Source organism: Bemisia tabaci, chromosome 1 (genome assembly GCF_918797505.1).
Source record: "Bemisia tabaci chromosome 1, PGI_BMITA_v3".
Lineage (NCBI taxonomy): Eukaryota > Metazoa > Arthropoda > Insecta > Hemiptera > Aleyrodidae > Bemisia > Bemisia tabaci.
In genome coordinates, this window is record NC_092793.1 from 54,342,134 (window position 1) to 54,464,389 (window position 122,256).

Sequence of the window (122,256 nt, forward strand, 5' to 3'; positions counted from 1 at the left end):
TACTCTCAGGAAATGAGAGATTTTGCCGCCTTCTCTCGTTCATAATTTTTTTTTCTAACTCCGATTTTTTTATACCTACATGTAAAAAAATTGCAAAATTTGCCGCCCCCTATAAATTTGCCGCCATGGGCCGCGGCCCATGTGGCCACCCCCTTAATCCGGCCCTGTTTATTGCAACAAAGTTTATATTACGCATAAGCATCTTGAAGGACAAGGCGCTTAAATGCAGTTTTTGAAAAAAATGAGATATTAATGATTTCAAGTAAAACCAGTCTTAGGGCATAGTCCGTGAAAAACGTGTTCCCAAATTCCAATTTTTAAGCATCGAAAAGTCGGTTTGAACTTTCTTTCCGCCATGAGGATCCATGTAATTTCGAAACTTCAAGCACGTGTTTCTCAAAATAGAAATGAACTGCACCCATGCGTCTTCTCCTCCAAGCCCCTCATATGGACGTATCTCTGGAAAACGGAACTACGTGTATTAAGACATGAGCCCTGAGACTCATAAGAATATATGCATAACAGGGCTCACGTCACAATGCACATAAGAAATACGTCCATATGATGATGTGAGTTCCTGAGAGTGCAAGAGATCGGATGAGCGATTCTCCAGAAAGACTACACTCATGCATGGCAATGAGTAAGTTACTCACAAGACTTACTCAATCTCTGGTCTCAAGCTTTTGTTCCCGTGCGATCCAGCAACGTTGCTGAGATGAAGCGGATGAGGAGCATCCTGCTTGCGAGCTTATGAGCAAGTGATGGATTGCGACTATCGTTGTCACTGGCTAAGTGAGCATGCGCAGTGCTCATTAGAGCAACCGGGATTGATTTCTAGAGTAATGATCCATCAGCAGCGTCGGCGACTGGGTGGCTCAGTGGCGAGGCGTGCTATGCGATACATCGATTGATCTGTCATTCAAACTTATGGAAAAGTATCGATAAACAGGGTGTTCGCAATGACCATCTTAATAATCGATTTTTACCACGGCTTCAAATGGGAAAATATCGACAATCGATCATTCACGCCTCGCCTTTGCTGGGTGGCTGCCCTCACCGGATCTGGAGACGCTTCACGTCACAACAGTCTCTGCCTCGTCAACAGACTCAAGATTCTCCAGCTCATCATTGAAATTAATAGACAAAGCTATATCTTTTCTCTGATATACAATATCAACTGTTGAAGACATATTCAAAATTCTAGGAAGGAAAAGTTTAAAATTGAACAAGCTGAGGTAAATTAAAAAAATTACTGATGAAATTAGTTTCTCTTCAATTGGACGTATTTCTATCTAACGGACCTAAACGCCGTAGGGTGAGGAAGGTAGAGGGGGGGGGGCTTGGATTGGTGGCGGAATCGGGCGTGCGCCTTATTCCGTCCTATACTCGCAATGCTTTTCCATGGCGCTTAGGTCCGTTTGACAGAACGCGCTATCAGGGATTCTAAATTCCTCAAAAGGAACTCAAATTGGCGCTTAGTTCCGTTTGATAGAAATACGTCCGATTGTTCCTTTTTTTGCGAGTTTTTCTCTTCTTTTTTTTACCAAGGTGCAGTTCGGCGTCAAGTCTTCTGATTGATGTTGATACACAGTGCATACTTAATATCACTTCATACCCAATGAATGGAGTAGGCACTTTCCCCATTATCATTCTCTTTTTCTGCATATTCCTCTGTTTTCCTCTCTCCCCCTCTCCCTCCTCCTTCTATCCCCAAGTGCAGCTATATCCTTATTTTTTATTTACTTAATTGTTGAATGCTTCCCCTCTTGCCGTCTCTCTAATGAACGAGTCACTATTTCAAGTTGTGCTACGCAAACAATCAAAGGAGGAAGAACACCAAAAAACATGTTCTAATAGTGTACAGCGAACAAATAAGGGTGATTGAAATGATTAGAGAACTGCAGCCATCAAAGTGCAGTTACTCCAGTGCTTGATAGGTAGAAACGACGGATTGTTCTTGTCTAATACACTGCACATCGGTTGTTCTTACACGCGATGATACGCGGCTGTGAAAAAAAAGAAATGGCGAGGAGGGTAGGAGCAGCGACCGAGTTGGAAAGGGGAACGAGCGAATTTTTGTCATTTATAATATTTAACTACTGGCGGGTCCCCCCTCATCGGTTATGAAAATCAGGCGCGGACAAAGGGCGCGGATCTGAACCCGGGACGCCAGATCAAGAGATTCGTCGCGGTGCCAAAACGCGCGACCACTGATTCAAACCCACCATCTGCCCGGACCCAGTCGACGTCTCCCTGATCCGCCGCGCACCGTCGCCGCGCCGTTCGGATCAAAAACCTCGTAACTGCAATTCGATTCCCGAGGGAATTCGCGTTTTATCTCTTAGCACATCCCTCTCCGTTCCCTTTTTCCGCTGTACCAAGGCGCCCGATCTGCTTGCCCCGAAAACACCGATCACCACTCCAATAGTAATCAACAGTCAACGGTGAGAACGAGGAGGCTCCTTCAAAGGGAAAGTTGGTGAGAGAGCGCTGGCAGGAAATGCGTGGGTTTGGAGCGAGTACCGCAGATGAGAAAAGGGTTGAGTGTGAAATGACAACCGTTTTGGGACGATTATTTTGGATGAAATTTAGAGGGAAAGATGCGGCCTCTGAGTCAAGTAAAGATTTTGAGCTCTTGCTGCTGCAAGAACTGATACTAAGAAAACCATTCTCCTATTTCCAGCAGTAACAAATCTCAATGATCTCGATTGCAGTATTCCAAATTTTCCATACTTAATATATTGCAGCCGCGCACCGAGACTCCTTTTTTCCTCTTTTTTCCAACACTGAATATTTGTGGGTTTCCTCAGACAAAGAAATGTATCTCTAGTCCGTAGTTGCAAAATCTATTGGCATAATTCATTTTTCACACCAAAATGACGGCGCGGCGCAGCTTTAGCTTTTTTGCCGATTTTTGACGATAATCAATGGGAAAATCGGTGAGCTTCCCAATAATAGATTCCGGGTTAAAATAAAATAAATTGTAGAATCGAAATTGGCAACGATGAAATATAGTTACATTCCTTCGTCCGAAATAAATATTATGTCAATGAAAGAATATTTCCAGCGATTTCCTCTGGATATGTTCTTTAGATTTTTTAGTTTCATGCAATTTTAAACAAATCCGATATAATTACACTAAAAAAACACCGGTTGTAGAGCCGTACTTACAAGCTATATAGGCATACCGTCCGTGTTCCGGGCTCAGAGGTCGAAAGTCTGGGCGTAGCACCCGGATCAGTCGAAGCTACATACGTGTCCAGCACCCGGAACTTTAGGCCTCTGAACCCGGAATGGCCGGTATGTCTGTATAGCCCGTAGCTTTTTTTTCAGTGTACAAAATAAGATTTTTAAAATGTTGTCAAAATATTCGTATTGAGCGGGTCAGTTTTGCCGCGAGTGTCCGGCAAATCCTGATTGAGACGCTGAATCACAATGGGAAACGCGTGCAAAAGGCGATAAATTAGCAGCTCGTTATGAGCTGGCGGTGCTGAAGCGGGATTCGCCACGGGCGTATTAACGCCGCGCCGCTCGGATACAGCCGCGAAGCGCATGTGGCGAATTTCCCGAGCTCGATGAATTAATCAACGCTAAAATAGCCATCGAATCTATGTGGAACGGGTGCTCCCTGCATTGGCGATCGCGACTTGGTAAGGGGCCTTATTCGCCGTGCCCAAGGAGGAGATGCCCTAATTAGGCGCGGAGAAAACGATTTTTGTCGCTTCTTGAGCGGGTACGTGCGGTCGGGCCCTGGATTAATAGCTATTCCGCTACACTTCACGCCGTTTTCGCGCGCCGATTCCGCCTTGTTTGAGCTCGCTTCGTTCCCGTCATCTGCTTTTCTCTCCGCTTTTCATTGTCCTCCTTCGCCCTCAGGTGCATCCCCGATAACCCTTTGCTTTCCCTTCCGCCTCGTGGGAGTCCAGATAAATTGAATCCTTGAGGTATCGCATTTTGCGTGTTAATTAAATTAATGGAATTAAAACAAGCGGGAAAGTTCTAATACTGCTGTCGTATTAGAAAAGCGCTCAGGTGTTAGTAAATGTATTTAGTGAAGAAAGGAAGTATAAACTCCGTCGACTTGGCTGGGAAATGGAAATAAAACATCAGCTGATAGCAAACAAAGGTTACCAAGGAAACCGTAAACGCGTATTTTTGTTTCCCGAAAATGAGCTCACCGTTGAGCTCATCAGGCGCGTTTTCTTTAGGCTTCATTTGAGTTCAACGATCAATTTCGATAAGAATTACTCTACCGCTAAGAAATTTTCTTATAGACAAACGATCGAAACTACCTGCGTATTACGTTAAAAGCATAAAATACAGTTTTCACAGCTTTATTTATTTTAAAAATGGACCCCCCCCCCCCAAAAAAGCCTACACATCGATGAGCTGGTGCGCCATTTAAACGCATTAGCACTAGTATACTAGTACTCAGAGGCAAGTCGAAATCAAAAAGCGCTGCCTATCGGCTGAGCGCTTAAAAGAGAGTCATGCCTTTACACGCTATGTTGTTTATTACAAGTTTTTGTGGTGGATGTACATTTCGGACATCAAGTCCATCCCCAGCACCTAATCACAAATTTACACAGTAAAACACCGGTAGTAGATGAAATATCATAATACATTACAATTAAAACAGGAACAAATTGAAAAAACGCCTTCATTGAGAACAGATGCTTCCTAGCGTGGCCGCGGGTGCCGAATAGTTGCATCATTTAAAAACCCCATGTATAGTGTAGCAGATTATGGGATAATGCGGTTGCTTGAGGTAATTGATCTATGAAGAGTGCCGACTCATAAGAAACGCCTTCATTGAGAACAGATGCTTCCTAGCGTGGCCGCGGGTGCCGAATAGTTGCATCATTTAAAAACCCCATGTATAGTGTAGCAGATTATGGGATAATGCGGTTGCTTGAGGTAATTGATCTATGAAGAGTGCCGACTCATAAGAAACGCCTTCATTGAGAAAAGATGCTTCCTAGCGTGGCTGCGGAGGCCGAATAGTTGCATGTTTTAAAAACCCGATGTACAGTGTAACAGATCAGGGGATAATGCGGTTACTTGAGGTAATGGATCTATGAAGAGTGCCGACTCATAAGATACGCCTTCATTTGTTATCGGCAGTTTGGCCACAGAGCAACAATCAGGCTTTATCACAAAAAATAACCGTTGAAAAGTGTTCCGATGGGATTCGCTGCTTGTTTCAAATACCCGAGGGAAATATCGGAATGGTTCCATTGCGCGCTTCTCTCAAAGAAAATTCACGCAACTTGTTAACGCGTTATTTTTAAACGATCTACCTCTTCAAGTAGTACTCGAGCGAATTTACTTTTTGTGTGCAAGGCATGCATCTGCTCATATTAGGTCTCCATAGTACCTCGTAGATGAAGATGTTGATCGCAGTCCATAAGAAACCATAAGAAAACAAGTAATTTCAAAAAATTATTTCTAAAGTCAAATGAAATACGATACTTAAAACCAATTATATAGTTTTCTAGAGGACTAGAACTACAATTACTTATTCTTCCCTGGGAGTTTTATACGCTTTAGAAATAAATAATTATCTAGGCGCAGAATCACTACTCATAAAAGATATGGAGCACAACGCATAACCTTCCAAATTTTAAAATGACTGTCATCCTAATTTCCAATTTTTCCCACCTGAACAAGAACAATGTAAATTGAGGAGCAGACAGCGGCAAATAACAAAACAGCTTTTTTACAATATTTTTTGCTTCATCCGCCAAACTGTTTTTCAAATTTTTATCGATAGTATAAATCAAATGTTTTAAACTCCTCTTATCAATTTTCCAATTTTTTTTCTCTTCAAATGACACTATCTGCTTACGGTCACTCTACAAAGTTTCTTTGCTGAGTAATAATAGCAAATTTGGAATGAACGTATAGTTGACGTTAGAAATGCATGGTGTTTCCCCTGAAATTTTATATCTCCTTCTTTTCATGTGAAGGGATATATAGAACATATACAAAGTAACGATATAGAAAAAAGGGGAGAGAAATGAATGGGGGAGGAAAACGGACAAATGCTGAGAGAAGGAGAGAATCATTTACTAAATGTTTATGACTCTGTGCTAACCATAGTCAACCGATTAAGACTGAATCGAGGACGCCAAATCTCACCAAATCACAATGTAAACTTCCGCAGAAGACCTCACCCCTTACTCTAGTGTGTTAACTCTAGATGTGAACTTGTGAACTCTATGTGAACTCTAGATGTGTTTTTAAAATGAACCAAAAATAGTGGTTGTTTATTCCAAAATGTAGTCAAACTCACTCACTGATGAGCTGTCCAGTCTGACCCTCTTTAAGACTAAATTGATTCTCCCTTATTGTTGGATATTTTCGATCATTCAAGTTGATTAACCAAAGAGAATTCAAATCGCTCCTTTTTTAAAATGACTTTGATCCATAAAACTCTATCTTGCAATGCTATATTTTCCGATGGAAGTCTTTTGAAAGATCAGAAACAATCGCTCGCTGCACGAAAATCAGCTCCCGACAAGAGTGAAAATAAAAGATAAAAGAAAAGAGTAAACTAGCGGGAAATCTCTGATTCGTTTGTAATAGAGAGGCGCTCAGCTGTTTTCAATGTATGCGCGTTTTCAAGCTCCCCGAAAAAGTTAAGCACCGCTGAGATGAAAGAACTCACTCGCCAAAATTTCGACGATCAATTTTGAGAAAATTACACTACCGCTAAAAAAATAAATCATAGGAAAACGATTATTGTCGTCCGTGCTTTAACATCAGAGGCATTAAATAAAGGTATCACAGATTAATCTACTCTAAATATTTTAGGCTCTTCTCCGCCATCTTCTTGTTGAGTTGGTGCGCCATTTGAACGCATTGCCACTAGTATACCTATACTAGAATTCAAGAGGCAGGTTGAAATCATAAAGCGCTTCCCATCGGCTGAGCGCTTAAAAGAGAAATACAAGATAAAATAAAGAATAATAAGTCTCTCTAAAAAGAAAATTTGAAATTCGGATACAACGTGGCAGCGTGGCAATTTGGAGCAGATGGAAAATCGGTGAAGCCGAGTAAGCTTTGCATCTAGATATAAAAACGGGCGCAAGTATAAATAGAGGGTTGCACTGCTGAGCTGGGTGACAAAAAATGATTTGACACAGTTCCGCGACTTTAATGGCGGCTTCCGTATCCCTTTCTGCTTCTCATTTATCACCCCGTAACGACACTCACAGTTTCCATTGCAATTTCTTCCGTCCGAACGCTTGCCCCTCACCTTTGAAATTGTTCATCACTGCTCACTATTTACCCTCGTAGCTCATTTCTGCCCAACAGTCAGAAAACGCATAATTGCCAATTACAACAGATCGATGGCATTTACAATCAATTAACCTGATTCAATCATAAGTTTAGAATACTGAATTTACAAGCTTAAATGTAACAGAAGTTAACACAAGGGAAGAGGGGGTGTGGACTGAACGCTGGGACTTCTATAATCGTAAGGGAAGTGAATAGGATTCTAGGAATAAAATGGAGGGTTTTCTACTACAATGACTCAGGTTCCTGCAACCATCATTGATGCACTTGTAATTTTCTAAAAATGTAAACGCTCTCAGCTAAAACAACCGCAATTCAAAATTACTGATTCTAAAAAAATGAAAAAAAAGAGGATTTGTCATTGTTTCCATTCTTGGCGTACTTTGCAATCTATCGATTGATTTGCCATTTAAACTAATGGAAAAAAGATCAATAAACGATATTATTAATCAATCGATTCCAACCGCTACCACGATTATATAAATACGAGCCTAAAATCTCCTAAGTAAATTACGAATATATACACAGAAATGTACTTTTCAAAATCGTAAAAATTGTAGGCAGGAAGGTAGGTAGTAGGTAGATGGTTTAATGCTGATTGCCGGTTTTAAGGCATGTACGGAAAATTACGAGCACCTTAATCTGGTTGACTTAAAGACGTCAGATCAATAATCGACCCACTATTGAAAAAGAAGACATGAAAAAAATATTCAATGCCACGCGTCAAGGTTCGATCCCTCTACCAGCAGGTGGAGGACCCAAAGCGTGGAGCAAACGGATTTCAAGGATTATACCGAGGATCTACAAATCGAATGATCAATGGGCGAGCTTTGGAGCAATTTTGAGGAGATGAGTTTCCATTTGTGGCACATGTCCGCAGCACCAGCTGCACTGCTGCACTCTGTCACGCGAATTAGGAACCGAGCCGGGCTCTAAAAAAGAGAGACCTCCTTGAAGAAATGATTCGCCATGGATGACCCTCGAATCTCTGAAAAGACAGCATTTTTTCCTCACCTTTTACGAGCGAATCCCATCTGGCTGGACGCTGACCTTCTCCCTGTCAGTGATTTACATGCGTTTGCAATGGAACGCATAATATGAGGGCGAGTATAAGTGTGGCCAGACGCCTGCATGAATGGAAAAGGAAATTGTCAGCGAAGAAAATTGGAGAACGTGTACATTGTCTAAGACATAGTTTTGGCGCTTAAAGTCTTTCGAAGTGAATGATTTACCGATAATTTTTCTTATTTTTTTCCTAGACGTTTTTTTTCTGCCCCTTTCCCTTCAACTATGGTCCATCTTGATTTGTAGAATTATTTGAAAAATAAAGCATTTGTGTATACTTATTTTCCTGGTGAAAATAATGAAATGCATTAATATTTATAATTCCTCCCTTTACTTTTTTTCAGGGAAAATACCAAATATGTGCATTACAAGAATACCATCACATATAGACCGCCGCCTTACATACAGTCTGTTAATTGATGCCTACAATTTTGGAATAACTGAATTCTGGAACTGATTGCGCAATGATCTATAAATGGAAATGCAACACATAGAAAAAGAAGTAAGTACTTAAAGTATATGGATGACAATCGCCGACATCAGGTAAAGTTCTCCTCATGAGACTGATACGCCCTACTAGGGAGGGATTTATTTCTTTAGTCAACACAACATGTTCCCGTGTCAAGTGTCCCGCTCTCCCTCCTCTAATTTGGAAGTTGACTCCTTCACTTCAAAATATTGTTCTGTTTTTGTTTTTCTGCAGTGAATGCAATGCCTCTGTTTTTGCTTGTGTTTCAAACATGCTGCCTTTTAATTCCAGAGGCTGAATCGCTCCGCGATGAATTTCCCGCTTAGAGGAAGTAGCGTGAGAAATTTTTCGCACCCTTGAGTTTTGAAAATTAAAGATCCATTGTAATGCACAACATAATTAATACTCTCTCATAATCATTCGGATCTTACAGAGGTGGAGTTCCTGAAGCCCTCTTTTTATGACCAGTCTTCAAAGATTCATTTCAAAATTGAAAAATCCTGTCATTTAAGTCATCGAATAATTCATTTAAACTTGAACCCTCCCCCTCCCCGTCACACGTTGTTATAAGGGTTCGTTGGCTGGTATACTGTCGTGATACGGAAGAAAGTGTATGACCCTTCAGACGTTCCCAAATTGCCTTTGTTCGGATCCGAATTTACCAGAGAAGTCGTAAATATTTTTCTTCCAAATTTTCAGAGAATTTTGTTTGAAATTTAATCTAAAGTGTCTGAAAATTTAAATGAAAAATGGTCATAACTTTTCTCAAAAATAATTATTTTGGAGCGAGAATTTGGGAACATCCGATTGTTCATGCGGCGTTGTTCCGTAGCACGGCAGTATGGTCGGTATGGTCCACCACAATTGACGTTCCATATTTCGGGTTCATTTGGTCTGATTTTAGTCTGCGAGGGCTTATAAATGTTCACAAAATCGTTCTAATGAGAACCGGCGCTCGGAAAAAAATGTTGGAGCCCCTGAGAAATTCGACAGTGAGCGGAATTATCATTGCTCTTAAAGGAGCATGCCTGAATTTCATTTGTCTTGTCCAGAGGATATCTGTCGTGCTAAGGAAAAAACGCCGTATGAACATTCAAGAGTTGCCAAATTTCCTCCATTAAAATTTCTATTTTTAATGAGAATTATGAATATTTCCTCTTGAAATTTTCAGACCATTTAGATCTGATCGCGAATAAACTTCTCTAAAAAATTGGTGGAAAAATATTCTCAGATTACCCTGAAATTTTGTATTTCATCAAAAGCAATATGGCAACGTCCAAAGGTTCATACGGCGTTCTTCCTCAGCACGGCAGTGTGGCAAGCACACTTAGCATATACGATACATGGGGCGGTGCGCGCTCTGAAGCGGAGCTGCGCGCTTGGAGGCTGCGGGGGTGCGCTTGGCCGCGATGGCCGCGCGCGGACAGTGTGAACAGTTACTCGGTAGAGGATGAAGTCCCAATGGCCGATTATCACGTATAGCGACCGCGACATCGTGCTCCGCAATTGCCCCTCGCCCTCCGTTCCCGTTGGTCCCAGCTCACGACCGAGCTGCAGGCTGCGGGGGCGTCGCACACGTACACGTCGTGGAGACTTGAACGCAGCGACAAGAAAGTATACGTCTCCGGCACCGGGAAGTGTGTCCCCGTGAAATCCAACTCGCTGTCCAGAAACCGCATACTTCAAAAGAGATCCTCGGGTGGATTTGCTTAGCTGGTGCTTTCTTCCGACACATAGACGAGTCCGCTCACCGTCAGAGTGTTGGTGACAAGTACTCGTCCTGGAAACTTCAGGTGACACTATAGAGCCCAACTCACACTATCAAACTTTTCACCCAACTTTTGGATACAACTTGTCGAATAAAACGTTGGATAGTGTACACTGGCGAGAGGAAACGTCAATTTGATGAAAGACTGAATGGAAACTTGAATCTGACCTCACACTAAACTTTTCGTTTAACTTTCCATCCAATTGGCGGCGCCAACGGAAAGTTGAACGAAAAGTTGGAACGAAATCTTCCAACCGACATGAGCCGAAGCTGTATCTTCGCGAACCGCAGGCTGATGACGATATCACACTGTAACGGTGATTGAATCAAATTTTTTTGCGTCCAACTGTCCATCCAACTTTTCGTTCAATCGTGTCGGATGAAATGTTTGATAGTGTGAATTGGGCTTCATACTTCCAAATTTGATAGCGCGCGAAACACTCTGTTCCACCTTAGGGACCAAACGTCGATTGTTGAATTCGATAGTTCCAACTAAAACAAAAACATGAACAACCTCAAAAATTGAAGATTCATTCTTAACAAACGTGTTTTCATTTTCCCTCTGTGGCTAATTTCTAATACACCAGTCAGATTCTGATAGTATTTTATATCATCAAGTCAAGTAACATTAAAAACGTCATCTACGTCATCGTTAATTGCGTTTCTTAGATATGGTCGATTGGCCTAAACTAATATGATATCTCGATACTAAAACTACCCGACCACGTGTTTCGGTTTGCACCGTTGCAGACTTATGCCTTTCAATATTTTAGTTTTTATATGGAAAACTACTCAAACACAATTCTTGAAAACTTCCGTGTTAAATCTTCACTGTGCGAAGGAAACTCTGTGAAAATTTCCAGAAATGGTGTTGATTATTTTTCCCTTCAAAGGAATAAAAAGGCTAAATAAAATCGGAACTGTGGACAATTTGGAAAAAAGTTATCTGAGAGTACCTAACTTGGGTCCAAACTTGGAGAGCATAACTTGGCGATCGAGATTACGAATTCTGTCTTCTTAAAAGTTATCTCAACAGATTCGAAAGGAATTGCTTCGAAAAAAGGGAGAGCTTCCTACAACAAAGAAACCGAGAGCGTCTTATTACCAATTGCGACACCGCCAGCCAGTACCCCTCTCGCTTGCAGTAATTTGTTTACCGAAGAATCAAAACGCGATGCCCCTCTCCAACGTGACATCAGAATGATCGTGTGACGTAAGTTCAAAGAGCAAGTAAAGAAACTGGGGAGAGAGGGGGACGGTGAGGAGCAGGAGGGGGTGATAATGTAAATGAGAGAGTGGCAAGAGACATAGGAAAAGAAAGTATGCACAAGCACAACGACGGGTCCGCGATGGATTCTTATTACTCTTGCGGGTCAGGAGAAAAAAAATACAAGTAATTACGGCTTAATGTATGCTTTACATAACAATCGATGAGCATTGTAGGTCGCCCCGCTGGAGAGACGAGAGCGCGGGCTGGAGGGGGGAGGGTGCTGCGAGCTGGGAGGGTGACAGTGCAAGGGGTTTAATATTGCCACCCATTTTGGAACGGATGGCGACCAATCGGCGTGAAGCTAACTGGTTCCGAAGAATAGACATGTTTGATTAAACGACGCTGACAATGCAACTAGCGGCCGGCTTACCCCACATGAAACTACCGTCTAACCCTCGGCCATAGTTAAATCGAGCCACCCTATTTTCCAGCGCGGCTGGTAACTGGGGCTAGTTAGTTTCAAGCATCAATCCGGGCCATTCCAACCCGCGTCGCTCAATGCCAATCTCGAGGTTTCACTGGAATAAGTTTTGATCTAGTTTTTAGTGTAAATGTTCAGTTTTCCGGAAAGTTCGGTGACCAAACAAACCTATATCTAATGTTGGATATACTTCAAGCATGTGTCGCGGAATGTATTGTCGATTTTTTTCTGGATAAAATTTCAATCGTGGATCAGTTTCAGCGTTCAGCGGCTTCACTCGAGTTCCAAAATAATATTGTGGTGATTGCCCAAAAGTGAAACTTTTTACTCAACGTGGGTGTGTAGAATGGTACGGCCTTAACATTTCTGAAAATAAAAGTGCTTTCAATCATAAGTTTATTATATTTGTGATTCACTGTTGAATATCATCCACTTTCTTCAATCAGTCCAGTTTTTATAGGAATAATTCAGAGAAATTCGTCAACGAACTATTGACAACATTTTCCTCTTCGTTTTGACGAGAAAAGCTCCTGACCAGACTATTCACAGTAGAGCACAGGTGGTATTTTCAGTTAGTGCCGAATTTCAAAATTTTATCGTTTTTCCGAATAGAAAAGTTACCAAACTTATGCCGTAAATGAAAGAAAATTAGCGTGTTGTAAAATAAGATTAATCTTCAAGAAAAATCGTCCACGTTACTATTTTTTACCTATAATTTTTGTCTTAATTCGAGCCGATAGATACACATGAGTTAAGCTGAGAGATGTTTTTCAGAATTATGGTGTTTCTTCTAACAACTTTTTATACACAACTTTGAAAATGGTTTATAACGATTAAAATCTATGGAATTTGATTGCTTCATCGGTAAAATATGACATTTTACCCCAGCCCAGCAAGTTACCAACAAGTGACGCAGTTCAACAACTTCCAGTTTCAAGGTAAGTAAATGCCTCTCCAAGATATATTTATATTATCACTATACTTTGCGAAGCAAACAAAACGCTTACCTAAAAGGATACATTATTTTCCTAATTTAAAGCAAATAAAAAAGTTCTAGAAATCTTTTTCTGGATGATTCGAAGCTGAATTTTGTATACTTTTTTTAATAAGTTCAACCATACAGTCCAACAAAAACTGTAGAAAGATTTTGAGCGAAGTCAACCAAGAATGCACTATCTTGATTTAAATTTGAATACCCCTAAGAGGAAGTTTATCTTCGCATGGCGATGATAGAAACCATCCAACTCACTAATATATACCTACAACTTTTGATTTCATTTTACTAGAGCTCATTGGAGAAATAACTAATTATAATAATTCGTATCCAAGAAATTTGATGGTTTTTAAAAAATAAAAAAGACCAATATGATAAAAAAAGAATCACAAAAAAGCTGCTAAAATACTATTCCCTCCTACCGTTCGTTACAATCGTCCTGATTGAAACGTTCCTAACGTGTACAATTTATGTTTGCACGAGCTGAACATCCTAGTGTATTGCATCCGTTTTTTCACTCCTCGATATTTTATACACTCACACGACCATCAAGGCAGCACATTATCAATTCTGGTATTTGCACATCGACGGTGAAATTACCAGACAACGTATCTCGATTTGCAACATTGCAGACTTCCTGTCATATCTTACGATCCGAATAGAAAACTACTCAACGTCAATTCTTGTAACTTCCTTGTTATTTCTTCACTGTGCGAAGAAAACTTTGTGAAAATTTCAAGAAATGATGTTGATTCTTTTATTCTTAAAAATAAATAAAGAGTGAGCTGAGATTTTTAAGCACCGCAAACGAGATAAATAGTCTTGTAATTTCACCATCGATATTCTCTGCCACATGACATTACCTTCGTTTTTGGTAGGCACCAATAGCCCCACTCGGCTTTGTGACTATTCTGCCTTGCTAAGGAGGAACGCCGTGCAAACATTTGAAAGTTGCTGAATTTCCTTCGATAAAATGCTTATTTTTTAGGAAAGCTATGAATTTCTTCCCTTGAAATTTTTAGGAACTTTAGGTGAAACTGCGAACAAAATTACCTGAAAAATGAAAAGGAAAGTATTTGTAAGTTTACCAGGAAATTCGTGTTTTATCAAAGGCAAGTTTGCAACGCCTGGGAGCTCATGCGGCGTTTTTCCTCAGCATGGCAGTATTCTTGAGAGGTGAGGCCATCACCTACCCAAAATCTAGGTTTATACCATTTCACTTCATCTTTTTAGGCTTGCAGATTACATTGGTTTTCCCCCAAGTTTTCATTCCACTCTGAGTCCTTTTAAACCTTACCACCGTGGCAACTTCTAAAAGACCTGGTGGCAGGAGGAGAGAAGGTGCGTTACGTTGTCGATACGAATACGCGTGTTTATGCATATGAGGGGCACAAGCACGCTGCCGTGCTAAGGAAGAACGCCGTATGAACATCCGAGAGTTGCCAAATTACCCTTCATAAAACATGTATTTTTGACGCAATTTACTCGTATTTTTCCTTGAGATTTTCAGGTATTTCAGATTGAATTGCGTACAAAACTGTCTAAAAAGTATGGAGGGAAATATTTAAAATTTTCCCAATAAATTCTGTCGTTCACTGGGGGGAAAAAAACACATTGGATCTAGAGTCCAGACTCTTAAAAACATCGACAAGAAAAAAATACTCTGGATTCAATCAGATTTAAGCTTAAATCAAGAACCAAGCCTCTTAATTTGAGCGGATTTCCTATTGGTTTAAGCTTAAATCTGCTTGAATCAGGAGTCCTTTTTCTTGTGAATGTTTTCAAGAGTCTGGACTCTAGATCCAATGTGTTTTTTTTCTAGTGCTATCGAAGGAAATTCGACAACGTCTAAAGGCTCGTACGGCGCGTTCTTCCTGAGCACGGCAGCACGGGGCACGAGGCACGGGCTGAGAAAAAGCACAGGAACAATTAGTTGACTGAAATGAATCGGTGCGATGGACTGTGGATGTTGGACGGGAGATGGGCTGATTGATTTGCCTGATCATCGCTTTCCAAGGCGAATGCAAATCGAACATCCGAACCGTGATACTTAGCCACGCTTGGTTACCATCCGCCCCCGGCGGCGCGGCGCCCCGCCAACCTTATTGCCTTGTCCCCCTCCCCGCACCCCCCTTAAACCACAACATATGCCTTAGGGTTCAGGCAATTGACCGCCACTCAGGGATGGAACATACCCACCACGTTCTATATTTTAATCATTAAAATTTTCCGGTAAAGAGGGTGGTTTCATCAAAACTTGTTCAAATCCAACTGAGAAATTTCACTTTCTCATATCGAGCTATTTCGTACATTAATTCGGCTTAATTTATTTTCATCAGCTTTAATGTGACGGTGATTTCTATTTTTCTGGCATGTTATAGTTTAGCAAACTATACTCCGCGGCACGGTTCTATTAAATTTTCACTTAGATGATAAAGACTGTTATACCTATTGTACAGTGTGGCTGCGAAATATCAACGAAATCTGCAGCATTAATACAACTAAAATTGCAAACAAAATTTTCGCATTAATCTTTCAGCTAAGTTTAACTATCTTTTTCGAGAGAGTATGGATGTGTGATAGTCCAAAAATCGACCAAGCCTTCTCCGTTGTCTCCGCAGATAAAATTTTCAGGAGGGCAACAAACCGATATTTTCAAAAGATCTATTCTCACTATCGCAGTCATTTCATGTTACTGTTGGAATCAAGATTCATTAATAGCCCTTGGCTATTATTTGAAACACATGTATGAGTTCATAATTCCCATTACTTCCCAAGTTTTAATGGAACAACTTTGAGAAAGTTGGCTTCCCCTTTGAGCCCGAAGGCATCGACCAGGTAATGGCATGCCGCACTTTCCCAATAAAATGCTCTAGTCCAGGTCTGACATCTAAGGAGAACACATTGGTATATTTCTCTCAGAAAAAAAACACCAAAAATACAGATATACCTGACGTAAAATGACTAAAAAACACAAGAAAACGCGAAATCAAGGCTGAATAATAACAAAACAAAAAACCTGGGGCGTTTTGAGGTGGTCTTAACTCCCTCCTCGACCGAGAAACAAAATATATGTAAACACTTATAAAAATCAAAATACCTAGATCTACATTTCGTGATAACAAAATGAGGTTATCACCCAAGTTTTTGTCATCGTGAAATGGGAGTATCAGTTCTTTTTTTATTTTCATCATTTTTCATATATTTTTGTTTCCCGGCCATGGAGGGGGTTGATTCAACCCTGAAGTGCCCAAGCCTTTTTGCTTCGTTATTTTGTAGCCTTGGTTCCCCGTTTTCTTACGTTTATAAGTTGAATCATTCGGCTATTCTCGTCTATGTTTGTTATTCCCTATGTGAAACATGAGGGAGACAATTTTTTGAGACGTTCCCAAAGCTCTGAGATATTACACACTGAAAATTAAAATTACGGGCTACATAGACATACCGTCCGTTCCGGGCGCTAGAGCCGTAGCTTCTATAAATCGTATTCGATAGAGATTCGATGTGTAGTTTGGTTCAAAAAAATAGAGCATAACCTCAAACAAAAGTTTTGGGATATAATATGGAAAAGCTGAAAGTGAGAAAACTCTTAACAATATCACTTTTCATTGCTATTTGATACTAGAAAGAATAAAAATTCGATCACAAACGACCCGTTATATTAGGTTTCTATTGTGAGGCTATGTTTACATATTGAGCACGGAAAAAAAGTGTTAGGGGTTATCCCCCACAATTGTTCTACTACCCATTTGTTGGATGATATGGACATTTCCAATTAATTTTGGTAGCACCGCAACTCAAGTTGGGGTAGTACCGCAACATTTGGGTTAGAAATCTAAGTTTATCGGGATACTACCGCAATTATTTGCAGGGCCGGATTCACCTACTTGCCACCCATGGGCCGCCTGTATTTTGCCGCCCCCTTCTCATTCGTTTTGAAACTCGATAAAGACCATCAAGTGAACGTGCCAGCGGCGGAGGGGTGCATAAGACGCATTTACTCGTGTTGAGCACATTTTTTAGGAAAGCCCTGTCAACACTACTAGCAAAAGTTCCCGGAGCTTTGCGCGACAGTTAAGTTTCGTAAACCTATCTCTGTGTGGACAAGGCCTTCCATGTTTGGCGCAGAGCGTGAAGTATTTAGACAATCTTGTAGGCGCTATGCGTTTCACGCCGACCGCTGCTGAACGCACTGTGTTGGACGCAATGCGTGAAGTATTCACGCAGTCTTGTAGGCGCTATGCGTTTCACGCTGACCGCACTGTGTTTGGCGCAATGCGTGAAGTATTCATGCATTCTAGGAGGCGCTATCCGTTTCACACTGATCGCAATGACCGCACTGTATTTGATGCAATGCGAGAAGTTTTCGTGCAGTCTTGTAGGCGCTTATATGTGTTACATGCCGATCACCGCGCCGAGGGCTTCTCCTTTTCATCTCAAGTCCTCGCTATCATTTCTCTTTAAGTCGCGCCGTTCCAGGCCAAATTGCGTGTTTGGTTTCTCTCTTAACTCGACTAATTTTGAAAGGTACGTTGTCTCTTGTATAACTAAGAGGCGACAAAATTAGAAATTACTATACTCTGTAAATGAGAGATTTTGTTACCTTTTTTCGTTTGTAATTTTTTTTGTCTAAATCCATTTTTTTTTATACCTACAATTTAAAAAAATTGCAAATTTTTGCCGCCCCTTAGATTTGTCGCCATGGGCCGCGGCCCATGTGGCCACCCCCTTAATCCGGCCCTGATTATTTTGGATACTACCACAATTAATCAGGGTATTACCACAATTAATTGGGAATGTCCATATCATCCAACAATTGGGACTTAACCCCTACCTCTTTTTTTCCGTGAACCAATCGATATCGATAAAATCTCACCTGTTTGATGTATCGAATACAATCTATTGCTCAGAGTGCTACGCCCGGAACTTTCGGCCTATGAGCCCGGAACGCGGACAGTATGTCCATATAGCCCGTAAGTACGGCCTCCACGGCTGGAGCTTTTTTTCGGTGCAGGAGCTTTTTTCCGGAAAATTTTAAAAGCTCCGGAATTTAGAAGTAAGTCCGAGACATTGGAGCACTAAAGTGACTGATCTATCGCGAGCGGAGGACCGAACCGAGTGACTGTGATCCTCGGAGGGACCTGGTGGTGCAGAGTGGTCAAATGACTGAGGTGGTGGTCCTAGGTCCGGAGCGAGGTGCTCCGGCGCGAGACCCTTTCAGGAGCCGGCGGCGGGTGAGCGCCGAGCGGTCTCAAGTGTCCAGCTCCCATTTGATGGATCGCCTTCATTTTTCATCCGGCTTATTTATGCATTCGTCAGTCCGACCAGTCCTCAAGAGCACAACCCTTGTCTTATACTTCACTTTGACTAATCTTCCTCTTCTCCTTCTACAGTGTGCTCCGCCGCCTCCGCCCTCCCGTTTTTTTCCGCCGAATACTTTTACTTGGGATTTTTTTGTGATCATTCAAATCTCACCACTTCTTTTGAAAAATTTGAGGATACGTAAACAAATCCCCGCATTAGATTCCCCCATAGTGCAGATTGTACTGCGAAAAGGAATATTAAGAAATACCTTTTAGATCAAAGAGGAAATGTTATTCTATTTGAAAAAAATTTTCTCTACTTGATGGAAGGTTTCTTCACTTGAAAATATGCTCTCTAAATTAGAGATTAAATTTTAAGCAAAAAAAAAAGTTAATCTGACCTGGACATCTACATTTTCTTTCTCTCAAAAAATGTATCTTAAGCAATTTTTTTCAATGAATTGTAGTTGATTAAATTTTCATACCTCTTTCGCGAAAGAGACTTGGAAACTGAAGAGAACTACGTGGGAAAAAGTAAATGCTAAGCATGTCTTCGTTTTATCCTGCTTAAAATTTCAAATCAATGGTGTCTAGCTGATCATTCACATCTATATCAAGAGTTCTGAGGAACAGACCCGTATGTACAGTATATTGTGAGACTGGCACCATAAGTTAGGCGGGGACACATCCGAAAATGTAGGGCGCAGACGTTCCGGCGATGATGTAGCCAAAAAACAGAAGAATCACTATTTTAAAGAAAATCAAACTTAGTAATTGTAGGTACTCACTGGGAAACAAATGCGCTTGGATCTACAGCCCAGACTCTCAAACAATTTGACAAGAAAAAACCTCTTGATTCAATTGTATTTTTTCTTGAATCGAGAGCCAAGCCTCTTAATTAAGGCGGATTTCCTTTTGATTCAAGCAAAAATCCAATTGAATCAAGAAGTTTTTTCTAAACAGAGAAAAAATACTCTTGATTCAATTGGATTTTTTCTTAAATCGAGATCCGAGCCTCTTAATTTAGGCGAATTTCCTTTTGATTCAATCAAAAATCTAATTGAATCAAGAGTATGTTTTCTTATCAAATTTTGTAAGAGTCCGGACTCTGGATCCGAGCTCCTTTTTTCCAGTGGCTGGGTCAAATATTTTCTAAACTTCCGAGTTTGTGTAAAACTGGAGTCAGAATCAGACAGTTGAATTTAATTTTTTTTTTTTGCAGGGCAAGGTCGTGTGAATCAATTAGGCGGAGTTTTCATAAATGGCCGTCCACTCCCGAACCACATACGGCTGAAGATCGTGGAGATGGCCGCGGCAGGAGTCCGACCGTGCGTGATTTCGCGTCAGCTGCGCGTGTCCCACGGCTGCGTCTCCAAGATCCTCAACAGGTACCAAGAAACGGGGAGCATCCGCCCTGGAGTGATCGGGGGCAGCAAACCCAAAATTGCCACCCCGAGCATCGAGCGGTGCATCGAGGTCTACAAGAAGGAGAATCCCAATATCTTCAGCTGGCAGATTCGGGATAAACTCATTAAGGTAAATCAAATCTCCTCTCACTAAGGTAGTGTAAACATATCAGTCGCACTGGGCACAGAACCGTCTGTAAGGGTTGCAACTGTAGCAGTATTGCGAGGGTTAAGGCACGACACCACCTGACTGACAATGGAGATGTTGCATGTGTGAGGAATTTGCGATTTGACTATTGATTCTTATGTAAAAGTTCGCGAGAAACACGATGATGCTACTGGTTTTCTCTGAAATTAACTCCCAAGTTCAAAAAAAGCTCTCAAGTTGAGGCCAAAATGGAGGGGATATCCCACGCTATCCTGAGAGTCCAACTCTACATCAAAATAAACTCTCCATGCAAAGATAGGGATCAAATACACTAGCTGTGATGCCGTGTTTTCACTTTTATAGTCCTTAAATAAAGTGGCAGCCCTGTCAATGTATTTGCTCCCTATCTTTGCATGGAGATTTCGTCTTGATGTAGAGGTGGACTCCCAGAATAGCGTGGGATATCCCCTCCATTTTGGCCTCAACTTGAGAGCTTTTTTTGAGCTTGAAAGTTGATTTCAGAGAAAACCAGTGGCACCATCGTGTTTCTCGCGAATTTTTACTTGTCAAATTGCAAATTCCTCACACGTGCAACATCTCCATTGTTACGAAAATGAGTTGGCGACTTTGCCGTATCCTACAGTATGAAATATAAGTGACCCCCAGAACTGCTGTGATAGCGCAGAGAGCAGTAAGGGTCAAATTTTCGAAATCGAGTTTCCTTCAAAACTCGTCTAATCTCTTTTAGATGAAATCACTGAAATAGCTGAAACAGCAAAATTCATCTTATTTTCATAAAAACGAGACACATATGAGAAATCGGTAAGTGCGAAAAAAATGACGTAGTTTCAGGCAAGACAGCAGTAAGTGACAATATTACTCCCGAGAGCCAATGAAAACAGTGCTTTCAGGTAAAGCGCCGCCCTCTTCTGCCAATTTCTAACCTGAAAATGTGTTTGTTGTGTGTCCAAAACGCAACCACGAATGCATGCAGTAAAGCACTCACGGCTGTCTTGCCTAACAATAACCTAGCATGGAAATGAAAACTACTCTTTTTATGTAATTGAAATAAAATTAGTAGATTTTTTATCACCCAAAAGATTTCCAGGAGTCTCTCCGACGATTAGTGATGATTTGAGTAAGAACGGATGCTTCTCTCAATAAAATTTTCCGGTCGGATGCTTCTGAGCCCGTTTTCTCAAAACTTCATTTTTGCACTTACTGCTCTCCTCGCTATCACGGCAGAAAACTCCTCTCGCACCCTTTGCGAGAGCCGGTCATCAGGTATTCTGCCGTGCTAAGGAAGAACGCCGTATGAACATTCTAAAGTTGCCAAATTTCCTTCGATGAAATGTTTGTTTTTGAGGAAAGTTATGAATATGTTTCCTTTGCATTTTCAGAATCTTCAGGTAAAATTGCGAACAAAATTATCCGAAAAATTGAGAGGAAAATATCCATAAGTTTACAAGGAAATTCTCGTGTTATCAAAGGAAATTTGGCAACGCCTGAAGGTTCATACGGCGTTTTTCATTAGCACGACAGTATTGTCCCGGGCCGATGGTCATAGATGCCCGGTTGATTGAATGAATGAAGCGATCTCCCGATCGAGCCGTATGGGAGCGGGCTCAAATCGCGTCGTGGAAACTCGTGGAGCGCCCGCGGGATCCCAGTAGATGTAGAACGGGGGGCGGGGGGCGGGGGGGATAGGTTGATTCTAATCTTTTGGGGGCGGAGGAGGAGGCGCGCCACGGCGGCAACCTTACATGTATAATTATGTCACCGCCTTTTAACACTCAAGATTCGCCGCCTCGCAATCACCTATGACCAGTGCTGCCAACTCGTGAGCCAATGACTTCATTTTTCGTCAGGTCTCATAGGAAAGGGGTGATATAGGGATCTAGATTTGGCCGCCTTGTGCAGTGGTGGAATTTTTCCAGCTCACGTGCTCACAAGCTCAAAAATCCCTTACAATTGGACTAAATCTTGCAAAAAACTAATATTCGTTGCTCAGCTACGTAAAAACACGTATCTGCGTAGGAAGCTGATGGCATTTATAATTTGTTTCCAGAATGAGAAATTTGGGATTTTAAGCTCACATGGACTCAATGGACAACTTCTATGTTCATTACATGAGTGAAAAATATAAAAGCTGTAGATAATATCGCGCAACTGAGTGGGGATGTATTTATCCTGTTTGAGGTAAACAACTGCGGGAGCTGTGAAGGAAATTTTCTACGGATTCGTTTTTTGAAAATATTTCAAGTAAAGCTCAACAAACGTCATAAACGAATACAAGCTCTATACGAGCTGAGGAACTTCTAAATTCTCGACCTAAATAGAATGTCCTTGCTCCTGGTCAGAGAGTACACAGTTTTTGGAAGGAATTGAAAGTAATAACGCAATACTTAGTTTTAAAAATCAGAAAAATTAAGGGATCTTTCCTTAAGTTCCGATTTGTTTTTCTTTTCTTTTTTTTGTTAGAATGAACGGGAAAAGAGGTTGATGGTGCGACAAATTTTGATGTGATCCCGATCATTAGGCTTAATTAGAAGCGTTCTCACTTGTTTTGGTTTGAATCACTACTGGATTGATTGTTTGTGTTTTTTTTTTTTTTTTTTTTTTTTTTTTTTTTTTTTTTTTTTTTTTTTTTTTTTTTTTTTGACGAGTAGAACGTAACGGTACTCATCCTGAATGGTTTAAAGCTATGCATCACATTCTGCATAATGTTTCATGGCGTGCCAATATACGACTGCAGCAGTGATTACTTTCTTATGATGCGGTAAAGTCTCTTCTTTTCACGCGCCTCGACACTATTTCAATCTATCTCTTACGAAGTTTTAAGAAGCCGTGTGCGTCCATTTCATTCGACTGTCCATGTTACCTTCCTATGATGCGTTAAAGTCTCTTGAGTTTACGCGTCTTAGTACTACTTCTATCTATTTCCTAGGTAGTTTTGAGAACTATCTAAGCCCATTTGACTGTTCATGCCGGACCATTCTACCTACATCCTCTCCCAAATAAATTTGTTTTACCTGCAAAGTATTAACTTCATCATTATTCTCATTACGCCAGATGCTCAACAAGTCAATGTACACGTGCTTCAGGTTTCTTCCTTTTTTTTCTCTTTCTTTTTGGTGGAAAACTCTGTTTTTCAATGACATCTTAAGAGAAAGAGATGAGTTATGGCAAAAGCATGTCTATTTTCTTTTCCTCAGCCTTTTAAATATAGAGGAAAATGAAAATTTGATAATTCATAACTAAATTATGAATTATAATTACAAATTTAATCTATTTTAAGTTTTTTTATTCTTTTATTTCTTGTTTATTTGAAATTCGTCAGGAAGTCTTGATGGCAAATATTATACTTTCGCTCGCTCAGTTTATATTACGTGTTAGCAATGATTAATCGAATACCGTACTGATGGTTCCAGGATGGTGTCTGTACAGCTGAGACTGTTCCAAGCGAGTCAACAATCAGCCGTTTCATTCGAGGCGATGTGAAAAATTCAAACGCTGACTATTCAATTGATGGGATTTTAGGAGGTAAGAGTAAAAATCTCGTTTTCTTGGACGTTTGCGTTAAATACTGGTCCTTAGGACCAACGGACCGACTAGGAACTTCAAAAATTATCAGAACTTTTGGAGCCTTGAAGCGGCACAAACATGGATTGATGATTGATCTAGAAATTAAAATTTTGATCTTCCGAAAATGATGCATCTTTCCAGTAGCACAGTGCAATGAAAACATTGAAATGAAATTGCGATTTATCGCAATGAGATCGCATTAAGCTTTTTTAATAAAGTGAGAAATTGCAATATTTTTACATAATTTGATCAATTAATGCCGATTTTAAACAATCAAAAAAATGAGCTCCATATGTCAGAATGATAGATAATTGATAATATAATGAAAAAATTGCAACTCATATCAATTTTATTGCAATTTTCAATAGGAAGTGTTCCTCCGATCAGCAAATAGGCAGCATACACAACACTCCGATAAAATGGCAATCATTTTACCATGTAATTGCAATCTAAGCTACTTAGGAGTGCGGTTACACTGGAAAAAAAGTCGCTTGGATCTAGAATCCAGACTCTTAAAAACATTGACAAGAAAAAATACTCTTGATTCAATCTGATTTTAGCTTGAATCAAGAACCAAGCCTCTTAATTTAAGCGGATTTCGTTTTGATTCAAGCAAAAATCCGATTGGATCAAGAGTATTTTTTCTTGTCATTGTTTTCAAGAGTCTAGACTCTAGATTCAAGCGAATTTTTTTTCCAGTGTATAATTTGAAATATATCGATCGTACCCAAAATGCATTGTGCAACAACTGAAGATCCACCTTGAAAGTGAGCTCCTGTTTTTTTATTGGCGGCAAAATGAATCAGTTTCATACAGTGAGGTGCATTGGAGGTGGAGATGGAAATATCATGAAAACACTAGAAGGACACTAGGTTTCTCCAGGACCAGTAGCAAGAGCAAGTCGGGAGCTATCTCAAGTGTCTGACCGTCACAGAGATGGGTGACTGCGGTTCACGTCAGTGGCGGCAAGCAGTCTGGCTCTGAGCGAGCGCCCGGCGCGGCAACCAACGACCTCCTGCCGACTTGAGCTCCCTGCGGCTCGATTGTTGAATCGATATCGAATGGCCTGATCGCTATAAAACATCGCTAAGATAGGGATTTATCGATCAGGTTTATTCGATAACGATTCAACATAATCGACCCGCAGCACTAGATTTCCATTTCCCTCTCGCGCAACCCACAGTGGAAGCGAGTTGGCCTTAGTTCAGCGCTCTGATTTTTAAATTTTCAGTAAGTTGGGTAATCTGTGTGTCGATATGGCTAGCTTTTACCCGCAAATTAAAACAAGCATGCTGATAATTGAAATTGATGGGCAAAAGGATAGACGAAGAAGACAAAATTTATATGGAGGGCAGGGCCGGATTAAGGGGGTGGCCACATGGGCCGCGGCCCATGGCGGCAAAATGTAGGGAGCGGCAAATTTTGCAATCTTTTTGAATGTAAGTATCAAAAAAAGAGAGAGAGAGATCGGATTCAGAAAATAAATTACAAACCAGAAAAAGGGACAAAATATCTCATTTCCTGAGAGTGAAAGTGTAGTAATTTCTAATTTTGTCGTCTTTCGGTGATACAAGTGACAACACCTTTAATTAGTCGAGTTAAGAGAGAAACCAAACACGCAATTTGACCTGGAAGTCCTGGAACGGAGCGGTGCGGCGGCGGTCGCGTCGGCATGAAACCCATAGCGCCTACAAAACTGCATGAATACTTCACGTATCGCGTCGAGCACACTGCGGTCAGCAGCAGTCGGCCTGAAACGCATAGCGCCTACCAGACTGCATGAATACTTCACGCATTGCGTCAAACACACTGCGGTCAGTAGCAGTCGGCCTGAAACGCATAGCGCCTACAAGACTGCATGAATACTTCACGCATTGCGCCAACACAGTGCGGTCGGGCAGCGGCGGAAGTTAAAATTATTAACCGCATTTATGTTTGTTCTTTCATAATTTTTTCATTCGTTTTTTATAAATGAAAGGTCTTGTCCAAACAGGGATGGATTTAAGGAACTGAACTTTTGTTAGTGATGACGGGGCTTTCAAAAATAATTGCTCAACACGAGTAAACGCGTCTCGTACACCCCTCCTCCACCTTGGTGGCTCACTTGATGGTTTTTATGGATCGTATTCGACAGATCACACAGGTGAGATTACATTGATATCGATTGGTTCAATATGTAACCACAGCCTCAAAAGTCAATTTAGAAATCTGAGGTAACGGGTCTTAGGTGATCGAATTTTTATTTTCTCTAGCACCAAATGAAAATGAAAAGTGAAATTGTTAGGAATTTTATATCATTTTCAGCTTTTCCGAATTAAATCCTAAAATTTTTGTTTGAGGTTATGCTCAATTGTTTTGAACCAAACGATACATCGAACTACTGTCGAATACGATCTATTGATGTTTCAAAACGAATGAGAAGGGGGCGGAAAAATACAGGTGGCCCATGGGCGGCAAGTAGGTAAATCCGGCCCTGATGGAGGGATCATATTGTTGAAAGCGGGTGGTTGCAATGGACAAAAGAGGTAAGTAATAGACTAACCAACGGCAACCCACGAGAGGCCCTTTAATTGAATTACATTTTGCAATAAGGAACCACAATCTCTGGCTCTCCCATAAAAGCACGTGTCTGCCTAGGGAAACCTATGGCATGTATGTTGTTTCTAAAATGGGCCAGAAATAGTGGTTCCCAATTGCGAAATGTAATCTAATTAGTCTATCATTTTCCCCTCAGTCCATGGTACTCTACTAGACACGACCCCATTAATATAAACCAGGAAAAAAAAAAAAAAAAAAAAAAACATGGATAAATATGTACCTCGATGCGATAGCTCCAACCGGTTTTAAGACAAAATTTCTTTTTTTATCGGTTACTTTACTGTTCACCGCAATGAAATCGGTTCACAAGAGCTTAGGCTGCCACTGTTTGACGCTGTGATGGGTAGCCGAAGCGGTGGGCTTTGGTCGGGCGGCCGCGGCCTGCGAAGTGAAAACGCTCAATAGAGGTTTCAGACAGTTGGGTTCTGTTCTTTTGAGCCAGTCGGACAAGTACAAGGCACAACTATCACTGCTTGACAGGGTGACGGCAAAGCGGTGCGGTGGCGTGACACCCATGTTCTCCACCAGCTTTACGCCACTCCGACCTCTCCGCTGGCTACTGGCTTTCCTCCTTCCAGCCCCGTCCCTCCCATCCTTCCCTTAAGTCGGCGTAGTATGAGGTTTCACGTTGCTGTTTAATCGTTTAACTGGGCAGTCAGTCAATTAATGGAGTTCATCTGCGTACGTAGTAGATTCACAAAGGTTGGGCGCTCAGGAAAACTTCAGGAAGGGGAGAAGTGATCCTTTCCGGTCAGGAATATTACTCTCAAAATAACAATCGTTTGGTATCAGTAGAGTCGCTTTATACCGAGAGTAAAGACAATGCGAATCCATTTCTGATTGGTTCCCGTATTTGAGGCCTTCATAGTGTCACAAACGGTAGTAGAGAGTATATTTTCGCCAATTGCAAAGATTATAAACTGGAATAGATCGGGGAATTGGGGTAAGACAAGGAACAAATGGAATGAGACGGGTTACAGAGACGGAAATTCGGGAATAGGTTGATCAAAGATTACAAAAAACGTCTGATTTGTATAATCTTCATTCTCGTTTGTGACATCCATGAGCCGCATCGTCTCAACTCTCTCTGTAAAGGGACTCTAGGTATCAGCGGCAGTGGCGTGGCGTGCTTTGCGATGAATCGATTGATCTGCCATTTAAACCTATGGAAAAGAATCGAGAGACAGGGTGTTCGTAATGAACACCTCAATAATCGATTCTTTACTATAGCTTCAAATGGGGAAAAATCGATGATAGTTTGTTCACGTCACGCCACTGATCAGCGGGAAGGCGTGAATGATCGATTATCGAAATTTAATGGTAAAGAATCGATTTTTAAAGTGTTCGTGGCGATCACCCTGTCTATCGATCCTCAGGATTAAATGGCAGATCAATCGGTATATCGCAAAGCACGCCACGCAACTGTTCATCATGATCCCCAATGAAAACATCCCCTAATGAATGTCCTTACCTATGTTACGGCATTTCATTGGTGTTCAAGGCTCCTGATTTTCTGCTCTGCGTTTACGAATAATAATCGTCCATTGGACAGCTCTTTTTCTGGGAGAGGAGGGGAGATGCGTTAATAAACGAGTATTTGGACCAAGAGCATTTTCAGAATACTCTGAAAATAAGGTCATAAGAAGGACAAATTTCAACCACATTAGCGCCGAATAAAGCAAAACAATACAAAAAAGTTAATAAAATAGAAAATTCTGCGACCAGTAACAAATTTGAAGAAACAGCAAAGCATCTCCTACAGTCATTCCTTTGAGTTTTGATATTGCAAATTTCAAGCACGGTATGTGATATACGAAACTTGCTTTTATCGCGAACTGATTTTGAGCACGGTCTTAAACCTTGCATTTGATCACTTGCTGGTTGAAACGATGAATTTTTAAGGGACCTTAACCAGAAGTGGCAACCTGCCTGCTCCGGATTAAATGCCGAGCGTTTCGATTCGAATCGCCCTCTTTAATTCAATTATGATCGGCTCCCTAGAACAAACGCAATTGCTTTGCATACATGCCACTTGGTGCTGTGAAAGACTAATTCAACTGGATCTTCTTTTAGAAAAATCTTCATCGCAAGACCGAACGCTGAGAGGGATGCACGAAAACTTACTTGATTAATAGTTATTTTATACCTGAAATTCTTTCAGTTTCAAAGCGCAGAACTTTACTTCTAAAAAAAGTTTATTCTAAGCTGAGAGCAAAATACTCATATTCAGTAAGTACAGGTTTTCTTCCTGTTCTATTCCACCGATTTTTTTTTCTTTCTATATTTTTTTGGAAGGTCAGCAATCATCATCATGGGCGAATCTGAAAATTGACATATGTAAGTAACTTTTAAACCTTAGAAAAAATTGAAGTGTGCGGCCTTTAAAACTACTTCATCCTCTGTTCTCAAGATTGCCACTTCAGCTGAGTCTAGTGGCGAGAAGATAGAGAGAAAAAGTTGACCGGAAAGAGCAAAGTCTTAGACTTAAAAAATTAGAAACATAAAAACAATTTGACCAGAATCTCTTTCATGAAAATTTCGAATTTCCAATGCAGGGCAAATGCCCATCTTTCAACCTTTTCCTTCCACAATGGTGTCCTTGGAGACTATTTCGATGGGTGAATAAATTAACGGGGCTTCAAACTAGCCGAGTACCTACCTACTTACACGCTCTCGTCGTTTAAAGTTGGGACTAAATCTTGTGACATGTCTCAGCCATTGGCTCGTTTTAACTCATCTTCCTGGATCCCAGATGGGTCTCGATGGGTCGATTTCGAAATAGTTCTGTTTTGCGGCTAGAAGAGTTGTAAAAATAAATTATGCCTATTCCTTACGATCTGGCAAACGCGTCGGCAACTTCTCCAACCGTATGTGGTGCTTTTATTGCTCGTGTAATAAGCCGACCCAATCGGCGCAAAATCGAATGTTTCCTCCGTTTTGTTTATTTTGATTTTATGCATGCATGGCCCGTGGCCCGACATCGCGGAGTGCAGGTGGCAAATCAATAAAATTGAATTAATTTGGTCTTAACGTTGCCAATTTTTCGGCAAGTTTCATGACACGGATTGGGAATCATTTTGTCTCAAGAGATTCGGCATTTGTGATGTGCATTCACTAATTTTCTGCTTTCTTTTGAAAAAGGATAATTGAATTTAGATTTGAGAAAAAAAAGTTTTAGAAAAGCACAATCGCTTTATACGCTTCGATTGAACCATTCCATGATATTTTTCACCTAATAGTATGCATCGTCCTCAGACGCCGTCATAAAGGTAGCCTCGCCAGCGCTTCAATGGATTGTGACCAGTTGAAACTTTTAGTTGTTCAGTCGTAGTCATTGCCTCTTCAAGTTTACATTCATGCTTTCCAATATGCGGAAAAAGTATCCCCCCCCCCCCCCAAAAAAAAAATATTAATACCTATTTTCAAGGAGAGATGTGCAAGTCCAGCATTCTCCAAAGCCGATCATAACCACCGTAATGTTTGATCAGGGTGTCCTTTGTTTCCCCAAATACACGTATCACATCCTAGGCATCCGGCAGAGGTTGGGCCGTCTCAGCTTCAGCCACGAGTCACAGCTGCAAAAAAGCTGCCACCAAGAAGCAACTCCTCGTTGAAAGATTAATTTTAAGATGAATAATCTCGCTGCACAATGAATGAAGGCAGACAAATTGCAGAAGATCAGAATGAGCCATCACAATTTATCGATGTAATCCGGTTTGCCCGGAATTAATCGGTTTATTCACCGGAAAACCAACGTGAAGAATCGCTGGATGCCCTCGAAAACAAACAGCAATTGCTAGGCAAAGTAAAGAGTCATTTCGGCTAATCCGGAGGCAACCAGGAAGGCTTACCGCCAAGGATGCTCGGTTAAAAAAGGCAACAAAAGATGAAAAACCCGGCGAAAAAAAGGTATCTGGTCCAAACACGGTGACGAACAAAAAAACAGTGACATTTCGACTCGGGCGGTGGCCCTTTGTCAGCGGCCGATCCTGAGAGTTTCTTCCTGTCCTCTAGTTACCTGTGCGCATAAGCCACATTGGAGAGAGAGAGATAGAGGACGCTTCTCATTGTCAACGGCGAACTGTAGCGCAGGAGCGGGGGCGGGGACGAGCGGATGAAAGGGAGAAAGGGCCAAAAAAAAAGGTGGAAACTAATAAAAAGACATAATATCGTGTGAATATGATTGCGGTCGGCCGCCGGGCGTAGGATTCATAATTTCCCCGGGCCCGCGTGTGTGTCAGAAGTTGTAGCTGGTGATTTATTTGCAGAGATGTGTTTGTGAATCGTTGACACCCATGTTTTCGAGCGGCGGGTGGTCCCCCCAGCCCCCGCCTCGCCCTCCCCCTTAGCGCGCCTTGAGGGGCTCGCCCCGGGAGTCTTGAAAAGTCCTCCTGCCGACAGAGACACCCCAGCGTTGGGGCTTTGAATTCCGAACATCTTTACGTCTCATAATAGAGGCTATTAGATAATTGACTTTACAAAATGGTAAGAAGATTATCACAGGAAGCAAACCACACACCTCACACACCGACGCGCTGTTGCCGCGCTTATTACGCACTACTTTTTCATTGGTTAATCCCTCTCGGAGTACCTACACAGGGAGAGTACGGACATGACGGTAATTTTGAGGTTGTGCCGGATTATGTGGGGGGTGAGAGAGCGGCTTGAATGTGGAAGTTATCAGTCCGATGCCTGAATTTTGCGCGACTCCCGCAAAATTCAGCAACGAGGCTCAGCGACCATCAGATAATGTCGGATTTGTCTAACTATTCGAATATTCAGATTTGATACAAATCCAGATGAAAATAACTTGAATTCAGCCGTTGAGCGATGACTGTTGCCTCCCATATTTAGCTGCCAAGTTCAGCGTAAGGATTCTGGCATTAGGTGATGAAGCTCTTAGGGCCCACAATGGTAGCCAATCTATGAAATCAAATTATCCTGAGTAATTTATTATTAGATTCAATTAATTGTTACGATCCGTTGTTGGTAAAGCACGTATTTGACTTAGTTTTTGCATAAATGTACTCCTTTTTGCGAAAGAACGCTCATTTATGAACATTCTTGGTCATTTTGGTTTGATATTGAAATCTGAAGACTTGGAGAGACATTCCTCGTTTTCAAAGATTGACCGTCCTTTTGGGTCCTAAGAGCTCCACATTTCGACATGTCCCTTACTCTCCCTAAATAGGTTCTCTGCAATCCCTCCGTAAAACATGGATTGAGCTTGACCAGGGATGCAAACGAATGAAACTTCTTGGAATCCCATGAAATTGCATTTTTAAAAGTGAACATTATTTTTCCCCATTTTTCAAGGACTGCGTATGCAACCCGCTACAATTATCCGAGAAATCGGTGAGAAACTTGGATATTTGACTCATCATATTTTTTTTTCAACATTTCAAAATCAAGATTATACTGATTCTAAACGTTTCATGGCATTCTCACTCCATTGCAAAAGTTTTTAAACATTTCATGAAATTTCATCATGAAATTTCACGAAAGTTCGCATCTCTGAACCTAACAGAGACAATTTTGCCAACAGTACTAAAATTACGATGATTCCTCTCGAAATGCCATTTTTATTACGCGTGAACAAACATTGATTCCGAATTTCATGAAAATGCAGGAAGCAGGAATGGGAAATAGTGCAAGGGTGTGAGGGGTATTTTCTTACCATACCACGCGATTGTGACTCTGGAATAGGAAAAAAAAATTCCAGTGGGGTGAAAATGCACTGAGGAAGCCAATGGCTGCGCCCAGGGAAGTACAAACTGGAATAGAGGCAATAAAATTACCAACCACCGGATGTGCTGAAGCACAGATTCTGCGGCTCAGAAAATGTTCTTTTTCTTCTCCGTGCACAGGGATTTTTATGCAACAGAAATAATGGACCTCTCACTCGAAATACTAGTGAGCTAACCGAACCCGGCAGTTCCATTCAGACGGCAGGCACCTTCAATTTGTTCACGTTTTTACGGTCGGCATGGAAAATTGTTGATCGATAATTTTTTGCAACTTCCATGTTATTTTATAGCACCTCAATTTTTACCAAAAAAAAGAAAGACATAATCTAATCGTCTCGTTGAACTTGTCTCCCGAGTGACTGGAGTCCAAAAGTTACGAATACTATATTGTATAAACTGGCAACGGTGGTTCAACCACCGGCTAACCCGGCCTCTCGGCGGTTGAATGAAATTTTTCGTGTTCGTGTGACTGATTAGTTGCTGTTCTCCCTCCCCAGTTAAACATTCTTTCCCTTCTGCAGGTACTCAAGCCTTCCTTTGCCGAAAAAGCGCCACGCAGTCTGCAGCTTTTAATTTCATTCCTGCCTCATTCGGGGTTTCTCAAAAAGAATGGCACCACCGGGGAGCTCTCAGTCGAAGTAATAAAAAGGATTGGTAAAATTGTGGTACCGAACCATTCTTAAAACTTAATGCTGAATACTTGAATTTTAGAGAAAATGTTCATTACTTTCTTTAATTTCCTCATTTTCGAGGACAGTAAACGGAGCTTGCTTTCGCATAAACAGAGAAGAATAAAGCTTGCTGGGTAGATCAATCCAAAGTGGCTTTGATCTAAAGAATTTATTTAACTATACATCCTCAATTTAAGCTACTTCGGGGAAAAACGTATTGTGGCCTCTCTGCCTGGAGTTTGGTATGCATGCTGCTTAAAATTCGCCGATTTTTCTTCAATCCCTCCAAAGTTCCTCGTTGGGATAATTCTGCCAAAACGTACACTGAGAAAAAACTATGGCTTATAAACCTATTAGAGGTAAATATGGAACACCACTAATAGTACCTCTACATATAATAATAGCACATCATTAATATAAACTTCGAAGGATTCTGCCTTTTTCTATTTCACTCGAGGGGAAGTGTCCCCTCCCGGACTCTCTTCCCCACCCGGTGACTGACGCTGCGCTGTGCTGAACGGTTCAGCCTGAACCTTTCCCCTACGTCTGACCGTTCCCCACTCCTCTGTCAATCGAACTATATGCCACCGCTTACGTATTGTCGCTCGCCCACCCCAGGTACCTAGCGGCCAGCGGTCAGTTGATGATAAATCTCGCTCATGCTCCTACGCAGCTATACGCATTGATTAAGCCAGCTAATTACTTTCGAATAATTAGAATTTCTTCGATAATAGTTTTCTTTATTTATTCGACTATATTTTTTTCTCTGTTCTACTGTGATTTCCTTGGTTCTCTACTGTGTTTTTCCTAAATCTCTTCGGTGTTTTTATTTTATCGTGCTCATGCTCACACGCAGTTGAGCTTAGATTACCGCAAAGGAGTCGTTTTCTTTGTTGTTTTTCTGAATTTTTTCTCTGTTATACTGAGTTTTTCTTGAATCTCTTCTGCGTTTGTCTGTCTTTTCTTTTTCTTTCTGCTCTGATATTTCTTTTTCTATCCTTTGTTCTCTGAGGATATTTGAGGATATTTTTGATAAAATAATGAATCCAGCTTCAGTTGATGAGGTATTGCAGGACGTGTTGTCTGGCGACACAATTAATTTGTTTTTTGACATTGTGCGTCGTAAGACCAACTTCCGACCTGTGAATGTAAGTTGACGAACCCCGACAGGATCCACAACGACGCCGTGGCAACTCGCAACATTGTTTATTCAGAATAATTATTGTGAAAAAAGGGAAATTTATATTAATACTTACACGGAGAAAAAAACTTCGTGCATGGGACCCGACGTTGAGATCATATGAGTCTCTTAAAACTTGAGGTCCAGCTGCCGAAATTCAGGTCAGAAATCTGAAACACTTCGGTATGCACCGAGTACTTCAGATGTGTGACCTGAAACCTTCGATATATACCGAACTACTTCAATTGTCTGACCCGAACTTCGGCAGATGGACCTTAACTTTTCGGATGCGTGATCCGAAAACTTCAGAGATCCATATGATCTCAGCTTCGGGTTCTATGCACAAAATTTTTTTCTCCGTGTTTCCTTTTAGGGCACGCAACTAAAATTTCAGTAAATTTTTTCAGAACAGTAAAAAAAAAAAGTGGCTAACAATGGTTCCTCACCTTTTCGTGGTGTTGGCTGTTTTTACTAAGTGGGAACCGTCCATTTTAAGATATAGTCTATTTCTTGCCCTGCCATTATTATTCTACAAGTTAATTGTGGAGTGAGAATTTCATAATGTTTTCTATGAAATCTTCAAAATATAGTGATAAAAAATTTGCAACTACTACAAAATCGGCTCGCGAAGCGAGCCGAATGTCACTCGCGTAGCGAGTGACCGGGGGTCCAGGGGGCGTAGCCCCCGGCTAGGCGTGACGGGCGCGCGAAGCGCGCCCAGAACGGCTAGTATACCTTAGTTATGGTACGGGGTACCTTAATTAGGTACAGAGACCTTAGTATGGTTCACAGACCGAGAATCATTAGTTTATTTACGACTATTATAGGTGTTCCATATTTACCTCTAATAGGTTTATAAACCATAGTTTTTTCTCAGTGTAGGTTTACATTCTTATTCTAGCGTTTAAGTCTCTCTGTCTCTGTGTTTGGACAGATGTTGCAAGTAGTCTTAAAGTAACAACTTTTCCGTGGTATATTATTCTGAGTGTTGAATATTCTGAGGTTTTTAAAATTTCCTGAAACCTCCGTTGCATCAAAAAGAGGCATCCTGTGTCACACCTCCTAGTCGCCCCGCTTTCTCCATCCCTCTCTGTCCCCTCATTTGCTGAACCTGAGCCACGCCTCTGGCGGATACAGAGAGTGGCTGAGGAGGAGGCCATTTGACACAGACCCTCCCAGGCCAATAGAAGGGTATGCAGCCTCCCCCTTTCCCTCGAATAACTTTGGATAAACTTCTAAAAAATTATAATTAATGACTATCAGCTTTTAAATTAAAAAATTTGTCGGTGGAAATGGACAGATTTTACCCTCATTATCAGAAAGTTTTAATGGCCGTTCATTTTGAGAAAAGAGTAAGGAAAAAGTGGAAATGTATGAAAAGACCATCAGGAGCATTAGAGCATTTTCTTTATTTGAAAATAAAATATCTATATATCTACTCGTGGCCAGAAAATAACCTACGATAAGAATTCGACCCTTTATTTTTGCTCCTACCTCTAATCATCGCCTGATTTTACAACAACTGTGACTGCGCTAAGTAATAGGAGTATGTACTAGGTATTCAAAGTAGGCTACACTTATTTGACTTTTCTCTCTTGCTTTTTCGTCTTTTCCGTCTTTTTTTATCATGAAATCACGGTCCTTTCTCTCCTGGAATCGCCACTGTGAGCCTCCGTGCATTTACTAATCAAAGCGACTCATTTTGCCGCGCGACCTTTCTTAAAACTTAAAACTTAGCGCTAAGAATAACCTATTCATATAATAATGCTCCTCACAAGACTGTTCCGACAGACTGTAAAATAAAGGCTAAGCCTCAGCGGCACAAAAACTGTATTGACAAAATTACCACAGGAGTGATCGTAAAAAGAACAAATTTGTGTCCTATCCCGACTGTTCATTATACGAAGCTTAAGCCGCCTGCATTGCCGCATTGCCTGCTTATTGTATTCCTCTTCTTCCTCCCCGTCTTCAAGTCATAAATACGAGGATCGCGGGCGGCAAAGCCACCGAATGTGCCCATACCCCGCTGCCGAACTGTAGGGATTATCATTTTCATCTTCTGCGAGTTAGGTACTTGGGATGAAAATCTGGCGACAGAAGCGGCGCGACCCTGCGTAGTCGGCTACGAAAGTATGCTCGGTATTGTTGCCGTTGAGCGGAGAATAGTGTTGAAGTGTGTGAGAGCATAATGATGAATGTTGACCACCGGTGTTGAGAGCCGCTGGGCAACCAAAACACCATTCACCGATCCTGTGTCGGCCCTTTCTGCACAATTGCACCTATTTTGATCGACTGATGCGCATTCACGCGGCCCCGCAAACACTCAATAAAGATCCGTGTTGCGCTTTGTGCCTGTGCCGGCCCGGACCTTGCCGAGTAGCTGGGAGTGTCAAAAGGTCAGCATCGCCAATCCGCACCTCCCCTTCCCCGCTAGCCCGCTTTTCGGGCTCCCCGTGCGGGCCCAAAATTGCCTGGGCGTAATCTGAAATTGGGCCGATTCCACCCACAAATCGGGCCCCGTAAAGACACCTAACTTGACCTAACCCTTAAGCCAGACTTTGATGTGCACCTGTTGACAAACTGGAATGTGGAGGGATTGATAAAGATAGGATCATAATCTGGAGGATCTACCAGCGCCATAAACTTTGATTCAACCGATTAAATGTTGTTAATCTAATGGTAGGGATTGTGCGCTTGAAGTTTGCCCTCAATTTTGCAGTATAGGCAATTAACATACCTAAGAGTGCGAATAGTTATCTATTTCAAAATTAGCATTTTTATAGCTTCATGAGTTTCAATTAAACCGATACACAATGTTGTTAATCTAATGGTAGGAATCGTGCATCTGAAGTTTGCCTTCAATTTCGCCGCATAGGCAACAAACAATCAAACATACCTAAGAGTGCGAATAGTTATACTAAACTCGCATTTATGTAGCTTCATAAGTTTCGAGTGAATCGACCAATGATGTTGCTGGCCCGTGGGTATATGTCGTCTTTGATATCAAGCCTAACTTACCACCACCTATTCAAGATAATGCGTCTTTCTTCAAGTTCTATCCCAAATTTATGGCTAATCAATTTGATCACTCAAAATACAGAATCCCCGTCTCACAATTATTTGCTTGCGTTAATTACGCAACCATTAAGTTAATTTGACAGCTTCTTCAGTTTTTTTTTTTTTTTTTTTTTTTTTTTTTTTTTTTTTTTTTTTTCCTGTTGTGAATAGATTTATTCTAATGAAGAAGTTGACAACAAGCGAAATGAATATTATATCATAAACGCAGAAGTGATAATTGGACTATATTTTGCAATTAAGAGCTGCAATTTCTGGCTGAGTTTGGAAAGAAAGTTTCCATCAGTTTCCCTATGCACATGGGTGTTTTTACGGACGAGCTAGAAATTGTAGCTCCTAATTGTCCAATTATTCTAAGGTTGATCAAATGCGGCCCTTAAAAGTGTGAGAACGTATCACTGTTGATCGATGACAACGATTGAACTTGTAAATTTTGTCTTGAATTTGTTTCAATTTTTGGTGTACCAGGGAACGAGAAGTAATAAATATACTTAAACTGACATATGAGATGCACACTAAATTTTTAATATTTTTCATGATTCCTGTCCTGGGCTCTTTTTCGGCTTTTGAGGGACATACATACCATCGCAAGCCGCTTTATCTCGCACCAAATAAAAAATTCATAAATTGGGTACTGACCTCATACCTCAGCATTGTCTTTGAATCATACTATTTGAAGATGACTTCATCAATATTATTGAAGTAGAATTTCTCCAGTAGTTAGAAACCATAAGCCACGAGGTTTATATATATATATATATATATATATATATATATATATATATATATATATATATATATATATATATATATATATAAAATAAAGCGAACTTCATGAGTTGTATAACCGTTTTATTTATTTGTAAGCTCAATTTGCTCTGATAAATCAAATAAAACTGTAGTAATGGATAAGATTGTTTATAATAACAAAATGTTACAACTATTATCTGATACCAAAATTTATAGGAAAATAGGAAAATGTCTAACTTTTGCACTGCAAAACAAAAACAATGCGTTGGTAAAAAAGTGGTTTGAGGAAAAATTGATAGGCAAAGCCACGTTGCAAAATTTAACAATTGTGAACGCAATTCCATGCCGAATTTATGGGTTGGTCAAAACTCATAAAGAGGGGATGCCACTTCGTCCAATTGTAAGTGCCTTGAAAAGTCCGTTTTATAATATGTCTAAGTATTTTGGAAATATTCTAGAGAAAGTTGTAGGGAAAAGTGGGAACACTGTCAAGAATACTTATGAATTCGTAGATTTTCTCAAAACCCAATCAGTACCTGATGACTTTGTTTTAGCTTCATTAGACGTTGTGTCTATGTACACAAATATTTCGATAAAACTAGCCCTTGATGTTATTAAAGAAAAATGGATGACAATTGCTCCCCATACAACGTTGCCAGAGGATCAATTTTTAGCCGGCATTAAAGCATGTTTAGAGTCAACAGTATTCACTTTCGGCGAAGAATGCTTCAAGCAGATAAACGGCTTGGCAATGGGGTCACCAGTAAGCGCCAATGTTGCCAACCTGGTAATGGAATACTTTGAAGAAAAATTATTTCAAGTGTTCCCTTATAAATTGCTATTCTATAAACGTTTTGCAGACGATATTATCTTATGCTGCCACAAAGATGATCTTGACAATGTTTTCCATTTTTTCAATAATTTTTCGAGCAATATCAAATTTACACTCGAACGTGAAGTCAACAACTCTTTAAATTTCTTGGATGTCACTGTCATAAAAAACAGAGGGAAATTGATCACGTCATGGTTTAAAAAACCAATATTTTCTGGTAGATATCTCAATTTTTTGTCTGTGCAACCACTTCCACAAAAAATCAATGTGGTAAAAAATCTTGCAACGCGTGTATGTTTGTTGACACATCCTTTGCTCAGAAAAAACAAAATAAAAGAGGCAAAGCAATTGTTGGTTGAGAATTGTTACCCGTGGTCACTTATCGAGTCAGTTTTTGCAGAGGTAATAAATTCTTGCTACAACGGTTTCCCCCCTCGCAAAAATAGGGAAAAAGAAGAGACGGTGGTTGGACCATATTTGTCCTCATGTTCTGAAAAATTAAGTGCCGCAATAAAACCATTTGGACTATCGCTAGTAACAACAAATAAGTGTAATTTGAAAGGGTTTAAATCAGCTCTAAAAACCAAAATCCCAAACGAGAAAATGTCCGACGTGGTTTATGAAATCCCATGCAAAGGGTGCCCAGGGGTCTACATTGGGCAGACTTCACAGTATGTACATAAGCGCCTTGACGGACACAAGTTTAATAAGCATGAAAAAACGGCACTAAAGCAGCACGTAAAAGAAACAAACCATCAATTTGATTATGATAACACCAGAGTGCTAAAACAAGAGAAAAATGAGCAGGTCCGTTTAAATTTAGAAGGGTTAAGCATCCTTAAAAATAACAACGCTCTGAATTCACGGACAGAATTTTCCCATTTTGAGGATTATTTGGTAGGCACCGATACCTTTTAATTGTTACCCATTGTTTTGTCGACCATTTATTAATAGCTGTAACTCAGGCAACAATGTTTGTAATGTTCGTTAGATTGTACTATCTTTTCCTCTCTTCCCTGACCGTGTTGGTTCGGAGGACTAGGTGTTTATTTCTCGTTTTTCCTTGTTTTGTCGCCTCAGTCTCTGCCTGAAGATGGTGCAAATAATAAGCCCCGAAACGTCGTATTAAAAAAATTTTTTGTTTAAAATAAATAAAACGGTTATACAACTCATGAAGTTCGCTTTATTAAACATAAAATAACCATGAAATTAGAATTTATATATATATATATAATGTTAACGAGGCTACAATGGAACTTGAGAATTTCCTTGTTTATGCTTTCTGTCCATCGATATTGCAACGTTTGAAGAGTGGGTAGGCGCGAGTGAGGGATAAAAAAGCACATCCTTTGCCTTTAAGTATTTGCTTCTGCTCGGTTTGTGGATTTTTGGAAAATTGGGGGCCGGGAAGGTTTCTTCTAGAGTCGTCGCTTGTGCACAGGCTCGCCACATCCCATCTCGGGCCCTGGTACCAGTTTTAAGGTCCGGGCCCCAAGCACGGAGGGGGGGGGGTCCGAGGGGCATCCCCCGAGAAATTTTAGAATTTATACGGCTAGTCGGACGCATTTTGAAGCTTCCGTAAAGAATTTTTCCATCAATTTCTGCAAGTGAATGCATAGCTGAAGTGCGCTCCAGCTAGAATTGTATTTACAAATGGGTGGTTTCTCTACGAGGATTAAAAAATGAACGAGTGGTACGGAATATAACAAAAGAATATGAACTATGCAAAACGATAATCCGGGTATCGGAACTAAGCTAATTTGAAAACGCCTTCAAATGCGGCGTGATACCTCACGCATTCCGGAGAGTTCAAATAGTTGTATCATTGCGCCGTAAGAATGTGACGGAAGATTTAAACGGAGATAGCCTCCATGCGCGCTGGGCGTGTCGATTTCCTCTGACATTTTTGCAGTGGTGAATGCATAGCTGAAGTGCGCTCCAGCTAGAATTGTATCTACAAATGGGTGGTTTTTCTACGAGGATTAAAAATAAACAAGTGGCACGGAATATAACAAAAGAATATGAACTATGCAAAACGATTATTCCGATGACGGAACTTGGCTGTTTTGAAAACGCCTTCAAATGCGGCGTGATACCTCACACATTCCGGTGAGTACAAATAGTTGTATCATTGCGCCTTAGAAATGCGACAAAAGATTAAAATTGAAATAGCCTTCATGCACGCCGGCCTTTTCGACTTTCGTTAACATGTTTGCAGTCATGAATGCGCTTGAGTGCGCTTCGGCTAGAATTGTATTTAGCAAATGGGTGGTTTTTAAAGGAGGATTATAATTAAACAAGTGGATAGAAATGGAAACAAAATAATATGAACTATGCAAAACGATTATTCCGATAACGGAACTTGGCTGTTTTGAAAACGCCTTTAAATGCGGCGTGATGCCTCCCGCATTCCGGAGAGTTCAAATAGTTGTATCATTGCGCCGTGAGAATGTGACGGAAGATTTAAATGGAAATAGCCTCCATGCAAGCTGGGCGTGTCGATTTCCTCTGACATTTTTGCAGTGGTGAATGCATAGCTGAAGTGCGCTCCAGCTAGAATTGTATTTACAAATGGGTGGTCTCTCTACGAGGATTAAAAATGAACGAGTGGTACGGAATATAACAAAAGAATATGAACTATGCAAAACGATAATCCGGGTATCGGAACTAAGCTAATTTGAAAACGCCTTCAAATGCGGCGTGATACCTCACGCATTCCGGAGAGTTCAAATAGTTGTATCATTGCGCCGTGAGAATGTATGACGGAAGATTTAAATGAAAATAGCCTTCATTGTGCATTCAAAGCTCAAGCTTTTTAATGACAATGCGCAATGCCATTTAAAATCTTGTTTAAAAGAATGTACCCTACCTATTCTTTTTCGCCCTTAAAATTAAGTAATTGTTCTATTTTTGGTACGGTGATTGGCACTATTTCCCTTATCACCTGGGTTCGTGCCCGGATCTAACTAGATCTAACGAGGATACGCCTGAAATGACGTAATTTTAAGGCGGGAGGGGTCTGGAGGTAAGTCACATGTTGGTATCGAAGGGGAAGGGAAAGGTCAGAATGTCAGGGAAAATTGGTGACGTAATTCATGGACGCTCCGAAAATAAAAAAAAAAGCTTATTTAGGATTAAATAATGGAGAATTTGCACGCACATTTTTTATTGCTTCATCTAAGTGCCTGAAGAGCTAATTTTGCAGTATTTTTTATATTTTCTTTCGGCTATGGGAAATAGTATATAAATAGATTTAAAATCGAGAAAATGCGCCGCCTAGAGACGTCATCTGGCGGAATTTTCCCATTTAAACGTATGTACTTTAGCAGATTTGATCATTTTGTCATATCTCCTCCAATAATTGTCAATTTACGAACCAATAAGGGTATCTTCGTGTTCAGCTCACTTGGTAGCGTCCATTCAAACACGGAATTCGTCAACTTTCAGACACCTGCAAATTCTCCATTGGACGAGTGAATGGTAAATGTTGCTTTCTTCCGAGCAAATATCGTAACTGGAAAAATTGTAAATACGACCTTTTTGCATATCCCCTCTGCAGCGCCTCGCGGTTTGGATCCTCGACGGGTGAAAGTATGAAAAGAGACGATCCGAAAAAATCGCCAGCTCATTGAGCAGAAGAGCTGTCACTGGGAGAGCGGATTATGATTGATCGGGCATTGATGAACGATTAATCCCCGACTTTTGACAATGAATCGAGCTCGGCCAGGGGTCCTCTCTCGATAAAATTGAGGAGCATCTCCTCCCCCACTCAAAAAGTCCGGGGTCCTTTCAAGGGTCCGGTATGTGCGAGGCCTAGCAAGTGTTTCCTGGCTAGAAAAAGGACCCTGGGGACTTTTTGCCTTGAATGATTTCGAAAGTCCTTTCTCCATTATACAGAGACAGTCGACTTGATCACTCGTATCGCTTTGTCTGCGCGGTGGACGTCCGCGGTATTTTGCTTTTCTACCGTGCTAAGGAAGAACGCCGTATGAACATTCGAGAGTTGCCAAATATCCCCTGATAAAAAATGTATTTTTGGGGGAAGTTTTGCATGTTTTTCCTTGAAATTTTCAGACACTCTAGATTTATTTTACGAACAAATTTGTCTAAAATATAGGAGGAAAAATATTTGAAACTTTCCTGAGAGATTCAAAATTTCTCAAAGGAAATTTGGCAACGCCTGGAGACTTATACCTATGGCGTTCTTCCTTAGCACGGCAGTTCTCTCTTTGTCATCCTCGTTTCGAGTTGATCAAAATGTACCGACATTTTCACGTGGGCTTTAGTTTATGATGCAAAACTTGCTGTTGCCGCTCTGATATTTTGGCCGACTAGTCCGTTGACTCCTCCCTATTTTTTTTTAGATTTGGCCCTCACGAATTACAGGCCAACCGTCACCTCTGTATGTAATTTTGTGGATGAATGTTATGTTAATTGTTCGCGGATTTTATCTAAGTACATGGGTGTGCAGAATATGATTTTGACTGTTTCAGGAGGCGACCCTGATTGTGAGCCGGGTCTTGTGTTGCGACGAAAGAAACGAAGAGGCAGAACAACTTTCAGCGCAGACCAACTTGCGGCTCTGGAGAGGGCCTTTCAATTTTCTCAGTATCCCGATGTGTACACACGAGAGCGATTAGCCACCCAATACGGTCTTACAGAAACACGAGTACAGGTTGGTTTTTAGGATCAAGCTATGCAAGGGAAGGAATCATTCAGCACAGGCTTGTTTATTTCGAGAAAACAGTTAGCATGTTTACTCTCCATGCGTAAAAATCAATAGCGAATTCAATCTCGACTTAATGTTTTCGGGGCTGCATGATTTTTCAGTTTTCACCGGTCGCCTGTCATTTTCTGATAAGAGAAAATCTGGATACAGAATGCAGTGACATTTAAAATAACTCTTCTTTCCACATGTTAAAAATTCAAATCGGTTCATCGGGCTCGTCCTAGTCCAATTTTTTCTTTCTCATAATTTATTGCCTGAATCTAACGGTATTTCAAGTTTGAAACCAACCTCAAGTTTGCTGCCCAGTTTTGTTTTTTCCCCGATTTGTTTCAAGATGTCGATTTCTATATTTCTCCAAATGACACTTTTCAAACATCGCCGAAAAATTTGGAGATTTAAGATTGTAAACTAAAATCCAGCGACAAGAACTGACGAATCTCGCCGCTTGATCAAGGAAAATGTGTAACGGATTATTGTAGCGTTGTTAGAAAATTAAACTATTGTAGGTGTAATCTTTCTCCCCTTTCCGTTTTCTTGAAGGTCTTAATAATCTTTTTCCCCTCTCCATTTTTTTAAGGGTCTTAATCATCTTTTCCCCCTTTCCATTTTTTTGAAGGTCTTAATAATCTTTTTCCCCTTTCCATTTTCTTGAAGATCTTAATAACCTTTTTCCCTGTCCATTTTCTTGAAGGTATGGTTCAGCAATCGACGAGCGCGGTGGCGAAAACACGGAACGCGACCTGAGTCCTCATACTACCCTCAAACTACGGACACAGGTCCCGCTATGCTCTCAATCACAGGTACAAAACAAAATAATCTAGATTTTATTCAAATTAAACAGCACGTAAAACAATACTCAGATAGACCTGCGTTAAACACGACAAATTATCATAAAATGACCTAATTGGAAATTTTGAAATTAACCTTTATTGCTAATTCCTCAAGATTCTTGAAAGTATCATTTGACAAGATATGTTTTAGGTGGAGAGTTAGCTTGAAAAAATAAGCAAGTGAGAAAATTCTTCATACATCCTAACAATAGGAAAAAACATCTTATGGGTTGATTCACTCTATTGGACAGTGGTGGCGCATAAGCTGATGCTTTGGGGAAGGGAGGCGAAATTGAGGGAACTACATAATCCGCTGACGTGAATTTTGAGGGGGTGAGGGGGGCAGAAAATGTCCCCCATTTTCTGTCGTTCCACACATGCGCCGTCACTATTATATATAGGGGGGTAGGCCATAATTTATTTTTGGTACTCACAATCTCCGACTCGATGAAGAGAGATGAAAAACGTTCTTTTTATCTCTATCTAATGCCATCCAGTCATCGGGCCGGGAATCGTGAGTATGCATACGTGCCGAGAAAAAATTAAAATGTTAAAAAGCTCAAAAAAACATGCCTTTACCGATGTCACCTCTTTAACACAAGTTTTTGACGACAGACCTTTCGGGTCAGCTCGTTACTTTAGGCAAACCACCCCTCCCATTACGGGATGGATTGTTCTGACTTTTCCGTTTTTTAGCACAGTACATTTCTCTCAACTTGTCCTCTCTAGGCACTCCAGATTGGTCTGATATCATAAGTGGAACAGCGCTCAAACAGCCTCCTTGCACTGGATTTGAACCTCCCTCTGTGTACAACCCAAACAAGGATCCAAGGCTCCCAACCAGCCATTATAACAGGTATTTCTATTTATTTTTCTTAAGATCACGGGGAATCTGGGCCAAATTTGTAAAATGTATGGTCAAATTTTTTAATAAGTTGAGTGGGATTCATTCAGAAAAAAAAAACTGCATAGCTTGTTCGTTTGAATTAGGCTTCTGATCTACTAAACATCAACGTGCGAATTTCTTTAGATTTTCGAGCTTTAGAAATACTCTCAATGTTTTCCTTACTAATTTAATGTTGACAGTACAAGCCCCCTGATGGTTGAATAGTGGTATCATTGTGAAATAGAACGCTCATTGGAGCCCTGGTAAAAATTGGCGATAGGAGCTGCGTTTCAAAATACCATAGGAGTTTCTTATAGCCGACTGAAGAGGGCGATAGAAAATCATATAGCTGGCTGTAGAAAGTGGAAAAAATCATACGGCCGGGCTACACGAAGCGATAAAAAATTATACAGCCGGGCTATAGTTCCTATCGCCGGGCTTTACACTTTATCGCCTGGCTGTTGCTTTTTCGCCATCGGCTATAAAAGGCTATAAGAAATTGTGTAGAAATTCTTGTGCTTTGTAAATCCTTAAGTTTGTACGGAATCACTTTAATATTTACAAAACGCACATTATATTTTCCTTTACTACATATTTTTTTCATGAATTAAAATTAGAATAATCCATACAGAGTGTGCAAACATTCAAAGACATGAGTTGAAAAACGCTGACTCCGCGAGATTAAATATTAGAGCCTAACACAAAGCGGAGCGGCGGCGCACTGACGCCTACAAACCTAACAGGGATACTTCACGCATTGCGCAATGCGTGAAGTATCCCTGTTAGGTTTGAAGGCGCCAATGCGCGTTCAGCGCTGGCTGCCCGCCCGCCGCGCCGCGCCGCAGGGTACCGCGGCGCTTGAAGCAACTTTTCACACCAGAGGTATTGCACAGTATCATATACGAAATTGATGGCGCTCCAACATATTAGGAATGACGGGCATCCTTCAAAAGTACGGAACTTTCCTCGCAAATTAAATCAAGATACTGCGGCCCAAAAAGAGAGCGGTAGTCCAAAAACTCACTAAGTCCTAGCATCCGTAAAAGGTTTGGCATTATACTTTATCGCCAGGCTGTTGATTAATCGCCATCGGCTATAAAAGGCCATAAGAAATTGTGTTGCCGGCTATAGAAGCTATTGGAAATCTTACAGCCGGCTGTAGGTCTATGGTATTTTGGAACACAGATTCTACTGCCAATTTTTACCAGGGAGGCACACGAAAAAGAACTTACTACCAAACGAGAAGAGTTCAAATGAACGTCATTCAGTTTGCCTTCAATTGTTTGTATAGGCAACATAATCTCTCGCGTCGTCGAATAGTGGTATCGTCCCCCTTTAGATAGTCCAACAATCTTCGTCAGCGAATTTGATCTACCTTTCAGTTGTTCAGCTGTTTGGACTTGACAAGCAGAAAGTAGAAAGAGGAAGATGGTGAGGGGAAGAGAATAAAGAATGAGGGCAAAGAAGAAGGAATGAGAGGAATAAGGAGAAAAAAGAGAAAAAAAAGATATGAGAAAGAGGAAAAAGAAAAGATTTAATTTTAAATCCAAGCAGATTTATTTTAGCTGGAAACGACAAGACAAACTGGTCATGTCTTCCTTGTTGCCAGCGCAACACATACAATATTTAAAAAAATGTGAGAATATTAAAATGGTTAAACCTATAAAGGAATGAGACATTTAGGTAAAATAACACACAGAGAGACACTGCGTGCTGTAAGAGCAAGAAAAGGCATAGGTAACGCCTTCAGTTTTTTCGTGGGCAACATAGACTACTCTCGAACACGAATAGTTGCACTAAGGCGCTGCAGTCTAAGTGGTGTTTGAGATTGTAACCTCAGTTTGCGTTATGCAGCTTTTATTCGTGAGTGGAACACTGAAGGCAAATGCCTACATCTTTTGCGAAAGAAATACGGGGTTGCTCTGGAATATGATTGGTTGGATTAAGGCGCTGCAGTCAACATGGTGATTGATATTGTAGCCTCTCATTGGATAGTCGGTGGACCGAAAAAAAATTTCCCTCGGAATTGCTTGTGGCTAGTAAAGCTATTTTTTTTAGGGTAAAAATGATGAACATTTCGTTCAAATTGCATCAAAAGTATTTACAATTCTGAAGTTTCGAATAGAGCACTCACGATTTTTCCGCCGATTTTTTCTTGTAATTTTTCATGAATGGAATATTTTCGTAACGGCTAGTGAATAAAAGACTTTAATTCGAAACAAAAGGAGGCTTTCCAGCAAAATTTCGCTCAACTGGAGATAGATGATTTGAGGTTCCAAATAATTGATTCAATAAAGATAATATTTAAGAATTGGAGTTGCTGAAAAGTGCAAGCTCTCGGAAAATGTTGATTTTCTCAACCGCTTCCTCTTAATATAAAAAAGTCCCACACATTATTTGGGTTCTTTGGCTCAGCTATTGCACATTGTTAAGACTTTGAACAACACGAGGCGGGGAGGGAAAATTTCTCCATTAAGAGGCCTGCCAAAATCTTTTAAAAGCGCGTCTTGACTCAAGTAGACAGTGTTTTGTACCCAAAATTCTAGTAAGTAGGTAAACGAATAACGTTAATATCTTTCAAATTAATTTCCGTAAATTTCGATGCGCGAATCGTGTTCTACGTGAGATTTTGGTTGAAAACTATTATTACCTAGAGTTCTTAAATTCGTACTTTGGCGGCAAATTTGGCAATTTTTTTGTAATGTAGGTAAAAAAATCGGTTTCAGAAAAAGAATTACAAACGAGAGAAGGCGACAAAATCTCTCATTTCCTGAGAGTAGGACGGTGTAATTTCTAATTTTGTCGTCTTTCAATGATGAGACAGCACCTTTAATTAGTCGAGTTAAGAGAGCAGCCAAACACGCAATTTGGCTTGGAACGGCGCGGCGCTGGCGCAGAAAGCGATGATGACAAAGACTTGAGATGAAATGAGAAGCCCTCGGCGCGGTGGTCGGTATGTAACACATATTAGCGCCTACAAGAGTGCATGAATACTTCACGCATTGCATCAAATACAGAGCGGTCAGCGTGAGACGCATGGCGCCTACAAGATTGCATGAATGCTTCTCGCATTGCGTCCACCACAGTGCGGACAGCAGCGGTCGGCGAGAAATGCATAGCGCCTACAAGACTGTATGAATACTTCACGCATTGCGCCAAACACAGTGCGGTCTGCGCAGCGCGGTGCAGCGCGCGGCGGTGGAGGTTAAAATCATTAAGTCACATTCATGTTTGTTCTTTCTTAATTTGTTCGTTCATTTCTTATAAATGGAAGCTTGTCCACACAGATATAGGTTTACGGAACTTAACGTTTGCGAGTAGTGTTGTCAGGGCTTTCGCAACAAATGTGTCCAACACGAGTGAACGCGTCTTGTGCACCCCTTCCCCTCCGGCACGTTCACTTGATGGTTTTTATTGATGTTTCAAATCGAATGAGAAGAAGGCGGCCAAATACAGGCCTGAAATGAGAAAAATAATCAGTAGGCATCAAAAAAAGCTACGGCTAACGAGGCTATGCTGCCGTGCTAAGGAAAAACGCCGTATGGACCTTTAGGCGTTGCCAAATTTCCTTTGATAAAACACGACTTTTCTGGAAAACTTATGAATATTTTCGCTCTAGTTTTTCAGATAGGTAATTTTGTTCGCAATTGGATCTTAAATTCCTGAAAATTCCAAGGAAAAGTGTTCATAACTTTTCTCACAAAGATACATTTTATCGAAGGAAATTTGGCAACTCTCGAATGTTCATACGGCGTTTTTCCTTAGCACAGCAGTATGGAGAAGCTACACGGGAGTACCCATACAGTAATCGCTGTACTAGTAATTTGATTATGTTTCACCCAAACGTTTACCCGAGTCCGATGTCAGCCCGTTGATCATACTTTTTACAATGCTGTTGTGAATTATGTACTAAAATATGTCCTAGGATTGTGTTCCTGACCTCGATCGACACTGTTTAGAGAACAGCACTCAATACTGAATCATTTCAAATTTTCTGTTTCAGTGGCCTCCTTTACGATGCTAGTCAGCAGCCATCGACATGCCTTCTGCAAAATCCCTACCACGGTCTGATATGAGTTCCCATGGGAATTACGACACGAGACAACGTTTAGACGAGATGTTCTGAAGAGCTTACTGATGAAAAATTGGAGTTTGAAAATTCAGATCGTTGGTGAAAAAGCAAAAACGCAAATCTTGGTTTCGCGCAAATTTGCCTGGCAAAATTAAGTGAATTGATAAAAATTTAGCGATATTTTCTTAAACCTTCCCGAGTTTTTCTCTCGTGTGAGAGATATTCTGCAAAAATGTCCAGGGATAATTCTGGTTCGTCCTCTTTTTATTAAATACGGTAGGTAAGTACAAGAAAGAGACTCTGAGACACCACAAACCAGATTCGCGTTTTTGCAATTCCACCCTTGATCCCTATACTTATGCAACTGATTTTCGGCCTACCTAATTCTAAATACTTTATCATTTTTTGTACCTGAATTGTTAGCTTTACCTAAAAATATATTGTATATACTTGTATGGTACCTAATCTACCGGTGACTGGCGTTTAATGTGGTGTACTGATAGAGAATAGGCACTCCCTACATTTCTTTAAGATTGATGTACCAATCTGTGAGAATTCTTACGTACGTCAACATTCAGAATTTTCCGAATCGGTAGAAATCCGCTTTTAATAAGGGTCAAAGATTTTTATTTGAAATTTAGACCCATGTTCCGGATAGCACTAGGTATGAGAGAGTTTTCAAAATTGAAAATTAAAAATCGATATATTTGAGCCCAAAAAGGTGCTGTAACTGTACTGAAAAGGAGTTGATGCGAAAACGACCCCCTCCATCCAGTATTCCCTTTATTTTTGGTATAAACGAAGTGAACCTATACATACTGAGAGGTATTTTACCCCAAAATTTCAGCTCGAAAAAAAAATTGGCGGGCAGCGCGCGGGGGGGGGGGGGGGGGGAGGTCCGAAGTTGAAAGCCCCGATCATATGAGACTGCAATATACCTATACCATATTTGTACTTCCACAAAAAACGGAGGTGTTTTTCTTTTGTACTATGCTGATCACAAATATTTTACAGCAACCTCGGGAAATTATTTGTTCGCAAGTTATTACCGCAAAACCAACGAAAAACACAAATTTTTCAAGCTACATAAAGAAGGTACCAAATATTAAAAAAAATACAGACGGAGGGGGGGGGGGGGAGGTTCGTTTTTGCACCAACCTCTTTGAATTTCCATCATTGGTCCTATTGCGCTTGACTCTATCACATATGAAATATGTAGGTTGAGTAGCTACTCACGTGCCCATAAGTATTGCAACTCTATGTTCTGTTAAAATTGTGCGTCGAGATAAAAGTATGGCGAAATGAAGCAAGAACAATTTTCAAGTATTGCACTCAGGAAAATCCTTATCAAAATGTATTAAATACACAAGATGTCTACCTATTCTCATTGGTTGCTTTTTAAATAAGTACAAGATCATTGCGATGCAATGCTTACTGGACCCAAAAATGAGAAGGAAAAATTGTTGTGAGGGGCTGTTCATAAATTATGTAACACTCTGGGAAAGGAGGGGGGGGGGGTGTCGAGAAGAGCGTTGTGCAATTTTGTTCATGCATGTTAAATGTCTTACCTGCATCACAAGAGCATTACAAGGAGAAGGGGGGAAAAATCAGAAATTCAGAGTTACATATTTTATAAACAGCCCCTAAGCAAAAATGAAAACACTTAATTGATGAAAGTATTAAAGGTATGTGACTTCGTCAAGTAAGCTACTAGGTTAATAACTTTTTAGATTTACCAATTAGCAGTCAGTATCCATCTACACGAGAGTCAAGGATATACAAAAGAATAAACTTTGCTCAAAATCGATTTACTTTTTATTCAATTTATCATGGGTACTTTAACTTACAGCTATTTAAGTAATGCTGATCATAGATACAACTAGTAAAAAAATTATAAACAAACAGCAATTTTGAGTGTATACAAACTTGAAGAAGGAGAAAAAGGTAGAAAAGAAAAAAGATAAAGAAGGAAAAGAAGAGATACTGAGAGCACAGTGAAAATATAGATGTAATGAACAAAGTAACAAGACTTGTCCATGTGTGTTCTTCTGAGAAACATTCATTATTCGTGATAGCAAAACATATTTTTAAAAAAAGAAGAAAAATGAGAAAAAAATTAAAATGCTTCAAAAACAACCAACATGCTTATAATTTCTTTCATCATATTTACAAAAACATAGCTACATACTTTAAAATAACTTAATTGGGCGCTGCATGATACCGGTGAATGATATGACCCTAAAATTAAGATGGGTTCCTACATAAAAGAAGGGGACGAAAGTCACATCCTTTTCAAATTGCTCGCCTAAAATTTTCAACAGCAAAGAGCAAAATAAAAACCTAGGTAATTGGAAAAATATATTTTTCAATTACATTGTTTAATCCTTAGCTACATGCTGTTGCTTAAAATAAACGAATAAAAAATAAAACATAAATCACAAACAGGCTCGCTTCATCTGCAAGTGAAGTGTAATCATAACAGAGAGATGGCGCAAAATTAAAAGTAGTTAAAGCAAAGATTTTAAAGAAATGTATAAAAATGCAAAACATCTTTCAAAAGTTAATTAATGAGCCTTTAATACAGCAATCACCTAAAAACGGTTTTAAATGCTATCTTACATCATGCACAGCAAAAAAGATTTAATTCACTTAGAATAAATTCCTCGAACAGATGAGGATTTAACAGGGGAGTCTTGTAAACATTACTTTTCAACAATAGAAACTTTCGTTTCAGAAGTAGTTTGTCACAAAATAAAAATGACGCATTGCCCATATCAATCACCTCAGATGAAATTGAGAAGAAAACCGATGAGGATTTTACATTATTCAGGTCTAAGTGATCAATTTTCATTTTAGCTAGGATTGAATGATATCTGTGATAGTTTGCACATCTGGAAAATCAGAGCTTCCAGTCAAAAATATAGTACTAATCAACCACTGCATGTAAATGAAAATATTAAGCAACCAGGCTGGCTGGAGCTGTACAGAATAAAAAGGGAGAACAGCTCCACAAAATAGTTTCCTTTTCCATGCAAGCCAGAGAGCTTCAAGAAAAAATATGTACTGAAAAATAAGGAATTGCCACTTTTCATTTTGAAAGGGGATGACAGGGGCAGACAGGCAAGCGAGAACACCGGTGAAAGATCTGAGTGGGCTACTTGATACGTAGGGTTCAAAAGAGGTTTTTTATTTTTTGTTTGAACTGATATGTAAGGTAATTTTTGACCGATTTGTCTCTCTCACATGGTCACAGGGCACATGTAGGTGAAGAGAACTTTTTATAGATGTGCCGAATCCAGAAAAACCAGGGTACATAGGGGCTCTGAACCCCTCCCTTTCATCCTTCCTTCCAAGTGAACACTGTTCGAAAGACCTTTCCCACAAATTAAGATTGTTTTTGAATTTCTTGAAGAACAAATAAAAGGCTCTTCATTAGGAGCATCTGTGCTAAAAAAAAAATCGCTGCACGCTTATCCTTTTTTTTTTTCTTTTCATAAAAAAAGAACTTTAGAAATTTACTTTTAAAAATAATCTTTCAAAACTTTTCTAACACAACTGAAAGTGCACAAGCCGACTCTGAGGTATTTTTAATGTTGGCCACTGAGAATTTTGCTAAAAAAGAGGTGAGTAAGAATGGAAAAAATTCTGGAATGAATTTAGGTCTATAACAAGCCAAATTAACACTTTGCCCAAAATAAGTGAGTAAGTGTGGGCACACCCTGGCCTAATACTACGCATGCCTTTACACATGGCAACTAAACATCTAAAATGGACTGATCTTATTACTGATTGGTCACTATTTCTATTCACTTTTTCGGTAACAATTCACCTTTTGGGAAACAATACTTTATTGTGCTCAATTCAGTGGAATTTTCTTACATAAATATACTTAAGGTTTATTTTTTAAAATAGTGTGGACATGATTCTGATCTGTATATGCTCTGGCATATACAGTTTGTTTAGGGAGGAAATAATAGCTGACTTGAAATAGATAAAATTTTACAAGTCAAACAATTCCTAAAAAAAGGATTACAAGCTTTCCTTGGGCTTTGATCACAACCTTTTAAAAATAAAAAACTACAATGACTTAAAGAGAACCTTGAATATATTGGATTTTATCAGTTGGTGTCCCTTCACCAGACAGTTATCTTGTCAAGCACGTGATGTGTCTTAAAAGTTTTGCTATTAACTCTAATAATTTTAGGAGCAAGCGGGTGAGGCTAGCAAAATGCGGGTTGTTATTATTTCAGATTATATTACCAGCTGTATATTGCGATCTTGCTTAGCTCATGGAGCAAAAACTCACTGATTCACAGCAACTTTTAGGTGACAGGTTTAAGTACCCATTGGGCAATTTTTGAGCCCCTTCAAGACAGGAAAAAAAAATCCCTCGGCCCTCTGAGCTCAAAGAGAGTAAGACTAATGCTTTCACTATCAAAGGAAGGGTAGTACTAGAGGTAAGGACTTACAGTATACTTAGTAACAACCAAAACCAACAGTGACAGTCTGGTGTTGCTTTAAAGACTTTGTTGATTCATTCATCAACAGTAGTGAAGTTTCCAAACTCTAAATATTTTGGGCAGCTCAATAAGTATTAAGTTACAAAAAGAACAACATCGAGCACTTGGATACCATACTGAAGAGAGTAAGATTTAGACATACTTCAAAATATAAAATACACCTCAATATTTTTTAGACCATCAGGCAGGAGGATTTTATGTTTATGTTTTTTTAGGAAATGGCCACCGAGCCTCATGATATGTATAAAGATAGAGGCATATGTATAGAAAAAGTTGGACAAGTTAAATCAGCTGTTGAAAAAATAACATTCATAACAACCTTTTGGGAATTACTTTGTAAAATTCAGTAAATAAAAGCTATTTATATGCGATTTGAATTCCAGATCCTTTCCTCTTTTGATTAAAACGGCCAAAAGATTTCCCTGGAAGTGCTTAACTGTTCAACTGAAAATTGCTGTAAGTAAAAGAAAATAATGGCCAGAATAGCTTATTAAAGTCGTATTTGATAGTAGATAATATGGTCTTTATACTTGTACAAGCCACATTTTGCTATCTTCATTTCTTTGCTCAAGCAAGAGTTTGTGACAAAACTGTTGGACCACTTTACAAGGAATAAAGAAAAAAATTCACTAACTTAATTGGGACTCGCTGCAGATAGCACTTTGCATAAGCACATATCCAGTTACAGATCACAAATCAATAATAAAAATACACTAATTGTTCATTCGCGCTTCTGTCAGAATATTGCACATGTTTGTACACTTGTTTATACACTCTATGAGGAATTCTGAATTCTCAGAGAATCACAAAATCTGACTTTTTCTTCTCTTTTATCAAAAACATTTATACAGTTAACTCCTGTGCTTTTATAAAGTTGGATACATCAACAAGTTATAAAATACAAAATTAAATTTAGGTTGTTTATATTGAAAAAAAAGGCCTACTTTGTTTGTTTCGAGCTTTTTTAGTGAATAACCACTCATGTAACAAAATATGCTTGATACAACAAGACAATAAGTTTGGAGTTCAGGAGCCAACATAATATTCTGACAGGGTTTGAATCTAATTTCTTATACCTCTGGCCCAAAAATTGTTCACATTCCTTCCTGCCTTATATGTTATACATAAAAAACATTACAAAGATACCCAATAAGTTTGCCGGTCAGAACTGCTCAAAGTTCTAATTTTTCTTTTGAATAGTAGGGTAGCTCAGATTGTCCTGTCTAAAGATAATGACTTTTATACAAGTCTCCACTTTTAAGGTAAGCAAAAATATTGCCCCCATTATTCCCTTTCTTTTTTATCAAAGAAGATATTTTCAGTAAGTTTCTTTTTGTAGAAAATAGTAAAGAAACACAGAGAAATAAACATTAAAACAATGAGGCAGCATTGATTTTACTACATATAATTACAAGTCAATCCAGACCTGCTTTGCATATCTTTCGCATTTATTATTCTGTCTTTTTCTGGAGAAAATGAACTAGTTGTTGTTGTGATCAGAGGAGCCCAAGTCAAAAATCATACTTGATACACATTGAAAATATTCCATGCAAGCAGTAATAAGGATCTGTTCCTCTAAAGAACTCCTGCCAAATCTGTCTGGGGACATAAATTCACTTTGCTCTGTTAAGAATTTTAGCCTTGGCCCTCCTTTAAATAAATTGTGCAGCTCGCTCATTGAAGGAAATGAAGGGGAAAAAAAAGGGGGGGGGGGATCATTATACCTGTGTAGAACTTGAGATCCAAACATTTGGACTAGGAAATAGGAAATGGAAAAAATTAAAGAAAAAACAAATAAAAAACAGGCAATTTGATCAGACATTAACAATGAGCCAGTTGCAAACTTCGGCTATAGCAAAAAGAAGAGTTATTTCTTATAGCAAATAGCTCAAACTTCACAATAAGGGCATCGGGAAAGTCTATAATACACTTCTAACATTACAATCTGCAAGAGAAATGTGTTTTTTAAGCTTCCTGCTCCAAAAAAGGTGCCTGGCACACCATGGCACAGGTGAACATTTTCTAAGAGGAGTTGTTCTGTCCAGCCCCTGAGCCCCTGGGCATTAGGATGCTATGCCATATTTAACATGGCCAATGCCAACTTGCCAAAACACATGTGACGGGACAATATATAACCGGTCAAGCCTCGCCCTGCGCATGCGCAGAAGGGATACTACCCCTCTGCCCTCTCGCTGGGGGGTGCTCCACCGCTGCCCAGTCCCGTGACGTATGGGTTTTTGTCAGCGCCCTCGACTTGGGTGCCAGGTCCCTGGGCCACTCTCACATCCACTCTCACATCCACTCTCACATTCCTCCCGCTTGGCTGAAAATTTTTGCGCAGCAAAAATTTTGAGTCCTCGCCTTCTCTCTCTCGTTCTCTCTCTGATTCATCCCTTACATGCAATCATCCCACACAACCCAAAAAGTAGACTAAAATTAAAGTAAGCTAAAACTAAACTAATCTATGTCACTACTAATACATGTAAGAACTTGGGGGGGGGGGGGGGGGGGGGGTGGGGGGGTCTGCACACAAAAGTATATGTGAGATGGCGTAGCTCAGGGGGGGTAGAGCGTCGCAAATGCTAGTGCAGACGCAAGGCGTCGCAAGAGCAGATGCAGACACGCGTCGCGACTACTATATTATCAACTGGCGTGTTTATATTTACATTTTCCTAGCATTGATAAGAACCATGGTGCTTCCTCACGATTTGGAAGCATCGGAAGCATCAACCATGTTCAATATTGTGTAGCATCCTAGTGCGCACGGGTTAGATGGAACGACTCCTCTTTCACGAAATGTTCACCTGTGCAGTGCTATCGTTTATGAAGCGGGAGGCTGAAAAAAAAATGCATTTTTATTACGTAGATTGTGAAGTTAAGAGTGTATTTCAGACTTTCCGGAAGAGCTCTTTGTAATTTTTGAGCCATTTTCTTCAAAGGCCAACTCATTTTCTTGCTCTGGCTGACGTTTAAAACAGGCCCATTGGCAAAACCAGTAAATTAGGTTCCTTGAATTTCTCAAATAAATTTTGTCAAAAAGAACTAGATTCATACAACTGTTTGCTATGAATAGAACTTGTTTTTGGAGCAGAATTAGAGAGCATAATTTAGGGAAAAAGAAAAAAACAAAGGCACCCAATTCTCAGCAATTCTTCCTGAAAGGTTAGTTACTCTTCATTGGACTAAAATGCAGGATAAACATGTTCTTTTGTGGCACCACTCATTCAATCCCCAATATTAACACATACATTCTTTTAACAAACTCAAAAAGTTATTTACTGTTACGTTACTAGAAAATCCAAGGCTTTATCTTGATCATTGTTGAATTTGTTTAAGGCATCGCAAACCTGGTCTTCTCGAAATCCTAGATCCATAAGTTGCTTCACATTATCTAAAAACTTTATCGCACCAGCTTCATTGAAATTGTTTGCTATGAAAGCTCTTTCTGCTCTGTCACTTGGATAACCTTTGTCCTCTAAAACTTGCAGCTGAACCAGGAATTCAATGACCTTGAAAAAAATTTAAAAAAGAATAGCAGCTTAATTCAAAGTGAGTGCGTATTTAACGAAGTTCAAAATGGATGAGATCAAACTTCTCAATGAGTGCAGTTCAATGTATTGATGAGATTTTAACCTAACACATCTTTGAGGTTACTTGATACTAATGCATTGGGATACCCTTCATATCCAAACATATCCAAAAATCAAGGAAAACTCAGCGACCCACAGCGCTGTATTTTATGTGTATGTGCATTATTGCTACGTTTTCATTTAATGATTAAATTACCATTCTTTTCCAACACCAACTCCCCGTGGAGAAGTGGGTGCCAAGCCACCTCCAGAAAAAAATTCTAGCTAAAAGCTTATGGTTATGAGCGAGTAAGAAAGACTTTTTGGCTTAAAGTTTTGGGAAAAATTAAGTACACAAAATATTCAAAGTAAATTGTTATGACTCCTTGAGATAGAATATGAAAGACGAGTGAAATGGGATTTGAATATAAAAAAATTGTCTTTTGGTTTTCTGGAGTTATAAGACATTAGCTAAAGTAATTTCCTGACTGAAATTTTTTTTCAACGTTTTCCAATTTTTCCATCCTGTTGAAATTTTTGTCAAGATTCCCTGCTAGAAAGATGAAACCTTCTTTCTCCTTGAAGAACTTAAAAGCTCCATTAGATTTTTATCAAATTTGAAATGTTATGCAAAATGGTAAAATGATATAAACTAACTTTTAGCATTAGAATTGTTAAAAAAGGTTTTCTCGCTGATCTCTAGTATGAAGAGGATTAGAAAAAAAAAAAAAATTATTTTTCAAAATTTAATAAAAAAATCTAATCTATTTATTATTTCTTTAGGAAAGAAAAACAAATCTTACTTTGGTTTCATCACCTCCGAAAAGTTGACAGGCTCGAGCTGCTCGTGATTGCTGGAATCCCATTTCTACGATGTGATCACACAGCTTTTTTGCAGAGTCACTGAGAGATACGTACGGGTTGGGTAGGGATGACTTTGCCGTACAATTTAATGACTGAAATCAAAATTCAAAACAGGAGATAAACAAGTATCAAAAAACATTTGAGATTGGAATCTTGAAGAGAAAATACAAGGTTTTTGACCATTGATAGGAGTTTTTCACAGCGGTCAATATGCTTATGCAAAAATTGTTTGGGATTTTACTTATTACTAAGTTCTAATTTAGACTGAATTGCAGAGTAGAAGAAAATTTTGTGTCATGATCAATGGGACATCAAGGATTGGTTCCAAATATTAGAAAAATGTGTTTTCTTTCTCCCCATGGAAACTGGAAAAGCAATGTCAAGGATACTATGAATCTTAGCACTTTCAGAGTTGCACTGGAGGTGAGTGAGTAAAACAGAGCTTCTCATATTGTGCATTTAAAAAAAATAATACATCTAAAGGGCATTGTTAAGTACCTAGAATGGTCCTTCCTGCAAAGGTAATTTTGAAAAATGCATTTGTACCAGAGCACTGTAATGAACTATATGCTAGTTTTAGAAAATTCCCTTCGAATGTAGGTTTCGCTAAATACAATTTTATTAAAATACCTTATTAATGATTTTTTCAACGCGGAGGAGCCTGCTAGCACTCTGTCTTACCTCCTTAGAGCCACAGAGTTTCTACAAGTGGAGTTTGAGTAAATAACTAGTCACAATAAACTCCTCTGAGTTTTCATGTTTTGGACTTTTTGTCCCCCGGGAGTCCAATTATCCTATTATCTTATTTATCCTTATCTATCTATCTGTGGTCAAATATCACTGTTTCAAAAGAAAAAAATCCTCAAAGTCTTTGATCGCCCATACTTGCGCCATGTCGCCATGTCCCTATCCTTTGCAGAGCAAGCTATTATGGAACAGATCATTGTCACCATAATTCTTTGACCCATGCCCCTTTTACTTAGTTTCAGATAAAACTGCAACATCCACTTCATGTTTCTGGATCCTTAGAAACAATTCCAACAACTTTTTCACAATGCCTTGGACATTCTGCATTCCATAAACATAACCCTTTTCTTATTTTTACATCAATGTGTCCATTTGTTTGCATTGACACTAAGATGATGATTAGGTCATTCAACTATTAATCTTTTAATGACGTAAGCCCCAACCTGGAGAATCAACGTTTGATTTTGTAATGCACTCTCCTGGGTTGGTTCCCTTCATTACGCGGTTAAGAGCCAAATCCATCGTTCCCATGAGTGGTTAATACGGCTAAAAGCTGATGACCATCTCCTAACCCCCTTTAATGGGCCTGTTGCAAACTTTTGCTAGAGCAAAAATAAGAGTTGTTTCTTCTAGATAATGCCTCAAAAATCACGATGAGCGTATCGGCAAAGTCTGAAATGCACTCATAACTTCACAGTCTGCGTAAGAAATTTGCGGTTTTTGGAGCTTCCCGCTTCAAAAGCGATACTACGGCACAGGTGAACATTTTGTAAAAGGAGTCGTTCCATCGTCGGCAATACTCATCATGGCCAACGCCAATCCGCCAAAACACGTGTGATGGGACGAGATAATACCTGAACTGGATTAGACCAGATAACAATTGGCGTGTTTTAACGTTCATGTTTTCCACGCCCGAATTGATTGACCTTGAACTCTCCTCGAATTACGCGCGGAACTGCGCGCAAGCGTCGGCCATGATGAATATCGCCGACGATGGAGCGACTCCTCTAACAAAATGTTCACCTGTGCCGTAGTATCGTTTTTGAAGCGGGAAGCTTAAAAAAACGCAAATTTCTTACGCAGATGGTGAAGTTATGAGTGCATTTCAGACTTTGCCGATGCGCTCATCGTGATTTTTGAGGCATTATCTATAAGAAAAAACTCTTATTTTTGCTCTAGCAAAAGTTTGCAACAGGCCCATTATCAGCGTTATCAGCAAGATTATCAGCAGGGGTCCACAGGCTGTGCCGCTGTAAAGCTGTGTAGCCCCCCATACAGTAAAAATAAATACTCACCTTAATTGATTTAGGTGACGATGTGGTTTTAACATCTTTCTTCCTACTTTCAGCCTCACGCTTGTCTTTCAGGATACTTTTGAGCTGCTGTACAATATCAGGCACCGAGTTCAGAGGCTTAGTCTGATCCTGAGCAACATAGGAATTGGGATATGAAATCGGAGGGACAGGAGTAGGATAAGGATTGAGGTGATTCATGGGTGAAATATTGTTGTAGCAATCGAACTGATTTACTATTAGTGACTGGGAGGTCGGATGAGAGGAATGCATCATAGCGAGATTGTTAGTCTGTCCGAAGGCTTGAATATCACAGTTTATTGGTAGATGCTGAGCATTGTTATAACCTATATAACTATTAAAATCTTTACAACGGTTAGATGTCGACTGGGAGTGATTATAACCTACATAGTTATTTAACTCTTCACTACAATCCAGATCATTATGCGGTTTGGATTCTAAAACTGTTGCCTGAGTTTGCAAGCACTGCGCCAGCTCCTCTAGATCATTTATTGTTTTCAATTCCATGTTGTCAAAAGGACTAGATGTATCGGACTCAAAATCAGATAAGTTTATCTTACGGACTACATTATTAGGCTCTTTGATCGGGGAGGATATTGGTACAGGGGTAAGGATTTGGGAGTTGATATCACAGTCATGTTGCACGGACGAATCATCATAACTCACGACCGGATAGGCAGCTCCCAGAGAGGTTGATGCTTCTGTGATGCTTGTTGGGTTTAAAGACATAAATTTGGTCATCCTTTCACGATATTCAGCCAATCTTTTCTTTCTGTCTTCGAAATTTGACTGTCGAATTTGACGCCAAGCACCGATTTTGCTCACAATACTGTTTTCTAGGGTGAAATCATACTGAAAAGAAAAAAAGAATTGATGAGTTGATAAAAATCGACTGACACTGTCTTCATACTATAAAATTGATTTGATTATTTTTCCCGCTGATCATTTGCCTCTTCATTTAATTTTCAGAGCCAGCAGTACTTAAACTTATGTGCATAACTTGATGTATAACTCTATTTGGTAGTTCTGAGGTAAACAGATAACATGACATTGTGCTTATCCCACGGTGGTCAAACACACCTGAATGATTCTTGCAATCAAAATTCTGTATGTTTCAGGGGCTCTAGAGTGAATTATGATTTATTACAGACAAGTCCTTAGTAAAACACTTACAATAGATGAACAAAAGGAATTGAGTCTATGCAGTTGGCTTTGTTTGTTTATTATTCAATACCACTTCTTCTACATTTTTTTCCCACAAAAACTTGAAAGTATTACCCCCTTTGAGCTTGCTCATGTTGGCAGCAGGTAAGATGAAAAAAATATGTCTTAGTAAGCCAGAGACTGATGAAGCCATCATTTCACTTTCTTTTGTTAGTGCCTTATTTTTCAAACCATTCTTCATATTAAAGTCAAATGGATGAAAATATTGATGATTGTCACGTTTTTATAAAACATTTTAAGACTTCCTTTCTTGAAAGAACAGTAACTTTCTTGATTTGGTATTATTTATTTAGCTACCTGCAATTGTGTATGCCCACAGTTTTGACTGTTTATATTTTCAGAAAAGATTCCGATTTAGACTGTCGTATGTTGCGATAGATATTTTTAACGCACATATTTTACTAGCTTGGTTACTCCTTGCTACACTGCTACGCTATACCTGATGTTTTTACTGACACATTAGGAACTTGGCTACTGAAATAACAATTGGATTGCATTTTGCAATAAGGAAACACTATTTCTGGCCAATTTTAGAAACAACATACATGCCATTGGTTTCCCTATGCAAATATGTGCTTTTGTGGGAGAGCCAGAGATAGTGGTTCCTTATTGCAAAATGTAATCCAATTGTAACATGCTCTGATATACCACGTGATTATGAGACTATAATACAATTAAAAATAAATTTATAAATTAAATAAAATAAGTCATAATGAGACATTCTGCTCAATACATTACGAACATTAACTCTAGGATCCCTCAACAATCAAGATTGCACCATGTTACTGCCAAATGCTATTGAAACACTTACCTCTTCTGGAGATGAGTCAAGATTGACTCTAGATGGCCCTAAAGGTGTTATCTTCTTGGGTGGTTTGTAATTTTCACTAATTTTGACGGGTATTCCTTCCATGCTAGAAAAATCATGTTTATCTGATGGTTCAGAGCCACCATCTGACATATTAGATCCGCCCAGCTAACATGTGACAGTTTCCTTGTCTCATAAGTACCTGTGAAACATATACAATTCTCATTATGATACAATGATACCATGCTAAGCAAGAACTGATCTCCGTTCCAGACTAAGCAAGCTTTTTTCAGACATATTATCCTACAAACAAGGCAACATCCACAAGTACATGATTTATTTTTTCAGAATAAATACTGCAAGGTGTGGAGTGTGCATCTTTGAAAAGTTGACAGCATTCAAGCCTTCTCAATAGAAAGTCAGATTTTGGAATGACAGATATTATAGATGGAAGGAATTTGGATTACCTATAAGGATGTTAGCTCCTGCAACAGCATCACTTAGGGTCATGTATTGAGATCATACATGTGACATGAGGGGATACTTAGATAGTTGACATGTGACTGAATGAGATTAACTCTAGTGGGTTATTTGAAATTTAAAAAAAAAAAAAAAGGTAGGTATATAACATTCAATCTGACAAAACCTTCAAAGTCTGGAGTCAAGATCCACTATCTTTGCTTGGAAAAGCAGAACACAGTTCCACTACGTTTTAAGGACATCTGTTTATGTACAAAACTTTTTTTTTTTTTTTATCGTCTCTCCTTCCAGCACCATGTGTTAGCGCAAAAAAACATTCCCATTTTCTGACACAACACTAGCAACTATTCCCTTTTAATTTCATGTCTGATAAGAAAAAATACCTGACAGTATGATACATGACCATAGACTATGCTAATGATTCAAAACTTATACAATTTTTAATCAATTTGTTCCTTGTTCACCTGTTTTGTTTAATCAATCGAGTAAAATCTTTATGGTGATTGATCCCGGGTTCTCAGCGTAGTCGAACTGGGATGAAAAATAGTTCATCGATTGAGTGAAAATTTTTGGTGGTTTTGACATCTCAGCCAAAGAAATGACGAAAGCCTCTGAGCATGAGTCTATAAAATCATTCTCAATGAAAAAATTGCAAATTCAGAGATAAGAAACCAGGATTTGACTAAGTGAAAAATGTTGCAATCCATATCTGGCCATCTATCTCTGTATCGATTGCAGCTGTTTTTACATAGCTAAATCCTGGTTTCATTGCTCTAAATTTTGCAATTTTTCGTTGAGATTGATACTTCACACTCATACACGGGGCCTTCATTTGTCCTGAAAGCCAAAATCTGGATACCATGATTTTTAACTCACATGCCAGTTCAAGCGGCCAAACAACCCTAGACAGATCACCTCAGGACCATCAGACAAGGATGAAAACAAGAACCCAAAGCAGAATCCCAAAGTTCAAAGCTGAACCCAAGAACAAAAAGCAGGCATAGCCTGCAGGAGGTTGAGAATTGGACGTGGCTCAACTTCAAGAATAGAGGAAACTAGGTAAAATAAACAGATAAAAAGATGACCAAGAAATGAAAAAGCAATACTTAGTCTAAAAGTATTGATTTTGAAATGCAAGGACGTATGTGACAGCATTGGATTGCTTCGATTTTCCTGGTTCCGAGTTATTTATTGTTGGGTCAAATTGAACGGTCTTGTTCATAGCAAAATGTGGATGATTCTCCTCCTACCGCATTGAGTTGTGGGTGATGTCGTTATGTAAGTACAGGTAGAGACTTAGAATTATCAGGTTCATTTCTCAAGCAATTAAAGAAAGTAATGAAGGAGAGAAACACTTGATGGAGCACACCTCTTATGTGCGATGCTCATGGATCCATCCCAAGGCTAACGCACTTGTAAAGTTGGTTCGGTTCAGGTTGAGGAATGTCTCAAAGAATTTCCACCACTGATGACGAAAGAGCTAGATGCACAATTAAAAAAATCACGAAATGCACTTGTTCTGAACAAATAATGAAGACACAAAAATTGTTTTTACTTTACTGAAATAAGAAAGCACAGTCAGCTGATGATGTTGTATGACAAGACTTTTTTGTTTTGTTAAGACGTCAGTGATGTCCACCCAAGAGTGACTCATTACCCTAACAAATTGATACATTTTTAATATAATAGTTCCTTTTTGATGGAAAAAATGCACTTGTCCGTTTAAAATGAATTTTTTAAACTTATATTTAGATGTATTCGGGGGGCAGCTGATGAAGCAAAGTCGTGAAATGAAAGTTACATTTTGGCGAAAACCGAATAGAGATAGTAGTGCAATGTCAATTATACTTTTGCATTGCAAGCTTGCCTTCGATCTCTCGATCTCTCGCGAAATCGCGATCTGTCGACCTAACCTAACTCCCGTACGACGAATATTAATCGGATTTTCTTCTCGCTACCTTTCATCTTTCATGATTTACTCGTGAGACTGAGACCAGATGAAATCCTCTGAAACCAGTATAGTAAGCTCGTTTTCTTGGCATGACTTTTCGAACTTACACCTAAACGCACCACAAATGTCAAAACAATCCTCTTGATCTGCAGTAGCATCTCTAATATTTCGATTTTAATCGATAGATCGAACGAGAAGCCGGCTCGTAACTCCCGTCCCGTGAGTCACTTCTTCCTTCCGTCATTTCACAGAGCCAGAGCTGGATCGCTGGGACGCAAAAGATATAATTTCTTGATTTTTCGCATGTACTGTGTCTGTGGAAGATTTCACTGACTCCTTGTTTATCTCCGTAACTCTTCAGAAGAATTTTAATTTTATCCCGATTCCCAACTGGCATCACCAGGAGTACATAGGCCCTTTTAATTTTAATTGCCTCTCAATGTGATTTTAGTGCTGTGTAAGTGTCAACTTTCATTCGATTCCTTAAATGCTTTGCTCATGATTGCCTGCTACATCAGTTTTAACCCTGCAGGTTTGTATTTCCAATGTTAACTCCTCCCTGCCGTTTCCAATCTAGTTGAGGTACTTACTGCATTACAGACTTTTTATGTACTGGAAAGCTTACTATGTTTGCCCCGTGATGGGAAGGACTTGCATGTACCACTCGTCTCGCAGCACATGCTGAAGCCCACCAAAGCAAGCAATATCAAACTTCAAGCAGTACGGAACTTCCTCGATTACATTTCTAAAGCTAAGCATTAGTGGTGTGCAGCCCTATGACCCTGTCATTGCTTGGCCTCCTAGCTGGAAATTATTGCAACCTTGCCGATGTATTGTTGACAGTTGGAGATCACAGTACACTTCCATGTAGTGACTTGATAATCTATCCTTAGTGAAGTAATAACGTATGTAAAATGAGAAAGACGGACAGCAGGAAATCATGCTGTAAGTCTGTTAGTTCGAAAATTTTCCTATTTCTCTGAAGTCCATGCGCAGGGAACGAAGGGTTTCAGTATCGAAAGAGTGTCGCTGATTTTGCCAACCTGCGTTGAAGTTGGTATGTAACTGAAATTCCTGTTACCACATGCTGGTAAAATCATTTATTGGACAACTCATGTTGGTTTAATCTTTTTGTAGAGGTTTCAGTCTCATTTACTGAGCTTGACAGTTGCGATCGTTTTCGTAGGTTCGTTTTCAACAATTGATTGCAAGATTCTCTTGGAGCAGCTCATCACCATTAAGAATAGTACTTACCTATACTTCAACTGCTGAAGGCACTTTTTGTGATCCATCAGATACCATCATTCGAGTTTTGAAGTCAGTTATTCAGAACTGCTGAGAAAAGAAATTAGAGGTGTCCTCAGATAAGTTGGCATTTGTTTACTTCTGAGTGTCGTGCAAAGCAAAGTGATTTACAATCCTGCACACGATGGCAGCATTGACTGCCTGTAGTCAATCCTCGATGGCTATTTGATGAGGGTGCAATCAGAAAGTACACAACCACCAACTTATTTGATAACACATCTATTCAACATTGAGCACTAAATGCTGCTCAGGTGCATTTGTATCACTAGATAGATGGCCACCTGCTGTGCCCAAAGAAAGTCTGCATTTTCTCATGATCCGAACCAACTCTGGCAGCAGTCACATTTAAATTTTAAAATGGTCACAAATAGTTCGTTATCAGGATTACACTTGTCTCGCTTTGCCATGCTAAAGAAGAACGCCGTATGAATATTCGAGAATTTTTTGGCAACAAATATGACAATGTCTGAAGGCTCGTACGGCGTTCTTCCTCAGCACGGCATTGCTGCTGCATATCTAATTTTATGGAAGCTCAAAACAATATCACCCATGTTGACTGCAGGCTGATAATGAACCTAAAAATACGAGAGAGGTACTTTGGAGGGGAGGATTGCCTTTTGTATCTTCTTAAAAACTTCACTTACCTACTATGAAAGATGTTAGAATTATACCACAGAAAATAAAACCTATTGTTAGATTCTCCAAAGTGGTTTTAAAAGAGATCATGTCATTGTTTTTGTTTGGATTCTATTTGATGTACCCAATGATGAATCTCTATGGTGATATCACAAGTAGTAGCTACCATTCTATTTCATGTATGTTATCACACGGTTTCCAGTACTTTTTGATCAAATTCTATTGAGTTATTCATATGCTTTGTTTAACCCAAGCAATAGAAAAAATGTATCTCTCAAATGAAATGAAGCTTAGATATTCCCTTGTCAATTTCCTGGTAAAGAAATCCTTTCAAATTGCTTTCCTTCCTCTTTTTACGTTGTTTTACTTTCGTAAAAATTTCAAGTGGATCTAAGCTCATCTGTGTTTTTTTTTTTTACAGATTGTCCCTTAAGATGAGTTCTCAAGAATCCGAGGAGTCCCAGGAGACTCAGTACATGTCGTAAGTACTCTGTTTAAGTTTGCTGTACATATTATTTGGAAAAATGATGCTTTTATTATGGATGACAATGCATTTCAAGATGAATTTAATCAATCTCAGTCAATTTTCCAAGCACCAAAAAAGAAGGTCTTCGGAAGATCAACAAATTGGATCCGCAGTTCAGCACGAACTACCCATTATTATGAATATAAACCCCTGCAATGTTTTAATTGTTTTATTATTATCGTTTGGCAAGATTATACGTAATATCTCCTCTTTTCGATTCAAGTTTAGTTCAATCTTAGCAGTTAGCAGAATCTTTAAGAAGCTCATAGACTTTCCCTCTTGTCCTGTGAAAGTGTTAGATTTTTTTCTAAGTCATGCTTGAACAAGGATTATAATAATTTAAATCATGCATATGCAGCTGTAAATTCAGAGATCTCCTCTTAGGGGTATCTTTTAGGAAGCTTTAATATTTATTTTGGTTGCCTGTCGGTTGTGCCATGATTTTCATCCGAACGTATCGAACGCATCTGCCATAAGTCACTTTTTGGCTTCTTCAAAATACTTTTCCTTGCACCGAATATTAAGAAATTCTGTGCTGGCCGAATTTTAATATTATTTTATATGATATTCCTTACAGCCTCCTGAGCACAATGAGTTTTTAAAATTGAACTTACTGTGTGCTGATCTCGAGAAAAGCCAGGCTGAAAAGAAAATTTGTTGACATTTGTAGACACAATATCCAGTGCAAATGTCGCCATAGCTGATTGATGATCAAGGAAAGCTTTTATTCCCCTGCAGGCCATGAGATAAGACTAACAAAAAAAATCAAACTGAAATGCTTCAAATAATGACAACATTTGTTGTAGTGTCTCTACAAACTAAATGCTCAACAACTCCACCTTTCCAACAGAAAATTCGGAAAAAAGATGGTTGAAAAATTCTCTTTTCCTCTGTTTATTTCCCTGTTCCTCTCCACATTAAGATATAGAAAAGTCATTGCTAGAGACTGATGATAACAATACTCACAACTAATTGTTGTTTAATAATATTTCAATTTGAGTAATCAACTTTAAAATACCAGAAGATTACTGTTTTATGATTATGTAAGTAGAATTTTCTTCCAGTAGTTTACCACTGCAAAGGGAGCATATGTTACCAGTATCAAATAATACTGAAATTTAGCGGATGCCAAATTTCTTGGTATCTACTCCGTGCGTTTTTGTATAAGGAATTAGTGAGAGAAAAGGAAAGAATTTTCAGTATTTTTGAAGTTTATGTACAATTTATGTTGTATGTTACCTTTGATTTATTGCACAGTTTTAAAGAAACACTCCCAGGTGTGATGATTGAAGTTTCCCATATCTCAGCAAAAATTCATAAAGAATAATAGAAGAGATTTTACCCACCCTAACTACTTTTTCCCTCTACTGAACAAGTGTATAATTACATTACAGAATATTTATAAAAGGAAGCAAGGATATTTTTAAAGTCCAGCCTCTCGCTATCTCTCGCTGCATACATTAAACTAATTTTTTTGTATAGATCTGGCAAAAGAAATAAGTTGGCAGAGAAAATGTAGCAAAGAATACGTGAGGGAAAGTCTGAAATGTCATCAGAAATGCCATTTCTTAAGTCTATAGGATGAAGCATTTTGTAAAAGAAACTTAAATTATGCCCCTGCAGTTCTCTAAGTTTCTGGTAGAATTGCAATTTCACCTTTGTTGTTGAGTGCTGGAACAGTTGTTTGCTGGCAGCCATCTCTAATTTTAGTGGGAGGTCTGCTGTTAAAAACTAAGCATGGATCAGCTTTAGCGTCCAGCCCACTTACAAACTAGAGGCTTCAAAAAGGTTCATCAATGCCTTTCCTGGCCCTCTCATTGGCCAGCGGTTTAAGTCGGAGCAATCGATGAGTCTCCTTGAAGCCTCTAGTTTGTAAGTGAGCTGGACGCTTTTCAAAAGTAACTTGAGTTTTGTACTGCTCTTTGCAGAACATTTTGCCCTCCATCCAAAACTATCTACCCATAGACACTGTGAATAGAAGTGACTGATTCTAATGAAGCGAAAATGTATCATTCGGCTCCATTTACCGATTGTCCTTAGCAGTTGATGAGCACATGACATTTGGAGGACCTGGCTCCTTTGGCACCTATCACAACACCTCTTAAAATTTAATTTGTATCCTCATTTCTCATTTTTTTTCAGAGAGTCTCAAGAAAGTTTAATTGAATTGAAACTAGCAGACACGCAAACAAGTGAAGATGCACCAGTCAAAAATTCTCCTTCACTAAATGAAGGAACGTTTGCTGCGCCACTATCAAAGAGCTTACAATCTAATAAAACAAGCAATGAAGACAGCATTTCCATGACACTATCACAAAATACGATCATCCTTTCAGAATCAGATGACACCTACAATAAATCGGGAAACCTCTCTTTGTCAAATGACTCTCCTGACTTTCAAAACATTTCAAATCCATCATCAGCTGTGCTGACTCCACTGTCTGATGACTCTAAACGTGAGTACTTATTTTTATTTCTGGTTAATTTTGGACAGCTTCAAGAAATAACTGAAGGCTTTTCGCATAATCGTTTTAAGTTGAAAGAAAGAGAAAAAACTGAAGGCATTTGATCAACAGATAGGTCAATAATTGAAAATGCAAGTAAACATCCCAGTAGATAATTCTCAAAAGTAAGCTTATTATGCTTTTCAAAATTTTTCTGCACATCACTCAACAAAATCTTAGTTGGGGGAGAGAGAGAGGGGGGATTTCACCTCATTCTTATCCATTCCTTTATTGAAAATTTTGGTCACTCTCTTTGTGAGAATCAGTGAAAAAGTAGCCATCGTGTTACTGTGATGGTGTTATCACTGTTACATCCTGACTCCAGACTTATGAGCACAATTATTCCCAGGAAAACAGGACCTCACTCATTTGCCACCATCCATGAATTACTAGATACGTTATAAAAGTTTTCTGTTTGATGACAATATGACTTTTATCTGAACCTTGTTCAATCATCTAACTGTTTTCTATCTCACTTCATTTGTTTCATGATTGGGGACAGCCGGCATTAGCAGTCAAGACTTATTTCTGACAACATCTGCAAGCAATCAAGGGTATGTATCTTTTGCTTTATCCTCTTTGCTTATATCCTCTTTGCTTGCTTTATCCTCCTTGTGAAAATGATACCAGGAGCCCGACCATAGTCTTGAGCTGATCTACTGACACACATGGAGTTGGTTACCTCCAAAGGGTGTTCCTCATGTGAAAGCGCCTTATTTCATTATAGTAAATTTGTAAATCAGCCAGAGACAATGGTCAGGCTCATAGACTTATAACACAATGGAGACCGCGCACATTGCCTGACTTTAGGCGAGAGAGGTAAGACAGCTAGTAGGGTGAAGCAGGGTAGAAATGTGCCTTCAGCTTATTTGATACAGCCTGATATACAAGTAATACCATATGACGCTCAAAGCAGGAGTGTGGCTGCACATCTGTGTCGCCCGAGGGTGGTGGTTTGCGTTTGCAGAAATTTAATGGAACGGGTGGCACTCAAGGCTGCCGGCAGCATAGCTGGACCAGGGACCAAGTTACAGCTGGGTGGTACCAGTTGCAATCTAGGTTGCCTATCGTCTCACCAAACTCAAAGCATCCTAATTTGCGGTCTGACTTGTATTATACGTTTTTGGTTAGGCTATAGCTTACCATTTGCTTCCCTAATAGATTATGTTTCTCTGCTAATACAGCTGCATTGTCTGCAATTTGTAAAGAACCAGTCTGAAGAGAAAAGTGAAGTATTTGAACAACAGTGCAAGAAAATCAAGGAACACATGTATCCCAAAAAAGAAGAATCTCTTTTATTTGCTGTGTGCTTTGCCTTGCCGCTCATTGTTGTTGCTTTTTCTACCTACTACTTCAATTTGTTGTTGTGGTCTTTTTTTTTTTTTTTTTTTTTTTTTTGTTTGTTTATAAGAGTAATGAAATGGCCACTAAACTCGGGTATCACATTGCACTGCCGCCACAGCAAAAACGCTGTAACTTCATTACAAATTTTGTATTTTTCTCTCACACATACTGCTCTAATACAATACAGGGTGTCTAGCATCAGAAATTTCCTGATTATCCCGATTCTATCGGGATTTTATCCCGTTCTCATCAGGATTTGAGGAGAAATCGGTTGTAAAATCAGGATTTGAGAAAAGTCGGCCGTCCACTTGTTTTCTGTTAATTACCCGCTGTCCGTCCGATAATTTTTCTCCGCAAAAAAGCAGGATTTGGAAAAATTATGAAATCAGGACTCAGCAGTCAAAAATCAGGAAAAATCAGGATTTCCCAAAATTGAAAACAAGTAGACACCCTGGAAAATCTAAGTGTGCCTAGGCTTCATTTTCTTAAATATTGAGTTCCTAATAGTATGCCAAAATTGACTCGAAAAATGGAGGATGAGTATTGGCTAGTTTTCTTGTAAAATAGTATTTTGTCAGAAAAAAATCGAAAAAATGTCAAATGGTGATATGACGTTTTTACTTTGGACGGCAGTGCAAAGAAGTTGCCCAGCACACAGGTGATCCAATAGGTCATAAAGTGAAAGGGTTTTGATGTTAAATTTTTGGTGCAGTAGCTCAAGTGCCTCGTGGAAGAATACAAATTCGCTACTTTCAGATTGTAACAGACAATTGATACATACAAGATAAATTATTGAGGCATACAAAGGTATCAATAACAATGTAGGGGAGTTAATAACTTGCAACCAGTCATTTGAATTGACTTGACTTTGGCCCACAGCATATGATAGAGTTGTCTGAAAGGTTAATGGTTTGTTTTTGGCCACTAATTCAGTTTTTTTCTTTGTTTGTGAAATAGCTTAAGTCAAAGATTTGTATTTTCGTCTTCAACACCTCGACTGCGTGAGTTATCTGACACTGAATGTCCAGCCCAAAAGAAAAGAAAATTGGATCCAGATCCTGACGCATCAGTAGAAATTATTTCAAAAACTCCTGACGTTTCCAATCTAGCTGCTGAAATGTCAGTTGAAGAGGTATGATATAATCTCAGGTCTTTTGATTTTTATTAATGAAGCAGAGCAGGGGTGGGGAAAGTTCTTAGCCCTCCCATTTTAAAAGCCCTTCGCTCCAGAGCTGGAAATGCGGGGGAAGGGGGGCGAGAAAGGGAAGTTACAAACATCGAAGCAGGAATAATATCAAATATCTTTAATGCCTATATTTCAGCCTTGCAATTGGAAGGAGCTTTTTCTGTTTATTATTTGCTGAGTCGAGGAAACCTCAAAGGATTTAACATATATATACTTAAAATGAAAAATTTAAAGAAAGGGGGCAACACCTATTTGACGCCATTGTAAAAGATATTTTCTCTATCCTAGTAAAGGGTGGTCTTTGATGGAACGAACGCAAGATATGTTGGGGGCAACGAAAATGGATCTTTGGTGGCGGTTTTCCAGCATCTTGAGACGGGACCATGTCCATAATGAAGGTTAAAAACGATATTGTGCACGACATCATGTCCAGGCAGTTAGTGTGGTGTGGACATGTGTAAAGAATGTCGGAGTATAGGTTGCCCAAACAAAGTTTGGATTAGGTACCACCTGGAAAAAGGGGACAGGGATGTCTCAAGAATGGATGGCGACAGGACATTGACGGAGAGATATTGCGTTGTTAGTTGCCTGATAACCCTTGGGAAATTAGGCACATGTGGCGTTCGGATGTCGCAGATTGTCAGAGTGAGTCGTAGTCATAGAGCGTCTTTTGTGTTTTGTAGATAAAAAGGGGCAAAATTTCTCAGTTCTCGCATCTTCTAAGGAGCACCTGAAAGCTAAAATCAACATTAACCCTAAGCATAAGGAGTCAGTCTGAATCCATAGATTGCACAGTCCAATATTTTTGTTGCTTATAAAGTTGTCAAATGAATGCCAATTGGTCTTCAAGGTTAACTAGAGAGTGAGAAGGGCGCCAAATTCAGAGAAAGACGATATTAAAATAATGTCTGGGAATTAAATTGGACTCAAATTAAGCTATAAAAGAAGATCACAGAAGGGGGATGAGGCGAGTCTTGATAAGTTAGAAAACAAATGGCTGTCACTCAGGAGGGAACTACTTATTTTTTAAGACTTTCGAAAAAATGACGGCGTTGAGTTAAAAGTACCTACATGGGCAGAGCTAAGGGGGTTTTAGGGGGGCCTCCTCCACAGAATTGGAAAAAGTATAATCCGGCCCCCTGGAAATTCTGTCTGTTAAAACAATATCTTTGTCAATGATAACTCTTTATCATGGTGTAACTCTTAGTAACAATTCAAAAGTATTTAGAGCTGAAAATACTTGAAACAGCGTACTTTGTGTGCAGAAGTCAACGGAGCATTTACGTCACAGAAGCTTCCAAATACGTCCAAATACGTCCAAATACGTCCAAATAGAGTAAAAATTTCAAAAAATCTCTGGGGGATGCTTCCTGGTGATAGGGAGGCCAGACCCACCCCAGTAAGCTAATATAGCTATGTCTATGGGTACCCTATCAAAGTTTAAGTAAGAAAATAATTGAACACCCCGAGAAAATTACTTATTAATTTTTTAAAAATAGGACAAGTAGGCTTTGTGAATTTTTCATTTTACCAGGTTGATAAATGAGTATTACCTGATTTATTTATTTTTTCTTCCTGGTTGTTTTGTGCTTCTCTTCCTTCAGGCTATGTACATTTCGGAATACACCTATTCCATCTTCAGGCCACTTCACCACTTTACTAGCACTATAGGGCGCGTTCGATATTCGATAAACTTAGAATGTTAAAACACTTAAAAGTTAAAAAACCGGAAAATAAAAACTACGCATAGACTAAAAAGACTGCACGAGGCGCGACCGATAACTGATTACTTGATCTTTCCTCCTCGGCTCTTGTCCACGGGGCTAAGGAACGTGGCATTATCAGAGGTGTTACTATCGATTCGATTTGGGTGTTGAGGATGTTGCCGGATGTTTTCGCGCGCTCGATTTCCATTTGTTCCAACAAGTTCATTCTTTTGCCCTTTTTACATGTATGTATCACATCAATTTTGCATTTTTTGGATTCATGATTTTGTTCTATGAGATGGTCGCTGAGTGAGGAGTGTCCTGTGTTTTTGAGGCGTGCGTTGGCAAAATGTTCGTTGGTGCGGGTATTTATGGTACGCCCTGTTTGCCCAATGTAATATTTTCCACATTTGCAGCTGACTTTGTAAATCCCACTGGTATTTAATTGAAGATGGAATAGGTGTGTTCCGAAATGTACATAGCCTGAAGGAAGAGAAGCACAAAACAACCAGGAAGAAAAAATAAATAAATCAGGTAATAGGACAAGTAGGATTGATCAAAGTCCACTTTTCCTTTTCTTCCTTGTGCTCTGTTTAACAACTTACCCTGGAAAAATATCTTTTTTACGATTCAATTTCACAATTGAGGTCTCCAGGTAATGAAGGGGGTGAGTGACATTATTGAAAAAATTTAATTAGGGACGGTTGCGAAAAAAACTCATTTCAAAGTAAATTCAATGCAAAACCTAAGGTTCAAAACATGATTTTTAGCTTTAAAGCACCATTTCATATATATTTTGAGCTGTAAGACCCCATTCAGCATTAAAATCATCTTTCTCGAAATAACAGAAATTGTACTTACCTCCTTCCTATGGTGTACTCAATATTCATACTTGCAGTATAATGTAAAGTGTAAGTAAGTAGCTGTCAGTGCTTATGAGTCGGTACACATGTATTGAAAAAAAAAAAATGCAAAAATGTATCGAAAAACGAGACTTCAAGTATCTTTGCATGCGTCAACACAACTCTTTTAAGACCCCAAAAATCAAAATTAAGAAGATTAATTTTTTTATCAAAGTGTGGTAAACGGTCATCTGATATGCTATAATTTTTAAAAAATTCCTAGGGAAGGACCCTTTGACTACCCCTCCCCCCCTAGAGTGAAGGAAGCCAAAATTTAGGTTTGAACCTCTCTACATGAAACCTAGCTCTGCCTTTGCTTTTTTCCCTAAAAGAATCCAGAGCCATAACTCAATTTGTGTCCTTTATTCACAAATCTACGAAAAACAAACATACTTCATTGCGACTCTACAAAACACATGCATGTAATGCATCCAATGTTTAAATCTCCCCCCTCCCCCCTTAAGAGATCCTGAAATCTTGTAGGGGTCTGCACAATATGTCTTAGAAAAAATAAAAATACCAATTGAAAAGAAAAAAATTCACTGTACAGTTTTTTCATATTTTTAAGAAGGATGAATTGATGATAATCTATGCTAATTTTTTCAACAACTAAACGTTTCACCTCCCCCCCTTCCTTTTGCAGGTTCCTGCTGAAGGAGCTCCGGCACTCTCTGGCCCATCTCCAAATAGTGGCAACACAATTATTCTTGAGTCATCCAATACTTGTGCTTCTGTGCCACCAACCGCAACCGAGTCAGAATTTTCTCTACACTACACGCAGTCTGCTTCTCAGCTAAAAGAGCTTACCAGTGCAGACGTTCCAAAACGTTCCTCTAGCAATAGTGAAATACTGACAAATGGATCCCAGGACAGTCAAAAAACAAGTTGGGGATCACATAATTATGAAGAATTCTCATATAATTCACATTGTGAGGCTATTAAGTCGCCCTCAAAGAAATTGAAATTGGAACAGGACAAAAACTTGGCAGATACTTACAGGTGTGAGGCAGGACCAATCTCAGTAGTTTTAAAAATGGTATACTCAGAAACAGTGCCAAATAAATTGTTAGCTTTGGACATTGTAGACTTTTCCTTTCATCTGGAAGAGGGAAAAGAATACAGACGAGCCAGCTCCTCCTTATCTTCAGGAGTTCTTGGTGATCTTTCTTCTGGTAGTTCAAGTCTGTACAGCTTGCCCGGTCCGTTCAAACCCAGGGGGCGGCAGGCATGTGTAAGCTCCACTGATAGTGACCAAATCAAATCGGATGCACGAAAATTACAAGGTGCCAATGGCAAAACACATTCATCAAAATTGAGCCCGTTTCCAGGCTTAGATAGAGTGCCGGTGAGATGCAGCAATTGCCATTTTGCATTTCCCCAACCTCAGTTATTCTCTTCGCCAACTATGAATGGGACAGCAAATGGAAAAGGTGACTTACAAATATATGTTAACTCCTCAGGCCACATTGTAACCCCAGACATCTCATCATCGTCCTCACAAACTCATTCGGGAGGATTGCAGTCAAGAGAGCAAGAAAACAGGTCATCTCCTCAATCACCAGTAACGTATCAAGAAATTATCAGATCACGTGAAAACCCTTTTGGAAATCTATCTGTCGCTTTTGGCTTTTGGTCCAGTTTTTATTTTCCGTGTCGCATTTTGAGGTGCATAGCAGACAAGTTCTTAGTATTGTTCTTTGATAACGAAGAGAAAGAGCTAACTAAAAATAAACTCATTCCTTTGTCAATGTTAAAGCCCAATAGCATGATAATGGTGCACGTACCTTCCATCAATTCTTACACACCAGGAAGGCTCGAAGAAATTTCAGATTCACCGGACCACCGATCAGCGCCGTTTGCTGTATTTACTCAAAATGAGCTAAATTATTTTTCAATTGAATCCCTTGGAATTGCAGAACAGCAGAGGAAGGTTTTAATAAGGAATAACAATCCTCAACCTGCCACAAATTTAAGCTCCATTGACTTGGACAACTGCACCAGTGCAAAAAGAAATAGGACCCCGCGTCAGAGCATCATCTCAAGTTTATCTTCACCGAGGACAGTAAAATCCACTGCTGCAAAGAAACTATTCAGGAATGCAGAATGCAAAGCAAGCACGAGTGAAGGGAAAAGTCCCAGGAATAATAAAAGAGCTGCTCGGAAGTTACTAGACGAGCCCAAATCTTACTATTCAGATTCAGAGTGCGACCCTAAGCAGTACGATTTAGACCTCTCAGGCAATGGAATCCGTGGAGTGCACCTAGAAAAAAAAGACTTCAATGATCCTTTGTGTAACTTGAAACAGAAGAAAATAACAAGTGCAAATGATGATACTTCACTCATTGAGAAGTACGGGCCAATTCCCGTTAAGGGAAGTAATTTATTTGCAGGATTTGTCTTTGTTCTGACTTACACTGATGAGTCCATCAGCAAACCCTCGTTTAGAACCCAAACAGACTCCATGACATCTGAATCAGAGACAGATTTAGATGAATTTCTCAAGACTGAGTACCCCTTCTCCAAATCAAGATTAATCACCCAGATCAAAGCTGGAGGTGGTTCATACTATGAAAATATTACCCACGTTCCATTTAATGAATTGAAAAATACAGTTTTAATTTCAAACAAACCTAGTCTCACTTGCACTTACATATATGCCCTAGCAGAGGGTATCCGAGCGTATAAGCATGAAGATATAATTTACTGTTGTGTCAATAGTATACCATTTAGAGATTATATTCAGACACAAAATTATTTGCCCAATGGATGGTCCTATTCATTAGTTGGCTACAAAGAAGTCCCAAAAATGAAACCAGAAGAGGGGAGTTTACGACCCCAAATCTTGAAGGGCAAGTGGATTCTTTTACTTTTAGACGAGAAAGCAAAACAGGAGTGTGTCGATTTCTGGACAGCGATCTTAGAAATTGCAGGTGCTCGACCCAGAAGAGGTTATGCAAAAGTGGGTTCAGATGAGTCTCCAGTTATTGCAATTGCAGATGAGTCACTGAGTAAAGAAATGCGAGAGAGAAAAGATATCAAATGTGTTTCTGTTGTATGGCTCATTCAAAGCTTAATCAACAACCAACTGATGAAAGCAGAAGGCCATCCTCACTACAAGTATGATTTCAAATCTGGTCGAGTAGATGATTCTGTTTAGTCATAAAGTTTCTCTGTGATCTATCTTATTTTTATTGTTAGATACTGTCGGATATTAGTTTTTGTTCATTTGTATTAAATTTTGCTTGACCAGACAATGTTGGTGAAAGAAGGCTTTCTACTTTTCTGAAGGAACTCACAATTCATTCTAAGGGCCAGATTATTATATGATACCAAGAATTGTATGTTGGGAGGTTTCCACTCGCTCGATCAGTCTCTATTCTAACTACAGAGCTTTCAAGATGGTTACAACAAAGATTGTGAGAAATGGCTCTGTTGAAAAGAAAAAAAATAATAACTGTAATGTTGCTTTCAAAATACGCCTCTCGTGGAATCACTCCGTTTTTCAATGCATGCTGATAGATTTTTGTTAAAAAAAATGAGAAATCCTCAGACACTCTGGTCCTTCATCATTGTAAAGCACAGCATCAAAAAAAATTATGTTGAAAGGTATGAAGCCCTCTCTCACGAAATTTTGCCTAACTATGTGGTACATACTATCTGTAAGGATTAAATCCACTCTTTGCCAGTGGCAATCTCTTTCTTATACCTTACTTCTAGACCCAATTTTCAGTTTTTAAGTGTACTTATTTTTTTATGAACAGTTGTTCTCAAAATTTAGTAAACAGGAGACAAAAAGGAAGCATTATCTTGTGAGCATGTACTGTTAATATGTTTTAATTTCTTTGAATTTCAACTTTTCATAAATTATAGAATAATAACTTTTCCTATCTCCATTAAAATATCCTGAGTGCTATTTTAGCTAATCATAGTCCATTGCTATCTGGATTTTCCTGAATTAAAGAAATTTTCAAATCCAACCGCCTCTGTGATGAGACAGGCAACACCTGCAATTACTTAAGGTCCAGAATGTAGAAGATGAAGATGTATATTTATTATACAATGGCCATTTCAAGTATTTCAATGTTAATCTTCAGGTAAATTTTAATAAAAAATTTGTTCGTCAGAGATATGCAAGACACATAAATAAAAATAAACAAGCCCAAAGTGGACCGATAGTGATACACAAGTCGTTGTTTTTCTGAACAAAATTTGATGCTGACAGGTGTCGGTGCTGGGCGTGCGCGTGCAATCAGATGAGACCAAGCTGGAAGGAAGAAAAATGCGAGCCAACTGGTTTTCCAGGTTACTGGTTTAACAGATATTACTCATCCTTCAATTCATTGATTTCAAGTTTTTTCAGCGAATTCAATTTTTTTCCTTTAGCGCATGTGTGCAATATGTTAATTGTACATTCCTCTGATTTGTGTCTGGTTTCTATTACATGTTTGCTCAGTAACGATTTTCCCATTGGCTTTCAAAGAATGAAAAAATGAGAAAACCTTCACTCAGCAATCATGTAATAGAAACCAGGCACAAACGAGAGGATTGTACAATTTACACATTGTACGCTTGCGCCAATGGCGAAAAATGGAATTTGCTGGAAAAACTTGAAATCGATAAATTGAAGAATGAGCAATATCTGTTCAAACCAGTCCGCTGGAAAGACTGTTGCCCTAAATGATTCTTCTCTCCAGTTTGGTCTAATCTGATTGCGTGCGTACGATTGGTCACCTGTTACTATCAAATCCTGCCGAGAGATTCTAGGGACTCAATTCTGTAATTGTGAATCCTTCTAAACTTGAACAACATTTTACAGTTAAAGTTTATTTTTCGACTCTGACCTGCGTTATGAAACTTTTCTGATGAGCAGGATTTTTCATTTTTTTCCTCTCTAAAATTTTGAGAACAATTCAGGGTTAAAGGTTTTATTCCATTCCATGTTCATATTTTCCATCCAATTCTCATCTGTATCAAGATTTGGGTAATCTCAACCTTGCATTTTTCACGACTTTTCATTATGTAATATATTCATGTGGAAAATTTAATTCATACCCTGAAGTTGTTATAATTAATTATTTGTGTGCAAATCGGTGTTCAACACACTCATAATACATCGATACATTCACGCTCAAAGGTGTTTTCTAGCAATCAACATCATATCTGCGCGATTGAAAAAGACTATCAAGTCTTATAAAAGATATATGTAGACATGAAAAATGGACGCAACAAACTAGTTGTACCATGGAAAGATTTTTATGTCTTTTTTGTTTGTTTTGTTTTACCTGTAGACTTAGTTTCAAATATTTTTCATTATTTGTGCACATGCAAGGTTCTGTATTTTGATTCCTTAAGTTCTACTAATATTTTTAGTAGATAGGTGAATAATTATACGCTAATTATTGATTTGATTATTCAAAGAAAAATATATCACAAACTTAATCTATTCTATTCATAGTGAAAATAAGTAGATCAGTCTGCATGCTGCCTTTTTCCTTGGTAGTATTTGCCGAAGCTCTGTGGCTTTTTATTCCTCAGAGCCCAGCATTCCAAGAACATTACATTGAAAATTTTAATTTTTGTCTTTTGTGCAGATTTTACAAAGTAAACTCAAGCCATTTGTCCTTGTGATTTAAAAATTTAATTTATTTCATTGTTGACTAATTACTATTGTGTTTTTAGACCTTTTGGAAGTTAAAAAATTTACCAACTCCCAAAATGTTTTTATCATTCATGTAATTTTTTTTTAAATTTTTCTGTAAAAATTGCATATACTACACATACTTAATGTCACCAGATGCAAATTTTTCTTCCATAATCAATTTTAAGAAAGCACAAAATTGTGCGACAGTCAGCCTCTTGGTTTTTTTTCATCCTTGTGGATATTTTTAACTTTTAACGGTTTTCAGAGAATTTAAAGTAGCATAGCACCTTCTTTTTTTATAAGTATGGCAATAAAATGTTGAATGTTCAATGGTTTAAAAAAATTTCTCTAATGACTAATTTTATCCTAACGAAGAACGTTTTATTCATTCTATTTTGACCAATTTTAATTAGGTATCTAGTTCTTGATTTTTCACTGTGCATCAAACGGTCCATTTTCTATTATTTGTCATAACTGAATAAAAGGTCCTGTCAGGATACTTTTTCAAATCATCTTACTTATTCTTTTTCACAGTTAAGATTGCAAATGAAGATGGAAACTACTTAACGGTCATGGATTAATTGTGATGAACATATGAAAGAGTAGTAAATGCCTTTGTAATTGTTTATACTCAGTTAAACTCTGTTAATTTTTGAACTATGTTGTAAACTTCTTAATATTATCAAGGACCATACCGATTCTGAATCATTGATTCCCTTGTAACATTCCTGGGAAAAGTGTATCTTGCACTTAGCACTGATTTTCCATTTGCTCTAAAATAGACCAAATATCAGGAATATTTTCATTCATGGTAGCTTGATCTCATGCCTCAGCCATCTTCTTTTTATCGCTACTTTGCTATCGAAAAATACCTAGTGCCACATTGACATTCTTATCCAGGTTGGAAAGAGAATTTTTTCCTACTGCTTTAAAAATTTCAAGTTACTTTCACAATTTTACTTAGAATTGTATTCTTAAGCTCGTGTTGAAGCATAAAACTGTAGTTCATAGACGCACATTACAAATAATTTTCCTTGTTCATTTTTATGTAGGAATCATTGGTTTAGATTATAAAGTATAACCAGATCTCCTACTAAGCGTTTCATTTTTTAAAGGCATTTTACTGTAATGGCCAGTCCCTTAATTTTTGTTGATGGTCTTGAAATAGCTTTGTACCTTAGTCAGTATCAAGTATGTATCACAGAACTGCATTATCACAGATAGTGCTCATAAGTAGGCAGCAACAATGATTGGTAACCTTCGTCCAAGAGCTTGTCATAAAAACAGCATTTTGACCCTTTTCACGATTTTTTCAAGCTCATATATTGATTTTTCATACTTAAACTTCGCTTTCCTCAAGTTTTGAGAGCTCTCAAATAATTTGAAAGGAATGTAAGAGGAGAGGAAGGGATGAGCCAAAATTCTGCAATCCTATATTCATAGAATAGTTGGAGATTTTAAGTCTTAATTTGCTTTGAAATTTGCTGAAATCACAAACTTTCCATGTTTCTAAGTTTATTTCAGTAGCTTGAGTGTCTAGCCAATCTAAACTTGCATTTTTTCTTTTTTATACTTTTTTACTATTATCTATTTTTAAAATCTTCGTAAGTGCTAAATGTTCATTTTCCAAACCACTCATGGAAATTCTTACAGAAAAAAGAAGGAAATTTTGTATTTTTAGCCTCACAAAGCTAGCTTCTACTGCTGTGATAGCTAAGAGAGCAGTAAGTGCATTTCTGTCGGAGCCATGGTCAGCACATACTTTTATACGTTTTGAGGTTCATCCCAGCATGCACTTACCGCTCTCTTCGCTATTACGGCAGTACAATTGAAAGAAATATAGTTCACAGAATTGTTGATTGTGTCTTATCGATTACTCTACTACTTATAGTATCCTAGAATATTTCCATGCTAAGAAAAATAAATAAACAATAGTTGATAGGAAATGATTTTGTAGCTTATAGCTGGCTCAGAAAAAAAAGTAGTTCACATAATCCCACCTTCCCCTAATATGTGGCAATTATTGGAGTGTTGATGTTTCCCTGCCTTATCTGTGAGTACCATTAGTCAAAATGCAATTATGTGACTAGTGCAACTGACAATTCTAGTTACAAATGGAAAGATAGATGAGATTAAGTGATTATTCTTGTCAAAATCTTGATCGAGTTGTAAATATTTTACCTCTTTTTTGTTAATATTATTAATATCCATTACGTTATCTCTACAAGTGTACAAATTTGTAATTGTTTGATAGGAAAAAAATCTTGTTCACGCTTTTGCCTATCATGAATGAACTGTCCGTCCTTGTGTCATTCGATGTGGAGTCGCTTTACCCTAGTATACCCCTCGAAAAAACAAAAACTTTGTGCAGGAAATGGTTTGAAAAGAATAACATTAGTGAGAAAAATATTGAGGAATACATGCAAATAATAACAGTATGCACAGAACAACGCTTTTTCCAATTTAACAACAAGTTTTACATTCAAAAAGACGGCCTTACAATGGGTAACCCTTTATCTTCAATTTTATCCGAATTATTTATGAGTGACCTAGAGATGAACGTAAAGGAAAGTAGCTCGTTATTCAAACATTGGTCTCGAAAAGTTGACGACATATTCGCCGTTATAGACAGAGATAAAGTAGACGAGTGCTTACAATTACTGAATTCAATAGAAGATACCGTCAATTTCACAGTGGAAATAGAAAAAGAGGGGACTCTCCCATTTTTAGATTTGAAAGTAATCAGGGTAAATAATAGGCTTGAATTCGATATATATCGAAAACCCACACATGTTGACGTATACATCAATGAAAAAGCGTATAACCCACGTGAGCACAAATTAGCCGCATTTAGAAGTTTAATACAAAGAATGATCAAAGTCCCCTTGACACCAGAAAGACTGAATAGGGAAAGGACAAGAATTATTGAAATAGGGCAAAAAAATGGGTTTGAGGCATCAGAAATCAATAGGATAATTAACACAGCAAAATACAAACAACGAATCAGGAATATTACCACCCTTCAAAAGGATTGTGAAGAAAGAAAATGGGTTTCAGTAAACTATCATCCTGCAATCTATTCAGACCTGAAAAAAGTTTTTAAAAATTATGGTCTATGCGTAGCTCCCAAAAATAAATACAACCTTAGAAATATTGGAATGAGGAATTTAAAAGATGAGACACCCGTTTTAAAAAAATCGGGAATTTATAAAATAAATTGTTCTGGATGCGAGAAAGTGTACATCGGACAAACGAAAAGAGATATCGAAACAAGAGCTAAAGAGCACGCTAGGAACATAAAAAACCGTTTTTATTTAAATAAAGTATTCATGAACAATACGTTTCATTTATTCATCACATATTTTCTTTCCAGTTATTCCACAATGCATATCAAAATACTCTACTATCAAGTGAAGTTTGTCATCAGCTTATTAAGTTTCACCTATTTTGATCTATGGAGTTGTCGTGTTTTAGGGTGAATGTCAATTGAAGTATCCTCAATATATCCGACATGTCAAAGAATAGTTAAAAATCCCTACAAATTCTGAAAATATTTTGTTTGGCTGGAAAAGTAATAATTACAATCAACATGCAGAATGGTGGTTTCACAGTCCTTTATTATTTTAAGATTGGATCATAAACAATGATTGTTTACAGTGAAAGGAAAGTAAAATACGTATTTTACATTGAATAAAAAATGAGGAGTACTATCAGCAGCAATCCTTTTAAGTAAGACTGAATCAAGAGAGGTAATAAAAAATTATTAGGTATAAAAAGTGTCAAAATGATTGGTGTACATTGATTCCGACAATACTAGCAATCCTGCTGCACGTAACGTCAGAATTTAATAGTAGGTCAAACATTAAGCGAATTGCTAGTCTTTTATTTTTGTGACTAAGTGTTCCCGTGACGTTAAGATAAAAATGAAATTTTTGTCCTTGTCTAATTTAGATTACCTAATATGGTCGAAAAGCGTATTGTCACATGTTCGTATAGACGTAGGAAAAAAGATGGAGATGACGATTTGCATTTTCTACACAGGTAAATTGGATCTGAGCATCAGCCATCGAATTTTAGTGAATCGTGGACATGCTGTTAAAATACCATGCTTCAGCTTGACTGAAGCTGGTTTGATAAACGTAAAAAGAAGCTACTCTTTGAGTTGCCGGAGGTTAGTCAGAGTATTTAAACCAGAGTTTGCTTGTGTGAACAGGTTTAAGTTACTTGTGGCTGAAAATAAAAGATGGTACTAGCACTTCAGGCATGACATCTTGGATGCAGCTCACTCTCAGAATGTACCTAAGTTATTAATCCCTTGCACCATAGAAATAGCAAAAGATATTATTTTTTGACATGTTTTGGATAGGAAATCTGTCTGACATTTTCGCATTAGAACTCTGCCTCAACCAAATCGCAAGATTTGCAATACAGTTAGGTACAAATAGATAAAGCTGGCTCATGAATGATTTCTTCAAGTGAGACATAAGCCAAAATCGTTACACTTCTTCAACAAGGTGCAGACACTAATAAATTTAAGAGTTCCATCTCTCATATTTGTGGTTAATTTGTCCAGTTAAAATTAAGCATTTAGAAACTGAAGAAAAATGGAGGCTTTCTCCGTCACCTACTAAATACAGAAGTAACTTAGGCATGCTGTATAATAAGTCATACTGAGGTTTGATCATTTTCCAATAAACTAACACTCTCAAAATCTTAAGACATACAAAGTAGGAGCGATTTTTGCATGAATTTATTGTTGATTTATCATTATTGAAGTAACTTTTTAAACAAATTTTACTTAATTTTATGAGAACAGTGTGTTTTTGGCAAAATTATCTTTTAGTTTCACACACAAGAATAGGTAGGTAATTTTTTATATTCAACAGGAAATTGATGCCCACTTTAGTTTTAGCTCAGGTACATTTTTCACATACTACTTACTTAAATATAAGATCTCAACTATTCAGTTCAGTTTTAGGTGCCTAAGTGGGTACATGGATTAAACAAAATCGATTCCTTCTTCGTAAATTTTAAAAGTTTTTAGGAGAGTTCATTCAGTTATTTGCTACTAGAGATAGGAATGAGAAATAATGGTAAGAAGCCATATTGAGAATAGAAAAGTCTGAGGAAGTTTAAAGGTATGAATGGAAATATTTGTCAACAAAAAGCAGCTTACCTACTTTAAAATTGTAGTACAGTGAAATCTTTACCTATCTAAAATAAATCGAAGAGGCTTACCTACAAGTAATAAAACCATTTAAGCTAGACCTTTGCAAAATTATTGGTTACACATTCACTATACCTAACGTAGCTCTGTAATAATTTTTTTCTTGGGTACCCTAATAATGCATGGAATGAGATGGATAAAATTTGAGTTGGCCAACTAAAAAACTGGTTGCGATTTGCAAAAAATTGGCAAAACCTTAAAGAATGACTATGAAGAAGAAAAATAATAATAGACTATGTAATTCTCCTTGACTGGACGTTTATTAAAACAAGAATGGATTACGATTGGTGATACAAAAACAAATCTGTAAACAAAATCCTTTTACAAAACCGTACAATTATTAATTAAAATAGTTTAATATTAAAATTCTGTGATCCATTTTGAAACCTCAAACTTGCACTTTTAAAAGGCATGTAGGAAATAACAGACTATAATAGATTTGAAACACTTTGAACAGAAAAAAATAAAAAATGAGGAGAGAGTACAATACATCAATTAATAAAAAATTAGGATAGAAATAAAAAATTCTTACAGAGTCTAGCCATTCTCTACAAACGAAAGTACACTGACGATTACAGTTAAAAATAAAATAAATTCAAAAGCAACCGTTTGTTTCGTGAGGGACAAATTGTTTCAATAAAATCAAATAGGTATTTATTTCATTTGAGTGCACGCAGAAAAAAATCTTTGAAATGGATCGTTATTTAGGGTGGCTACTACAATTTACTTGCTCTTGATGCCACGGCCGCAGAAACAAAAGAAATTATGAAATAAAAAAAATAATAATAAAAGAGAGTGCATATTTCCCAACTTCAATTTCGCTTCACACAATGTAGTAATAATCATCCGACAGATATGACACATTAATGGCTGTATGAAAAGTTGACGGTCATAAAAAGGGGTTTGTATTCTGAAAGTTAAAAAAAAATTGCACTACCTATTTGTGAAATAAAGGACCAACTCAAATTTGGAGGCTGAAAAGAAGCAGATTTTTCAATTTAAATTCCCTGGCAGGCCGATGGAAAAAGTTGAAACATTAATTGACGACGAGCCTGGAATGGAACACGGCTTTTCGACAAACCTTAGATTTAGTACAAAGATTCCTACAGGAGTACCTACATAAACTAATTTTGGAGGCAAATAAAATTACTAACTGATATTCCAGATAGAACATTTGAATCTGCGGAAACTGCTTTTCTTCTTTTAGATTTATTAGAATATTTATGGTCAGTTAAGTATATTGTTGATTATGAACTTAAAAAATGAGATTAGATGTGTGCAGGCAAAAAGAAGTCGATTGACTTAAAACTTCCATGGCAGAGAGCTTTAAGAGGTGCAGCTGAAAGGTATTATACCTCCAAAGCATCTGAGCAAAAACAAGGATTTTTTTCTTAAAAAGAGTCCTAACAGTCTGTTGGTCTTCAAAAATGACTTTATGGTGTTGTCAAATGTTATTGCGTTTTGCTGATAGATTGCAAGAAGAGATACTTCACTCGGAAGTTTTGCACAGGCAACAAGTTTAGAAATACCTTGTCATATTTTGTAGGAGCTCATACATAAAAAGACTAACTTTAACCATGCTCAAAAGCTGTTTTGACAGAAAAATTCAGCTCCAAGTTATGGCAATATCAGAGGACATACTTAATTGTTTTTCTTATTTAAAAGAAAGAAAAAAGATCGGTAAAGGAATTTTTAATCATCAAAGGTTTTGCACCCATCAATAGTCAAATTCAGTGATTAACTGTAAATGGTGTCGAAAATAAGGATGTTAGTAGCTTTCTAAATTGAAAGTTAGTGCCAAAAAGTTGTGATCGCAAAGAGTGGAACATGTGTGTGACATTTTTCTCCTTCTTTGAAACAAGATGAGAAGACTTAGACTTCATGATTTTGAGAGAACTTTGGACTGAAGTATTCAGGCAGAACAACTTTCTGCATGTCAAGGCTGTCATGTGTGGCTTTGAACTACACCAAAATTTGACGAGACATCTCGAAGTCTGGTCTACTTAAGTATGAGTCAAATTTCACAATGTAGTGGCTGCTAAGCAATTTTCCTTATGCCTGTCAGCAAAACTTACCCGAACGTATGACATCGCTGTAAAATCATACATAAAATAGTTTTTTTAGGTATGATATACCGACAGAAAGCTGAAGATGTCTACTTCCAGGATATTTTGTTTTTGCTGAAATACATCTTTTTTAAGATGTGAGCTTGGAGGAGTTCCTTTTCAGCTGCAGTGGTTACAGGCTACACGGACCCAAGGATACCAGCCCCTTAGGAATTTTGTTATCCAATTTCTAATGAAATGGCAAAAAACAGATCTTAAGTTCTATCTCCACGATGTAATACTTGCACGATACAGTGTGATGAGACATTTAATGAAATATGTTTGTAAAATTAGAAAAATCATGAATATAAGACTAGGTCATTAGGTACAGCATTCAAAATTTCTACCTGCTTCTTGTTCAGTATGAGGATAACCACTGTCATTTTTTTAAACATCAAGTTTTTCCTGAAATTAATTAGGTACAGACATCAAATTCAGTTTTGGAAAAATGAGAGATCAGTTTCTCGCATAGAAAACAATTTGTCTGAACTTTAAATCAGAAACAAAGCATTTCATGCGTTTCTGGTTTCATTTAAATATTTTTAGACCACGTCTGGAAAAATAAAGATAGAAATAGGTACTATTATCAACCTGCAGGACTTCTCATCCTCAAAAGAAAAAATCTTGCATTTTTTTGTAATTTAGGGCCCAATAATGGTTTTGGAACCCTTACACTCAGAATCGAATGCAGAATACGAAGCTGTGCTGCTGGAAAAAACATTTTTAGAAAAAGCCATGCAGAAACATTATCTACGATTGACAAAGTTGACTTTAGGAACTGGCAGGAGTAAAATTTAAAGGGATACTTTTTAATATATATGAAACAGATCACTTACTTATGGCAATGCGCCATCTATATCCCTTTTCCACTTCAAAAATGTCATTAGATATATCGATTTATTTTCTTTCCTTTCGCTCAGTTAAAACTTTCAAGAAAAAACCAGAAAATTTAAAAGTATCTGTTTAAAGTTCATTTTATGGTAGAAAAAAAAGGAATAGTTTTAAAAACATGCCACTGTTAAGAAGTTGATGGGGAAAATGAGAATTTTCTGTTTAAAACATAAAGTAGGAATGGTTATTTCTCACTTATGAATTCCTTTTGGATGTTTTCAATATGTTCTACAAGTTCGCCTTTCGGTTTAATGAGAAAATATATGCGGTGGTGCTTAATTTCTTAGCCTGTCTAGTGGTTCATTGAGTTTTGTTAAAAAATTGAAGCGAAAAATTCTTATTTCATTGACTAGGATCACCGGGCTCAATGTTATCGTCAATCGTGACAATCGTTGAGACGATAAAACAACAAATAATTAAATGACAAATTTACATCACTTGACCTCATTTTGCATCTATTTTTCTTTATGGAATATCCCACTCTCACTAGTTAGCTCAATGCATTGTTTTGACATCAGAAAAAAAATCTGACAAATAATGCAGAGTAATGACTTGGATTGAACAAGACCATCTTGAACTTGAGAAATGACAGACATTGTGAGACAGAAGTCCAATTCATTGTCAGAGCTGAAATTTTAGGCTTAATGTTTTCTCTCTTTCTGCTTGTGAACAAAGGCAGGTAAGATAGAAACTTAGTACTTAGCCGTTCTATTTCACATCAACAAGACAGTAATCATATCATATAAAACTCAAACCAACAACTTCTGCCGCCAAGAAAAAAGAAAACATAAAGCTGAACTTGTGCTGTTTTAAATGTCAGAATTTTAGTGCAGAGATTTATCCAGAAAGCATTAGCTCCATTCAACCTATATCAATGTGCTCCACACATTTTCTTACATGATACGTACTCATCAATTATTCTTGTGATTTGTCTACACTAACTTCCAAAGCAAAAATTAAAGAGTAAAATTATAAAAAGAAAAAATTTACAAATACCTACAAAGATTGATTCTTTTCTTTTTAATCTACTATCACAACTGCGCTTGCGCAAAGAGAAAGCCAACCTTGTTCAATGAGGCTGATGGATCATGATTGATTCTGGAAACTCGAGTAAATTTGTTCATACATAAAAGATGCAAGTCTCTTGTCTAATGTTATGCAGCTTCAGAAATCTAATTCAGATTCGCTGAAAAATCCGTCAGCTTTGTAAAAGAACATATTAGCTACTTTGATGGACTGGAGCAAAATAGAGAGACCAAATAGGAAAATCAAACCTTTCAAGAGCTGTAGGGTTTAAAAACCTAAGGTTATGGAACAGTCATAAGATACTGATTGACGAGAGAAAAGCCCAATTATGTAAAAATTTTAACAGGAAAAAAAGCTAGGTCCAGTTGTTAATTTGAAGACTAAAAAGAGAACATAATGATACAAGAGTAATGAAAAATAAAATGGAATAGGATAAGCAAGGAAATGATTAAGTTGACTCAAACTTTTGAAGTCGTAGGGTGAAAACTGAGTTAAAATTTAGGGCACTACTTTGCTGTGACAAATGAGGAAGAATACACAAAAGAGGAAAAGAACACGCAGCTACGGCTAAGTAAAATTTAAAAGAATACCTATTTGGGAAAAAATCAGTATTTAAGCCACTCGTGCTTGAGACATTCACTTGCAGATGCGCGTTTATCAGGGTCATATTCCAACATAGGCTCCAGAAACTCTGAAAACAGCTTGGCTTCTTCATGAGACCAATGATATTTTTCCATCAACACGCTGTAGAGGCTCCATGGCTTCAGATCAGTGATATGTTTTAACTGATAATGACGATTGAAGAACTGCGAAGAATACTGACCTCGGTCAATTATATAACGTGGAATTGGTCCTAAGAGTTCAATTATATGCGCTAAGTGATCTTCATCGCGTGTGTAATTTTCACCAGAATGTGGCTCAAAGAGATAATCACCTGTGGCCAGTTCAAACGCCATACAAGCAACACTCCAAATATCTGCTGATGTGCCATAGCCAGCACCGAGAAGAACTTCCAAGCAGCGATACTGGCGTGTTTGAATATCTTCTGAAAAGTGATGATCAACCCAGCAAGCATTGCCAAGGTCAGCGATCTTGACATCCATCTCGCACACGAATCGTGCAGGATTGACTTCATCTCCACTGTACTTTTTTGTAAAATCTGCATTCTGCAATCTAAAATCAGTAGATGTGGGTACTTCTTCATTTTTTGTTTCTTCTACATCTTCATTTGATGCATTTCCATTATTGATAGTCACACTTTCCACATCTTCATTTGGTGCATTGCCATTATTCACCGAGACAGTGTCAGTTTCTACAACAGTGGCCTGAGCAGCATCCATCATATTTGCGTCAGCTGGCGATGGGCTTTCACTACTATCAACTAAAGTGTTTAAAGAGTCAACTAATTTATCGACTAGCATTTGCTCATCCACTACATTTCCAGAATGAGGGGATTCGATAGATTCTGTCTCTTCCATTGCAGAGGGTTTGTTCTCTTCTTCAACTTCTTCAGGCTCGTTTACTTCAACTGGGACATTTTGTTTACTCTTTTCAACTTCATCTATTTGAGCCATCTGCTTTTTCAGCAATTCAAACTGACGTTTGGCTTTCCGCCTTAGCTTCTTCTTCTTGTTCTTGGATATTTTTCCATCTGTTGTGACTGGTTCTTTAAACTGATTGGGGTCTGTACTAATTAGAGATGTGGGTAACTTAAGACCAGCAGAGTGCAACAGAGTTGCTTCAAAAGCTAACTTCTTGATGTAGTTCTCATCAACACACAGCAGAACATTTTCAGGCTTGATATCAGTGTGGATAATTTTGCATTTAGTGTGTAAGTAATCTAGTCCTTCCAGTACTTGCCTAATAATGCACTTGACATTTTGGAGAGGAATGCCATTATAATTACTTTTGATAATGAGTTTCAACAAATTATGTCCTAAAACTTCAAAAACCATGCACATATGAGAGCCGTTAACACCACTAATTTTAAAGTCATTTAGAAGCTGAACAACTTTGTTACGCTTTGGATCGTTGGCATCAGTCTCACGAACACACCTCAATAGTTTAATTTCATCTAGAGCAGTTTCAGCAAAATGGACCGCACTTTTCACCACTTTTAAAGCCACGAATTGTTTACCGATGAGATCCCAACACAGCCAGACAGTAGAGAAATGACCCCATCCCAATTTTCTTGTGACATGGTATCTATTTTGAAATAGATCACCGATTTTGACAGGATGATAGCCACCTTTACAATAGTCTGATGCATCCTCTTGCTCCTCCTCATCAGAGCCATACATTTCGTCTTCTTCTGCTTTCAAAGTTTCATTTGAGGAAGAGTTATCTGCTTCGCACTTGATTTGTAATGAGGGCTTGTCTTTATTGTTACCTTTAATCACAGAATTTCCACATTGTTGATTCTGGGGCCTTAGCTTCTTCTTCTCGGGTTTGTGCCGTTTTTTCTTGGCTTGAATCGCGAGAATTCTACGGTTCATGTCTTTGGTTTTGTTAACATTCATAAAAAAATTTAAATAAATACACAGCACTGAAACGCAAAATCTATAACCTTAGACGAAATAACTTCGTTAAAACCGACGCAATGAGCATTTTTCGCAATAAAAATCTAAACAAAGCATGGCGACCTAACAACTGAAGCCTAATCAGCTGAGATCAAGGTCAACCCAAATTTCAACTTTCCCAGAAATTCAACAAAAACCGATCGCAGCGCGCGCGATGTTACTCGGTGGTATTGTGTTTACCCATCCCCCTTATCAGTTCAGTTATCAGCGTACACCGAATAGTCACTTATTCGCATTTCACAATCGCTGAAGCTGCTGAAACAAATGGTTTCAGTTTTCTTTCGTCTTTTGTCATTTTTGTTCATCCTTTTGTAAGCTTCAGTCCGAACGTGAATGATCGTCCGAGTTGTTTTTTTTTTTATTAATCATCGATAATTGATAAAATACTCCGCTATGAGCTAAGCTTTGCTCACCTTCTGATTCTGAAGTGCATCAGCTTTTTTCGGTTCACAAGTCTAATTGTTTAAAATTTATGAATCCCACCTTGGCTTAACCCTGCACCTTCGTTTATTTTGTTATCTTGTCTTATTGACTTGTTGAAAATGTCATCTGATAACAGTACATGTAAAATCGTCCCTATGCAAGATTTAGGTGAGTACCTAAGTATGTGATCATACTTTTTTACATCCTTAGAAAATGTTTTCTAAATGGATGGGCCCAGGGCTGGATTAACGATTTTGCCGCTGTGGACACGCAGAAATTTGCCGCCCCCCCCCCCCCCCCGAAAAATTTGGGAAATCTGACCACTGTAAAATGCAATTTTAGCCCATTTTTTACCTAAAAATGTCCAACAATGAGGCTGTAATTTTTTTAGCTTTTAATCCCAGGTGGCGCGGCGCAGGGAGGTGGTGCAAAGATACAACAGTACTTGCGGTCGCGAAAATTTGCCGCTGTACGACACAGCCCTTCTCCTGCTGAAGAGACTGCCTTTTCCTTTGGGGCCGTCCATAAATTACGTCACCTATTTGTCCGATTTCTTGATCCCCCCCCCCTCCACCCCAGGCAAGTGACTTAATGTTATAGATGGCCTCTTCTCTCTTAAGTATATAAGTTATTTTTTCCGGTCAAATTCTCAGGGGCGGCATTTTTTTTTATTTTTTTGTTTCTCGCTTTCTGCCGCACCCGAAAATTTACCGCTGTGGGCACAGGCCCACTTTGCCCCTACGGTTAATCCAGCCCTGGATGGGCCACACCCTTCCTTACTTTCATACTTCTTGCCGAAGATTGATAATATTGTTAGAAAGAATATCTTTCTCCTTCAATTATGCTATAAGCAACTTGTCATACAAGTTATTTGCCACGTTGAAAACCTTTGTTACTTCTCAATCTCTTATCAATGAAATGTGGGTCACGTACAAATCAAGTTCTGTCTGTTAACTATGAGTTACAGTCGACAACCCATCAAATATAGGCTGTTGTGCTACATTTTTAGATATTCTCTCTTTTGCCACTGCAACCTCCAGTGATATGATCATGGTCCTCTTCATCGGAACGAGGGAATTGATTCTGGGATTGCAGTACTCACATGCTAAGTTGTGAAAGCATAAACTGGGTGGCTCATTGACCCAATTTATGAATTGTGCATGGCTGTTGTCCAGATAAAAAATTAGCTTATATTTTGCCCGTCTCATTACATGAGGCAAGAATATTTTCTTCAATTATCGGAACGGGCAGAACCTTAAAAAGATGGCTGTGGTGAAGACAAAATTATTAGGCCACCAAACTGAAGTGCGATAGGAGCAGTTTTGTTCAATGGCCGCAAAGTAACAGCTGATTTTGAATTGGAGACGCTCTGCTGCTGTAGAGAAGATTTGTTTTTTGAAGAAAGATGATTGATTGAAAGATTTTTGACTGAGAAGATTTTGAAAATCAAGGGTTTTAATTCGATGATCCAATTTTACTCAGCAGCTGAGCATGTACTGCCGCGACGTTGTATTTATTATGGGTGAAAATTGCCACCCAGTGAGGGTTCATAATATAAGGCCCTGTCCACACGAGCGAAGGTTCGCGGAACTTATTCCTCGAACTGCTCAGTTCCCGGAACTTATTCCTTGAAACGAGGCATGCTGTCCACACGAGTTTGCCCGAACTGGAACCGTAACTTCAATAAAACTATACAATTATTGCAAAATAATAGATTATATTGCCGCCAAAGGAACAAAAATAAATGTCAAGACGCATATAAAGGACGTAAAAAACAAAAACAAACAAATTCACATCAAAAGAAACATACGTAGAAGCTAGGAGCACGGGGGAAGTTCCGGGTTTTGGAGGAATAAGTTTTAGCTCAGCTATAAACTTGTTCCGGGAACAAGTTCCTCGAAATAAGTTCCGCGAACTGCGCTCGTGTGGACAAGGCCTCAAATAGCGAATGCACTGTTTCCCAATTTGGGAAAAGCGCATTATTCGAGCATCTGAAATGATCAATAGATGCTAAATTGATAAGGTCGAAAAATTTGATAGTCTCTTCCCACCCAACAGTTTCTTATCAAGAATCTGTTAAATGGCACCGCCATGGCCGGATTTACGTAATTGCCGCCTCCAAATATAAGACTCACCAACTTTTCCTTGAAGCCAATGAAGAAGAGACATATCATTATTAATGATGAAAAAATTGATAAAGCAGTCTAAAATACTGACTTAAATAAATTTACCAATATGTTTTTATTTTTCATGCTTTATTTCAGAGGCAGATGTCCAAGATTTGTGCCGTTTAAGTATTGAAGCAAGAAAAGCGTCTTACAGTCCCTACAGTCAGTTTGCAGTTGGAGCAGCTTTAAGATGTACTAATGGAAAACTTTACACAGGATGCAATGTTGAAAACGCTTCCTACAGTATTGGAATCTGTGCTGAGCGAACAGCTATAGTGAAAGCTGTCAGTGATTCCTTCCAGAAGTTTACTGCCATAGCTGTTTCTGCTGTTCTGAGAAATGAGTTTGTATCTCCTTGTGGTGCATGCAGACAGTTTATATCAGAATTTGCGAAAGAGAGAAACATTGATGTTTATCTAGTTAATCCTGAATTAAATAATGTCTGTGTTACTTCAATTAGTCAGTTGTTACCACTTAGTTTTCAATTTTGATACAAACACATGAATACTAGTTTATATCAGAATTTGCGAAAGAGAGAAACATTGATGTTTATCCAGTCAATCCTGAATTAAATAATGTCTGTGTTACTTCAATTTGCCAGTTGTTACCACTTAGTTTTAAATTTTGATACAAACACATGAATACTTAAGTCTTTAGAAACAAAGCGGTGTCTACTTTGTGGCTTTCAGAACTTTTAAGCTGCTAACAATGGCTTGTCAATGAATGGTTGCTGCATTATGTTAGCAAATATGGTTTCAAACGTGATAGAGTTCTTATTCAATCTTATTCTAAAAATGTTTGTATAAAACCTTTTCGGCTCTAATTGGTATAAAACCAACAAATTTTGAAAATAAAATAAATAAATAAAACCCAAAAGTTCACCAGAAAGGAAAGCGAGTGAAATTAAAAGATTTTGAGTTTGAACTCAATCACTGTATTAAGATTTTTGAAGTTGCACAGAGTTTCACAAAATATCCAGAAAGAGTCCAGAGTTCCTTGTAAGATTTAAAGATGCACAAAAAGAGAGCACCGAGTTAAAGATGTAGCACTGAATTTGGAAAATTCACACAAACTTGTGGTCTGAGATATGTTGGAAGACCAAAATTAAACTCATGTGGGTCTAGGGTCTAAGAGATGTTGATAACACCTCGAAAAGTAGGCAGCACATGCTTATAGCCTTACTGACAATATTACTCGTGATTGGCTGGCTATAATTTATATAGCTATCAGCTGTAAGTTTGGTAATTAAATTTGAGGGTTCATAAAAAAGATAGTTGGAGGATAATAGAAAAGAAACGAAATTTTGAAGAAAAAGAGATGAATCCAGCCAACCTTTATAAATGAATAAAAGTAAAGAATGTTTTTAAGAAACATTTTTGAAAATGTTGACATGGCTCCTATCTGTTTCAATGTAAAAATCAAGCCAAGAGTTGGCTTAATGATGACAATACCTGATTCATGTCTCCTGAACTTCAACGGATACACAAGGATCATTCAGGATGTATCAAAATGCCAGCACCAGTTTTTTTTTCCAATTTGTCTTTATTATTGAAAAAAAATTATTTTAGCGAATTATTTTATGTGCAATAATTAAGTTGGGAATTTCCAATAAAAAATCTGAAATTTATGCTTTTAGATTTCTCCTTGATTTCTGCTTGGAGGGCTCATTTTCATTGACATATCAAGTATTTTGTATTTGGACTGAGTTAAGCAGAAAGGAACCAACCCACATTTTGGAAAAAATTGAGTTATGAGTGGTTTTGAACTCAACCACTGCTTTACTATCCATCGCCAAAAATTCAAAGTTTTTGTTGGAGCAAATATCGCAGAAATTGAACTTGAAGTTTATTTTTTACATTGAGTCTTATGCAGGAGCCAAACTTTAAACCTATTTTTCTCGGTTTGATCCCGATGTGGCTTGGTTCCTTTCTGTTTAACTCCGTCCATTTAACTGTAGCTTTACACTAATAAAGGAATTATTTTTTGGTGCTGACACTTTGAAGCTTTAAAATTCAAGAGGCAAAAAAAAAATTGCTTGCTCTTTTTTTCAACCTAGTAACACATGATTGGAAAGTAAATGGGAACAAACAAAGTTTTAATTTTTTTAAATCTCCTACCTCAATTCTGTAATTTACTGCCTGAGACTTGAAACCCCTCAGTTTTCTTTTATAATAAGCCAAGGATTGTTGAAATTATGTGTTTGTGAACTGTAAAAGCCAAAATGGAGTTATGTGATTGGTCGCAATTGTTTTTCGTCCTCTTTGTCATACCTAGGTCATGTAAACTCTGAACCCTATGTCTATTGCTTTGAATATGTACTTTTGTTTGAAATGAAGACTTTTCTTTTGGTTCTTTATCAAAAAATAAATAAAAAAAAAGGCATCAAAAGTCTATATTGAGCTTTTTTAAACCTCTTACTTAAATCTCACCATTTCCAAAACGTTTTTAACACCATCATCTTCTTTGAAAAGTCTAATAAGTACAAAATTTGCACATACTTATCCAAAGATGTTAAGTACATGAATAACTAAACTTAGGAATACGTACCTCTATTGGTAGCCTTGCAGACTTGCCTTTAAAATGGTGTCTGTAAGCTTAAGCTTAGCTATTAGAGCTATTGGCTTAGACACTGGAGTTAAATTTTAAGTATGTTGAAAATGGAAACCCCAAAAATACTGAAAATAAAAATAAAAACAATAATTGAAAACTCAAAGTCATAAAAAAGAAAGTAAATCATAAAAATTTACGAAAAATGAAATAATTTTTGAAAAAAACTGAAAATAAGAATGTTCAAAATTGTCAATGCAATTCGAATGAAAAAATGAATAAGAAAAACAATTAGAATCATGAATGTGAATCAATTGGACGGAGTTAAACAGAAAGGAACCAAGCCACATCGGGATCGAACCGAGATAAAGAGGTTTAAAGTTTGGCTCCTGCATAAGACTCAATGTAAAAGATAAACTTCAAGTTCAATTTTTGCAAAATTTGCTCCAACAAAAATTTTGAATTTTCGGCGATAAATAGTAGAGCAGTGGTTAAGTTCAAAACCACTCATAACTCAATTTTTTCCAAAATGTGGGTTGGTTCCTTTCTGCTTAACTCAGTCTTCAAAAGAATAAAGTAAAACTTAAAAGAAGGAGTTCCTGTAATACAAGTACACAAATAAAAAAAAACCTCCTTACTTACCTAACATGAATAAAAATTTCGAAAGATGAAATTAAAATATTGATAAGAAGGGGTAAAAAATGTGTGACTTAATTTTCTTATGGACACTCAGCGTTTTACTGGGGCGAAGTAATTAGTGTGCGTTAGTGGGACAGTATAGGTGTATCCATTGAGTACCTCAGATTTGGTAAATGCTGTCTTCTGGCCATATTAATGTATGCTTTAATCATGCCCTGTGTATTTTTTGCAAGTAAGGAGATAAAGGTCGGAAGTATTGTAACACAAAGAATCAATTTTTCTTATTGTCGGTCACAACTTTCCTAGTCGGTCCCGGGTCCCCTCCCTCCATTGGTCCTACGCGCGCCAAAGAATTTAAAAAGCCCGCGCAGCCACAACTGCCTGAAAGTGACAGCTGCGCACTCTAGTAGCACTCTAATCAACCGGGTGGTTTGTTTATCTTCGGATTGGAAAAAGTCGCCGAGGAAATTCTTTTTATCATTATCAAGGAAAATTTCCTTCTTTGAAAGATGTAGTGACTTTGTATTAACCTGTCATACGGTGTTCATCACTTTCTTGAGAGTTTTCTAATATTGTCATCAGCTTAAAACCGTGCCTTACCTCTATCACATGTTTCCTCTAGCGTAATGTGTACTTAAACAGACGAACACCTTTTCATAGGGAACGGTTGATGCTCTACGCCCCTACCTCATGCACATTTTTCTGTTTTCGGAAGGTAAAAAACCTGCTTTTTTTATTTGGATTTCTTTTTGAACTTGTATACAGCATGTAAGAGCAGATGAGTGGCCGGTAGACTACCTCCAATACAGATTTATTCATAGAGTTTTCTGGTTTCGCTGACACAGCGTAATATTTCCATCCAGCTTACTTAATTTCATTTCTTTGTCCATGCCGTTTCTTTCTCTACAAATCAAATCAAAGTAACAAACACTCTATTAATCAGTAATCTGGTGACTCCAACTAAGATGAATTATTGAACCAAGAGACAAGTTGAATATACCAATGTAGATTTAATAAAAGGTTTTCCTATTTTACAATGCAAGAAGTAGTAATGCCAGAGAAAGTATATCAGTTATAAACTTCCAAGATAGGAAAGACTGTGGGCAATCCGAATAAACTTCAGTCTATTTTGCAGACTGGGGGTGTCTCGGCCCATGTCAATTTGCACCTCTCAGTGTTTGGCGAACGTCGCACAGGAGGCTATAGAGGAGCATGGTTGGCAGGTGGTAGTTCTCCTTAGGGCTTGAGTCAGGAGCGTAAATTTTACGGTGCTAGAAACTTGGTGGCTTATGATCAGTTCTCTGTGCGGCGCGAGGTTGGTTTGATGACTTGATGACTAACAACAGCATCTAAATTCCACCTTGCTTTACCATTGTAAAATTAATTCAGATTTTCCTTTGTCCTTCCTATCTTGCTAAAAGAGGTGTAGTCTCACCTTCTTTACAGACAATTCTTCTGTAAATCTGACCAACGCATTGTGTAGAAATTGTACATTTACCACACCCACCTCTAGTCCAAGCGCTGTGTTTCAAGCATTCTTTAATTATGAAATACATAAACTCAGTTTCAAATCCATCTTGTACCTTTAACATATTATGTACAGCGCAACTTACTGCTGCCAATTGTTAGTTATCAATTTTTATTTTTTTTTTTACTTAAGGATTAAGGAATGAGATGGATTCAGTGAATGTTATAGGTATGTCGAGTTTCATTGTTGTCAACTTAATTTTCCTATTCTCTTTGCAGTCAAAATGTACACAAGACAAGACAGGCTTAATGTCTATTTTGGCTTATCACAGAAAATTTCAAAACAGAATATTATGGAGCTTTGAATCACCTCTCTGTTATTCATCGCAAAATGTCTAATAATCTGATGCAGCAGTTTGTGTCGGGGCTAAAGTCCCGGCACCCGGAAACTCGGAACAAGGCTGCTAAGGACCTTTACCTATACGTAAGTGTATTCTCATCAATAAGAACAAATAAAAAAGCAACTTTTTTTCTGCCATTTTCTTAAAACTTTACTCAAGTGTTATTTAAATTAAGGAAACCAACATAAAAAGCCGTTCACTATCTCTTTTAGGAGCCCAACGAATTTACTTTTCTCACTGAAGTTTCAGGGTGGCAATCTTTGAAGGGAGGAATCCCCAGAAAAATACTAGCAAGTTAGATCACATGGAACAAATTAAAATGAAGATGAAAGTGAGAAAATTGAAAGAAATGGATGATTTTAGTCCACACTGAAGCACGAACATTTAGGTAAATATTATTGATAAAATGAGGAAAGAAATAGACCAAAGCTGGCAAGACTCAATCCTTGAAGGACTAAAACAGTTGGCCTGCAAGTTTGATTATTTATATGGGTAATCTTTTCTTCTTGGAGGGTGTGTTTCGCTACACTGAGTACTTATTGTACACTAATATTGTTGACCTGCGGTGCACACTGCTGCATATTTCTGCAATCATATTAATACAGTCTATGTAAGTATCTCCTACAATATGTACAGGTATCTGAACTGGCTTGTACCCATCCATTTTTAAATGTGTTGAAATATTAGTATCTGTGAAGGCTGCCAATGAAAGGAATTAAAAGCGAAAACAAAATCTCTTAGTTTTTTATTTCTCTTGGGTTTTTGTTCTAGGTCAAAACGGAGTTACGAGAAGTCCCACCGGAGGAGCTCAATTCATTCCTTGATGACTTTAACCGGCACATTTTCGAAATGGTTTCCAGTTCTGATGTCAATGAGAAGAAAGGAGGGATCCTTGCCATAGGTATATCCGTAGTTGTCTTATCATTTACATCCGGAGACTCTGCGGTTTTTTTCAGCAAATGTATTTTGAGGTTTTAGATTTTAGCTGAAAAAGAGGTGACAGAGAAAAGTATGAAAAATAAGAAGGAGTGAACCTATTCCTTTTATTAATCGCTTTTGTGTGATACCGTTTTAAACATCCAGTCCTTTCTAACTTTTAAAAATAATCCAGTAATGTATCATACCAACAATAAACCAAAAATTTCAATTTATAGCCGTCATACTTCAAACAAATCTTTACTTCAATATTATTTTTAACTGTCAAAAGTACAAAACTACCAAAATTGTGAATGAAACAAGGCATTGTAAGATTTTAAGATAAATAAAGTAAAACTGAATTATCCTAAAGGTACATTAGTCATTTGTGCAAAACAGTCATGCCTTAAGCATGCGTCTCTCACAATTGTTGATAATCATGAAGTAAAACTGAATTATCATAAAGGTACATTAGTCATTTGTGCAAAACAGTTATGCCTTAAGCATGTGTCTTTCACAATTTGACGGTGCAAGTCGGCAATCACATAACTCGGTTTGCGACGTCGCAGACTTCCTGTCATACTTTATTTTTTAAATGGAAAACTACTCAACGGCAATTCTTTAAAACGGTCATGATTTTTCTCCTCAATGCGAAGAAAATTCTGCAAAAACTTCAAGAAATAATGTCAATTTGCTCTCCTTTAAAAAAATGACGTAGAGGCGGAGATTTTCAGACACCGCAAAGGAGTTATGTGATTGCCGACTTTCACCGTCGAATTGTTGATATTCATGCTGTCTATGGAGGAAAGTATCGAAAATATGGAAGCAGCTGCTTTAAGTCTCAGGAGGTGTATTTTATAAAGTAAATGATGTATTTTTGTATGAATATTTCAGTTTGCCTAATCGGAGCAGATGTAGGAATTGTCAACAACCGAATAAGCAGGTTTGCCAACTATCTGCGTAATTTATTACCCTCACATGACATTGGTGTAATGGAGCTTGCTGCTAAAACTGTTGGGAAACTTGCTTTGGTATCGGGTACTTACTCAGCTGAATATTTTGAATTTGAGGTGAAGAAAGCATTTGAGTGGCTTGGCGGAGACCGGCATGAGGGCAAAAGACATGCTGCGGTAAGTCACTAACTGCGTTCAAATCTTATTAAAAAATTGAGGGGCTATCAAGGTTTTTAAGGGACCAAACTGCTTTTTATTACATAGTACATGATGAGTACCAGATTTCTTTTGGCACTTTTGTTGATTGATTACACTTTTTCATTTGGTTGAATCTTTTTCATTGATCTCTGATAGATCAGGTAGAAAGTAGGTATCAAACAGAAAAGGTTGCCTAGGTTCCTAAATTTTCATAACTAAAGATCTCTGAAAATGCTTAAAGAGCCAAAACAGTTTCTCTTGGATCTTTGCCACAAAATTATTGTCATCACATTTTCGCACTGGCCCTGTTTAGAAAAGGAAAAAAAAGTTAAGAAATAGTGTGATAGGTTGGCCAAAACTTTCCAAGAGTTGGTGCCCAAAGGATTCTGACTTATTAATGTATTCAGGAACAGTCTTGTCATCATCAGAACATGAGGAAAATTAAATTAAGTGATCTTAAAAATGAGGCCCTTGTACCAAAAAAGCTTTGTACCACATATTATTTATTTTTACTAAATATTGTAATTTAATCAATGGGCCTGTTGCAAACTTTTGCTAGAGCAAAAATAAGAGTTGGTACTCATAGAAACTGTCTCAAAAATAACAATGAGGGCAACGGTAAAGTCTGAAATGCACTCCTTACTTCACAATTTGAATAAGAAATTTGCGTTTTTTCGAGCTTCCCGCTTCAAAAACGGTACCACAGCACAGGTGAACATTTCGATAGAGGACTCATTCCATCCAACCCCTGCTCACAAGGATACAATGCAATATGCAACATAGCCAACGCCAATCAGCCAAAACACTTGTGATGGGACGATGATTCTAACTACCTGATAACAATTGGCGTGTTTACATTCACATTTTTCTCGTATTGATAGATATCCGCCTTGATTGACCTCGTGCTCTCCTCAACTTCCGCAAGGAAGCGTCAGCCGTGTTGAGCAGGGATTGAATGGAAGGACTCCTCTAATGAAATCTTCACCTGTGCAGTAGTATCCTTTTTGAAGCGGGAAGCTTCAAAACAAAAAACAAAAATTTCTTGCGCATATTGTGAAGTTAAAAGTGCATTTCAGAGTTTGCCGATGCGCTCGTCATGATTTTTGAGACACGATCTATAAGGAATAACTCTTATTTTTGCTCTAGCAAAAGTTTGCAACAAACCTATTCCCACAAGGACATTTATCGGATCAAGCACCAAAAAATTATATCATTTTTAACAGAACTTTATCTTTTATGGAGCTACGTCTTAAAATGAATCTTCTAATTTTAGACCAATCTTGAACAACCTCAATCTTTCAATACTTACTTGAATAGGAGAATTTTAGTATTGCTATCGTCTCTTTTACAGGTGCTCGTTTTGAAAGAATTGGCATGCTCTGTCCCAACATACTTTTTTCAGCAAGTACAGATGTTTTTTGATCTTATATTCAATGCCGTTCGTGACCCAAAACCCGTCATCAGAGAAGGAGCAGTTGAGGCATTACGTGCGGTCCTTGTGGTAACAGCTCAAAGAGAAACAGCGAAACAAACTCAGAAACCACAGTGGTAACCTCTCTACGTATTTTTCTATTGGCTATTGACAGTCACATTTTTTTCTTTAAAAGTGACAATAAATTCTGTGAGTTGAGAAATCCAATAAATTCTAGAGTTTCTGGAATTCCAAGATATACATTGATAGCTAGGCGAGTTTAGAAAGCCTGGGTTTGCTTGATGTGCTCCACTAAGAGAGAAACCGGTGGCACTCTACTGACAGGCCTGATGTCTTTGCCCGCATCAAACCCTCCTCAATACAGGGTGCAGAATGTTTCCGATCACGTGATCATGGTCGCGTGGCTGCTTGCGTGAGAATTGGGGAGGACCGTGGAAGGCTGTAAAAATGTGTAAAAATTAGGGAAGACTTTTTTTTTCTCTTGTTTTTGGGGGAAAAACAGGGAAGTGCATTGTTACTTGTGCTTGATGCCTTTCAAGCGTGCTGCTTTTGAGGAAGGAAACTATGAAGCAAGTTGTTTTATTTGCTGGTAGTCTTTCAAGCGCCCTGCTTGTGGGGAAGATACTTTAAAGCGCCCTGCTTTTAGGAAAGGAAACTTTTAGGCGCTCTGTTTTATATCCTAGAATTCTTTCACTTTTGGAGAAGGAAGCTGTTAAGGACGTTGTTTTATTTAGAGGCGCAATTATAGCTAAACAGCAAATTCTGGGGAAAGCTAAGAGCTTCCTGCACCCCTGCCTCAACAAAGTTTCTCTCCTTCAAAGCAGTGGTTTGGCTCAAAAGTATGAAATGCCCAGAAAAAGTGAAAATATTGGTCAATACTCATTTCTATGTTATGTTTTTCTCAGCCTGTGCGGATGTAAATTTCTGAACATAACAAATTAAATGTACCAATTCTATCTTGTTGACCAACATCGGTAAGCTTGTTCCTCAATAATTTTTCTCCTATTCATCGCCACTTCTCAATAGAAATTTCCTAAATCAGTTTTTTAGATTACTTTTATTTTGTTGCAAAGGTATAAGCAATGTTATGATGAAGCAATCCACAGCTTTGAAGAAATACCTGGACAAAAAAGTGTGAATAGAGATGAAAAAATTCATGGATCCATCCTAGTTTTCAACGAACTACTACGATGCAGCAATGCTCAGTGGGAACGTGGCTATGAGGCACTCATGCTTCGACTTCAGTTTCAGAATTCAAATGTAAGTATGCAGCAGCAAGGGCTGTAAATTGTGCGCATGTATTTGTGTGTTTCTAGGGAACTTTCTTATCTTCTTTGATTTGGAGCCTTGTAATACTGCAAAAATCTTCAATTAGACTGCATTGAAATACGTCCTAATTAGAGCTGCGTGATCAAGGTTTTTAGGAAAGAGAAGAAATTAATTGCGATTATAATTAAAACTATATTTTGTCACCTTCATTATTTTTTGACAAAAAAGAAAGTTCAAATAACTTTAAAAGCTAAAAATTGATGTCCAATATTTTTTTTCTTGTTTTTTTTTTTTTTTTTTTTTGAGGCTGACTCATTGTTTTTTCCTCTATAACATCCTCTCCATCCAAAGTAATCTACACTTTCTCTACCTATCTGGTTCAAGAAGACAAGAGCAGCTCTTTGGAAGAGGTACACAAAGGGGAGGAGCCTGTTCGAAAGAGAAGCTGGTTAGCTTTTACTTTTATGTAATAAACTTCAGTTTGAAAGACCTCTCAAAGTAGTTGTAAACTTTTTATTGAATCATTGGACACATTCGTCGAAGTCGTACTTTAGATCCAATTCCAAGTGCTTCTATTCCGTCCGGCTGTCACCAACCTTCATTCCGGTCTTATTTGACACACTATCAACCTTTCCTATCCAAAGTATTAAAAAATATTCATCATCGACATGAAAATGCAGCACACACACAGAGCAGCTATTTTCCTAGAGTATTCAACTGAAACGAAAATTGAGCCCTAAACTTAAAAATTATTCATGTTCTCCTTGTACTGGGAGAATAGCGCGGATCGCACGCCGGACAGCGGCTCAGCGAGGAGGAAATATTGTGACGTCATAGGTTAGATTTTGCTCTTGTTTCCCATGTGAACCGCGGCCAGCCCTAGATTGATCAGCACTTTTCGTGAGATGCTATTGGCGTAAAGGGGCAGGACGCGCGGGACGTAGGAAGCAGCGGTGCACGGTGATGTGTGTTTTCAGGAAAATTGCTAAAGTCAGTCGCTCATGTTCGCCGGGATGGGAAATGTCGCGATTCCGTGTAATGTCCAGGTGCACGTAAAATTCCATCCCTGAGTCCTCAAAGTGTTCTTCGGCGGTATCGAATCAACCTCCGTAGACCTCTGGAATAGAGGATCAGCACATTAGAGTCGTCTGACCGTTGCCCCCGCCAAGTCATTGAGTGTGGTTCAACCCTTCCGTCAACGTTTTGAGTGAAAATTCGTCAGCAGCCTCCGCGAGACCCCCAGCATAGAGGATCAGCACATTAGAGTCGTCCGACCGTGTCCCCGCCAAGTCCTGGTGTGCAAGCTGTAGTTTTTGTCTGTTTTTGAGTTTCGGTTGTTTTGGAGAGTTTTTGGAAGTTTGGAAGATTTTGAAGGAGATTTAGTTGTGTTTTTCGGTTTTGTTGTTCTGAAACTTGATTCGTGTATGCTGTCTATGATTATTCAATCAATCAATCATTCCTTTAATCAATCAATTGTTGTCTTGTCATCATTCAACCATGTGAGCTATCCGTGGCTCCCAAAATTTGCGGATTGGTGGAGACCTCGCCTTTTAGGCGCCCCCGAAATATTCACGCTCTTTACGCCCCCAGAGCGAGCCCGTGTCAAGTGCGTTGTCGGGCGAGATTTAGCCCTTTCACAACATGTTTAGTGCAATTGTTTACCGCTCTAGGCCAGCGACAGACATTTGTAGTTGATTCTAAAAATTAATCATGATTACAATTAATGTTCCATTAATTGCCACTTTTAGTTCCATCAAAATTGCTAATGCATTTTCGTAGCTTTTTCTTCAGAATACTCCATGTTCCCACAAAATACTTGATGTTACTACTTCTTGGTCAAAGAGATTGAAATTTTGAATCCGTTGAGTTCGCAGTTGGAAAAATTGGCGATAAAATTTCAACTCATACATTCGATTACCACCTATATTGATATACCTGAAAGTAATTAATTTTTAAGCAAAACGTTGATGCATGTGCAATTTTTCTCCAAAAATTGGAAAAATATTACTTGCAATTTTTCATTGTTTTAAGTTGAAATAACCTATTTTATTACATATATGCTTGCAAAAAGATTTGTAAGCTCTCTGAGAGAGCATATTTATTTAAATTGGAGAGAAAATGGTTTAACAACCAAGTTAATGTCCTTCTTATCATTAAGATCTTGATTCAATCAAGTGTGTATAATTTTGTAGGAGCCCTCGAGCAGTCTTCCAAGGTTGACTCTTAAATCATCTCTGATTGCCTCTCGGCAAAAAGGAACCGTTGGTGAGCGGCTAACATCCTTGTCAGTGTCATCGACAAATGCACCTGAGCCCCATCCATTGTATGAAAGCGCCGCATGCCGTTCCTTGATGCTGGAAAGATTTGATGACGTGTGCTACATGGTGCTTCAACAGCGCAATTCAAGATCCTCTTACATCCAGCACATTCTCTTCACAATTCTTCCACGACTCGCAGCTTTAAATAAGGAAAAATTTGTCGAACAGTAAGTAATATAAATAGGTTTTTACTTAACTTAAATAGTATCCACCTCTTGTGAGTTTGATTACTCATCGACCGAATCTAGCTGACAGAAAAAGCTTGATGTGAAATCATTATTTTTCGCCTTCCTAGGTTTTCCGGTTTTCTTCAAACCTAGTTGATCAATAACTCCTAATTGAGTCTCTTTTCTTCAAATTTTCAGACTTCTTTTAGGAAGGTGTATGGGTGGCTAGGTGGGGAAGGGGGGCTGGGGGGGTGGAGTTTCAAAGTCAGAACTTATGAACCTCATTATCTGTTGAACAGAATAAGATACCGCAAAACAGTTTTCACTGAAAATTGTTCCTAAAGCTTTTGTTGTAGAGCCTTCTTTAAGATTTTTAAGGATGAAATCAAAGTTTTTATTTTTAATCTGTGTTATATAAATTTTTCAATTTTTAAAATGAACAAATATTTTTCCAAAAGAAAAAAAAAATTGCAGTTTTAGTCGGAATTTTTCTTTCTTTCTTTTTTTAAATCAAGTGACATTCCCACAAAAGGAACGATTATAAATTTGGAGAAGCAAGATTTTGAGAACCATGAAGAATGAAAGTTGACAAACACCAAAACCGGGTTTTAGTCGCTGTGATTGTCGCAGGCAGTTCTGAGTGGACTACTTCACTCCCCTCCAATTCCTCTTGAGCAATCTGCAGCCTTGCTGACACTTGGGGCAAGTGGTGGAGAGAACATGTAGTCAACTCAAAACTGTATGTGGCGCTTAAATGTCAGGGATTATTGCCTCGTTTTGTTGACTCTCATTCTTACTAATTCTCAACAGCTTTTTTTCCAAGTATCTATGACCACTTATAATGAGGCAAAAGCGAGTCAAAGAAATGCTTTTGTTTCGGACAACAAATAGCAATTATTTTTGTGTTTCCTTTGTCACTTAGAAATTTCTTTATTTTCAAAACCGAATAATGTATGAAAAATCAAAACTCAAGATTTTCTCTTCCAGAGTCTTCAAAAATATTATCAAGATGTCGGAAATAATACCTCTACCCTCTTTTTATTTACCTAGTATTCATCATGTCCATCAACCTTTTTCTCAGTGCCACATGATGTAAATTCTATGATCTGAATATCTTTATTCTAGGCATTTGAGTGGCACTTTAGCCTACTTGCTTTCTACGCTAAGGAGTCGTGAACGGGACAGAGCATCTGCTTTTAGTACTATCGGACTTATTGCCGTTGCTGTTGAAGACAATATCAAACCACATTTGCCAAAAATAATGGAATTGATTCGATCATATCTTCCTATGAAGGTAACATTTCTCTTTCTATCATAGTTTTGCCATCATAAAACATGGAGCAACTGCAGTGGCAACAGTAATAGTACCCATTTTGAGTCATGCCTGCATCCTTGATTTTATTTAAGAATCCAAGGATGACACTGAAATATTGAGTTTGTTGCAGTTTCTGTTTTCGTTTTTTTTTTTTTATTCACTTGAAAAAAAACGCAAAAAATTAAATTAGCTAAATTTTTTCATTTTTCATTTAATCAAATTTATTAAGAAAATGACTTTTATAGACATAGAAAATCCGAGCTGGTTCCTAACGGAAGATTATCGCACCAACAGATTTTGTGAAGTTACAAGAAGAATTGACTGCTGTGTATTCTTTCACCCTGTTTATTTAATTACCTTTCAATTGCAGTTGAAGCATTGAATGTAGTAACAAGATGTAGACAGCACTGTGCTTGATTCCCAACATCATCATTTCCTATGTTTTCTGCCGAAGGTAGCCTTTTTTTCTGTCATCGGCAAACGAAATTATGGTATAATTTAATACAGGCTTGTCATGATAATGAAATTTCAGATGAAGAATACATTGTTGGTAGAAGAATTTTAACAGGACCTGTTACTATATCAAAAAAATCCTCAAATTAATGTGTTATGGTAGTACTTGATGGTTGGAGATAAAATAAACGATGAAATTTATTCCATTACTAGATTTTGAAGCTTTGCTCTATTTTTCAGGACATGAGCAGTAAGAAAAGAGGCAACTTAGAACCTGCTTTATTCGTGTGTATTACACTGCTAGGACACGCTGTTGGCACACATATCAAAGATGATTTGAAAGATATTCTTGATCCAATGCTTGCAACTGGACTAAGTCCTGCTCTTACAACTGCTTTGCGCGAACTTGCTGTCACAGTACCTGCCCTTAAAAGGAATATTTCAGACGGTATGTTGTATGCACTACCTTGTGGCATGGATCATCATATTTAATGATGTTCATAACCCAAGTTTTATCCATGTCTATTAATATTTTCTGAAGAACAATAAAGCCAGTTATATATAGTCAACCATGAACTTGGTATTTGTATGAATCTTACCATAAATCTAGTTTTGAGTGGTAGAAGTCCTTTTAGACTTACTCAATTTCACTTCAGCAAAAATCTAATCGCCATGAAATAGGTTTTGGCACTAAAATTGGTATCTTCGACCTTCGACCAAGATTTTCGACCTTAATAATGAATTCTTTGCCTCCAGCCCATTCGGATTTTCATCTGCCACAAATTTAAGTCTCTGCGCAGCCAATGAAAGTTTCTTTAAATCCCCCCCTTCCATTTATTTCTGTATTTCTTCATTTTTCTTGTTTTTGCTTGTGGTCAAAAATACTGTGCAATGTGAATTTTTTACTACCTGAGCCCATGTTTCACTCTAATTTGCGAATTTTTGCGTTTATACTTTTCAGGCCTTCTAGACATGTTGTCCATGGTGTTGATGAACCAACCTCTTCGCCACCCTGGAATGCCTTCTAACATGTCTTCCATATCAAATTCAGGAATGAGCCTGTCTGATACGCAGCAAAATGTGTCAAGTATCAAACTAGCCCTGCGCACTCTCGGCAGCTTTAATTTTGATGGTAAAGAAACTGTGATAAGCGCTCTATTTTAATTCATCTCCTTCTTTTCAACATTTTCGGTGCTCAAAGGCCCAATGCCGTCTCTCAGGCTAACTTTAAACGCAGGAAATCAAACTTGCTCATTTTCAAGCAAGTTGTTCAATTAATTGTTATAATAATCAGATGATAGATTTACGCCATCATTTTAAACATTCTATATTTAATGCAAGCATGTCATGGAAGATGTGAACGGCTCCTATATACATCATCACACATCAGGCAAAGCCTCAGTGTTGTCTGTAAATCATTTTGTTCTGAGCCAAAGAGAGACCAGACAGGAAACTTTTAGTTTTACACCAGAATTTTTCATCGGCACATTGTCCTCAAACTTTATTTCATGCATAAACAAAACCAATTATAACACTTAAATCCAAATAGGAACTTCACACAACAGCGAAACAAAAATTAGCTTTCGTTTTCATGGAATGCAAGAATAGAAGTGAATTTGGTCTCACCCGAATCTTTCACTTTAGTAACTTGCTGCATACTACTCATAATGATGATATAACATCAGGGCTACATTTTAAGCGCAAGAACTTGCGAGTAAAACTGAGTTTGAAGCAACAGATTTTGGTACTTTTTATCACTTGTCCTAGGCTTGTGACTCAGCCTAAGTCATTTATGAGGTCCTCAGAAATTTTTTCCCCCTTTAATTCTATTATAAAATTTTTTTTATAAAATTGACTTCCTTATTTTATTACTTGCATTTGCAACCTCACCTGTAGAATTTGCCTCTGGTTCTTATGTTTTTTTAGCATGACCCATGTGTCATGCTTTAGCTATTGAAATTCGTCGAGTAGACTTGGGTTGTTGGCTTTTATTATGATTACCGTTGTTGATTTTCAATATGCTGATGAAAGTATCAAGATTTACTTCTACAACAAGTTTTTTTTTTTTTTGCCAAATTATTTTGCAAAATTTGAGAAAAGGAAATGAAAACACTTGAGCTCATTAAAAAAACACAGCTAAATAAAGCTGAGGATGAAATCATCAAAGGCACAAGAAAATTTGAGAATTGCTACTTTAAGCACATAAGCCCATGTAGAGCACATCAACAGTGCAGATCATCATGGTGGTAGTATGCCTTAGCGCTGCATTCCATCATTTGTCTCTCATCACCTATCAACTATTTCCATCATAATCTAAGATCAATTTTGGCTTACTATCTAATAAAACAAACTATGAATAATGAATTAATGATGAAATTTAATACTTTGCTTCAAAGGTGTGATGACCAAATTTAATTTGAAAGCTACGCTATAATTTCTTAAAAGGAATTGAGTTTTTGCCTTTTACTGACACAGATTTATTACTTTGTCCTCTTTGATTTTCCAGGTCACTCGTTGCTACAGTTTGTACGAAGATGTGCTGATCATTTTCTGAAAAGCAATGATCGAGCCGTAAGACTTGAAGCAGTTTGTACGTGCGCGAGACTTCTGCGCTTGGCATTAGAAAATCGCAACTCACTGATTGTCACAACAACCGTATCTGATGTTCTGGCTAAACTGCTTGTTGTAGGAATCACTGACACTGATGCCGATGTTAGATATTGGGTGCTTAAATCTTTGGATCGCAGCCTAGATACTCATCTTGCCCAGGCAGAAAATTTAAGTGCTTTGTTGATTGCTGTCAATGATGAAGTGTTTGACATTCGAGAGTTAGCTGTACAAACAATTGCTCGGCTCAGTCTACTGAACCCTGCATACGTAATGCCTTCACTTCGCAAAATACTCATTCAGTTTTTGACTGAGGTTGAACACAGTGGCTTGGGACGCAACAAAGAACAGAGTGCACGCATGATAGATCATCTTGTAGTCAATGCGCCTCGACTTGTAAAGCCATACATGGAGCCAATTTTAAAAGTTCTTGTACCAAAATTAAAAGAACCAGAATCCAATCCAAGTGTTGTTATCAGTGTCCTGACTGCCATTGGCGATGTAGCAGAGGTGAATGGCACAACAATTGAGTTGTGGATGCCAGAACTCCTGCCAATTCTGCTCGAAATGCTCGGAGATGCAAGTAGCCCAGAGAAAAGAGGTGTTGCTCTTTGGGCCCTTGGTCAGCTAATCAGTGCAACTGGTTTTGTTGTCAAACCGTACAACCAATACCCTTCACTTCTAGATCTACTGATCAATTTTTTGAAGACAGAACAGCAGCCGCTAATTCGGCGAGAAACCATTCGGCTACTAGGTATGCTTGGTGCTTTAGATCCATATAAACACAAGATGAATTTAGGCCAAATTGATTCTCAAGCAGATGTCACAGCCCTCATGTCCATGTCTGATGCTAATTCGGAAAATGAAACTAGTCATGGTAAGTTTCATGATTATAACATAACAAACTCGACAGTGTATGGGAGTGCATGTGAGTATGTGCGTGTGTACTGAGGAATGGTTTTTTGGCTCTAAAGTACGAAAATCTATAGATTTTTAAAATATGGCAATGATTTTTGGCTCCTGGGAGATTTTTTCAAAAATCTTCATTGGCGCTAATCCCTACTCGAATTGGATCATCACAATCTCTAGTTATTTTATTGTAGTTGTTTGAAAAATTTTAACCTCTTACAATTATTACTTTTTCTTGCACTCTTTAGTATTAAATAAAAAAAAAGCATAATGTGATACACAGAATGGATCAACCAAACTATTGTAAGGTTGCAATGGTACAAAGTTCTCGTCACTTCATAAAGTCTCTCCAAAGTACAAAAGAAGTTTCCTCTCTAGCTTCTGAAACTTTCAAAAAAAATTATCCTGAAATAAACAAAATTTGTATATACAGACGCCCTTTTTAATATTTTAGGGAAGAAAATTTTCAGGAAACTTTTTATTTTAGCATCAAATGTTTTTTAAATCGGATCCATGAAGAAAATGTGAGTGTTTACACACGAATAATTCATTCTTGAGAACAACAGTCTCATTCAACTGGTAAATCAGTCTTCTTTTCTCCTAAATACAGTCCTAACAGCCCTTACCTAATATACAGTCAAACCTTGGTTATCTGGTGCTCGGTTATGCAGTGCTCAGTTTTCTTGTGCCTCAATAATTCGACAGATGCTCAAAAACAGGCCATTGCAGACTTTTTTTCAGTTCCTACAGGGTTTTTCATAATGTTACTCTAATATATCCTGTGGATTTTAGAGTCTCTGGCTTGGGTCTCCGCCCCAAATAGCTGGGTATCTGAGGTTTGACCATATTGCACTATACGGCAGTGTACGTCGGCAATCACATAACTCGGTTTGCGACATCCTATACTTCCTGTCATACTTTATTTTTTAAACGGAAAACTACTCAACGGCAATTCCTAAAAACTGCTGTGCTTTTTCTTCTCCGTGCGAAGAAAATTCTGCTTGAACTTCAAGGAATGATGTCAATTTGTTCTCTTTTTAAAAAATAACATAGAGGCGGAGATTTCCAGACACCACAAACGAGTCTTGTGATTGCCAACTTACACTGTCGATATATTCATCGGCTCATATGTCTATTCTTTGTTTCATGTCAACAGAATTAACAACAAGTGAAATGCTTGTCAATATGGGTTCTTCATCTTTAGTAGATTACTATCCTGCCATAGCAATTGCCACTTTAATGCGTATTATTCGCGATCCAACTTTGGCCCAACACCACACAATGGTTGTCCAGGTTTGTATTGTTTATCAATTATTTCATTAAAAGCTGATGCCCTAATAAGAAATTAGAAGAAATTTCTACAGAGTGATCATCTTACAGTTTTTAGAAATATGAAAGTGCTTAAAAACATTCCCCAAGTAGCATGGATTGCAATTTCATTGCAATGGATTGTGAGTTGATTGCAATTTTTGCTTGTTGCCTATACGTTCATTTGAAGGCGCTTAAAAAGTTGCAATTTTATTGCAATAAGTTTGCAAGAAATGTAGATTATGCTTGTTGCCTAACCTTCTTTTTCAAGGCACTATAAAGACTGCAATTTCGGTGCAATCATGTTGTAACAAATTCACGCCATGTGCCTGGCATCCAATTCTCTAGTTGTTTTAAAGTTTTTTCGACTTAAATGTCTCACCTAACCCATATAGCCCAACATATTTTGAAAATATTGTCACCTTTATCAAAATATTTTCATGGCAATATTGTAATTAAGATATTTTCAAAATGTTTTTAAAACATTTTAAAGGAATATTTTGAAAATGTTTACAAAAAATATTTTTAAAATAATTCAAAAATATTGCCTGTAAACATGCATATTAAAAATATTCCTTATGAAAGTTTTGAAAATATTTTAAAAATATTTTTTGAAAATATTTTTAAGTTCTCAAGTTAGTATGTGGTGTAATTTACACCGGTGTAAATTTAGTGTGAGTACCTATTACGTGATATCGAAAAAAAAATCAGACAAAAAAAATATGAAAAAAATAAATAACACGAAAAAAAATAAATAATAGGCAAAAGAAAGAAGCCTGAGAAAAACGGCGTTAATCAAATCTATGATGAATGTTGAGCCACGCACTGACGCAATGCATGCGATAACAGCCTTAACAGGCGTGATTTCAACCCTGCTCATCATCAGCTCCCTGTAGCTCAGTGGAAGAGTGCTCCGCTATGACATTCGCGGGTCGGGTTCAAGCCCACTCAAGGGCGTCCGGTATTTTATGCTGCTAAACGTCGTAGGACATTAGGTAAGCATGGGTTCGAATTATTATAATTTCCCCGGAAAATTTAGGGGTTGAAATTTAAAGGTCGTCAATATTGAAATTTCTTTGCAAAAAAAAATTGCAACTTTTTTACAATGAGGGGGTCAGATGTTGTAAAATAATTGCAATTTTCTTGCAAGAAAGTTGAAATCATCTGGAAATTTTATTTCATTTAAATTGCAATTTTTTCGTTGCAAAATGCTACTTGGGTCTCTCTTAGCCAAAAATGCAAAATTTAGAAAATTTAAAAGTTCACCCATGTCCGGCTGTTTGATTCTGCTCAAAAAGTAGCCGTGTTTAGGGTTCAAAACTGCCGGTTATGATGCTACATTATTAGGGCATCTATTAGTGTGGTGCAACAGTGAAACAAAGTGATCGCAACTTATTCCTTCGGACTCTAATTCGAGTTTTCTGTCGAGTACCAGAATATGATCTTTGGAGTTAATTCAACAAAAATTGCTCCACTGAAAATGTTGTATCTACAAACTAAGATTCCTTTTTCTTTGGTCAATCATGTACACCTTCATTTCTTCTTATGTTTGATGTAACTTAAGTGAACAACTTCTTGAAATCAGCAAAAAAATAAAAATTGTTTGTTTTTCCAGGCTGTAACTTTTATTTTCAAGTCATTGGGTATCAAATGCGTCCCGTACATTGCTCAGGTCATGCCTAGTTTTCTCAATGTCATTCGCACTGCGGATATTAATTTCAGAGAATTCTTGTTTCAACAACTCGGCCAACTCATCATGATAGTCAAACAGCATATCCGCAATTATTTGGACGATATTTTTGCCCTGATTAAGGTAAGATCTGTCATCCTGTCCTTCCACTTATCTGTCCTCTTTTATGTTAAGCAGTCAAATCCACTGAGCTTGTCGCCAACAACTGTGGATTTGTAGGATGGTATGTTTACTGGTGCCCCTGCATTTGTAGCAGGCAATCCGCAATTGCCGGCAATCTGCAATCGGTTTGCAATTGCCGAGGCAATATGCAAACCGAGTGCAGATTGCCAGTGACACATACATCTTCATGAGAGACCTAACAAGTTAAACTATAACTCCCACAATAAGCCCATGAACTGCTCTCTTAAATCAGTCTCTAACGTTCTTCACATAAGAAGTAAGGTAGCAAAGTTAAATGGGTGAAAAGAAAGCCTCTTTTTAATGTGCTATCATGGGGGCTTTGGCCACTAAGCTCACATTGGCAACTGCAACCCTCCACCATTTTCTAGTTTTCTTTCCTTTTAAAAACAAAAAAATCCTTAAGGAATGATTTTCCTTTTTTTTTCCAGGAATTATGGGTTGTCAACAGCCCTTTGCAGAGCACACTCATCACCCTAGTTGAAAACATCGCTGACTCCCTTGGTGCTGAGTTCAAGAACTATCTGCCACAGCTCATGCCTCACTTGCTGCGTGTTTTGACTCATGACACAAGTAAAGAACGTGCTGTCACTGTGAAACTTCTCCAAGCTCTACCCATGTTCCGAAATAACCTTGATGAATATCTCCATCTCATTCTTCCACCAATCGTCCGGTTGTTTGATTCTTCAGACTGCCCTATAAGTGTTTGTAAGGTTGCCATGGAGACAGTAGATGATCTCTCCATCACTTTAGACTTTTCTGATTATGCCTCAAAAATAATTCATCCATTGGTGCGCAGCCTCGAATCTTGCTCTGAACTCCGAGACACTGCAATGGACACTATGTGTGCTCTAATCTTACAGCTTGGGCGAAAATTCTGTATTTTTGTACCTTTAGTTAGTAGTGTTGTCACAAAACATAGAATTCACTGCCCACGCTATGATTCACTCACCACTAGAATATTAACCGAGTCGACTGAAGAAGACTATTTGTTGCATAAGCAACGTATAATGAAGAACAAAATACGAGAAAAAGCCCTAATGTCATCTGACACTATAACCACAATTAAAAGAATGCACACGTCCGTTGTCAATTTGCAAAGAGCCTGGACAGCCACAAGGCGTGTTTCAAAAGATGACTGGCTTGAGTGGTTACGGAGGCTAAGTATAGATTTCTTGAAAGAATCCCCATCTCCAGCTTTGAGATCATGCTGGGCGCTTGCCCAGACATATTCTCAGCTGCCACGAGATCTGTTTAACGCTGCATTTGTATCTTGTTGGGCTGAATTGAATGAACCTCTGCAACAGGAACTCATGCGAACATTGGAACAAGCATTATCTGTTCCAGACTTGCCAGAAATCACGCAGACAATCCTAAATCTTGTTGAATTTATGGAACACTGTGATATTGGTCCTCTTCCTCTAGATCCACAGCTGTTAGGAGAACGAGCCATGCATTGTCGTGCTTATGCCAAGGCACTTCATTATAAAGAAAACGAGTTTCACAAAGGAGCCAATTCAGCTGTTTTTGAAGCACTAATTTCAATCAATAATAAACTGCAGCAAAAAGAGGCTGTGGTTGGTCTTCTAGAATATGTTATGAGCCACCCAGATGAAGGGTTGAAAGTTCAAGAACGATGGCATGAGAAGTTACACAACTGGGAGAAAGCATTGACTGCATACGAAGCTAGTTTACAAGAAAAACCCGATGATATTGAATTGTCCCTCGGCCAAATGAGGTGTATGGAGGCCCTAGGGGAGTGGGGTCAATTGCATACAACGGTAAATCAGAAGTGGGGCAGTTTATCGGATAATTACCGTGAACGGATGGCCCGAATGGCAGCCGCCGCTGCCTGGGGACTCAACCAATGGGATGACATGGAGTGTTATGTTAACTGCATCCCCAGAGATTCAACTGATGGTGCATTCTATCGAGCAGTCCTAGCTGTGCATCGAACGCAGTTTCCTAAAGCTCAGGAATTGATTGACTCTGCTCGAGAACTTCTGGACACAGAACTAACAGCTATGGCCGGGGAGAGTTACCAAAGAGCATATGGAGCAATGGTCTCTGTACAGATGTTAGCAGAACTAGAGGAGGTCATTCAATACAAACTGATCCCAGAAAGACAGAGCACAATCCGCAGGATGTGGTGGGATCGACTCCAAGGTTGCCAACGATCAGTTGAAGACTGGCAGCGGATAATTCAAGTCCACACACTTGTCATCAGTCCACACGAAAATATGTATACATGGCTCAAGTATGCTTCACTGTGCCGTAAATCAAACAGGCTTTTGCTGGCTCACAAAACTTTGGTGATGTTACTTGGCATGGATCCATCACTCCACCCAGATCAGCCATTACCAACAACACACCCGCCTGTCACTTTTGCATACACCAAGTATCTATGGATGGCCGGAAAGAAGCAGGAAGCCTTTAAACAGCTTCAAGGTTTTGTTCAGTCAGTTTTGAAGCACCCAGAAGAAAGTAAGCATCTTGAAAGACTGTTGGCGAGGTGTTATTTGAAACTGGGGCAATGGCAAGAAAATCTGGAAAGTTTAAATGAACATTCAATTCTTGCAGTCCTTCAGTACTATGCAGCAGCAACTGATCATGATAATAGTTGGTACAAGGCATGGCACTCGTGGGCTTACATGAATTTTGAAACAGTTTTGTTTTATAAACATCAGCACCAGCAACAAGCCACTGACGCCAATGCTAGACATAATCTTCCGACACAGTACATAACGCAGTTTACTGTTCCTGCGGTGGAGGGATTTTTCAGGTCCATTGCGTTGTCTCATGGGAGTTCATTACAAGACACCCTAAGATTGCTCACCCTTTGGTTTGATTACGGTCAGTTTCCAGAAGTCTATGAAGCTATTGTCGAAGGCATCCGAAGCATCGAAATTGACACTTGGTTGCAAGTTATTCCACAGTTGATAGCAAGGATTGATACTCCACGTGTCTTAGTTGGGAGATTGATCAACCACCTCCTTGTTGATATAGGCAAACACCACCCACAGGCTTTAGTTTATCCACTAACAGTTGCCAGTAAGTCTGCCAGCACTGCCCGACGTCAGGCTGCAAATAAAATCTTAAAAAGCATCTGTGAACACAGTCCTTTGTTGGTGCATCAGGCAGTTATGGTAAGTGATGAACTCATTAGGGTCGCAATTCTATGGCACGAATTGTGGCATGAAGGATTAGAGGAGGCCAGTAGATTGTACTTTGGTGAGCGGAACGTCAAAGGCATGTTCGAAACATTAGAGCCATTACATGCCATGTTAGAACGAGGACCTCAAACTCTTAAAGAAACATCTTTCAACCAAGCTTATGGCCGAGAATTAGTAGAAGCATTAGACTGGTGTCATCGATATAAAGTTTCAGCCAATGTTAGAGACTTGAATGAGGCATGGGACTTGTATTACCATGTCTTTAGAAAAATATCACGTCAGTTACCCCAGTTGACTAGTTTAGAACTACAATATGTGAGTCCTAAATTGTTGGTTTGTCGAGATCTGGAATTAGCTGTACCTGGCTCATATGTCCCTGGACAGCCAGTTGTTCGAATTTCTTGTGTCTCTAGTTCTCTACAAGTCATAACCTCTAAGCAAAGACCTAGAAAACTATGTATAAAAGGCAGTAATGGGAAAGAATATATGTTTCTACTCAAAGGGCATGAGGATTTAAGGCAAGACGAACGAGTGATGCAACTTTTTGGTTTAGTCAACACTCTATTATCTCATGACCCTGATACTTCTAGACAAAACTTAACTATTCAGCGCTATGCAGTCATACCTTTATCTACTAATTCTGGTTTGATTGGTTGGGTTCCACACTGTGACACTCTTCATGCCTTAATTAGAGACTATAGAGATAAAAAGAAAATTTTACTAAATATCGAGCATAGGATAATGTTACGCATGGCTCCTAATTATGACCATCTGACTCTAATGCAAAAAGTTGAAGTATTTGAGCATGCACTTGATTATACGCAAGGAGATGATTTGGCAAGGCTCTTGTGGCTTAAATCACCCTCATCAGAAGTTTGGTTTGATCGCCGTACTAACTACACGCGATCTTTGGCTGTGATGTCAATGGTTGGTTACATTCTAGGTCTTGGAGACAGGCACCCCTCAAATTTGATGTTGGATCGATTGAGCGGAAAAATTTTACACATAGATTTCGGTGACTGTTTTGAGGTGGCAATGACAAGAGAAAAGTTTCCAGAAAAAATTCCATTCCGACTCACTCGCATGCTCATCAATGCCATGGAAGTAACAGGCATTGAAGGTACTTATCGTAGAACATGTGAGAGTGTCATGCAAGTGCTACACCATAACAAAGACAGCCTGATGGCAGTGCTAGAAGCATTTGTTTATGACCCCTTGTTGAACTGGAGGTTGATTGAGGCTGGGGTAAAACGAATAAAATCCCAGCCAGAACCAAGTTTACCCATCTCATCCTCGTCGCAGGAACAATCAGATATAACAGCAGAAAATTTGAGCAGTACTTTATCAAAAAAACCAGTGTTGACAGAAAATGCCACAGATACTAATCAGCCTGAAGCTTTGAACAAAAAAGCCCTAGCAATCGTGACGAGAGTGCGAGAAAAATTAACTGGTAGAGATTTTGCACATAAAGACACGTTAACTGTTCCCAAACAAGTCGAGTTACTCATTCAGCAGGCAACTGCTAATGAAAATTTGTGTCAATGCTACATTGGTTGGTGTCCGTTCTGGTAATATAAAAGAAGTTTACTCGCTTGTAACTATCTTGGCCGAACAATTCGATTTTCAGAAGAAAAAAACTTCAACTGAACAAGTTCATGTTTTCAATATTATTTCATCAATATGAGTTTTGATGTATCATGACTTCTCGTTACCCCAGAACTTTTTGTTATGTGCAGATTTTACAATTTTTTGCAAGTGCTTTTCTTTTTTTTCTCATTGAATTTCACAGTAAAGACATTTTTAGTGTGAGCGTGTAGTATTTTCCTGAACATCAAGAAGAAAACCATGGAACATTCATAAAGAATTAACTTAATAGTTTACAAAGAGTATCAGAAACCGGTGGATGCAGATAAAAAGGATACGTAACTAAAACAATTCAAAACTATGTAGTAACTTGAGCTTAGTATTGAATTAATGACAAACTGGTTTGGATTTACATTTGAATTGCCGGTTGTCTGTTTTTTTCATAATAAGCGAAATTTACCTTGTGCACTTAGTTTTGAATTTTTTTATTTTGCTAACCAAGTCCATGAAGGCAGCTACATTGGCTTCTGTTTTCATTTCTAATTTTTCCAGAGGGAGTTTAATGGGTTGTAAGTATAAACTTCAACCATTTTAGGCGATTTTGTTACACAGTATCTTAATATTGGCTTTTTATTTGTTTCTGTCAAAACTTGCAATGAATCTATGAAATATTCACAAGCAATTTTTGTTGCCAACTATAGTGTACCTTTTTTTCAAGTTTTAGTGGGATAATTTTATCTGCCAGTTGGTTGTAAATTTTGTCAAAGAAAATGACTTGAATTTTTATAAAATTCTGAAATTTGTAAGGTGTTTTTGTTATTTTATTTTTTTATCATGTAGGTAAGAATGTAAACTTTTGTAAATAAATTTATTTAAAATTCAGAGAGGCATTAGTTCTTAATTTGATTCTCTTGTTCTTTTCATAGTTGATATTAAGTATGTCCACTCGTTTCTAGATTGAGTGATGATTCTCTTTCAGAAAGCCCGAGATAGACGGCTCATAATCTTTATTTGCCCATTGAATTAATTTTTCACAATTCTTCAATAATCCTTAGCAAGTTATATTAGTAGACAATGGACATTCTCAAATACTTAATTGTTTGAAGTAGAGGAAATCTGCTATTATACCACAAAAACAAGTAACTTTTTTAATGTATTATCTCGTACTCAAAGAAATTTCCTTGAGGTCATCTGACACAGAACAAAAATCTATTTTTATGTACCTATACGTGACTATTCATGGGAAAAAGGACCTTAGTCCATGAAGACGAAATTTCATTAAATCTGTTTTTGTTGAGGTGGGTTAAAAACCCGAATTTTGAGATCTTGACATAAAGATTTCGTTTTAGTCCGATAAGTTTGTACCCTGAATATGGTAGATTATAGTTTCAAATGTGGGTTGTTTTATTCAGAATCTAGTTCTGAACATTTAGAGGGATAAAATTTTATTAAAGAATAAGTAATATCCAAAATTGTTCATTGGCAAGTAGGAAGTTTGGATTCACTTTTTTCATTGTACTGTACTTATTGTACTGCAAACGGTAATATTTTCCTTAAGCATGACTTAATTTTGGAAGTTTCCCACATTGATGGTGGAACAGCAGTCAACGCTTATCTAGGTTTGCGGCATTGCAAACTTTCTGTCTTACTTTATTTTTTGAATGGTAAACTACTCATCGATCATCATTTCTGGGAAACTTGCCTGATTTCTCTTCTCTGCATGAAGAGTATTCTGGGAAAATTTCAATCAATAGCGTCACTTCTTTCTCTGATGAAATAAGATGGGAAACGCAAATTTTGAAACACCTCAAACAAGATATGCGTACCTGCAGTGTCACTTTCGATATTGATCAATGTGTTTTGCGTCAAATTCTGCCCAGGAAACATGTCTATTAGATGTTTTATTTTTAGCTTGCTTGTGGTTCGTCAAAAGCAGTATCATGTGCTTTTTCGGATTTATAAATTTGCGACTGTATCTATCCCTC

The 122,256-nt window shown here is 38.2% G+C and overlaps 7 protein-coding genes across 10 annotated transcripts; 5 read left to right on the forward strand and 2 right to left on the reverse strand.

Annotated features, from left to right (window-relative positions):
• Positions 1-12,275: 12,275 nt before the first annotated feature.
• Positions 12,276-49,308, forward strand: LOC109043044 (protein gooseberry-neuro-like). Its single transcript, XM_019060076.2, has 7 exons — positions 12,276-13,233; positions 19,815-20,128; positions 23,578-23,689; positions 43,078-43,259; positions 44,005-44,113; positions 44,873-44,999; positions 49,033-49,308. Exons 1-7 carry the CDS (start codon positions 13,167-13,169, stop codon positions 49,103-49,105), a joined length of 984 nt encoding a protein of 327 aa, XP_018915621.2. The 5' UTR covers positions 12,276-13,166; the 3' UTR covers positions 49,106-49,308.
• Positions 49,309-56,697: 7,389 nt separating this feature from the next.
• LOC109043143 (uncharacterized) lies at positions 56,698-64,331 on the reverse strand. Of its 2 annotated transcripts, none has more exons than XM_019060244.2 (5): positions 63,996-64,331; positions 62,150-62,348; positions 60,097-60,966; positions 57,994-58,146; positions 56,698-57,130 (listed from the first exon to the last, which is right to left on the reverse strand). In XM_019060244.2, the coding sequence occupies exons 2-5, from the start codon at positions 62,297-62,299 to the stop codon at positions 56,903-56,905; spliced, it is 1,401 nt and encodes a 466-aa protein (XP_018915789.1). In that variant the 5' UTR covers positions 62,300-62,348; positions 63,996-64,331; the 3' UTR covers positions 56,698-56,902. The 2 variants fall into 2 exon arrangements, with proteins under 2 accessions (XP_018915789.1, XP_018915790.1); XM_019060245.2 differs by lacking the exon at positions 63,996-64,331 and adding an exon at positions 63,733-63,974.
• A 455-nt stretch (positions 64,332-64,786) lies between these two features.
• On the forward strand, positions 64,787-82,627 carry LOC109043071 (uncharacterized). 3 transcript variants are annotated; one of them, XM_019060110.2, is made up of 6 exons: positions 64,787-65,034; positions 66,940-66,999; positions 69,187-69,500; positions 70,051-70,102; positions 71,850-72,024; positions 75,330-82,627. In XM_019060110.2, exons 2-6 carry the CDS (start codon positions 66,953-66,955, stop codon positions 77,841-77,843), a joined length of 3,102 nt encoding a protein of 1,033 aa, XP_018915655.2. In that variant the 5' UTR covers positions 64,787-65,034; positions 66,940-66,952; the 3' UTR covers positions 77,844-82,627. The 3 variants fall into 3 exon arrangements, with proteins under 3 accessions (XP_018915655.2, XP_018915654.2, XP_018915656.2); XM_019060109.2 differs by having other exon boundaries at positions 64,788-65,109; XM_019060111.2 differs by lacking the exon at positions 64,787-65,034 and adding an exon at positions 65,163-65,634.
• LOC140225764 (uncharacterized) lies at positions 82,613-84,638 on the forward strand. Its single transcript, XM_072305905.1, has 2 exons — positions 82,613-83,360; positions 84,541-84,638. Exons 1-2 carry the CDS (start codon positions 82,613-82,615, stop codon positions 84,636-84,638), a joined length of 846 nt encoding a protein of 281 aa, XP_072162006.1.
• Positions 83,925-92,234, reverse strand: LOC109043072 (SRSF protein kinase 3). Its single transcript, XM_019060112.2, has one exon. The coding sequence runs from the start codon at positions 92,093-92,095 to the stop codon at positions 90,182-90,184; it is 1,914 nt and encodes a 637-aa protein (XP_018915657.2). The 5' UTR covers positions 92,096-92,234; the 3' UTR covers positions 83,925-90,181.
• Positions 92,235-92,346: 112 nt separating this feature from the next.
• LOC109043073 (cytidine deaminase) lies at positions 92,347-97,137 on the forward strand. Its single transcript, XM_019060113.2, has 2 exons — positions 92,347-92,746; positions 94,843-97,137. The coding sequence occupies exons 1-2, from the start codon at positions 92,698-92,700 to the stop codon at positions 95,235-95,237; spliced, it is 444 nt and encodes a 147-aa protein (XP_018915658.1). The 5' UTR covers positions 92,347-92,697; the 3' UTR covers positions 95,238-97,137.
• Positions 97,138-98,347: 1,210 nt separating this feature from the next.
• Positions 98,348-121,153, forward strand: mTor (serine/threonine-protein kinase Tor). The gene is made up of 14 exons (XM_019060193.2): positions 98,348-98,647; positions 99,679-99,883; positions 100,572-100,701; positions 101,610-101,845; positions 103,218-103,414; positions 104,372-104,558; positions 106,760-107,052; positions 108,178-108,346; positions 109,061-109,268; positions 109,782-109,952; positions 111,327-112,304; positions 113,493-113,629; positions 115,260-115,457; positions 115,946-121,153. The coding sequence occupies exons 2-14, from the start codon at positions 99,791-99,793 to the stop codon at positions 120,257-120,259; spliced, it is 7,311 nt and encodes a 2,436-aa protein (XP_018915738.2). The 5' UTR covers positions 98,348-98,647; positions 99,679-99,790; the 3' UTR covers positions 120,260-121,153.
• The last annotated feature ends 1,103 nt before the right edge of the window (positions 121,154-122,256 follow it).

Coding starts and splice junctions, on each gene's coding strand:
- LOC140225764 (XM_072305905.1), top strand. CDS start 82,613: ATGAATGAACTGTCCGTCCTTGTGTCATTCGATGTGGAGTCGCTTTAC. Junction 83,361..84,540: donor TACCACCCTTCAAAAGGATT/GTGAAGAAAGAA, acceptor TTGTGTGAACAG/GTTTAAGTTACTTGTGGCTG.
- LOC109043071 (XM_019060110.2), top strand. CDS start 66,953: ATGAGTTCTCAAGAATCCGAGGAGTCCCAGGAGACTCAGTACATGTC. Junction 69,501..70,050: donor ACTGTCTGATGACTCTAAAC/GTGAGTACTTAT, acceptor GATTGGGGACAG/CCGGCATTAGCAGTCAAGAC. Junction 70,103..71,849: donor ACATCTGCAAGCAATCAAGG/GTATGTATCTTT, acceptor TTTGTGAAATAG/CTTAAGTCAAAGATTTGTAT.
- LOC109043044 (XM_019060076.2), top strand. CDS start 13,167: ATGACATTTTACCCCAGCCCAGCAAGTTACCAACAAGTGACGCAGTTC. Junction 23,690..43,077: donor AATTGATGGGATTTTAGGAG/GTAAGAGTAAAA, acceptor TGACTGTTTCAG/GAGGCGACCCTGATTGTGAG. Junction 44,114..44,872: donor CGCTATGCTCTCAATCACAG/GTACAAAACAAA, acceptor TGTCCTCTCTAG/GCACTCCAGATTGGTCTGAT.
- LOC109043073 (XM_019060113.2), top strand. CDS start 92,698: ATGTCATCTGATAACAGTACATGTAAAATCGTCCCTATGCAAGATTTA. Junction 92,747..94,842: donor CGTCCCTATGCAAGATTTAG/GTGAGTACCTAA, acceptor GCTTTATTTCAG/AGGCAGATGTCCAAGATTTG.
- LOC109043072 (XM_019060112.2), bottom strand. CDS start 92,095: ATGAATGTTAACAAAACCAAAGACATGAACCGTAGAATTCTCGCGATT.
- mTor (XM_019060193.2), top strand. CDS start 99,791: ATGTCTAATAATCTGATGCAGCAGTTTGTGTCGGGGCTAAAGTCCCGG. Junction 103,415..104,371: donor CAAACTCAGAAACCACAGTG/GTAACCTCTCTA, acceptor TTTGTTGCAAAG/GTATAAGCAATGTTATGATG. Junction 107,053..108,177: donor AAGGAAAAATTTGTCGAACA/GTAAGTAATATA, acceptor TCTTTATTCTAG/GCATTTGAGTGGCACTTTAG.
- LOC109043143 (XM_019060244.2), bottom strand. CDS start 62,299: ATGTCAGATGGTGGCTCTGAACCATCAGATAAACATGATTTTTCTAGC. Junction 58,147..60,096: donor CGTCACCTAAATCAATTAAG/GTGAGTATTTAT, acceptor TTTTGATTTCAG/TCATTAAATTGTACGGCAAA. Junction 57,131..57,993: donor TCGGAGGTGATGAAACCAAA/GTAAGATTTGTT, acceptor ATTTTTTTCAAG/GTCATTGAATTCCTGGTTCA.